Genomic DNA, 116,574 nt, shown 5'->3' with positions numbered 1-116,574 from the left:
TTACAGTCCCTGTTCAAGCAAAACAACCTCAGGAGTCAGCAGGAGTCTCAGCAGAAAAAACAGGGTTGGTATCTTATGATTTGAACCCACTTAATCCTAGCAGCCCTTGCATTTGTAAGCTGACTCCAGCCTCTTGAAGGGCCTCCCTGAATTTCTCCAGGACCATGAAAAATAAGAGGATAGTGTTAGGGCAGGCAGAAGGAGGATTTCACTAAAAATCCGAGCAAAGGGGTTCCTGCTGAGACAAAAGCCCTCACAGGATTACAACAGCTTGCAGAAGTCCTGCTCCAGCCAGCATTAGTAGCACCAAAAAGAGAGAGCCAAGGCCAGATCATTAGGGACCTACAAGAGTAGAGGTGAGACAGCTGCTTATTTTGCCAATTTAAGGATAGAGAAGGGTAGAGGACCTGCCTTTAATAAAGACATTCTGATCTGGAGTCATAGGCACAGACTTGGGTGCACTGGTTCTACTGCATGACCTTAGGGAAGGTGACATCCTCACTCCATGCCTCAGTTTCCCTCTGTGTGAAATGAGGATAGCATTAGCCCCTCCTCCATAAATAGGCTGGGATTCAAGAAGGAATAACACAGGATAATATCTTGCTAGCGCTGTTGCTAAAACAGTGGCTGCAGTAAAGACTCCCTTTAGAGAACATTTCTATAGGAAAAAAACCAGAAGTGTGTTAGTAATTAATTTACTGAGCTAAGTTCAGTAAATTACGTCTGCCATCTATTGTCTGTGTGGTGGAGGGTTATCTAGAGACTGTTGTAAAATGGAGCACCTTTCCTTAGATTTCTAGTTCCCAAGATTTTGCAACAGGCTGCCCAGATAAGCTGTGGATGCCCTATCCCTGTTGGATGGCTCTCTTTGAGCAACCTGATCTAGTGGAAATGCTCCCTGCCCATAGCAGAGAGTTGGAACAGGATAATGTTTAAGGGCCCTCACAACCCAAATCTTTCCAGGATTCTATGACCTTTACAGAGTTGTTTTCAGATAACAGAGTCTTTGTAGGTGCCTGAGCAATACAGCCAAAGTGTTACACATGCATCTAAGCTAAGGGCTAATGTCTGTGGTTCCACTGCAGGGCTGACACAGCCTGAGTGGCTCAGAAGGCTATAGCCTCCCGAACCTGGCCCAAGACAGGATGTAGCCTGCATGAATCTCCTCCCAAATCCAAGCATTCAGGGTAAAGCACATCAGGCTGAAGTCAACCACCACATCTGTGTGTCTCGTTTGCTCTATAAACAGCAGGGATTTACCAGCCCATGAAGGAGCAGGTCCATGGTGGCCCCACTGGCACTTGCTGGTCTGCTCAGTCCAGGCTAGTTGGGCTTCTCTGAATTGCAGGTAGGCAGGTTCTGAGCTCTGGTCTTGGCACAGTGCTGTCCAGACCCCTCAATTTGCTCGGGACAAGCAAGAGGGCTGCCAGTACAGCCCCACTCTGTGCTGCTCCAAGGAGGAGCATCTTGAGAGCGTGTTCATGTCTCAAATCGCCCCCAGTTTCAAAAAAAGGTTTTACTTCTAATTTGTTCTTGTCATGTGCTGGGCCCTGTGTGTAGGGGCAGAACTTGGGAGTTCATGTACGGATAAAGAGATGAAAACAGTTGCAAACACCATTCAGCCAACCTGCAAGTGCAGCATCTTCCCTAGATCAGCTCAGCCTGCTGCGTCTGGATTATGCTGAAATTACACCTGACCTCCTTGCAAAAGGATACTTTATTTGATTAATTGTTGTGGGGGTTGAGAAATACTCAGTTGGTGGTAGATGCTGGTGCACAAAAGGAAATTGCCCTCCTCGGGAGGCTGTGCTGAGTGCTCTGCGCAGAGTCGGGATCGGATGCCACCGTGGTTCATTGTTCTGCTCAGGCTATGTGAAAGCACAGTGAGGGAGAAAAGGTCAGGTCTTTTGTTCAACTCCTCTACCTGCTGGACTTTTCGAGGAGATTGAATGCAGGGCAAATCTATTGAACTTTCTGCTGAAGGCTTAAAAAATTGATGTCTGTTTCCTGACCACTCTCAGATGAACAGAGGCTACTACATTTCAATACTCTGACTTTCCAGAGGGGGGAGTTTTCTGTGATTTCTTGCTTTAATGTAACATTGTGGCTGGGACTCATTCAACTGAGGTGTCTCTTTCCATCACACTGTTACCAAAACCCTCAGAGTCAGCTAAGTGGTCTTTTTTCATATTCACAGCTGCTCAGGGATGGGCGAGAGGAGGGGACATAAAAATGAAAACAGTCACCCCAGGCTTCTCCTGTAGTCTATGGAGATAAATAATCCTGACAGATGGAATGAATTGGGCCTTGGAAGCACTAGCGTGTCCATAGTCATGGAGGTGATCTTAGAGAATCATGGAAACATTCAGGTTGGAAAAGATCTCTAAGATCATCAGTCCCAGTCATTAACCCAGCACTGCCACATTCACCATTAAGCCATGTCCCTAAACTATCTATCCACATGTCTTTTGAACTCTTACGGGGATAGTAATTCCACCACTGCCCTGGGCAGCCTGTTCCAATGCTTGAAAACCCTTTCAATGGAAAGAGTTTTCCTAATATTCAATTTAAACCTCCCCTGGCACAACTTGAGGCCATTTCCTCTTGTCCTGTTGCTTTTTTGCTAGGAAGAAGTGATCGACCCCACACCTGGCTACAATTTCCTTTCAGGGAGCTGTAGGGAGAGAGATAAGTTCATCCCTGAACCTCCTTTCCTCCAGGCTAAACACCCCCAGCCGCCTTGACTGCTTCTTATCAGACTTGTGCTCCAGACCCTTCACCCTTCCAATCTTTGTTGCCTTGATCAAACCCAGTGTCTGCATATAAACAGCTCAATCCCACTTTGGGTGTCAGATGGGACTTGGAGCATGAAAAGGAAAGGTTGAGAACCACAAAGGTACCACAAAGGTTGAGAACCACAAAGACACCTCTTCCTCTCATGGGAGAGGGAACGATGGATGCTGATGTGAGGCATAAAGCCACAACAGAGAGACACACTAATGGGCTCCCATTCTAGGATTTGCATTCTTCTGTCTTACTCCATGGTCCCCAGGCTTGTGTGGATAAACAGAGTGACAGGTATTTGCTCCCAGCTCTTCTCTGATCTGTGGTATGGCCAGGAGGAGACAAGGAAATGTTCAGGCATTGCTTTCCACCATCCCTAGGTAGTGAGTGCATCACAAAGCAGGCTCGTGCCGTTGTGGAAATTTGCTTCTGTCTTGAGTTCTGCTTAAAATCACATCCTGAGGTCTGCAGTGTTTTGGGGTTAGTTTTTTGAGTTAGCTAGTTTATCACCTTTTGAGACATGGTGTCAACTCAGAGAGTTGCCCTCTTGCACAGAGTAACAGAATCAATTTGGTTGGAAAAACCTCTGAGATCAAATCCAACATGTGACTGAACACCACCATGTCAATAGACCATGGCACTAAGTGCCATATCCAGTCCTTCCGTAAACACCTCCAGGGATGGTGACTCCACCACCTCTTCAGGCAGCCCATTCCGATGTCTAATCACCCTTTCTGTGAAGAAATTCTTCCTGATATCCAAGCTGAACCTTCCCTGATACAGCTTAGGACTATGTCCCCTTGTCCTGGCTCTGTTTGCCTGGGAGAAGAAACAGAGGGCCCACCTGGCTACATCTGAGGTAGTCGTAGAGTACACCTCAGAATGCACCCCCAACATAGCTAAACACACAGGGGACGTCAGCCCCTTTGGGGAACTGTCTGTGTTGTCCTCAGCTGAAATATGAAAGAGTTTGGGTAACTCTGTTAGGAGGTTGGTAGCGACAAAGCAGAGGATCAAATGGACCGCAGAGCACCTCTCCTGTGACAGGCTGAGAGGAGAGATTTGGGTTTGTTCAGTCTGGAGAAGAGAAGGTTCTTGGAAGATGTTACAGCTCTTTCCAGTAATGAAAGGGGCTACAAGAGAACTGGAGAGGGACTTTGGACAAGGGAATGTAGTGATACGACAAGGGGGAATGCCTTTAAGCTGAAGGAGAGTTTATTTAGACTAGATAAGAGAGAAATTTCTTACAATGAGGATGGTAAGGCATTGGAACAGGCTGCCCAGAGAAGTGATCAATGCCCCATTGATGCAACTATTTGATGTCAAGGTGGATGGAGCTTTTAGCAACCTGATCTAGTGTAAGGTGTCTCTGCCTGTGGCAAGGGGTTTAGACCATATCGCCTTTAAAGGTCCCTTCCATCTCAAACTCTTTTGTGATTCTAAAAAGGGTCTGAGACCCTGCAGCTGGAGAATGAGTCTCCATAGTCCTTTCACTGACCAGTGCAGTGCTTTGCAAAAGCAAACAGTATGCCTGGAGCTGTCATCACAGGCTCTGATTAGTGCTGCAGCTCTTGGTGAAGGAAGGCACAGAGGATCACATTTCTTTCCTTTGCTGTCTTTTCAAATGCTTCACAGTCTCAGCAGAGATCACCACCTCAGCATTTCATGGTGCCGCATTTCACAGCTTGTGGAAATCAGCACAGCTTCAACTAAAGTCATTTTATCTCAATCCCTTGATACTTCTGGGGATCTGGTTGTTGAGATTTTTAGCTGGGTCAAAAGAAACAACAGTGCATTTTCAGCTGATCCATAGTCGGCCTGACCAATGAGGAGAGCTCAGCACATGGTTTATAAGCACTCGGTTTTTAAGTGCTCAGCATATTTTTCATATTGTTCATCTCTATTCAGGGTCTGTTGAAAATCATACCCTATTTTTGGGTACTGAAATCTTTGGCTGGAAGCGTTACCTACTGCACAGCCCCTGACGCTCATCTGTCACTCATGTTGTGTAGATGACACCCTGTTTATTGGTGGTTTCAGTTACGAGCATCATTTCCCCGGGTTTCAGTTGCACTTGCAGAATGACAGACTGCAGTCTGCATTAGCACTCCACTTTCTTCCTGGAGCTACTTGCATGGAAAAAAAAAAAAAGCCCTCATGTACAGAAATGCAAAGTATCTGCATATGTAATGCAGCAAGACTGCCCCTGTGCTGGGCTGTTGTACTACAGAAAGCCACCTTGGTACCTGTGGTCTTTCATCCTGTAGTTATTTGGCTAATTGATTTGCTGGTTCTCTGTGTTCTTTTGTGTAGGAAAGGTTGTTTTTACTCCGAGTAGCTGGGATTTCATGGGTTTGGAGATTCCAGATCTGAAGGATGGCTAGAACATCCCTTTTTAGTAAAACAAACAAACAAGCCAAACAAAACCCCACCACAATAAAAGACTACCAGGTCTTCCCTACGAACAGCATCCACCCACGAGAAGGAGAAGCCTGACAGGAGTACCCTCAATTCTAATTAGCACCTAATCCTGTGCCTTTCATCATTGTAAGGCTGAGTGTTGCAGGAATAGCTAAAGAAAAAGCTGCACATCTTCTAAAAGAGCTCTTGCAGGCTGTTGTTTAGTTGCACAGTATTGCACACCAATAAGCCCTTCTGAGCATCCAGGGCTTCCCAAGGGCTTTTTACCCACCCTGCTATCAGGTATACCTTTACATGTCAGCTTGCAGCTCTACTTGAATTCGTCGTTTTCCCTCAGATGTCTGTGAAGATGGATCTGCAGCTGACAGGGAGGTAATTCTTTACACCAAATCACACCTCTTGTTCAAGCAGCTACTCCTCTCCTGAGACCAACATTCACTGGAAATCTGGTAATCACTCAAGTTCTGATGCAAAAGCTGTAGGAAAGGCTTTTCTTGACCTTCACTGAATTTGGGTCAGAGCTTTTCCAGGAAAACAGGCTCTGTGCTGATCACGGTGCAGACAGAGCCCGCAGGCAGGCTGTGTCATGGATGCACCACTCACACGAGCAGTGGTAATTCCAATGTTTTCTGCAGCTTATTGCTATTGTGACCTGCCTTGCTGAGGTGAGAGCTTCCTTGCATTCCTCACGTCATTCGTCAGCATGACCCCAAGCTGATCCGTCTGTGCGGAGGCGGCAATTAAGGCATAAATAAGGGAACTTTCTCAGCACCAGTGGCGGGCAACATGTGGCCAGCTGGTGCTTGCTGCGTCCCCACATCCCTGCCACAAGAGTCTTGTACTGTTTGCTCACTAGCAAAAGCTCAGGGTGTGCTGTCCTGTGTGTAAAAAAAAAAAACAGTGAATGCTCTGGGTGAATTCCCATTGCATTTTATTGCCCTCCAGGCAATATCATTGCTTTCCAGGGGAATGCATCTTTTCTCCTCATTAAAGGAGATAATGAGTAACAAAACCAGAAAGCTGGATTTTATTTTTCTGGCGGAGTTAGAAATTACCATTCTTGCCGCGGGAAGGGATGGTGCAAGTGAATGGCCACTACTGTAACACTTCAGTCCAAAGCTCAGATTGGAGAAATGGGGAACATCATAGAGTCATGGAATGGGTTGGGTTGAAAAGGCCCTTAAAGATCATCTAGTTTCAATCCCTTTCCCATTGGCAGGGACACCTTCCACTAGACCTGACAAAACCCTCGATGTGAGCCCATCTATGTGGTCAGTTGTAGTTGGTAAGCTGTGACTGTCTCAGGTGAGAAGCTGAAGGCAAATACAGAGGAAGAGACCCAAGGACAAGATACTTAAATAGTTTTTAACACTAAGAATTGTTTGAGCTGGAGATAATTACCTAGAGAAGTAGTGGGTTGTCTCTATTGAGGGCTTGCTCGTTGATAAAGCTAGCAGGCAAGATTCCTGTTAGTCAGGAAGAAGATGAATGGCTGCCATATTCAGATTGATACCTTCTGACCTGAAAGCCCTGCTTCCCATTCAGGGCTCCAGGAAGAGTGCAAAAATACAAACTATCATAGCTTCCCAACCATGCCAGCTTCCAGATGGACAAAGACTAGGAGGAGTAGTATGTAGGGACATCGCTTTTCTTCTTTCTGCTCACTGTCACTTACAGTCAGTGTTAACGGTCCCAAGGACTGGCGGGGTTTGTCAGCTTAACCGTGATCAAGAGCCATTGTTTTCCTTCCTGATTGTAATCTTGGTTTTGGTAAGGACAAAGGTGCTTGTCTCTGAGGGTGTAGGTCTGACCTTTTTATTCACCATTTCTCAGATGAACAGTAAAATATGCTGGAAAATCCTTAATCCTTCTCAGATCCCTTGCAGGAGGGCAGGAGGTGAAAGCAGTAGTGTGCAGAGAGCACTGATGTGTTAAATCTCTTTGCTCAGCTAAGGTGGCACATATTTCTGCCAGTCAAGTGAAGTGGACACAAGCTGAATGGAGGTCTGGATTTTTTACAATTTAAAGTGCACAAGGTGTTCTCCAAAAGACAGGCTCTACACCAACATGGATACAGTTGGGGACAGGCATTGAATTGGAATGCACAGACCCATAAATTAATTATTCTCTTTTTTCACTGCACTTGCATGCAGGAAAATCATTTAGGGTGCAGAACTTCCTGAGAAAGGAATCAATTTTACATTTAAAGTGAAATGCCTGAATTTCTTCTGACCAATGCTTAATAAGCATGTGCTCTGGAGGATTAGCACTGTGGAGTGATCCCCCAGGAAGTATGGCCAGTCATGTGGTTGGACTCCCGTCCTGAAGTGCCAACAAGGGGCACAGAAGGGCCAGTTAAAGAGATTAGAGTAGCAACCCCCTTCTTTGCAATTGCAGGATAATGGCTTTGTCCAGGTTCCTCAGACTTTCTCCCTCCAGAATCAAACTCTGTGGGGTTCCTTTTGTATTGAGGATGTCTTCAGAACCAGGAAAGCCATGGTGGAGATCACTGTGGTGCAGACCTCATACTGAAGCACTTCTTGGCTTCTGTTGAGCACAGCTTGCAAGCAAGTGGCATGTATAATTCTGTGTCAAACATTACTCTGCATCCAGATGTAGTTTAAAGCCCCTTCAGCCTCACCCTACTGCCTCCCTCAGATGCTCAATTCAGATGATGCTCGACCAGTGATGGTCAGAAAGCTGCAAAATTAACCATATTTACAAAAAATATACTTTCCAGAGGGTTCTCTCTGTGCCCTTGTGTTACATATGAGTGATGTGGGAGAGGTGCTGGGTATGTTTTGTTTAGCCCAGCTCATTTCCCAGACCATCTGTAGAGCTTCTCACAGGATTGGGATTGAAGTGCCCTACACTCACCTGCCAGCGAGGGTCAGAAGGTCCAGATGGCTGTTTTGTTCCTCCAGGGCCCTCATGAATTAGCAGGCACCTGATCTCTCTGGTACTCAGACAAGCCCAATCCTTCTTTCTGATCCCTGTGGGAAGAACAGGCAGGGGAGTCTGTCCCTTCCCCTTTGGGGTGTTCCCTGCTGAGCAAGCCATAGGGAAAGCTGGCGGTCTGTTGTCTACAACCTCTCTTGCAAAGGCATTATGAAGGGACTGAACAAGATCGAGCCTGGTGGCTTGGGCTGAGGCTACACCTTCAGAAAATAAAAATAACCCACAAAATATTCAGGGCACCAAAGTCCTGTTAAAAACCAGAGTGGATTCAGTATGTAAATATTCTTCCAAACCTGGAGCAAATTTTGGAAGAGTATTCAGCATCACCACAGGCCAGGCTAAGCAGGATGCCCGCACACCAGGTTGTTTTCATGCTAGGAACCCAGATAACCATGGAAAAGTGCTTTGCTTCAGCAGCAGCAGGACAAAAACTGAAGGAGCAGTTCTGAGGTGTTGACTTGTGGCTTTAGCCCAGCGTGTTGGAATAGATGTCCCATGCATGGTTTTTCCAATGTGGACACTTAGTGGGGCCAGCTCACCTAGGTCACTTGGCTGATTAGCATAAAATTTATGTCTGGGATACTTAGGAGCTCCCTTGTTGGGTGACATCTCTGTTTTCCAGAGAGGAAAAAGGAGGAAAGGAAATACTAGATGACTTGTCCATAGCAGATGTCCTTCAGCCAGGGAACTCCAGCTGCTATCCAACTACACACCCCAGAGTCCAACCAGGCCCATGATCATCATGGACAGACCTCTGAAGAACGTCCTTCAGTGCCTGCTCTGAGCCTGGCTAAGATTTCACTGACTATTCCCAGTGGAATAGACTCTTCAGCATCCCTAGGCAGTCTGCCTCAGCGCTCACTACTTGGCAGGGTTAGAAAGTTATTTTCAATCCATGTGAATTAAAGAGAAGAGTAATAATTTAAAGTGCTAGAGTGAAGGTTCAGTCTTAGAATTAGGAAAAGTGCCTGACAGCCTTTCAGTTACTAAAGTGTACATGTGATTTTCCACCATTCATCTACCTTCTAGGAAAAGCAAAATTAATTCAATAAATATGGCCTGTGGCCAGAGTTTGCCTAGTGAGTATTTCCTAATGAACAGTGATGCCTTGGCTGCTCTTAGAAGACCAGTTCCTTTCCTAGGCAATGCAGAGTGTTTGTGGATCATGTAGATGGTTTTAGCAGATGGATGTTTTCATTAAGGTGGTTGAAGGCACTTGGATGGCAAAAGCCTACAAATTTCAGTGGGGTAGTTATCTACTTCATATATGTGGTCTGTGAAAATGTAGAAGTGGTGCAGGCAGCCTGGTGAGGAAAAGGGAATAACTGGAAATTCTGTTGGGCCTTTACAGTCTCTGCAGGAGCTAATGGAGATAAATCCTGCCTTTCTAGCTAGGATGGGAACACCTGTGTTTCCCACTGCACCTGAGAGGCTACAGAAAATTCAGCCAGCAGGATCAGCAGCAAAGGCCAAGTCCCTACCTTGCTGTATGGGATGCAAGCAGTTGCTGCTGGTGGGGAAGAGAGATCACTTTCCTTGCCATGAGGGAGGTGTGTAGGGACACTGGCATGGAACATGACTGTACCTTTTTTGTGAGACCAAGTCTCTCTCTTTGGGACATCCCACCTGGAGATGATTGTGGGGAGGGTGGAAAGACTTCTCCCTCCCATCCCCATGAGAAATGTTTGCTCTTTAGTGGGGGGAGCATAAAAATAAAAATTATGGATAAAACTTGAAACACAGTATTGACGTTTTTATGATGAGCCCAGATTATTTTGCCTCTGTGAATGGAAATATCTTGGGTCCTGCAAGATTATCCTTCATCAGCCTTCAATGTCCAGAGTCCTGTGGGAACTGTGTCTCTGAGATCGAGTGCCTTTCCCCCTGCTTTTTAAGGCTTGAGTATTTTTACTATGCTGGAAAATATTCCACACCATAAATACAATTATTATTGATTGCCATGTAGCAAGGTTGACTCGGAGATGAAAAGCTGCAGAAATTCAATTCTTTGAAAGCATTTTTCATTCATACAAACCCAACACACTTAATTTTGGGAGTCATGAAATGGCACTAGAGCAGCAAGCACAAACTCAGGGGCAGCATGGGACTTTCCCATGTAAATCCCACAAAAATACAGTTTGCAACAGCTGGAGCAAAGAGTAGAGATACTCCCTCCAATCCAGGTCTTAGTTTCAGGCTGTGCTAGGGGACTTGATATTTTCTTTCCGCTCTTAAAAGCAGTTTGGATAGAAAGATGAAAACCCATCCAGCCATGTCATGTGTTAAGGACAGTACTCCCTGCCTCCATGTGCTTTAGTTCATACCACATGTAATAAATCAGTATCAGTGTGTTTGCTGAGTTAATCCTTGGATAACTTTCTAGGATTCAGTTTACAAAATATTACTTGCATAAGCGACCTGCAGTCCCAGTCTCATTAACCACAGTGCCAGCATTAATCTGGATGTATTTATAGGATTGTCTCTGACTGTCTGGAATTAATATTACAAAAGCATTGGGAGTTTCAGTGCTACTAGCTCTCTTCCACACCTAGGGCTGTGGAAATGCTGTAGGGTTGGGACAGTCCCCAAGATGGGTCTCTTGGGTCAGGGGCAGAGTCATTAATTGCTGATTTCTTTTGATTTAGGTCCATTCCTGGTGATTGCTGATGTGTTTATACAGGAACCATGGTCATTCTACGACAGGTAAGCAAATCATTCCTGTCTTCAGCTTCTCTAGTTTTACTCCATCACCACAGGCACTAATAAAAATATATTTTTGAGGGAACAGGTCAAGTCAGGTTATTTTTGTCCTTTCTTATTTCCCTAAAAGGACTGTTACACGATACAGAGATACTCATTAGCCTTAATCCTTGATTAGCTTAGAGGAAATCATTGCTCTGTGTGTGTAGTCCAGATTAACCTCGCACAATGTTCCACTTCTGTTTTCTCATCTGGGATGGCCCAAAAGCTGCATGTGAATCCTGGACATGCAGAAGAATAAAACAACTTACTGCCTGACTTAAAATAGGATCTAGTCAAAAACTGATTTTCAGTTTCCAGGAACAATTCTGCTTTGGTTGTGTAAAAATGGAGTATTTTTGCACATTTAAAAGAAATTGAAGGATGGAGCACCTCTGATATGAAAACAGTCTGAGAGAGTTGGGGTTGAGAAGGAGAAGAGGAGGCTCCAGAAAGACCTTATATCACCTTGCAGTACCTAAAGGGAGCTTGTAATAAAGGAGAGCAACTTTTATACTGGCCCGCAGTGATGGGACCAGGGAAGTCCTTTTAAACTAAGAGAGGTCAGGTTTAGATGAGATAGTAAGAAGAAATTTTTTCCTGTGAGAGTGGAGAGGCACTGGCACAGGTTGCCCAGAGAAGCTGCCCTAGCCCTGGAAGTGTTCAAAGGAAAGTTGGATGGGGCTTTGAGCAGTCTGGTCTAATTGAAGGTTTTCCTTGCCCCTGGCAGGGGGTTTGGAAGAAGTAGATCCTTGAAGTCCCTTCAGACCCAAACCGCTCTGTGATTCTATCAGTTGAAGAATTAAGGTGTGTAGCAGGTCTCATGTAGATTCTGCAATAATTTAGGGCTTCATGTTGTAGTGTTTTCCCTTTGTCTGGGGATAACATGTCTCACTCTCAGCTTCTCATTGCCATGTCTCACCTGGGGAGGACTGACAGTCGCACCACGTATCCTGGGTTGGGGCTGCAGAGACTCAAGTGTATTTGTCAACACAGTCAAGCATTGACACAATGGAGCAAATCTACCCAACCATTTTGATTGAATTCTACATCTTTCTTGGTAAATCTGCTTTTTTCCAGCAGAAAGCACTGGACCTTAAGGACCTCACATAGCTTCAGCTTACAGCAGTGACACAAAGAGCTGAGGATAACTTTGAGTGGAAGGAATGCCAGAGATCTTGTAGAGCAACTGAAATGCTTTTTATAGCGTTTCCCCCACCTCTGGAACCTGAGCCCCAAAAAAAACAGGCTTTACTTTGGTAGGGGTGTGTAGAAGCTTGGTCCTCCTTCCAAAGGCTGCAAGGCATTAGCCCTGTGCACAGACTGGCTGATGTAGTTTGTGGTGCCAAGGAAAATGGGTATGGAAATTAAAACAAATTAGGCAAAAAGGTCAGAATAGCAGTTGAGAAATACCCTATTTCAACTCTGTCTAGGATGGTATCACTCCAGGCTGCCTGTCATGTCTCTCTCTGGGGGTTACCCCTCTGTAGTTCAGCTACTGGATCATAGTCTTCTGTACCAGTCTGAATTCACCCTTTGTGGAGCTTTAATCAAATTGAGTGCCTTGCTCGTTATCTAAAAGCAAAGTGTCTTGTCTAGGCAAGGCTGCAGCATGCTTCTGAATAATTCTGGGCACTCTACCTGTGGGTTCAGATACAAAGCAGTTGCTCAGAAGTATCAGAGAAATACGTGTGTGTTGAATTTGTTGCTTACTGCAAACATTGCTGCGGCGTGGATAAGGTGAGCAAGGACCCCTCCGTAATGAAGTAAGGTTACCCAGTTGTTAGCAGGTACAGGCCCTTTCTGAAGTCACTTCACATCAGTTTGTCCCATCTAAAGGTCCTTTCTGAGTCACACAGGAAACACTTTGCTCTCTGTTGCCCTAAATACTGCTCTTTATGTGATGCTTAATTACAAATAGAAGCAATATTCATATTTTGCCTCCTTCAGTTTTGCTGTAAGATTTTGGAAATACATCTATGTTGTTCATGACCTGTATTACTTTCCAAGGAGCTTTCTTGCTGGCTTTTTTTTTTTTTTTGCTCATACTTGAATGTGCACAACATGCTTACAGTCCTGCCATCCTACCCCTTTTTCCCCTGAGAACTTTCTCCCACAAAGTCAAAAAAAAAAACCAAAATTGTCACCTGAGACAGATGAGCACAGAGCATTTGACCCTTACTGTTTGGTTTCCACCCAGCTATAAATCCAGGAATTTTGAAGATGAGCCTGTGACATTGCTTCTCTTCCATTCTCCCATCAGAACAATTCATACCAGGATCTCCCTTAGGGAGAACTGAGCACTGAGGCCAGCACACAGCTCCAGCGAGGAGGAGAAAGCACACAGAGCTTTCTGCCTGCCCTGTGTCTTCCACCCAGTAATCCAAAAGAAAAGCCGATATTGTTCCCCAGCAGGGGCCTGCAGGGAGCCAAACTTATCAGCTTTAGTTGCTAGCAAATTACTAGTGGCAAGTCCATTTCCATGCACAAAGAAAGGGAAGATGGAAAAGGAGGATTTCCTGAATTCCTGCCTTGGAAGCCTGACAAGTTAGTTTGGCTCCACAGCACAGCAGCAGCTCATTCATGCACATTCCGTCTGTTACTTAACATAGATGTTTTTGGAGCTGGAGTGGAGACCGGGAGGGTGTGCTGGTCCTGTCCACAGCTGACCACACAGCCTGGCCAGGAAGAGGGCTCTCCTGGTTGCAAATGGCAACAGACTGGTGCTTGCTGTATGGCTCTTTTTGCCAGATCCATCTTCTTGCTCTTGTAGGCAACTTTCATATAGCCCACATGTAAATCCAAGGTGCTGCAAATTTGCTGTTGCTGGGCCATCCCAACAGAAATCAAACCCTGCTGGGGAATAAAGCATGCTGCAAAATTTAAGTGTTTTGTGGAAGACCGAGTTCTGCATCAGGAGTTGGACCGGATGATCCTTATGCATCCCTTCCAACCCAGGATATTCTTTGATCCTGCAAATCTCATCCATTAAAATAGACTTTTCAGATTACTGTATCTGTGTTACTGTAGGCACCTGTGTCCAGACCACATGAAGAGCATTGCTGCTGTTGCAAGTTTCTCCCATTCTTAGTGTCCCCCTAACCTGCTCCTGCAGTTATAGGGAGAAGAGTGGAAATAAGAGCTAGGAGACCTAATCCAAGCAGATAAAGGAAACCAAAGGTCAGCCAGATATTAAAGTCCTGAGGGATCAAGCACAGTGGATGCCTCACACTATAAAGTTCTTTTTAGTTCAACAGCAAAACAAGGAAGTTGTTCCAACTGTTTTGAAACTTTGCAGGAGCCAAGGCTTGGTCAGAGACTTCAGCTCTGCACTCCTGGTTTGTCAGAGCTGCTGGGGTGGTGACTTTTGGGGGCAATGCCAAAATCTCAGTTTCTTTGCTTCTATCCACTCTGCAATTCCTGTGACACCTCTGGCATTTCTTTGAATGTAAAGTCTGCAGAAAAGCTTCAGCTTTAAACCCCACAAGGCCTACATGAACAAGATGGTCCTTAATATCTTCGTGTTTCTGGTTTTTGAGGATATTTGTGGCTTCCTGCTCTCGTGTCAGGAATTGCCTTTGGATAAAATTGTCCTTTCTCCTTCTTGCCATTCTCAGTGTTTGTGTACAGAGTTACAGTTTACTTCCGTACCCTTGGAATTGACCAAAATCCTACAAAACCTTTTTCCCCCCACCTTGTAAAACAAACTCCACAGTCCTCCTGTGAGGGCAGCAGCCCTTTCTTCACAATTCCAGCTTAATTTCTTCTTGTTAAGACCAGAATTGCATGTTGCAATGCAGGTGAAGGGGATTTGTGCAGTTTGTAAATAAGCAGAAATAGATGTGACTGCCAGATGCCCCAGGAGATGTTTTCTGTGCTGGGGGTAAGAATAGCTGAGACCAGGTTTTGAAATCTTTCACAGACATCTTCCACTTGGGCTGTATGAGCACTGGCTTTACCTCAAGCTGACATACACCGTTTTGAGCACACATTCAGCTTTGCCAAGTGATTTACTGTGCTGTGTATTTTGCTAGTAAGGAGGAAGAGGTGGGGGAGGAAAGCAATAATATTGTAGATCTGCTTGTAGGGGGCTCATCTGTAATCATGTTATTATAAAAAGCAAAGTGTAACTCTGCTGTTTGGATTCTCTTTCTCATAAACACTGAATAATTTAAGTCTTCTCCCATTTATGCCTTGTATCTGTCTGATCTATGAGTCTGAGGCTTCCCTGGATAGCTGTAATGCAGCAGTGAAAAGTCCAGCACAAGCCAACCAAAGGGCACATTTGCATATAGATTGAAACATGAATCGTTGGGAGCCATTCATTAGTTGCAGTGCTCAAGACATTTGGCATTTTAACAGCTCTTTGCATCAAATCCTTTCCATCAGGTTTATGGGACAATTAAAGTGCAGGGGATGCTGTGTGCAGAAAATGAAGCTGCAGGCTAAGGAGATGTTCTTGCAGCGCTATGGCTGTGGAATATAAATTGTGTGATGTCAAATAAAGGTAGAGCAAGCAATCTCAACCCTAGTGTGGAGATACCTTCTGAGAGAGCCTGTCTGAAATGCACTCATTCCTGCTTCTTGATACCTTAGGCAAACCCCCAGGATCCATTTTCCCTGAAGTGTATGCAGTGAAACCTTCATCTATTTGAATTCAAGACAGAGAAGGCTTGGAGTGAGAGCTGTTGTATATGCAGCTGAGTTTAGTATTGCTATTTTAAGAGGCAGTAACAAAGTACCCAGCCAACAGGACATTCATTTGTGGGTATAGGAAACTTCAAAGGACTCAGTAACAAATTTTACCTTGACTCAATCTTGGGGCCACATGTTTTCCTAGGGAAAGCTCTTTCAGGACAGCTCATACATCGTCTTACTTGATGGTAACTTCTCCATGACTGTCAGAACCCTTAAAGATGCATTTAACTTGCTGAGACCTGTCATCTGGAGCAAGAAGAGAGGAATTCAGCTCCTCAAACTGCCTCTTAAATCTTCCAACTCATCATAGCCTCAAATTGTGCCAGGGGAGTTGAGATTGGATATTAGGAAAAAATTTCCTCACCATAAGCACTGGAATGGGTTGCCCAGGGCAGTGGTGGGGTCATCATCCCTGGAGGTATTTAAAAGATGTGGCACTTGGGGACATGGTTCAGAGTGTAAAGTTAAGGGTTGGAGTTGATGATCTTAAGGGTCCTGTTCAACCTAAATGATCATTCTATGATTTTGTAACCTGACCCTGAAGAAGACTCATTGTATTTACATGCTTTCTGTTAAAAAAAAAAAAAAAATCCTGTCATGAATCTTGAACCCCACCTGGCCACTCCGCACCAGCTGGTGGAGCTGGGAGCTGCTGGCCCATCTATCAAGCCCTTTTTCAGGAGTGAGATCAGAAATCCTTCACTCTCATCCACCCCACATCTTAGACTGCTGCTAGGGATCAACCCAAGTGGTGTTGATTTCCCTTGGTCATCCAGCTGTGGAGTCTCTGATTTCTGTTCTTAATGGGAGGAAGCATCTCCATCCCAACTGTGAACTGTGCAAGCAGCAGAACAAAGGAGCTCCCATCCCATCCCATCCCATCCCATCCCATCCCATCCCATCCCATCCCATCCCATCCCATCCCATCCCATCCCATCCCATCCCATCCCATCCCATCCCATCCTCCTGCTCTCATACTCACCTGCCTCTGTCTGCCCTCCACTCTGTCCCAGATGTGTGAGACAGCTGTTATCTGAACAACCTTGTCCATAACTTTGCAAAAATCATATGATTCACGTGTACTTTTAAAAATATTTTATGTAAGTTATGGTTTTTTTCCTGTTCTTTTTACTCAGGTCAGTTCTCATGTGGGATATATATAGGGACTGACAATTGGAGGGATTTGAGTAAAAGGTAGACAGTTAAGCCAACATGTCTGCTCTAAGGAGTGTTTGTGATGTGACATCCTCAATGGGACCATGCTTGCTGTCTTCTCCATGTACAAAAGGCTGTGCAGTAGGCTGGTGCCTCTCCCTGTTTGAGGTGACCTTCCTCTTCATCAAATTCCTCTTGCAAGATTGGAAAACATTTGACAGCAAGACATTAAAAAGGGAACCCTCAACATTTCATGGATTTGGGTTTATAGACACTTCTGTGGAATGACCCTGATGTACACCAGTGAAAGATTTGGCTCTTATGGTGTAAAATTCATTTCCTTTTCAAGGCACAGCATCATTTGCTAGCACAGAGTAGACTTGACAGCAGTTTTCCTAAAGAAATCCACTTAGCTCTGGCTTTTGCAATCAGGTTCAAGAGAATGAGCATATCTCCAGGGGCCCAGAGGAAGAAAAGCAATAACAGACCTTTTCAAATAGCACAAATTGAAAAATGGCATTTCTTTCTTAGGAGAAAGTTGAGATGGGGGTATAGAGAATATCTGTCAGGATGTCATTTCCTAATCAATAAATAAAATAGTCCATTGAAATTAAAAGCTGAATTTGGAGACAGAATTCCAATAAGAACATCAAAATTATACTCTCCATGTCAGACTTTAGTGAAATGCAAGTGTTTTCCCTAAAGGCTTTGTTTATATGTTTTTCCTGTTGCATTACAGGTTTTGGTGAAATGGCAATATCTAAGGAAAATTTATAGTGAGAATTTTTTGAAGAGTAAATCTATTTTGTGTTGGTTCATAAATGTAGCCAAAATAGATAATTTAGATGTTTGCTTGAATTTACATAAGTAGACTATTGAAAAAGAATTCAAAATCTATTTAAGAAGAAAGAAAATTCAGTACTGGGAGTGAAATAACCTGAGATAGGCAAGTGAGCCAGATGCCACTTTAGATACTTCTCCTGGAGCTTTTGACAATGGGGGAATGAGATAAGTGTGGATTGCGACTTGGGAATTTGTATTCTAATATTTTAGCATTTCCATTTTGCTACTCCTGGATATATTTACAGATACTCCTCTAGTGGTCAACAGTACTGCCCAGCTTGTGCAGGGGTTGTGCATTACTGTTGCAATGTAAGGGAATTGCCCTTTCCCTGTTGGCCACACCCACATGGATAAGTTTAAGTGTATGGTGGTGGATCAGTCCGTTTCTTCTCTGCTTCACAAATCTGCCCTGTCTGGGAGGTGGCACAAGGGAGCTGGCATTGGCAAAGGAAACCAACTGTTTCTTGCACTGGGCGAAGGTCAGTCTTAAAAGTTTACAAGGATTTCATCCTCCTTAAGGCAATTTTGTGAAAGGAGAAAACTTCACCAGCTGTAAATTATAAGGACTTCTGTTCCTGAACAGAAACAAATATAAAATTCTTAAGAGAGTTACAGTGGGCTGAAGTTGGGAATGTATATAAAATGTTCAGATTTGTTTAGACCCAGGTCTGTCCCATTTGGCATTCTGTGTCCAAAATGACTGTTGCTGAACACCAAGGTACTAGTAAGCATACACTGTTATTTCCCCAAAATATTTTCCTAGCCTTCAGCTAATTTCCTGGCCTTCACCTCTGACTTTTCAGCTAGGTTATTTCCCAAGCCTGGTGTGACTTACTTAGTTAGCAGGCCCTAATGCTTCTCCCTTCCAAGCTCTTGTACAATGTCCTTAGTTCTCATCCACCTCCATGGCCATTTTCTGAACCTACCCACCACTGGGTTTGATATCCTCTTAATTTTGGACCAGAAGAGTATTTTAAAGAAGTATTTCATCCAGCCTGTCCCGCTCTGCCCTAGGCAACCTCATGGGCAACTGGAGAAAGCAAGATGCTGCCTACCATAGATGGTCCTTTGGTGTGCCTTAGCCTTGCACACCCATTTGCATGTCCTGCCTGAGCCAATGCCACTTGCATCCTGATAGTATTGCTTCCTCCCAACTCTTCTACCAAGAAACAGATCTCCTCTGCCCTTTCCTCAGAGCCACTTTGGCAGAATGCAGGAGAAGAAGAGGTTAGCTTTTCCTGCGTGCTGAAGGAACCAAATGATGCTTGGTTTTAAGGTTAGGAAAAACACCTGTGTGGGTCAGTGATTTGCCCACCTTGACTCAGAAGCCTTTTGTGCAGCCCGTGCAAATGCAATGTGAGCAATTTATGTGCATCCCCTATCACTCAGCCAGGCGTTTTATTGCTAGCACCGTTGCTGGCAAATGACTCTTAAGGTCACACACTGCATTTTCATGATCTACAAATCACTTTGTGAGGACATTTTACTGCCCCTTTACCCCATAAAATTGCTAGATTTGGTGTGAGATGAACAGGCAGTCTTTCCAATAACATAGATGTTGGAAATGAAATAACATTTGCATCCAGCAAAATGCAGTGGGGGCATTAACCATATTTCCATGCTGATACTGTCAGCTAATTCCTGAAACATAGGCTTAATTAATATATCTATATGATAATACTCTTGGCAGTCGCAAAATTAAAGCTGTATGGCAATTACTGAGTTTCTCAAAACAAGTATAAAATTGATGAGTATTACTCACATTAATTAATTTCCCTTCACATGATTTGGGTTTGCACATGAGTACCCATTAGCTGCCAGTTTCTGAACAAGCCTCTGTGCCATGCTAGGCTTCCTGAAAACCCCCCAGCCAACCCAAAATTTTGGTTCCAGAAGTAGCATTTAACAAAACTTATTTGTAATGCAACCTTTCTCAAAATGGGTTTTGGAGGCCATATCCCCCTTAGGCAGCATATGCAGAATGGACTGCCTATTTTGTGTTTGTCTCTTTTATGTAATAAAATATCCATGAGGAATATGAGTACCAAAACTACATTAATTATTTGTTGTGCCAAAATACCAAGCTTATTTCTTTTATGGTTTCAATCTTATAGCTACTAGAGCTCAGGATGCCCATATGAAAGTCTTATCCCACTGGCAATCTTACCAGCCACCAGTCCTCAAAAATTTCCTGTAAGACATGAGTCCAGCTTCCTTTTCTAAGCTATAACTATTGCTTTGTTTGCAGTGGCTGGGGATTATTTGGTGGGACTTGGATTTTGAAACACGTTTCTGGGTTCTGCTTCTTCATGTGTGCAAAAAGGACTGATGTCTGGCTCGTGGTCACTTTCTGAAGGCTGGGTCTCTTCAGTGTGTGCCCAACAAGCTCTAAACCATTAGCTGCAAAGCTGTTCCAAGCTCACACTTTGAAGGCATCCACAGTGCACATCTGTGTGTGTCCTGATCCAACAAGTTGACTGTCTTGGCTGAGTCTGGCAACTGCAGGTGTGATTTGAACAGTGATGGTTGTCTCAATCTCTATCATCTTATGCTAGCCTAAAAACTCCACTCCACCTCTGTTTGCAGCCTCTAGGGTTTGTCTAGCTGAACTTGCCAGCTGGTCCCTTCAGACCCCTAATAAGCCAGGTTGTCCTCTGTGGTCTCTACATTATTCAAGAGCCTTGAGGAATTTCATATTAGCATCAATGTTTAATTAAAACCCATGGAGAAATCATCAGAAACAAGTCTCCTGATGCATTTGGTAATTCCAGAGAGTTACAGCAGATGGGGCTGGTATTGTTCTGCGAAGCTGTACGTCTGGTCCACCTCCTCCTTCAGAGGGGCCCACCGCCAGCACTTTGGTAAGGTTTTCCAATACAGTAGGCAGAGGGAATGAAGAATCCAGGCAAGTGGTTGCAATTAGTAACCTGCTCTGAGTTTCCTTTTCAAGGTGATCTTGTACGAGGCAACTCTGGAGTCTTCAAAACCACAAAGCAAGCAATGAAATATGCATTATTTTTCTGGGTTTTGAAGAGGACTCGCAGGATTCTTTTGTTTTCTATTTAATTATGAAAAAAGAACAATGTGCTTCACATTCTCAAGAATTTTTATCATAGTATCATAGAATGTTTTGGCTTGGAAGGGACCCCAAAAATCATCTCATTACAATCCCTGGCAATGGACATGGACAGCTTCCACTGGATCAGGTTGCTCAAAGCCCCCCACCCAATCTGGCCTTCAACACTCCTGGGTTTGGGACTGCCACACCCTCACTGGGCAACCTCTTCCAGTGCCTCACCATCCTCACTGTCATGAATTTTTTCCTGATACCTAATCTAAACCTAAAATAACCCAGGTTGTTATCTTGGAGTGTCTTTTCTCCTTTTGAAAGGATGCTACTTGTATTCTCTGCACCTTTGTTGCTGGCACCTAAGGAACAAAGAGCAGTCTTGAGATGTTTTGAATTGCATCACAAGCATGGCAAACAGGGTTTGTTTGTTTTCAGTTATGCTTCTCCTCACCTCCATTCTTCTCAGGGACTGGCTTTTCAAAAACATCCCTGGAGTAGTCAGCTTCTCCCTTCAGCAGTCATATAAAAAACTCCCTCAGGTGCTACTCTCTGAGCTGCAAGCTAATCTCCCACCAGAACCCTGCGCTCTCCCCAGTAATCATCACAACCCTCAGAGGGTAAGCATAGATTGTGTGCAAAAAGGACAGATCTGCTCAGATCTGGTGTGGCAGTGAAGGAAAAGTAGCATTACTCCCCTTTCATTCACTATTCCCAAAGATGAGATATTCTGTTTAAGTAGTAGGGTTTGTCTAGACAGATCAGTGTGACTTTGGCTAATTCAGACCCTTAGCACAGACACATTTCTGCTGGGAAAATTTACACAAGAGTACACTACTACACAAGTGTAGACTACTACTATATAGGAAAATAATATATTTGCAGTATGATTAAGCACCTCTTTGTACTAAGTCTGCATATTTGTTTATGCAGGAATTGCTGTGCAGATTACAGTAATCCCACATCTATTTGGTACACAGGAACTCATTGCAGACTAGGTCTCCGTGAGGTGGTGAAATTGCAGAGAGGAGCAAAGGAGAGCCTGAAGTAAAGAAATTAAGCAAAAAGCATCTTCCCACAGCATGGAAGATAAAGCTAAAACTCTGAAATGCAATTTGACAGGTTGCATGTGAAAAGTAAAAGCAGTTTTATCGCAGATGGTGGAAAAATATTATTTGTTTCCAAAGGAATAAAATCACCCAAAACAATTAAAATCATGTGGTTGTTTTTAGGCTTCTTTGAACAGTCTGCGAGAGCCAGGATTAGAAACATCCCTTCCAATTCACATTTCTGTGTATCATCTTCTTTTTTATTTTTTCCCCCTTAATCAGTACTGTACAGTGTAATTCAAACTGTCCTTTCTGTGAATCATTGTGATCTTGAAAAGGCTGTATGCCTCAAAGGCAGAAAAATGTTTTGTAGACATACCTATTTACCTCCATCTGTTACATAGCTCTATAGCTCTCATGCTCATCAGCCGGGATTCTGCTTTCATGAATCAAATCAAACAGTTCTCTGCCTTCATCCAGGGAATAAAGCTCATCCGTGAGTGTGGCAGAGCATCCATCAGCTCTGCTCAGTGATGCCACAGCAGGTACCTCACAGGAAGCAGCTCCACTCCCCTGGCCATGCTGCCAGCTCTGTATTCTTGTTGCTCTCCCTTCTCCTGCACTGGGGCTTTACTTTTTGCCTGGGAAGTTAGTTCAGGGACTAAACCAGCAAACCACTTTGCAGAAACATGTGAATATGTTGCTGCTGGGGTAATGCCCTGAGCTGGTCCACTGGGGATCAAATCAAAGAAAAAATCACAGATTCTTTAAGGCTGATCTAGTCCAGAGCCCCTGCTATGGAAACAGACATCTTAAACTGGATCAAGTGGCATAAAGTGCTGTCTGACCTGATCTTGAAACTTCCAGGGGTGGAGCATCCACCACCTTTCTGGGCTATCTGTACCAGTGTTTCACCACCCTCATTGTAAATTAACTTTTTCCTAACGTCTAATCTAAATCTCTCTTCTTTTAGTTTAAAACCATTACCCCCTTTTACTGATAAAAAGTTTGTCCCCAGCTTTCCTGTAGCCTAAATCAACCCTACTTCATCTTGAAGCCAATCTCCCCTGTCATATCACTACATGCCCTTGTCAAAAGTCCCTTTCCAGCTTCCTCTTGGATCTTCTTTAGGTACTGTAGAGGCTCTAAAGTCTTCCTGGAACCTTCTCTTCTGCAGACTGAACACCCCAACTCTCTCAGTTTGTCTCCCTAGCAGAGGTTTTCCAGCCTTCTGAGCATTGTCATGGCCTCCTCTGGTCTCACTCCAACAGGTCCATGTCCTTCTTATGTTGGGGGCCCCAGAGCAGGTGGGGTTTTACCAGAATGGAGGTGAGGGGAAAGAACCTCCTCCCTTGGCCTGCTGGCCACACTGCTGGGGGTGCAGCCCAGGATGGACTTGGAACTCTGGGCTGCCAGTGCACATTGATGGGTCATATCCAGTTCTTTATCCATCCTATCCTTCTCAGTGTTGCTCTCAATCCCTTTATCCCCTGGCCTGTATGGGCACTGGGGGTTACTCTGACCCAGGTGCAGGACCTTGCACTTGGCCTTGTTGAACCTCATGAGATTCCTGTGGGTGCATTCCTCGAGCTTGTCTCTCTGGTGGCATCTCATCTTTAAGGTGTATCTACTACACTACAGAGCTTGATATCATCAAAGGGATGGGAACAGATAGCTGAGTTGGTATTGTCCAACCTTAGAGACCTGTTGGAATCCCTCCCAAACTATGCTTAGAGAAGGAGATGGCATTCCCTTAGTACCATCTTCCTAAAACTTGACATATAGAACAACATTCATTTATAGAAAAATATCCAAAGTATTTAATTCTGGATGGGTAAGGGTAAGGAGTTTCCATCATGCTTGCTATTGCAAACTAAGGAAGATTTAGCTACACCCTTGGTTGTCTGGGGGTATGGGGTTTACTGTTCCTGGCAGATTTAGACTAGATCTGAAAGTTCCCAGAGTGGTACCCAGCAACCTCTTACTCCTAGGACCTCGAGAAATATGTCTTGGTCAAACAGTACTGAATTATGTGCTCCCATCCTAAAGTGCTCCCCTTCTGATTCCTCCTGTTCTTATTTTCCCTCAATCCAGTTTTCCAGATTTGTACTTCTTATGATTGCTCTGTTGTGTTCATTTGGATTTCATCCATTTGCATTTAGGACAGGACCCGGCCACGTGGCTAAAAGGCTCAGTCTTCATTTCCTGTTCCACTTCTGCATCTTAGCAGATTTTTCAATCACATCCCAAGCAGCATCCATCAGCTTTTTGTATGAGGCCTGATAGGCAGGGCTCTGGCTCAGCTTTTGGGTGGGTGACACCCGAGGACAGCCTAATCTGCTTGTAGCATCAACGGATTGCTGGATTCTCCACTTCGCCTGTGGCAGTAATGCCATAAGAGTCACAGATTAAATCTTCTATCTCCGTGTTTGTCTGCATGCTTAAACTCCTCTCCTGAGCCAAGAGGTCCCAAACAGTCAACAACAGGCTCCTTGCCAAAAGCCAGGGAAGAGGTCAAGCATCACGGGAAGCTGAGCTTCCTTAGACCACACTAGGTTGCACCCTGATAAATCTGACTAAATCCGTATTTTTGCTCCCAGAGCCTTTGACTGTCCCTCAGCACCAAACGGCAAAATGTTGGGATGTGTGCCACATTTGTGGGAGGTTTTTTTCACTCCTGTCAGTATTGGAGTTACAGGGTGAGTAAACAGTGCATCAATTATTGAATTATTTAACAACTCCTCTTGTATCTCTCCCCTTGCTTCAGGAAGCCTTTGTGTGTAGCTCATTACCTTGGCTGACAGCTGGTGCCTGATGTGCTACAAGAAATTGTGAATGGAATCTTCTTTGAAACAGGGAAATTTTTAGTGTTACCAGCTACCAGCATGTGCACTTCTCCTCTACATTATCATTTATTATCAAGCAGAAATGCAAGCTTTTTCTTCCTTTTCTACCTCTTCCTGATGATCGTGGCAAATGCACAACTAAAGATGAGTGCAAAGAATAGCAATGAGCAGTCCTGGTTCTCCCTTGGATCGCACAGCTGTGAATCCAGGAGGAGCTCCATTAAACTGAGCAGGGTACACCTGTGTAATTGAGAGCTGAACTGAATCAGACAGGTGATATCTAGAGGTGATGATATGTGGTCTTAGTAGAGCGCAGACATTCTACTGCCTGAAGGATTCAGGTAGCTGCTGCAAGTCCTAACCGGCATAATCAGCTGCAGTGCACCAATACATTTGGATTTCAGTCTGCTCTAAATCACACTGAAATTTGGAGCTGGGGGAACACCCTATGTTTGCACTGGTGTCATGTGCACTAAGATTTTTTTTCTTCAAAGATGAGCAGGAAGGGAGTAAAGAACTAAGTTCTGGAAACCTGGATATGTGATTGTGTCTGTTTCCATAAGAAAAAAAGCCAACAAACAACTGCACAATCACACAAAAAGGTTGGTTTATATCAGTTGTCAGAGGTATGGCCCACAGATAACATTTGGCCCACACAATGCATCAACAGTCATTCTGCAGGGTATCATCTTTCTTATTTTAGAAAAGCAAGTTTTAGAGCTGCAGGGAGTAACTGCTGGCCTGAGTCCATAGACAGCCTCTGCTAACCACTGATTTTTCCACATCCTTCAGCAATTTACCTGAGTATTAGCCCTCAGGGATTTTTAGTATTCATGCAATGGGTAGGAGCCACCTTAGCTAGCCTTGGACACATGTACTGTAGTTTTGTAGCTCCAAAATGTCCTCTTTACACACTCCTGTAGGTCAGCATCATCTGATCTAGTTTAATGACCTTTGGTGACCATAGAAGTGCCTCTTTTTTTACCCTTGAATGTAGAATAAGCTAGGCTAAGCTAGGATATTTCATTTGAAAGGGATGATCATCTAGCAAAGGTCTGGATGTCTTGCTGAGAGGTGAACATTGGGTTAGTTGTACCTGACCTTTTGTCACTGAATAACTTAGCTTTTCAGTGCTATCTGCAAAATAATTGATTCAAGAACGCTTCTTCCGCCCTGTTAGTGTCTGATGCATTTTCTTAGGGACTGAAAAACAGTCTGGGACAAAGAAACCCAAGCTTTCATTTAAATTGGGTGTTTTACCTGCTGTGAGGGTGCTTCCTGCAGGTGAAACTTCCCTTCTTTCTCCAGCAGTAAGGACCATGCCACTGCAGTAGCACTTAATGGGAGCTCAGGCCTCAGCAGCAGCATGAACTTATTGCCTGTGTCACATCAGTTCCTTAGGATAAACATTTACCCCTTACTTTATGCACAAACGTATCGCAGCAGGACCTTGATCTCAGCTGTGCCTGCTGCTGCAGAGGTGTAGTAAATCATCAGAGCAGGGTCCAGCATGCCTCTTCTGGCTCATAATTCTGTGTCTGCAGGGAAGGGTCTAATGTTACCCCGGGGAGCTGTAATCTAAACCGGATGGCATTGCTGACAGGCTGCCAGCCGGCTAAAGGTTTATTTTCCTCCACTGTGGTCCTCTCCTTATTGTACTAAGTGTGTTTATTTGTTTCCCACATAAGGCATAGCACATTCCCTCAGAAAAAGCAGGCTGATAGGAGGCTTAGTGCTGTTGCTCTGCCTCTTGATGCATAGAGAAGGGAGGCTGGTTTCCAAGCTGGGTCATCCCTTCCAACGAGCGGGGTTTCCCATTTCCAGCAGGCAGTACGCTCGGGTCATTCAGGCAGACCTCACTGCAAATGCCAGATGTTTCTGGCTGACATGTGTGACTCTGCCTCAGTGTCCCCAGAAAATCTGCTGCTAGCAGAGAAGCAGTGCAAAAAATATAGTGGTAATGTGTGAAATTACAGATTTTCAGCAGCCCCAGTGCCAGGAGAAAAATAAGCACACTCATATAATAGGACTGCAGAGGCAGGATTCAGCCCTCTAGGGTCCCATCTGTACTTTGGATCCTATTCCAAGGATAACCTAGGGCAAATCATTGCAGTCCTCTGCTCCTTAGTTTACTCTTTGGCAGCATACTGTGATACACAGCCTCAGAAATATGGTACAGGGTATGGCTGAGCAATGATGGTATTGTCTGCTTCAGTTCAAGGTGAGATAAATACTCCAGCTGCTCTCTTAGGTCTGCTGCTCCCACACTGCTCCAGTTTCTGTGGCACAGCAGTGAGAGGAGAGGTGTTCTGGTGAATAAAGAGCCTTTGTACTTTGTAGGACCCCACTCAAATCCAAAGAGCCTGTCCTAAGGGTCCCTTTATGCTTTTTTTTTTTTTTTTTTTTTTTTTTTTTTTTTTTTGACATCTATCTTCCACTTTCTGGGAGAGCAGAACTGCAGTCATTTACAGCACTGTGTGTTCAGGTCATGCTGGAGGTAGACATCTCCCCTGAGACTGCTACATTCACTCTGTCTTCTTCTCCCTGCATTACTTTGATGCCTCATGTACATTTTTACTTGCTTCTTTGCTGGACATCCGTCTAATTAATCATCACCTGGCTTCTTATCCGTGAGACATGATCTCTTCCTTACTTTCCCTGCACAGCTATACAGGTGTATAGAGTTATACACGTTATTGTTCTGGGGCTTTGTAATACATCTTAAACCTTCAACGTTGCCTGCCCTTTGGGCAAGGGTTGCCTCGCTGTCATCAGTGCTGCTCATGGATGAGCAGAACTAGCTTATTCTGAGTTTAATGTACCCATCATCTGCTGTTGTCCTTGGAGACTGTGTCCCAGGAAGGGTACCTGTGAAGCCTTCCTTTGTTTAGAAAGCTTACCTTCAAGCATATAAAATCACAGAATCATTAAGATTGGAAAATACCTCTAAGGTCATTGAATCCAACCATTAACCTTATGCTGCCAGGCCTACCAATAAGCCATGTCCCTGTGCCCTGTTCTTTGTGGATAAATGGATTCAAAACCTCATGGAATCAAGGCATCATTAGAGCTTTGCATTAAAACAGCGATAAATGACAATGTCTTAGCAGCTGCACTGTTTTATCTAGTTGCTCTGGTCTCTATAAATGCTCTGGTCTCTATAAATGGCACTGCTTTAGATTCAAAATTTTAATGGATGAAATTGAGGTCAAGCTATAGTGGTCTGAAATTCTCCAAATGACAAGAAAAGCCTTTCTTAGATGAAAATGAGAAATTTCAGGTTTATCTAATACAGGACAAGAAAAAAGCAAATCTGAGGTGACTGTAAAATGCCTTGTGCTCTTCTGGTTTGGCCAGTGGTGCTGATTAGTCCTTACTACAGCAGTCCTCCCTATAGAGAAGGAGTGATTGCAGAAATGGGTCTGTGGAGCTGGCAGGTGTAGAGTCAGTGCAACCTCATTATCTCCGTGCTCCTTGTACTGAGCCCATTTTCAACACAGGCTCTCCTCTCACCTATAGGCATAGAGGCCATGCTGCACTGAACACCTTCCACTCAATTATTTAAAATTCAGTTGCTATGGATCTACTCAAGGCGATCAGTTTAAAGAAAATGCAGATGGCCTCTGGTTTTGAGTTCCCGCTGGGCTTTGGTTAATTTGGTATGTAAAGGTATTAGGTTAATTAAATGCCATGTGTTGCATGGGGACTGACTGCATTTGTGGATTAATAAGTATCCCAGAGTGTTCTGTGCTGAAAGTCCTCAAGCTGGCAGACGGTTATTTCACTAAGAAAGGAAGGTAACGGAGAGAAGTCCTGGGGAAATGAAGAGGTTTCCTGTTAATCCTGCAGTTGTTTTTCGTGAACGGGAAGCTGCAGTGTCCTTCAGGTTCTTGACCGAGTATCAGCCCGTGTTGGAGAGACTGGAAGAATTTAAGTGAAGAGAAGCAGAGTTGTACAGTTTGCTTTGAGATTCCCACAGGTCTGGTTACATACAGTGAGCATGTCAGCTGGCCAGGGGAGGACCATGGCTGGTGCACGGAAATTTTCCTGCTAGGAGAAGACCTTTACCAAGAGCCATATTGTGAATCAGGTCAGAGGGTGTCCTGTGAGCTGCAGGCATGGTCTCGCCACAGGGCTAGAGCAAGCCAGCCGCCGTATTTGGGCACTCATGGTGGAATACACATAGAAAGCAGGGAGAGGGACAAATACCACCACAAAGTTTTGGAGATGTTGAAGAAGAAGAAAGTCGTTTTCGTGCAGCCGTGCCCTGAGGTGGTGGAAGATCAGGAGAGAGACCAGGGCAGATGGACACTACTTCGCAATGTCAACCAGGTCCTGAAGCCCACGACCATGTTAGCGGTAAGGTAGGGGGTCCCAAGCCCTGAGCATGGCTGGAAATTTTCAGGCTGCTTTGAAATCTGTCTTGCTGTTGATGGGATCCTTGTACTGCTTACACCAGCTTGTCTCACCTTCTTCTTTTGTCCCCCCCCACAAGCACTGTAGCTCCCCTGCAGTGCAACCTTCTTGCTCTTCACATTTGGAAGCTCCTCCTAAAGATCCTCTCTGTGAATTGTGTGGATCCATGTGTGGTGTTTCCTCCTCTTGCACCACTGTTTGGTTGTCACTGCCCCCAGTTTGTGAGGTCCTGAGGATGTGCCCCAGAGCAATTTGGAAGTTTTTTCTAGTTTGGAAGGATACTAAAACCCACTGTCTGCATTGAGGAGGAAGAGGCAGACCATGTTGATACTGTAAAGGTTCTGATGGTGGTGTTCTCACTTCTCCAGTACTCTGTCATGTATTTTGGGAAATAAATTGCACCAGTGTAGGCACAAGGCAGGTTATGCAATTTACAAGCCACAGCTGGTAAATGTATGAATCACCCTAATTTGTCCTGAAATCCCCAATATATCTGCTGGGTTTGGGGCTGATCCGAGGGTGATTGCTTCAGCAGAAGGAATGTAACTGACTTCCATGGGGTTTATATGAAATTGATTGAAGTCAGAAAAGGAAATGGGTCAGCACTCTTAATAAGTGATGTTATTTTATAACTCCCTCAACCTTCCTGAGCTTACCAGCTTAGCCCATCCCATAAGATGGGCTTTTTCCACCAGTATTAAGAACTGTGCTTTAATGGGTTTAAAAAGAGCAGTTTGGGGGGATGAGCACTCAGTGCATTAGGCAGACAAAGCACAGAAGTTGTCTTAGTGGTAGCAGAGTATCAATTTACCTTGGGGAGGGCAGACTGCCTTTTATCTCAGCTGTGCGGTAATACACCATATGAAGCAGGCTGCTTTCACAGCTATTCAATATTAGAGGTTTTTTTTTTTTTTAAATGGCGTTATCCAATTCTTGGATTTTTCATGAAGAGCAATTTTTACAGAGCTACTAAGGTGTTGGAAAGATTTTCTGCTGAGCAGGAACTGAGCAACCCGGCTCATCTCTTGCTGACACCTTGATCAGGTTACCCACTGTGTGTATGAATTTGCCGAGTGATGCAGAGAGGATAACAGTGCTGAATGTTCTGAAATGCTTTGAGAGTCTTAGATCAAAGGAGCTAAAAAATAAATATTAATATAAATGGATTTATAACGTATCTGCTCCTGACACTGTCTTCATTAGTTGGGATTTTTTTTACCTATTTAACTGAATTATGAGATGTGAGATAAGACAGTTAATGAGAAAAATATAATAATACTATATTTTTATGAGCTGGATAAAGATACTTAGAGCTGTAGCACAACCCTCTGAGGAAATGAAAACCCAAGCTAAGGACTGGATCCTGAGCTCCATGAAAGCAGGATGACTTTGTTGATATCCTAGTGCAAACCTAGCAAGCAGCTGTTAAGGGTAGAGTCTGCCAAAAAATGGTTGGGAATTCCTGGTGTGTAGTTTCTCCACATGTGGATCCCTGAGTGTAGCCTTACATCTTGGCGGTACTCACAGGTTTGTGTCTCTTGGAAGTCTTAATGGATGCCTTGGATGGTGATGTCTCCAGTTGCCACCTCCCAGCAGAGAGATGAACATTGTTTAGCAGCTATTGGGCCAAACCAAATCTATAAATATGCTCTGTCCACAGAAATGGTTGATAGTGGATACTCAGGAAAGGGGTTGTATCAGAGCACATGCAAAGTGATACGCTCCAGTTTTCCCTTCTCCCTCTCCCAGCAGTTTTTCAGGACTTCAAAAGGTAGATACCACATTTGCATCACGCTTAATAGGTACAAGTGGAGCTGGTCCCCAAGAATGTGGTGTTAGGTGGAGCTACAAGTCCACAGCACTAATCTCAGGTTTGTGAATGAAAACATACCTGACAACTAGATTGGTCCCCATTTTAATACCCTTTCACCTTGCGAATAGGACTGGAAAATAATTCTGCTTTGTTCCAGTATGGGTCCTGCTTGGGACTTTAGTTTGGAGTTATTTTGGAGTTTGCTTTTGTATTGAGGAAATAGCTTCTTTAAAAGCTTTTTTGCATTTCAGTAATTTAATATCTACAGAGCTGATGAGCAGATAGTCCCTGCCCAGCAGGACTGACAGAGGTGTATAGGATCAGTAGTGACTTGAAGTGAGTGAATAGTGGTCAACTGCTTGCTGTGTCTTTCAAAATGAAAACACAGATCTCTGAAATGAAAAAGGTAAAACATTTGAAACATGTAAAAGGACACATCCTTTTGGGATTATGGATGCTAAAACTTTGCACAACTTCAGGACCCAAGTGAAAGTGCTCACAGCAGCTAAAATCCACTGAGAAATATTAAATACAAACAGCCCACCTACACATTGCTGTAGGTGGAAGAACTCCTTAAGAAGAACATATATCTGCCTCTCTGTTTATGTTATTAACCCATCTTTAGTCATTCCCTTTTAAGCAGTCTCCAAGGAATATTTGATAGTGGCTCTCTGCAAGGAAGAAAGGTGCCCCAAGTCTCCAGATAAGGCTTAGCAGAGCTCAGAACCATCTCTTATATGTGACATCCTAGGTTTGTACATTACACAAAAGAAAACCCCTGCCTCAGTGGGTTTTTCTGCCTGTATCACTGTTCTGTAACCACACTGTGACCAACAGCCACTCATGAGCTTGAGGATCAGAGTTAGGGCAGTGGGACAGCAGAGAGTTAAGTCCATGCACTGTATGAACCATGCTCTGCTGCTAGCACCTCACAGGGGATTTCACAGATTCATGGAATCCTTAAGGTTGAAAAAGACTTCTAAGATCTACAAGTCCAACCATTAACCCAGCAGCAGCATGTTCCCCACTAAACCACATCCCCAAGTGCCACATGCAAAGCATCTGCTTTCCTGAGTCTCTGTGAAAAGGGGTGGTTTGTGATTTGCGAGGGAAGTCATCTGACTTGTGCTAATGACTTGGCTACAAAACATCAACTGCTTGTATCCCAAGGGATGCTGAATGCCCTGCAGCGCTGAGTGTAACTGCTCTCTTTGGTTCCAGGGGGATTATGTGTGGATGGACCTCAAAACTGGACGGGAATTCGACGTCCCCATTGGAGCAGTGGTTAAACTTTGTGACTCTGGACAGATCCAGGTTGTGGATGATGAAGGCAATGTACGTACAAAGGCTTGTGATGTCCCTTCTTCAGATCTATGGCCTTGCTAGGCCAGGGGTCCCAGGGCCATGATAATCAACTCTCCTGTATGTCCTTGGGAATCAACTGTGCCGTAGTTTTCTATGTGTAAAGACAAGACAATGTTGTGTCCCTGTTTTTCTGGCTGTACTGGGAGTGCAAAATTGAGAACCTTCTTGAGAACAATGATAGCAGAAGCCCCCAAAATACATTTAGGTAGTTATTTGAGCAAACCCACCTACACCTGAGGTTCCTCTGCTGTTATCCGGTTCTTCCTCATCTCCTACCAATACCTGATGTGCCAAAACACTGTTTCTCCTTCAATTTCCCACCTCTGTGCAGTGGTGGCTATTTTAGAGTGAGTAAGGTCTGTATCAAGGTGGTTCTCTGTGCTGCTTTTTTTTTTTTCTTGCTGAGATAATTGTAAATGCCCTCACTCCCTTCAAGGGTAATAGAGATTTGGTTTGGCAAGGTCCTTGTTGGGAATTTGTAGTGGCTTTTGAAGCCTTTAGAAGTGCTGAGTCTAAATAACACTGCCAATAAAAGTATGACTTTGCCAGCCCTGTCCATCCCTTTCTCATTTTCTAAATAATCTTCTCTCTGCTCAACAGTATTTGGTGGAAGAGGGTTAACCAGTGATGTGAAAATGCAGTTGTGAAGGGGAAGACAAATGTGCTATTTGTTATAAACTCCCCTGGATGACCATGTTGCCCTGGAGGAGGCTCCTGCCAGGATGGCTTGTGTCTCCTGTCTCTTGTTGCTCCAATAAAACTCAAAAAAAAAAGATTTTTTCCTTCTTCTGTTACAAATCCTTCAAATTCGTCACTGCCTTGCCCCAGGAATAGAAGCTGTGGCACATGTGCTGATGATCTCTTGTGTATGTTCTTCTGTCTGGTCCTTCTCTTTGGCGTGGGCTGTTTGTGTCTTTCATCCAAGTGGTCTCTCATTTGACTTACCTTTCTGTGGCCTTGCTCTTTTCCCAGGAACACTGGATTTCCCCGCAGAATGCAAGCCACATCAAACCCATGCACCCCACCTCCATCCATGGAGTGGAGGACATGATCCGCCTGGGAGACCTGAATGAGGCAGGAATTCTCAGGAACCTGCTGATTCGCTATCGGGAGCACCTCATCTATGTGAGTGTCCACCTCACCTCACCTATGGTTCTGCACTCCATGCCCTGCTCTCCTTAGCTCTGGGGAACCCATGTCAGGGGGACTGATTGAACTGAGATTTGGGGTTCTACCTTCACCTTGTCCCAGGTGGCAAAGGGCTTCTGGTTTGGAGGACATTGCAGAGCTTCTAGATGCCCCAGTGAAAGACTCCATGAGTTAGGCGATGGGCAAAGTCCACACCACCTTGCTGTCCTGCCCCTGTAAAAGTTTTGGGCATGTGTATTGGCTTTCTGCACACAGCGTAACCAGTTTAACCCAGGCCATGAGCATGTTGTAGTTGCCCTAAAGCAAAAGCTTCTCTAGAGGTGTAAACTATATGCTGAATGTGACCCTTCTGCCCTCTCCCCCTGAACTATTAATTTATTTAACTCAAGGGGCTGAAAACAACTATTGCTGAAGGTAGAAGGGGTGGAGAAAGGATGATGAGGAGCATGCATTAAATAACAGGAAACAAAGAAGTAAGCAACTCCCAGAACAGCTCTTAAAAAACCTTCCTAGTCTGTGTTCATGGCTTATTAGCCCTGGGCTGCCTGGGATCCTGGCAGTTGATCTCTGAGGACAGCAGTGTCCTTCCTTAGGTGAGCTCAGTCATGTCATGCCCAGTGGACCCAGTGCAGCCTTGCCAATCCAGACAGACATTCACAGATTGAGGGGTTTACGGGGAACCAGTCAGAGTTGCTCTCTCTTCTGTGTAACAGCATCGCAAAGACCACCTCCCCAGGAGGACAGGAGTCAGCATTCAAGTCTCTGTGCTGGTTTTATCAGTGTTCTCTATGCTGTGTAGTCTTCTGCATGCTCTTCAGACACAAATTCAGAGTGCACATGTGTTTGCTGCTAGATAATGTACTCAAACAGCCTCTGCAAATACAGAAAATTTGATATTACTCTTAAATCCTACAGTTTTTAGATGTTCAGGTAAGTGCTTGCAGTGCCTTTTAAGGCCTTTTCAAAGCCTCCTGGTCATTTAGTTTTTAAAAGGCTTTAGAGACTACTAGATTTTCAGGCTGGAGGGAATTGCAAGACAGTCAGACTTCACAGATAAAATAAGCTAACAGAGTGTGAGTGGGATTTTATCTATCAAGTCTGTTTGGTCATCACAGCTTGATGTCCAGTGCTTTTTGATATGATGATTTTGGATTAGGACTGGGCAGTGATGGAGCAGACACCACTCTGCTGTATAGGCTGTTTATATGATTGACAGCTCCTTGCCCCTCTCTGGGAGAGATCCATCTCTTCTTTCAGAGATGGAGTCCAATCCTGGAGGAAGGGGACATGGATGCTGAAAAGGCACCCATAAGTCCCCAAAGCTTGGAAGAGAATAGAGACCTCCAAATGCATCTCTCACTCAGACACATTATTTGTTGTGCACGATGCCTAAGGCCCTGTGTTGTCAATTTAGACAAAAATAGTATAATCAGAAAATTATTCTCACATTAGATTAACTGGGTTTCTCCCTTTATAATAATTTTTTTGCCATTTATTATGATAACGTAGCAAGTTAATAGCTCAAATTCATACTTGAGGTGGTGTCTCCATGGGCATCCATGGCAGTCACCATAGGTGTCAATAGAGCCAGCAGAGACAAGATTGCCTTTCAGCTATGCAAACAGAAGTGCCTCTCAGATGCTTTAGAGCTGACTCGAGCTTGGATATCATAGAGGAGTTTATGTTGGAAGAAAATTTTGGCCTGGAGGTCTACAGTCTAACCTCCCCCAGCTCAGAGCACATCCATCTTCAAGGTCAGGTGAAGCACTCATGTGGATAACGGAATTCAAGCAACCTGAATGCCACCCGAGAAGTACAGATGGCAAATAATATGTAGCTGATTGGCTCGTTCAAGGAACTTGAATTTACCCATTGAGCATTGCCCCTTTTTCCCCTGCCTGTGGGCACCCTGCAGTGGCACAAAGTGGATTCCTGCTGCTCTCTCTGAGAAAGTTTGTATCATCCTGGAAATTTTTTCAGTGGTTTCCATGTGTCTCTTTTGGGGTGTCTGGGTTATCCAGCAAGTGCTTGTTGCCTCTCCAAGTGTCCTGAGGTCCTCAGATACAATTCTGTGTGTACAGTATCATCAATACACCAAGCTCCTTTGAAAAAGCTCTGTCTCTGAGCTGCCTTGCCAAGCTATTCACAGGCATCCAGGAAGATTAGGAACACAAACAAACACAACTGTGCAAAGTGTTGTTTGGCAACATCATCCTAATAAGGGCTGATGCAAAGGGCAGCTTTTACCCTGGAGGTGAGCGTGGGTGGTGATTTGGGCTGAAGTGACACAATGACCACATCAGTTTCTCTGCAAGTTTTTCTGGTCTGAAACAGTGCAGTGTGTCCTGCAGAGTTCCTGCCTAAGGGATGGCCACATCCCACAAGGACATTTGCATCACAGAGGTTCCAGGTTACTGTGTCTTGATTGCTCCACACCACTAATGGCTTTAGAGTGCCAGCCCAGGAACTGGGCACAGCACAGCAATTAGTGCAATCTCAAAATCAGAATGACACACTCAAAATGACTGAGAGTTCATAGCTTGATAGAGAGGTATGCAAACCACTTCTGTCTACAGGTGTGTAGTTGGAGGCTCAGGAACCCAAACTTAGATCTCATCTATTAGGAGTGATGGAACTAGGAGGAGTAGATTTGTGTCGGATGTGGTAAATATTGATGACAGTTTTGCAAAGCCAAGGTACCAACATATGGATGCTACGTGTGCAGGGGACACCCAGTCCGCTGAGGTGGTTTTTATTCTGTGGTATAATTAGCAATGTCTTAAAGACAGTGAAGTTTCACTGCTTGAAAGGATTTCTGAGCCTGCTGAGTAAATTATTACTTTTCCAGTGAGACTTCAGTACCTCTTGTTTCCTCATGTCCTTAGCTTTGTGGAGGATGTAGTTCTGCTCTAATAAAATATAATTTCCCTTTTTCTTCTCCCTCACATTTTACTCATAAGACAAACTGCGGCGGGAGGGTAAGTATGACTCTTGGCAATGTCATTTGCAATTGCTGTCATGCCTTCCACTGGATCACCTTTTTCTGTTCACCGTTGTGGCCTTCTCATTTATTTTGCACCACCATTGCTGCTGCTTCATTAATACACTGGGAGCATCCATATGCTTTGGTGCAGAGCTAGACCCACATGGTGAAGTTGTGACACGTTTCCAGAGCTGCAAAGTCCCCAACCTGTGAATGTGGTTAAAGCTTTAAGTGCTTCTCAGTAATGACCTTAACTTGAAGGGAAGAAATGTCTGCAGCAAAATATGAAAAACTTCAACAAGGACTTCTTGCCCTTAGTTTGGCTTGCACACAGCAAAAGAAACTATGCTGAATAGCAAGAGAGTCTGGTGGAGAGTTTGTACTCATGGGTAAGGTGAAATCTCTTTATCTGGAGATGAAACCAGTGCCTGCTACTGCTCTCTAAGGGCTGCCAAAATGCAGTAATGTTTGGAAGAGCTTTAACCCCATAAGAATCCAGATGAAGTCAGCCACGGTGTTCAGGATAGTGAGGGAAGCAAGCTCAGAAAGGATTTGTTTGGGGCTAATTAAAATGTAGGTCATGCAGGCAGTAATGAATTTGCTGTGTGATGCAGTTCCTGTGGTCAGCTACAGCAGAGTCCCTGGTCTCAGTAAAGCTTTATTTTTCCAATAGAAAAGGGCTTTGACATCACCCAGCAATAGAAACCAGTAAGCTACTATTTCCTTGGAAGTGCCCTTTGGCCCCCGATCAACAGAGTGAACAAAGTTTTGCCTTCTGTTAGCTGTGAGAATTGGGCAAATTGTGATTATTTATCAACTAGGAATGACCTACAAAAACAAGCAATAGTACAAGAGTTCATGCTGACAAAGAGTTTTGTGGATCACAAGAGAAGGGTCAGTGGGAGCATCCAGAAAGAATACCTAATGGTTAACACCTTTCAAAGTCTCTCAGTTTACATTTGTGGTGGGGCAGACCAGTGTGAGTGAAATGCAGGGATTTCAGAGACCTCTGCAAGGAGTTAGATTTAAAAAAAAAAAAAAAAAAAAAGCTCAAGGAAGATGAAAAATATCCCTAAAATTAACCTGGTGATAGATTGTAAAGAGGAAATGAAAGAAGTAATGAAGACTCAAAGGAGTCTTCATTAGGGATCTTGGTGTCATAATCCCATTCAAAAACTGAGCTCCCTCCTCCTCTGAGCACTGAGGTTACCTGTTCTGTCCCCTTTGAAGGGTTCTCTGGGATGTCTCTGCTCCCTTTTTTCAATACCTTCTTCTTCTGAAATCCAGGCTACATGATTTCACAGCCAATTTATACCCTTTGGAGTTGTGACAACATTGTTCTAGAGCTCAAAGAGCTATTTTCCCTTACTGCCACATAATCCCCCATTACAGAGAAGAGTATTGTGTCCTTTCTCAGTTAGCACTGTAAAGTCAAACCTCATATGGCACTGAACTGAAAGTTGCTCTCTTGTGTTGGTCATGAGTGGAGAAGGTGAGGAACCCCTAATGGCTTTCATCCTCCCTACTATGGGACACAATTGCCACCTACTGGCTGCCTTCAGGAAGCCTGAACTGGTGGCAAGTTTTGGACAGATGGTGGCAAATTATTTCTTCTCTCTCACAAGCATCCTTGGCTGTGCCACTTTGCTGCTTTGTGCCGAAACCTTACTGGGTTTAGGCCATGCAGATGAAAACCCATAAGGATTATATGAATGTTGAATTTACTTATTTTGTTTCCTGAAAAAATCTATGCAGTAGTGGGGGCACTTTCACAGCTGGTTCCAGCAGGAAAGAAAGGTAAGATTAATAGTTTAACTTCAGTTGCTAAAAGTTAACCTAGAGAAATTGGGTTAATTTTTCTAGGTTAATTTCTATAGAGAAAGTGACTTGAATTCTTTGAAGTCACAGAATGAAAGTAGCCTTCATCTCATGCCCCTTGGCTAACCCAAGGTGGAGGCCCATTGACTCACCTGCTCTAGACACTGACTTTTAGACAGATGAAACAGGGGAAGGAGGTCCTTATTCTCTGCCTTGAGTTTAGGATGTGGCCAAACCTCCTAACCTCAGCACTGCATCTGAGCAAGATAACAAAGTTCATGAGTCCTTTGATGAGAGGCTTGAGAGAAACAGCTTCTGGAAGGGCAGAAATGAAAGAGGAAGATACTACAGAGGAGTTTGCTACCCAAGGTCCAGGACAGCTGGACCAAAGGCCATTTAGAAAACTTCAGAAATAGATGAGAAGGGATATGCCAGCACTTTGTGGGCAATAGCCATCAGGATAAGGTTTAAACTGAAGTGTGGAGAGATATGGTTAGGCAGAGATGGTAGAGAAGAATGCATGGCGGAGGGAAGTTTAGCAGCTGCTGTGGATTGATAAAAAGTGGTTAGATACTCATCTGTCAGAATGGTTTGGATCCAGCTGGTCCTGCCTTGAGATATGGGAATGGTTGTCAGGTTTCTTTTACGTATGGCTTCTCATCGTATGTGCAATGCAGTAGATATCTATGGATATATGCTGGCTCTGGTGATACTTTTGCAAATAGGAGCTTCTCTTAAGACTCTGAATCTTAACTGAGAGCATACAAGATATGAATTAAGGCTTGAAACCATGCTGTGCATGACCAATTTAGGTATTTTGGGACTTCTGTTCCCATTTTACTCCAGGCTCCCCCTGCAAGCATCTCTGACTTGAGCATCATCTTTCATCCAGCTTTTAAAAAGCCTTGATTTTTCTGGCCTCCATCCACATCCCATCCAAGCTGCTAAAGTCTCTCAGCTACATTTCACTGTCCCCATAAACCTTCATGTGCTTTTCCTCCAGACATACACTGGTTCAATATTGGTGGCAGTAAACCCCTACCAGCTCCTACCCATCTACTCACCTGAGCAGATACGCCTGTACACCAACAAAAAGATTGGTGAGATGCCACCACACATCTTTGCAATTGCTGACAACTGCTACTTCAACATGCAGCGCAACAACAAGGACCAGTGTTGTATCATAAGGTGAGTTGCTGAATTTCCAAATGGGCCGTATCCTGAGAGCAGATGCTGAGCAGATGCAACATGCTTGATTTGGAACAGCTTATCAGATAGAGTCAGACATAGAATGACTGATTAGATCTTCCATCCACATACTCCCAGTGTGGAGGAGGTCTCTGTTTGCAGTCACTCTGTTCCTAGTAGAGGTGCTTTATCAATACTTTGGCATTTACCCTTACAACTCAATAGATCTCATATTAATTTTTAAGCTCCACTTTTAAATTTAAGCTCAGTACTCCTACAGACATCAAAAAACGCAAACATTGATACTTTCTGCACAAGGAAGGGTCAGGGATAAGCTTGGTCACTGGACCTGTGGTCATTCACACTCCTGAACGGTGTCTCCATGCATGGCTCTGCTCTGGACCGATCAACCTTGGGCACCAAGGAGTGCCTGGTCACAGTTATGGGTATAGTCCCTCCATTATGTGTCCCAAACGGTGGTATGAGCCAGACTTGATGTCCTCAGCCCTCCAACACAGTCCTATAAATTCTGAGCCCACAGTCTTTTTCATTTTAGGTGCCCTATTTCCTAAGGCAGCCTAAGTTTCATTGAATGAAAAGCCTTAACTCTGAAACATCCCATGTTCAGTATTTCAGATATATGAGTCTGAAAAGGCCATTCAGTAAGGCTTATTTTGCTGGTCTAAAAAATCATCATGTGGGGCCCATAGGAGAGTCAATGCAGTGTGCCAGTGGCCTGAAAAGTGAAACAATTTGCCCATGAGGCCAAGACTGGGTACTCAATATCAGGAAGGTCTGTTTCAGTCACTTATTTTGGCTACCCCATGTATCAGACACACCATAGACTCACCCAAATATTTCTGCCCAGCCTTTCACAAGATAGCTGAGGTTATCTTTCAGTGAAAAGGTTGAGGAATAGCTCTGGCTTCCTGCCCCATAAGCTGCTCCTCTCTTGCCTGCTCCTTGTTGGAACAAGCCTAGGAGACCTGTGGAAGTCCCTGCTGTTAAAAAGCTGTATTTCACAGTCTGCCTTATGACAGCTCAAGACTGGTGATGAAGATTTCCCCTAGGAACAGCTAGATCCTGGACCACAGGGTCATGGTCTGGTGATCATACCTGGAAGAGCACTGACTGAAAGTATTTCACTACCTTCTTAGTGCTGGTTGAATGATGGCATTTGCTGGGGATACCCAAACTCAAACAACAGCTTAGGCCAAATGGAACACGGAGCAAATCTGGATCTTGACTGGAAGCTGTCTGGTACCATGTCCTACCATTTGTCCCACAGCCAATCCTTGGGATGCTGGAAACCCATCCTTAGTGGTCTCATCCTGCCTACACTAACAGAAGAGACAAAGAGACAGAAGTTCCTTTGGAGACAGAGGGAGGGACATTGGCAGGGATGCAGCATGGCTCTCACTGACCTCCATTCGTGTTGTCTTGCAGTGGAGAATCTGGAGCAGGGAAGACAGAAAGCACAAAACTGATTCTGCAGTTCCTGGCAGCAATCAGTGGTCAGCACTCCTGGATTGAGCAGCAGGTCCTGGAGGCAAATCCCATCTTGGAAGGTGAGACCTCAGATAATAAAGAATTTTTTTGTAGGAAAAAATAAAAAACAGATTCAGGAATCATAAAATATAAGTAAATGTAAATCACTTATGTCACACTTTGAGTTTCCAAAAAAGTGACAAAACTTTTCTTTGAAGTACACTTTTGCTAGACAACACATTCAGATTCTTTCCATCTAAATTTATTTTTCACAAGACTAATATTCTCTGATTTGAGCTCTCAATGTTTTCTTTAATATTTTTGACAACTGTTGTTGAAAGCAAAGCATTTCAGCTGACCTGTATTATTTTTTCAACTGTTTTGTTACTTAAAACTTTGGGGGAAAAAAGTGGTTTTCCACTTAAAAGAGTATCCCCCCCCCCCAGAAAATCCATACAAACCCCTGAATTTTACCTAATTCTGTGTGTAGTATGTAAAAGTGCTGATCAATACTTCTTTGAGTATCTGATGTTCAATCGAAGCTCTTTAGAAAAATCTCACCACCTCCTCCAATGCCATGCAGAGCTTCAATGTCCCATCAGTGCTGCATTCAGCTAACTAATTATTTGCTTCTTTGGCCATAGTTGCAAAAATCCTATTCCTATTCTCTGATGGTTCCATAAAACATCAGTTTAATAGGACCTGAGCTTCACAGCACCTTGTGCTTGTTGTATGCAATAGTAAATCCCACCTTTTCCTTCCAAGACCAGCGAATGGCAGGAGAATGCAGAAAAAGAAATGGAGGAGTCCAAGAAAGAACCTGATAATGACAATCAGCTTGTGGCCTTAATAGGTTCATTGGCAGGCTGTTACTGTGATCAACCCCACTGATTTAATTGGATATGTGTAATTTAAATAGGTCTAACCCTCTTGACCCAACATGATGCCAGATGTACCTTTTATGCTTACACAGAAAAATTGCATTTTCCTTAAAGAATAACACTGGGGTTGTTCTCTAAGTATAGAGGTTTGATCAGCCTGGTCTAGTGGAAGTGCCCCTGCCCTTGGCAGAGGGGTTGGAACTAGATGATCTCAAAGGACCCTCCCAACCCAACTCATTCTATGATTTTTACCTCCTCTGCTTGGTGAATAACCCTCTGGGGACCAACAGAAATGTGACAAGCACACAGGGCACTATTGAATATGCACTTAGTCACTGCTGAGATTCAGGAAAGAAAGGCTCTGTAATTCAAGTGCATGTCCATCACCTGCCAGAAATCCTGGAGCAGAAATTGCAAGGTGTGCTGTCTTAGGGCACTCATCCACGCCCAACAGAGGATGGACACGGGTACCTTTCTCTGCACAGTCAGCTTGTAGGGAGAAGTCTCCTGCTGGAGGTTGGCTTAGTTGTCTGTATTTCCCTTTTGGAAGCATTTTCCCTTTTCTTTCCCTCTCAGTCATCAAGTCACTCACCAGCATCTCTGTCATTTTCTGCATAGTGTCACCTTTCACACTGCAGGCACTCTTGCTCAACTCTCTTCTAATTTCATCAGCTGCTGCCAAAGTCCTGCTGTCCTAGCCCTTCTTCCTGGATAAGGTCACCCCATTCCCAAGCTTCCTCCTCTGTGCACCTCTCTGTATTTCCAAGGAAAGTAATCTGATATACATCTTGTTTTCTCACATTGAGATGAAATTGATCCAGCCAAGCTTAAGGGAAGGCTTTGGGGCTACTTTTAACCCTCTCAGCCTCACTCTTTTGACTTTTTCCCGCACAATGAGGTGAGATCCATCATCCTCCCTGCATCAGTTCCTCTCTTAATGCACCATAATTCTTTCAGCTTTTGGGAACGCGAAGACCATCCGTAATGACAATTCCAGCCGATTTGGGAAGTACATTGATATCCACTTCAACAAAAGGGGAGCCATAGAGGGGGCAAAGATTGAGCAGTACCTACTGGAGAAGTCCCGGGTGTGCAGGCAGGTAAGGTGATACACCTGCAAGGCACGGGCAGCCGACTTTTGCCGTCCTGTTCTCCTCACAGAGCTGGCACTTGCTCTTCTGCAGGCCCAGGACGAGAGGAATTACCACGTGTTCTACTGCATGCTGAGAGGAATGACCGTGGAGCAGAAGAAGAAGCTGGGTCTTGGGAAAGCCACAGACTACAACTACCTTGCGATGGTGAGAGAGCACTGAAACAGAGGTTTGGTGGGGTGATGTGGTGAAAGGTCTTTAGCAAGGGAGAAGGAAAAGAGAGGTGCTTCTGCAGCCAAGAGCTGCTTTGCTGGTTATGACCTTCCTGAGCCTTAGACACAGGTTTGACAGATCTCTTTGTCTCACCACTGCAAGGCTCATAGTCTTAGTGGAAATCCTTAATCCCTGTGTCTAGACCAGGCTATTTCTATACTTTCTGTGAAGTAGAACACAAGCTTGGATGGGATGGTGTATGGTGCCCATGCCACGTGTTTGGAAGTAGCCAGTAGATAAGACCTGCTGCTCTTGAGGCAGTGATGGCTGTAGAGGAGTGCTTGTCTGGATGGCACGTTCTCAGCAGAATATGGGGCTGAGCTGTGCATGCTCCAAGTGTCTGGCCAAGCCAGCAATCTCCAGCCCCGCTCCCTATATACCAGTGTTGATATCCAGAGGAGCTGATAGAAGCAGGTGTAATTAAGACTGGTGCATCATCAGCAAGGCTGGGACCCAGCTTTCTAACTGGATCAGTGAGAGCTTCCAGCTCTCAATCCCCATCTCAGAGAGCTTTTTCTCTTCTGCTGATGGCAGTCAGACACAGGGTACCTGGGGACAACAGGGTAAGTGTAGGTCACAAAGCTCAGCACTGAATCATAGAATATGACAAAGAGCAGAGCCAGATCTACAAGTTCAGCATCATCCCTTAAACAAAACCTTGTTGGTTCTGGGGGAAGCCCTGATAGCTTAGGGTTATAACCCAGTGCTCCCTGGCTTTGCTTCATGCAGTGTGTGTCCCGTTTGCCTCCCCAGGGCAACTGCACGACCTGTGATGGCAGAGATGACAGCAAGGAGTACGCCAATATCCGCTCCGCTATGAAGGTCCTCATGTTTACTGACACCGAGAACTGGGAGATCTCCAAGCTGCTGGCTGCCATCCTGCACATGGGCAACCTGCAGTATGAAGGTAAAAGGACAAAATACAGGAACATGGTCCAGTGCACTGCTGCTCTTTATTCTGCCTGCTGACAGGGAGCCAAGCTTAGGGATAGAGGGCTGTATTCAGAACACCTGCCATGGTACCATGCCAGGGACTCAGGTGTTTATTATGGCGTTGTAAGGACAGGGAATAAGGAATAATTCCACCTGCCCACAGCAGCGCTGCCAGGCTGCAGTGTGCTCAGTGACATCCAAGTTTCTGAGTGTTGTGAGGTTGAATATGGACACAGACCATTCAGTAGACTCAGGTTTTACAGAGAGAGACTAATGGAGTGTTTGACAGGTTCCTGTGTGATTGGCTATGCCTTTGTAAATGTACTAAACAGCTCTGCTGTCAGAAATGACACAGCTATTTAAAAAGCCTCTTCAGAAGGCAGAAGCCTAAAGCACTTAGATGCTAAAACATTTCTACATTCTTTACTATCTGGTCTAGAGTACAGGTCCTTTGCAGCCAGCAGCAGGACTCCAGAAGATGTGTGAACTTTTCTCTCCCTTCTGATGGCCAGATTTTGCCAGGACATCACACAGAGGCAGAGGAGAAAGACCCTTTCCCTCACCCCATCCACTTTCTGCAGAGACACATCCCTTGCTGATGGCTTTCCCTCTGCCTTTCTTTCCCCAGCTCGGACCTATGACAACCTGGATGCCTGCGAGGTTGTTCAGTCAGCATCGCTCATCACTGCGGCAACGCTGCTAGAGGTCAGTGGCCCTGCAGTGCTGCTGTTCCCTTTCTGATTCAATCACAGGTTCTTAGTATTGTGGAAAAGCTTTGTCTGACCAGCCTCTCCTTGCACCACCAGCTCTAGGAGGCTGAAGAGGCCTGGATGAGCCATATTGTGTCCTGCATTGGCAGCATGAAGGTGAATGTCTCCATCTGGGCTGAGTAGCCAGAGGAGGCTACAAAGAAACTCAGAAGGCTGGAGGATCTCTTCTGTGGAGACAGGCTGAGAGAATTGGAGTGTTTCAGCCTGGAGAAGAGAAAGCTCTGGGGACAGCTTAGAGCCCCTTTTTGTACCTAGAGGGGCTCCAAGAGAGCTGGAGGAGGGACTTTTGACAAGGGCATGGAATGATAGGACAAAGCAGAATGGCTTCAAACTGAAAGAGGACAGATTTAAATTAGATACTAAGAAATTCTTCACTGAGGGTGGTGAGGCACTGTAACAGGTTGCCCAGGGATTTTGTGGCTGCTCCACTTGTGGGAATGTTCAAGGCCAGGTGTGATGGGACTTTGAGCAACCTGGTATAGTAGAAACTGTTCCTGTTGGGGGTTGGAACTAGATGGTCTTTAAAGGTCCCTGCCAACCCAAAATATACTATCATTCCATGATCCAATTATCTGAGCTCCCCTTCATACCAGCAGATAGGAACAGACCCTCAGGTGGCACATCATCCTAGAAAGGGCATCCAAAATACCTCAGTCCCTAAAGTAGGGTGTTTCCCTCACTGATATAAAGAGAGTTCATAATGGTACTTGAGACAGATGTCATATATATTCTGTGTATCTGAAGAGTGAGATGAGATGACCCTCACTGAAATAATCCATGCACTGACTAGGGCATTCTTCAGTGGCCTTCTCAAGAACTAACAGGGACATCATCTCATCCCTATAGGCACTGCTGGTCCCAGAGTGTGATCCACAGTTCTCTATCCACTTAGGGAGTGGACATTTCCCTGAAGAAGTATAAAAAGGGGTCAAGGTGTATAGTAAAAATGCAGCGATCCCTGGATGCAGGGAAGAAATGATGATGTCTGGCTCCAAATCAGAAGGTTGAAGGATAGTTTTATTAAAACTATACTATATTACATTAATATACTATTTAAAGAGAGACTATCCTATTCTACATACATACTTCTTACTTACCTAACAACTAACAATCTCATGACTCTCTGCTGAGAGTCCGAGACAGAGCTGGATCCAATTGGTCATTGAACCCAAACAACCTTCACCAGAATCCAATCAAGAAATCACTTCAGGTAAACAATCCCCATACCACATTCCACATGGGGAAAACAAAGGAGCAGAGATAAAGATTGTTTTCTCTTCTTCTCTCTGTGCTTCACCAAGAAATCCTGAGAGTCAGAATTATGTCTCTCTGTCAGAGAATGTGAATGTCACAAAGGTGATGTAAAGCTTTAACCCATGCTGGTAGCATACAGCTTTGCAGGCTTTGTTCTGCTTTCTCATTCTGTCTTCCTACACCTTGTTAACATCTCATGCTAAGTCACAAGAACACATTCCACATTAAAGTATGGTATAAAAATATAAATTTTTCTCTCTGAAAATGCCTGTCTTCATTTGAGGTACCTCCCCTGTAAAGCAGCTGTGTTTGGTGTTGTCTCTGTCAGGTTGAGCCTCAGGATGTGATGAACTGCCTTACCAGCCGGACTATAATCACGAGGGGAGAAACTGTCTCCACCCCTCTCAGCATGGAACAAGCGCTGGATGTGAGGGACGCTTTTGTAAAGGTAAGTCGTAGGGCATTTCCTTATGCCTTCTGTTGATAAGCTGAAGAAATCTGCCCCTTCTGAGACTGGAGCATCCACTGCACAGGAAAAGTGTCTCCCTTTGTGAGTTCAGATCAGCAAATGCCTGTGTGAGTTCAGATCAGCAAATGCCCTTGAAACCATGTTTTAATTGGGATGTACAAAGACTTGAGATGGAAGGAGTCTAGGTAACCTGCTCTGCAAGGGATTTGCAATCTGGACTGGAGATTGTATTCCAAGGGGACCTGCAGAAGGACCCAGCATTCTGAAATTACTTTATCTCAGCTTCCAGAAAGATCCTCAGCTGCTGTAAATCAGAGCAACTCGACCAACGCCTCTAACACGCACCTGAATTTCAGGATTTGGGAACATAAGCAGCAGTAAATACAGAACAACACAGGGCCAGGGATAAAGCAGTCCAGAAGCCATCAGAGCACTTAGACCATCTTGAGGCTTTGGAGTGATGAAGCTTGATGTGATAGGTGTGCATCACTGCTGTGCTGTTTGCAGCCCCATGTAAAATTGTGAGACAAACATTATTGGCATGCTTTGGCCAACTTGGGTCCTCATTTTATCTGTGGGGAATTGGTAGATCAAGCTGGTTTGATAGCTAACTAGCCTGCAAATCCTGGCAGTGTCTTCTCTAGTGGTGATGGGCCTTTGAACTGGGCTTCCCTCTTGGTCGCACTGCTGTAGCTTATAAGATAAAAATTAATAACAGGTTAAAACATGAAGTTCTGGAATTACTGAAGTAGCAATATCTGTGTTATTAGATCATCAGACTATTCAGCCAGTGCTGCAATGTTTCAGTGAGCACCTTGTTCAAGTGAGCAAGATGTTCTTGCAGTGTAACATGGCTCTACTCTGCTGATCTGTAGAGAGAAATGTGTGGAAACCAAGGAAAGGACTGTCTGGCTTCACAGCAAGCCCATAAATCCAAAATTTATCACTATCCAAATATGGGGGTTTGCTCTCAGTTGTCCTTTGTCCTATAACTAGGCTTTCAGGTCTGTTTTCCTTGATTTTCATAATGGTTCTTGAAGCTTTAAACCATGCCAAGAATCTGGCACAAACTTTGGTGAGCACATCCTCTGGGACTGTCTGGTTGTTGGCCATGCTTTAGGAGAACCTGTTGACATCAAGGGTGAAGTCTCAGTGAGCTCCATCTTTGGGATGTTGCAGGGAATTTATGGTCGACTTTTTGTGTGGATCGTGGAGAAGATCAATGCTGCAATTTACAGACCTCCTTCCCAGGAACTCAAAAGTATCAGGAGATCCATTGGCCTTCTTGACATCTTTGGCTTTGAGAACTTCACTGTGAACAGGTATGGAGCCTGCAAAAGGAGAACCAGGTCTAAATCCTCCTTTACAAGCCCAAGGTCAGGGTCTTGCAGTCCTTTCACCTCTCCTGATGTGAACTGGACTGGGTTGGATCAAAACTTTTTCTATATATGAGAAATGATCAGAGCTAATCAATCAGTTTCTAAACTGATTTAGACCACACACAACACATTGTTTTGGGAGAAAAACTGATTGTCTGAACCAATAAGGAAATTCTAAGCCAACAGCAGCCTTACTGAGTGGTTGGCAAGGTCTGAGAGTATTGCTTCGAGTGTGGAGAGAGAAAAATTAACCAGGATGTATATAAAAAGGCCTTTTCTTGACCTTCCCTCCACAGTTTTGAGCAGCTTTGCATTAACTTTGCAAATGAAAATCTGCAACAGTTCTTTGTGCGCCACGTCTTCAAACTAGAGCAGGAGGAGTACAACCTGGAGAACATCAACTGGCAGCACATCGAGTTCACGGATAACCAGGATGCCTTGGACATGATTGCCATCAAGCCTATGAACATCATCTCCCTCATTGACGAGGAGAGCAAGTTCCCCAAGGTGTGTTTTGGGCTCAGCCTCACTGCCAGTGACTCTCCTCATTTTATCCCCTTTGCACTTGCATGCTGGCACCCTGTGAGAGATCTGCTTAGCCCCAAACACACATTCACCAGTAGCCTACCTATTTATAGTTCTTATTGCTCTCTTAAATTTTCTTCTGTCAGTGTCACAGAAACAAGTGTTTCTGATGGGAAAATATGCCTGCAAGAGGCTCAAAAACATCTGTTGGCAAAGTTTAAGAGAAAATAATATTAAATATACTCCTTTTGGAGCATTATTTTGAATACAGTAGTACATACCAGTGATAGTTAATCAACTTCTGTAATTTCTGCACTTGACATATCTTTTCCAACATATCACGTCTCAACATAAATGCACATTGTCACCAACACAAGAAAGAAATGTGCTATTGACTGGAAAATCATTTCAATGGGAATGGCCTTGGTTAAATGTCAGATTTTTTCATGCATGTACAGGGTACAGATGCCACCATGTTGCACAAGCTGAACTCCCAGCACAAGCTTAACACCAACTATATTCCTCCGAAGAATAACTATGAAACCCAGTTTGGCATTAACCATTTTGCTGGAATTGTTTACTATGAAACAAAAGGTATGGGGCAGCTCCTAGAGCACTGCAGGGGGTGAGGGGATATTCATGGGCAGACAAGCCGCTGCTGTGCTGGAGCAGGGCAGGGTGGTAGTCCACAGTAGAGTCAATGTGTTCCTTTTCTGGCTGCAATGACTTGACCCTTCAGCTGTGCCCATGAGCTGCAGAGTTTGGTGCTGTTTTATTTGTGTGTGCCTGTGACAGAATGGCAGTGCTTTGCACCACTGCATCTTCAATCCAGTCTGAAGATGCACCTCTGTCTTCCTTCTCATGGTCTCTCTCTCTCTGCCTACTCATTACTCCCGTTACGTCACCAAGAACATCCAGTAATCCAACAACCCAGAAGCTGCTTGCAGCTCACATGCTGACCATGTTGCACTGTGTCATCTATGTGTTGTCCCATTATTTCTCTAGGTTTCTTGGAGAAAAACAGGGACACGCTGCATGGAGACATCATTCAGCTGGTGCATTCCTCAAAAAACAAATTCATCAAGCAGATCTTCCAAGCAGATGTGGCAATGGTAATGCAGGCGGGAGAAGATCTTTATTCATGAGGAGGGGTGTTCCTGGAAGGGGTGGAAGATTTGCAGAGTCATATTGCTCTGATGCTCTTTGGGGTGTTTCAAACCTGTTAGTGAGAGTCAACCATCAGGAAGTGTTAATGCAGTGTCATGGGTACATCCACACTCACACCCCCAGTTCACTGCATTTGGTTCATCAAATGCATCATTATTTTTTTTGAAAACCCTTCAGACTTGTGTAGGGATTTGAACTATTAGGTTTGTGATTGTAGAAATCTGAGAAAAAAGTAACTGTGCCTTCCAGTTAGGTCATCCAGATGTGTGTATAATAGAATGAGAAGTAAACTAGCAGAGGGCAGGTTTAGATGAGGTGTTAGGAAGAAGTTGTTACCTGTAAGGGTGGTGAGATACTGGCATAGGTTGCCCAGAGAAGCTGTGGATGCCCCATCCCTGGAAATATTCAAGTGTTCAAGCAATCTGGTCTGCTGGAAGGTGTCCCTGCCTGTGGCGGGAGAGTTGGAACTATGTGACCTTGAAGGTTTCTTTCAAACTCAAACCTTTCTATGAGTCCAAGTAAAAGCCAAATACTTGTAGACCAGAGTAGTACAATAGGACAGTCTTGCTGGTCCTTAAGCACTGCAACAGGACTTGGAGGGAACAGTTGTGTTTTGCTGTTACAACAGCAGAGAGGGAACACCAAATATGAAAGCTGAACTTCGAAGCTCCTCTTTCCACATCCCAGTCCTCCAGAAGGTTCCAGTCCTCCAGGAGGTTATGTGCTTATTCCATGCTCAGTGTGAGAGAAGACTGTGTGCCCTGAAGTTTCCGAGAAAGGCAGGGTTATTGCTTTAACCCTTTCCACCCCATTTGAGCATTTATTACTGGGATCCCAGCTTAAATGCTGAGATTAGTGGCCATTTCACTTATCCCCCAGTCTTTCCCAAGGCAAAAGCCATGGGACTTCAGAGGGTGTGGGGATAACATTTTTCAAAGCAAACAAATTTTTTGGCAGTCGGAGTCCCATTTCCAAATGCCAGCCAATGCCACTGATGGACCAAGGGACTTAGGGACTTTCAGGAGTGCCAAGTTGTAAGTGCTGAATTCCTTTACTTGCCAAGTGAAAGTAATATTTACATTCCCAAGACATTTCTTTGAATATGCTACGTGCTGTTTTGCAAGCCTTGTTCATAACCTTCAGCCATTCAGTTTTGCCTCTTCTGAAATTAATGATCATTATCCTTTTGACTTCATTCGGAATAAGAGAACATTTATCAATTGCTAATTAAGCCACCAATTGGCATGACACTCCTGTTGGGTTCAGAGCTATCCTCAGAAGTGGATACTCCTGTTGAAGTAGACGCTAACTCCCTTAGCATCAGTGCTGCTGCTTACTTTGCTTTTTATTCCTTACTCCTTGCTGCTTTTTATTTTTGGTGTAAGCTTTGCAGTTGAACTTGGAAGTGATTTCTTTCTTCTTTGGGCAGAGCAGAGATGCACTCTGGGGCATCAGTGAAAGGGTTTGCACAGTCACACAAGCTTTCTCACAGGGATCCCTACCAAAGCATCTTTAAAATATGCTGGAAGTATATAATAGCAAAGTTGAGATGTCTGCCTGGATGTTGTCTAGGATCTGAGAACTGAAACCTTTGAAAGCATTGGATTCCTTTTTTTTTTTCTAATGTAAACTGTTTGGGGTTTTTTTATAGTTCCACTGGACATTTCAGAATCTGTCCCAAGCGGTGCTCTCTGTACTTTAATGCTTTAATGATGCCCGGTTTTCTTTTTGGAATGAGAAATTTTTAGCCTGATGTCATGGAACTGGAAGAAGAGCCAACACTGTGTACCAACTCCCCTAGTCAGGCACAGTGTCACTGTGAACATGGAGAGCACTAATTCCCTGAACACCACCACACAAAAATTCCAGACAAGCAGGATCCAACATGGGGCTGAGATGCTTTTGTCATTGCTTTCCATCAACGTTCAGTAATGTTTGCAGCCCCTTTATTAGGACATTTGCCCCAAAAGAGGGAGCAAGTGAGCCTGGGTCACAGAAATGGACTGCTCTTATCAAAGATCTGTGGCGAAATGTCCTTGGAATGTCTTGGAATTGTGCATGTCTGTGGAGGAACTTTCCAGAGACACTCAGGCTTAGTCAATCAAATATAACATCATCTCTTAAAAAGAGACAAGTGGCTGTTCAGCTAAGGGCTAAATCAAATCATGAGGCATTTTGCTCAACACCTTCCAAACTTTGGTCCTCAGGAGCTTATTGATGAGTTTGTAGGATTTTGTGAGTCAGTTACAAGTCCACATCTGCTTTACATTCAGTCTTTCAAATTGGGTCCTTATATTCCAGAAACTTGAGACAGCCACAGATCAGAGAAATTTGAAAACTGGTTGAGATTGTATATTTGAATGTTGTAGTAACTTATTGGTCCCTGAAAGACCTAATATCTGTACACAATGAAACCTGTGTGGTGAACTGGGTATTTCTGGAGCACATGGGGCTGTAAAGTCTCATTTCTTCATGGTCATCGCAGAGACGGTTTATCTGCATGTGTTTGCTGAACAGGAACATTGCTTTGAGTGGTGCCAGATGAAATTATGGATTGAGTGGGAGTTGTACACTGTTCCTCTGAGGAATCAGCTGGTATGGTTGGGCAGCACTGCTTGCTCAAGGGAAAGGGAGAAGGAGCAGTGAAGTATGGAACCCTGTAAAGTTAAAAACAAATGGGAAACTGGGTGGGGAGGGATGGCTTTCCCCTTGGCAAAAGTTTAAATTCTTTAAAAAATACCTGATTTGGGATTAAAATTAGGGAGGGATGGAGGGATTTCTTTACAATTTTTGTGTTTTGTTCCTGGCACCTTCCAACCACTGTATATTGAGAGCAGAGATGTGTGAGGAAAAAGAGTGGGAATGGCTGAAATTGGATGGATAAAGAGTGGGGTTAGAAAATGTATAAAGTTTGTTTCCAGGAAGCAAGAGCTGAACACTGGCAGTTCCCTCAGATTCAGAGAAGTAAACATCAAGACAAAGGAGAAAAGCCAGGAGAGGGTTAGACAAAAATCTAATAATTAATACATTTTGTTAATGAAATATATAACAGCTGGACTTCCAAGACTGAAAATGTCAGGCTCCCATTTCAGTTATTCCTTCTTTTCACTATTTGCTCTTCTCTGTCTCTGTTTTGTGTTTTGTTTTTTTTTTACCTGTGCTTCGTGTAGTTTCTCTGTGGCTATGCATCCAGCACATTTGGCCAGTCGCCCACACCCACACCAAAGGTAAACTGAATACATGAGTTCCTCTTTTGTATACTCACCTCTCCTTGGCAAGGATTGTGCTTTACTCCTGTTGGTTTATTCCTCTTCCTGCACTATCTATAAAGGATCCATTTCCAGTGACCAATGTGTTGGAGAGCATTTTTACGGCTTGTTGAGTAGGTACAGGTGTATGACTATGTCACTTAATTCTAGGACTCAACTCAAAAGAACTTTGTAATGATGGAAATTTGGTTTGGATAAAATCAGAACCAGGCTCAGCCAAAGTTTTGTGTCTTTTTTTCCTGATATTTGAATAATTTTAAATAACTTCAGATGGATCATCTGAGATTTGGCTGTTGTTTACCATGGTGCCACCACTGGCTTCAGTGGGACATTATTCCTCCAAACAACTGCAAATCTCACCCTTTTTTGCACTTTTTGAGGCAAGACAGCTCACATGCAAAGAAAGACCCCACCCTGGAGGTGGAGGGTTAGTTCTTGTTCAGGGGAGACCTCGGATCCAAGCTTTCAAAGACAAGGTAAAATTAAATTTTGTCATGATCATCAAAACAGGCTTTTGGCACCTTGTTTCTGTTGCATCTCATCTGCTGACTGGTTCTGATAACTTCCCAAACCTTGCTTGCTAGTTGTTTGGCCATAAGGTAGCATACTGTGTGCTAAAAATTTAATTATATAAGCTTTGTGACTCTGCTCACATTTCCACAACCCCTTGATAACCAGAGGATTAATCTGCTTTTCAAAATTCAGCTCATTGCATGGGGCTGAATTTCATCCTTTTTTACTTCTGCATTATCTTGGATGTTTGGATTTGGAATTCCAATGAGGAGGATCTGACCCAAAATGACTGAAAGCCATTAATTCCAGGGGTGTACTCCTTCCCCTCTGTATCATGGTTAAAGTTGTTTCAATTGGAACATATCACTGGGCCTTGCTCTAGAGTTGTAACAAAAATAATAGTCTTTCCTGAGTTAGGATACAAGAGAGCTGGAGAGGGCCTTGAGTGACTGGACAAGGGGAATGGCTTTAAACTGAAAGAGAAAATGTTTAATTGAGGTATTAGGAAGAAATTCGTTCCTGTGAGGATGGTGAGGCACTGGTACAGGTTGCCCAGAGAAGTTGTGGATGCCCCATCCCTGGAAGTGTTCAAAGCCAGGTTGAATGGGGCTCTGAGCGACCTGGTCTAATGGGAGGTGTCCCTGCCCATGGCACTGGGGTTGGAACTAAATGAACTTGAAGGTCCCTTCCAACCCACACCATTAATAATCCTGTGATTCTATGGCAGGATTAAATCCAGGAGACAAACGTGCAAAATCTGTCAGAGATATTTAGACCAGTTTTTTCCTCTGAAGATGTCAACAGGTGATACAGAGAAATGGGAGTTTTGTTGTTGTCATAGATGATCTTACAACTAAACTTTGTGTTTTGTAGGTTTTCTAATGAATAATAATTGTTCATATTTGTTAGACATTGAGGTAAAGGTGGAACAGCCAAGATAAAAATTATTTTTCAAATATAAATATAAATATAAATATAAATATAAATATATATAAATATAAATATAAATATAAATATAAAATTAATTATTTTATATATATATATATATATATATATATATATATGCATGTCAAAAAGCTTGTAGTTTAAAATAGTGATACTTGGCACTCTTATGTAGCCCATGTCACCTTTACATTGGATGGCACTTCTTTCCGGACTGCACAGCCTTTAGGAGAAAGACTCTCTTCACTATATGATGCTGCAGAATGAGGTGGCCTCATCTTTCAGTGGTCACCTGAAGGTCACCCCAGTGACATTTCATATAAAAATATAACAAAGAAAAAGCATCATTTTGCCCAGAAACTGCATGTCACATTGGCATGGCTCAGTTTAGTGACCATATAATCCTAGAGAGATGGGAGAATGGTCCTTTGTCCAGAACCTTTCCCCAGAGTATTGCTGGTGGCACATGCTTCACCCTCCTTCCCTAGCTCTTCTCAAGTACTTAATCTTTCTGCATTTCCACTGAAGCAGGCTGCCATCTCCTGATGGTGTTTCTGGTGCATCAGCAGCCTTGTCCTTCAAGGAGGAGAAGGTGCATGAGACAGAAGGAATAACCTTTGACATTTCTGGCTCAGTGACATTTGTCCTTGTAGTAGCCATTCTTCTTGCCTTTTGTCTTGGTGTTACTGCAAACAGCCATGTATGTGTTTGCACTTCCAAAGTTCAGACTGGCTTGAGATGGCAGAAAGAAGCAGAATTGAAGCATATCCAGATGTCATGCAATAGGTCTGCACATCATTCTAAACTCTCTTCTGCATGCTCCTTCTCTGTAAATCATCTAATTATCTTCTTTTTCTTGTTTTGCTCTTCTGTTTTTGAGTATTTTCCTCCTTTGATATTGAGTACAGGTTGAGTGTTGCAGTCTGGACTATAGCACCTGTGAATCCTGTTCATCCTTCCCCATTTTACATAGGTCTCATCCTCCCTTCTACTGGGCTTTGTATGAACACAAGTGAAGAGAGAGTCTGAGTCCCACAGATGTTACAGTCTCAGAGTTTGAAAGCTAGGAAGTATCTGGCCAGGGAAAAGCAGAATGTATTAGCCTTTTCTCCATCAGGCTATGGGGACTGGGTCTGATTTTAGCTTAAATGCTTCTCCTCTGCGGAAAATCCTGTATATTCAGTGCCTTGCTAGGCTGTGTTGAGAGGCTACTCCACTCCTTTTTTTTTGAAGTCATTTTGTTGAAGGGAAGAGGTATGATTCTCTCCAAGCTGGTGAGGTGAGGTTGAGGTGAGGCAGAAGGAACCACAATTACTTGAGTGGTGTCACCCATCCTGAAGGATGAAGCTGATGCAAAACACTTGTCAGAGTATTTATTGTGTATCTGAGAGCCCAAAAAGTTCCCATAGGGGTGGTGCCCACCACTGAAAGGAGTCTGTGCACAAATGTCAGGCCCTGAATTGTCATCCCTGAATGGGATGATGTGGTCTTGACAGGGGGAGCCCAAACCGCTCTGACTATTTTGGTCAGGAAGACAAGCTGCTCTCTGGTCACTGTCCCTTCCTTCCAACCCCTCCCAGCAAAAAGCCCTCAGATGTAAGAATGGAGATGGCACCACATCTTTTTGCCAGATCTGGATGCATGCAGGAAAGAAAGCAAGGCACCAGCAAGCTGGAGAGGCATTTCTTGCTGTCTGGGAGCAAACCACTTGTCCGTTCCTTTGTAGACCCTTGTACAAAGTTTTGCTCCCTTCCTAACACCCTGGATTAAAAATTATCTCTCCCAGCCAAGCCCAAACTGACTAAAATTTGGCTAACATGCAATTGTTTCAGACTGCCAGCCCTGCTCCTGCATCTGTTGCTGCTTCTAACCCCTGTGGCTATCCTTCCCCACCTCATGGAGGTGACCTCGTGTGCATAATTAGCAATGTGATAAGAAAACATTCATCAAAGCCTTTCAAACCAGGACTTTTGCTGAAACAGCCTTTTCCTCAGAAAATCTGCAACAAAATATGAGCATCAGACTCTACAGTGCTCTGCAGGTAGCAGCTGTATCCATTAATTACTCTAGATTTGTAAGCAGTTTGTCCTTCTGGGGAGGATTTTGCTGGGAGAGATTGCTGGTAGGCCCCCATGCTCTCCTTAGGAAGCAGACCAGGTTTTTGTGGTGTTTGCATGAGCTGGGTTTTCTCTTGTTGGAATTCCATGATGACTTTGTGTTTGTCTTGATTGGGTTTGTCTCAACATCACATCCAACCTGAGCTATATAAACTCCCTGTTCATGGCAAAGGAGTTGGACTAGAGGGAATTTGTAATCCCTTCTGATCCAAATTATTCTGTGATTCTGTGGAATTCCTCAGTTTTGAGGGGTGGGAATATTAAAGGTAATTAGTGATATGTGATGAAGCACATGTAAAGATTTTAGCAAAAGTAGAAATAAATACGGCAATAAAAATGTGCAAATAAACACTGCAAAACATAGCAGCAAGGCCAGTGCAGATGAGGATTTTGTGACTCCACACGTGGCTTGACCACCTGAAAATAAGAGGTTATTGGAAGCGAAAATGCATTAAAATCCTGCTGGAATTCTCACTTTGGGGATTCTCTGGCCATCAGGTCATGTCACAGGTCATGTTACAAGCTCAGCCTGTTACTAATTAAGAGGGAGTTACCTCCTGGTGCCCAACTCTTCCTCCAGCATTACCTGCTGCCCCCACAAAGGCTCCCTGATCCCTCTAGACACACAGCACCACTGTGACTGATGTGTAATGAGCTCATGTAATTGTGTCTGGAACGTGAAATGAGCTAGGGACTTGATTTGGAGGTGGTTTAACAAGGTTTTCCCAGAGCAGGGAGAAGGGACTATTAAGGGAAACATACTCATACTCCTTTAGGAACACTTGCCCCAAAATAGAGATTGAGTAGGGGATTAATTTAACTAGGGGAGCTAAACCAAGAAAAATACTCCAAATCATCCCGATTCCCCCTAAATACTCACCTCATTTAGTCTAGTTAATATTCTTTTCTAAAAGCAACTTGAATCTGTAGTAGTACAGGCTGAGGAATCTCAGCAGAAATTCCTGGAACTACTGCAGAGTCACCCTGCAGCAAGCATTCTCCTGGATTATTTTTTTACCCTAAATGAGTCTCTGGTTCTTGTTCCAGGGAGCAGGAGAAGCCCTGCCTGACACGAGGAGCCATGACAGAGGCTTTGGCATGCCCTTGCTGCAATGCATGGGGACAGGGAAGCTCACACTGCTCCTGGGAGCATCCCTGGGCAGGTGCACTGCCCTAAGCTGTAATACAGAGAATTTTGATGGCCCAGAAGAGGCTGTTTGCTTTTATGGGCAGTTCTTCCTCATGGCTCTGCACAGGGAAGATGGGTATTCCAGTCACACAAGGAGGTTCAAGCAGGAGAAATTAAATCATGGCACTCTTCCTGCCTGCATAGAGCCAAATGGAATAGGCTGCCAGAGCCTGGCCATTGCCAGTTCACAGGCTCTGCCCTTCTCCTCTCCAGCCACAACTTTCAGCCACCTCTGGCCTCACTCCCCGCTCCAGCCCCGGCTGTTGCAGAAGGTTCCTGGGGACGCGGCCAGAGGGGAAAGTCAGTGTTATACTTTCATTTCCTGAGTGCGCTGCGCTGCGGTTTGCAGGGAGCAGAGACGAGGAAGCGCTCGCCGACGCTCAGCAGCCAGTTCAAGCGCTCCCTGGAGCTGTTGATGAGGACTCTCAGCGTGTGCCAGCCCTTTTTTGTCCGCTGCATCAAGCCCAATGAGTACAAGAAACCCATGGTAAGTCCTGCTTTTCTTTCCTGGTTGCTTTTTGTACGGGACTGCCTGTGGAGTCATTCTGCTCTGGAGCTACTGGCAAAACTCCTTTGGGCATCAGTGGAGTCAGGATTGACCCTGCATGCATGGAAAACCAACCCACAGCCTCTTGTGCAAGCAACAGGGTCACGAAAGGGTTGGCAAAATCAGGCACTTGCTTTGCAGTCCAACAGCACCCCAAAACGTTTTGCAGGGGGTAGCTCCTGACCCTGCCTTTCTTCCCAAGGGTGATCTCAAGGAATTCACCCTGCTGCCCCTTATCCTATAGGAAATGCCTCTCCATTTCCATAGGGGGTAGGCTCCTTCCTGCCAGAGACTTCAGCTGAGCCATGGGTTTAGTTCTGTGGCAGAGTTCAGTGCTTTCTAAAAATCATCTTCCCGTGGGTGTTTTCCTGAAAATCTTTGTTCACAATGGATCTCCCTTACTTTAAATCCTGTTTGATTATTTCCACTGCCTATTTTTTTTCTTCACCAATTACAAAAGCATGGTTCTAAAAGCAGAGGAAAAAAGAGGCAAAATAGCACAGAGGAAACGTGAGAGGAGTTATCTTGCTCCAATTCACAGTGATTTGCTTCAAAAGCAATGAACATTATGGGGGAAAACTTTTGGGACCAAATGAAAAGGGAGGAGAGGGCTCTGAATCCCCCTGACCACAAACTGCTCATGGAAGGGACTCCAGGTTTTGCAGCAGAAGGCAGGTGATAAGGTGGATGCTGCATGCCCTGATCCCACTCCCCGCACCTTGCAGGATCAGACACTGATGCTGTGAGCAATCATTGTTTTCTGCTTACCAAACTTAAGAGTGATACTGCTTGGAAAGAAAGAGCTTTATTTAATAAATAATCTAGCCAGGTCTGGAGCTTTATCTAAAGTCAGTGTCTGTTAGCAAAGCTAAGCTGAGTGCAAAAAAGCATAAAATCCTGAATTGCAGGGCTGTTATGTACAAGCAGTGTTTGTTTGAAACTTATATTTGCTGTTCACAGAACCTAATATGATGCAGAGCAAAAGGTTTGGTGGGTCTCTCAGATCATTTTACTGTGCTCTTATCCTGGTTTTGGTGAGAGTAAAAACCTATTAGCCTGTTAATGGAATATTTCATGTAAATATTTAACAATACGTCTGATGTGTAGTTATCATCTGAGCAGAAATTAGAACAAGACCTTCTTTTTGGACATAAGTGATGTTGAAAAATAGGTGTACATCCTGAACTGACGTTAGCAAATTATTCTAAATGCCCTGGTTCTGAGCTGTTTTTACACCTGGATGTCTGGAATTCAGTCTGGTATTTTGTGTCCTGCATAGGAAGTCTGTATTTCATCAGATCTTGCAAGTGCTAAGCCAGAAGTCTCTGTTCAACCTATTTGTCTACAAAATTTTCAGTGGGACAGGAAAACGGTTTCAAGTTTGAAAGAATTAGACAAAGAGAAATTAATCTCCCCATGAAAGAAATAAGTGGGTGAGCTGACACTGAATCAGAGACTGCAGTGTGATATGAAATGTGATTTCTTGCTAAATTTAATTTTGGCCTTGGTTTAATAATCCAAAGGAAAAGAAATCCCAGATAAAGGCACGCAGAGCTGTGCAGGGTGACTGCAAAAGAGAACATTGTTTGAGAGATCATTTTCTGTCCCTGCCTTTGAAGGAAAACGTACTGATAGTGATAGGAAATGGGATAGCGGAAGTGAAAGGTCAGTGGAAAGTCCTGACTGTTTATTACTTTATGTTATTCTAAAACTTTTACTTCCTTCTGAAATGTGCTTTAGGGGGGAAAAATTGTTTGTATTGGGATGCTGGCTGGAGTTCTCTGGGTCTGTATATCATTCCATGCTGCTGCTTCTGAGTATTGTTCTGGTTAGTCCAAGAGAAAGGCGTGGGATGAATTAGATAACAAAACCATGCAAAGAAAATCAAAACCGTCTCCAGCAGTCTCTGCCTCATCAGGCTCATGAGGAGGAGTGCATAGTTGCCCATAAGTACAATGAACTAGCCTTTAAAATATTTGCAATCAAACCCCCGTGTCCCATTACCTCCCCAGCTGTTTGATCGGGAGCTGTGCGTCCGTCAGCTGAGGTACTCGGGGATGATGGAGACCATCCGCATCCGGCGGGCTGGATACCCCATCCGCTACACCTTTGTGGAGTTTGTGGACCGGTACCGGGTGCTCATGCCTGGGGTGAAGCCAGCATACAAGCAGGTGAGAATCCTTCTTCACAGGTAATGAGTGCTCTCTGCTGGGCAATGTCCAGAGATATTTATGGGGTGTGCCTCCTCTGCAAAAACAATGGTGCAGCATTTGATCCCCAGGTGTCACAGTGGTGCTCTGGGCTTTCCAAGTGAAGAAAAATGGTTACAGGGCTGGCTGGGACAGGTAGCCATATTCAGTCTGTCCATCTCACTCATCTTAAACAAAGTGACAGTAAAACCATAAGAACCTCATTAGCAGAAAACTGCAGGATTTGGCACCAGAAAAGGTTTACACTAGGCCTGGGAGGAGTGATGGGTGAGTCTGGTCCTGGTGAATCCCTACTCCTTTTCTGTCAGGGTGACCTGCGTGGGACATGCCAGCGCATTGCTGAAGCAGTGCTGGGGAAGGATGATGACTGGCAGATTGGCAAGACAAAGATATTTCTGAAGGTGGGTGGTTCTCCACATTCCCTCTGCCATCTTGTATCCTTGCCTCAGGAGACATCTCCTACCATTTCCTTTCTATCACAAGACATGACCCTTTTCCATGGTCTCTGGGCTGGCATGTCTGTGGGTAGAACCTGGCTTAAGGCAGAACATTTGGGGCTGGTTTAGGAGCAGGAGGAAGTCCTGACACGGTGCCAGCACTGATGCATTCACAAATCCATACAGACACAAAAGTGGTCGCATTCAGTGCACAGCCTTTTCCCTCCTGGGCTAAGTTGTTCAGCTTCCTCTCCTGCCTTCACTCAAAAGGTACAGCAGAAGGAGGGACGCCCATGCAGAGCCCTGCAGAGAGAGGGACGTGAGCACAACAGGCTCATTTTACTTTCTGCACATCCTTCTGCAACCCAAGATATGCCTACAGTCTCCTTTTCTGCATCAGTCCAGCTGACACAGAGCAGTCCAACAGTGCAGGTCCCCTGCAGCCCCATACACACTCATCTTTCCTTACAAACCCATTCCTGTGCTGTTCTGGGAAGGTGAGTCTTCTCTTGAGCAAAAATCACAATGATAAACCCTGACTGCTTACACCTAAATTCACCCCCAAATCCCACTGCCAGCACAAACACCTCCATCTCTTCCCCAGAACTTGTTCCCACTAGTTGCTCTTTCCAGAGCCTGTTATCAAGATTTCACAGCTGTCAGGACAGGAAACAGAGAAATTGGGAGGCCCTGAGGGGCCACGGGAGGTCGAACAAAGCAGGAAACATGTGGAACTGCCTCTGCTGCACGCAGTGTGGCATGGCTCAGCTTGCCATGACTGGGAAAGAAAGCTGCATCATACACAACTTGGGAGGAATCAGAATAAAGCTTGTATTGGTGCATCTGAAAGCCTCAGGGCAAAGGATATTCAGTGTTTTGAGGAGCTTTTTTTTTCCTTAGGTTAGGGAAGCACTGCAGTCTTGGCTGGAAGAAGTGATGGGACCCAGGTAGTCTGTAGTTTTTTTGCAAACCTCTCCAGTGCTCCTAGGAGCTGCTCCCATGGTTGAGAGCACTAGGAGGGAACTATACATGGAAGGGCAGTGTAATTTGGTTGTTTTCAGACTGTGAAATATTGCATTTGCAGCTTCTGGATGACCTGGTTCATTTGGGAATGAAGATAGATCACTATGGTTTATGTTAGGACTTCCCCAGTGAGTAGATGGGGTAATACTTCGGATGTAAAATGACCCCAGAGTTTATTTTGAGCAACTATCCTGGGGAAGGGTCTTGTACCACCCACTCTGGCCACATATCAGGCAGAGGGAGAGCTTGAGACATTGGTGCTGTGTTGCTTCATCCCACAGGACCACCACGACATGCTGCTGGAGATTGAGAGAGACAAGGCCATCACAGACAAGGTCATCCTCATCCAGAAGGTGGTCCGTGGGTATAAAGACAGGTAGGTATGAACCCCATGGCCAAATGGGAGGTGGGCTATGTGGGATGCTTCATCCAGCAAGTGGGTCCTGGAGGCTGCATTACTTCTTTGGTGCCGAGATGACCAGAGAGGACCCCTGATGAGTTGGCACTCAGGTGCAGCAAGTACTGGAGTAAAACAGTAGAGGAAACAAGCGGATAACTGTGTTGTCTGCCTCAAACCTGGATAGAATAGGACCCTCTGTCCGTGTTCAGTGCCATCTTCAGGGGATGTGGTGTTTGCTATGACAGTGCAGCAGTGGGCTCTGAGCTAGCTGAAGGCAACGCTGAGACTCCAATCTATGGAGATCCTCACAAGACTGCAGAGGGAATGCTGGGTCACCTACTGCTACTACAGTTGCTCTCCCCAAGGCTCAAGGGGTTCAGAACTCTTCCCTTTGCAACCCAGTTTCAAGACATGGGAAGAGGACAGGTAGCTCATGGCACCACGTGGATGAAGAGGGGGAGCCACAGCCAAGGACAAGCTTCACCTATGGAGGAAGGACAGTTGATTGTCCAAGCCATGGCTGTGACTCTGGTTGTGGTTTGCAGAAAGGACACATGCTCAATAAGTCATCAATCTTTCACACACTGATCATAGTGAGATGAGACCCCCAAGGCCTCCCAATGCAATTGTGGTCTGCAGGTAGAATCAGATGAGGCTGAGAAGGACTGGAGGAGCAGATAGCGATAGCAGCATGGTGTTGGTGTGGTTTGCTCTTGATCATTTGGGTGGGATTCAATCCATTTTCAGGTGCTAGAATGAAATGGGAAATACAATAGGGAAGAGATTTTAGGTGTGAGAAGATGATGCTAGGCTGGAATTCCTATCATCTCCTGTTCTTCCCATTTCCATAATGTGGCATAATCTCCCTGCAGAGATCTCTCAGGGAGAGTGTCTACAGATGTTTTTATGAAAGCAAGGAAAGCTGGGGAAGGAGACATTTTCAAGCCAAAATGCAGTGTTTGTTCCACCTGGACACTCATTTTCAAATCTCCAAGAAATGAGGGCCAGGAGATGATGATAACTTGTGGCCAAACCACAGAGGCAAATGATTGAAATGCTTTTGTAGGTCCAATTTCCTGAAAGTGAGAAATTCAGTCCTGATGATTCAGAGATACTGGCGTGGACATAACTGCAGGAAGAACTATGGTGCTGTAAGTACAGGGGTGCTTCCTCACACTTCTGCCTTCCTGCCTCTCTAACATGGGATATATAAAAGGGTTTCCTGGTTCAAAGCGTCCCACTGAATGTCTGAAGTAGTGAGGTTGGCTTTCATCAGTTGGAACAATGAATGGAAGTTTGCTCTTTTGCTTTGTCCTCTCATTGAAGAGACCGCCTTCTAGCTGTCCTCTCCCCTGTGACTTATATGTCCATTACACCAACTGGTCATTTTGGGTTTTGTAAGTCTTCCCCTAGTTTCTAGATGACTGAAAACTCAAGAGCAGCTTCCTCTAAAAAATTTATTCCATCTCCATGTGGGACCATATTTGGGTTTCTTACCCTCCCAGTCCATAGTCCTCTTCTCTCCTTGTTCCAGCTGGTTTTGACCCAACAGCAGGGTCTTTTGGAAAGACCGTTAAGATCTAAAGTATCTCAATATAATCTTTTAAGCCTTCAACTTGATAGAAATAGCCACTTCCAGGCTGGCTAGGATGCTGCTTGCTACCATCAAACAGCACCTTGACTGTCAGGCAGGAGTTTTGCAGATGCTGGACCTCCATAGGAGCAACCCTTACGGCTTACAGCTACCTTAGGAAGGCAAACCAGACATCCTGAGGCCTCTCAAAGGCTCAGTGGGGAAAAAACTGTTTCTGTCTTTCCTGGGCTTTGAATCAATACAGCGGCTAGAGCACTTCATTTCTCCACCCTCTTGGAGAACCTCCCTACAGAAGGTTTGCTGTCGTGGGGACTGATTTCGGTGGCTCTTTTTTACAGCCGTGCAAGCAGGAGATTAGCAGTGAAAATCTGCTTACAGTGAGTGAGCCCCTGGCTGGCAGAGTGGTTTCATCCTGCTTCCTCTTGCAGATGCGGATTGGCTTCCTGAGGCTGCAGGCCCTTTACCGGTCCCGCAAGCTTCACAAGCAGTACCATATGGCTCGCCGGCGGATCATCGAGTTTCAGGCACGATGCCGCGGCTACCTGGTCCGTAGAGCTTTCCGCCACCGCCTCTGGGCTGTCCTCACCATCCAGGCCTACGCCCGGGGCATGATCGCCCGAAGGCTCTACAAGCGCCTCCGGGGGGAAGTAAGTACCATGGAGGAGAAACAGAGATGAGGAGAGGGCAGAAATACATGCTTCTGCGTCATGTGCTCTTGGGATCCAGTTTTAAGGGAAAGAAAATAAAATCTGGAAGTAATTAGATGCCTATTCAGAAAGGGTCTTCTGTTTATTCCCACAGTATTATCGACGCCTGGAAGCAGAGAAACTTCGGCTGGCAGAAGAGGAACGACTTCGAAAGGAGATGAGTGCCAAGAAAGCCAAAGAAGAAGCAGAAAAGAAACACCAAGTACATGGAGACTGATGTCTTTCTGGGGTTCTCTCTGTTCTCCAGGACGTAGTTTTGCTCCTTTGAGGGGCAATGACAAAAATATCTAAGGGATTTCTGCCACGCTTGAGTGGTTTTTATATAATTCTCTAAAGTGCTCTGTGCTCTATTCATTTGAGTCTGCTCCAGAATTTCTGATTTGCTGCACAAGAATGCCAGAGATTATTGTTATTATTCACTTTTGCTATTGTATAAAGGGGGAACTGGGACACTTTGTGTATGTGTGGGCATGCAGGGCTGTTGTATAAAAGAAAAAAAATTAGGTCAGTGAGAGTTTCTGTGCGTGGACCATCACCCCTAAACTGGCACTAAGGAATGGGGAAAATTAATTGCTTTGTCCTTCTGCGGTTAAGAAACTGAGACACGGACATGTCACTGATTTGCTCCAAGTTATGACACGGGTATAGTGCCCTAAGCACCAGGCCGCCTGCCTTCATAAAGCCAGGCCCTGTGGAATTTACTGCCAGCTTTTTGGAAGGAGCAGTTCAGTCATGGCACTTCTCCTTTTGCAGGTACGCCTGGCCCAGCTGGCACGGGAAGATGCAGAGAGAGAAGTAAAGGAGAAAGAGGAAGCACGTCGGAAGAAAGAGCTCTTAGAAAAAATGGAGAGAGCTCGCAATGAGCCAGTGAATGACTCAGAAATGGTGGACAAAATGTTTGGATTCCTGGGGACAACCTCCTCCCTTCCTGGCCAGGAGGGACAGGCACCCAATGGCTTCGAGGTACTGGAGATGTACAGGTGCCTGGCTGTCCCATGACAGGCATTAGCAAAACATTAATAGATCAAGAAAGAGTACAGTAATAAAAAAGTGTGTCTCTGAATGCTTCCTTCAAGGCCAGGCTCTCCTGTGTGATCCCAGAGGTTATTGTGCTGTGGCTAGAGATGGGCAGGCAGCCTGGCAGCTTTCCCTGGGACTACAAAATGGAGAAGAGCACTATCACTATAGGGTCATCAAGGACTTGTGGCCTTTGAGATCTTCCCTTTTAGGTTCATCAAAGCTTATGGCATTTAGCTCTTAGACATCCTTTCCCCATGCTATGCGTAGGGCCATGCTTGTTGCTTCTTCTACTGCTCTGGGGACATTCCTGGGTACAGACATGTCCTTCAAAGCTTGGGCTTTGCATGGGCTCTAGAGCTATATTCCATGTTTTTCCTCCAGCTGACTTTTCCTTTTGGGATGGAAATCAGACTGGCAGAAAAATCAGGCCCAAAGGGAAATGATAGTTTGATATCCAAAGCCATGCTGAGTGTCTGACATTTCCTTCCAAAACAGGATCTTGAGCAAGTCCAGAAGGAGCTGGAGGAAGAGGACCTGGATGCAGCATTGCCTCTCCCTGAGGAGGAGGAGGAAGACCTCTCAGAGTACAAATTTGCCAAGTTTGCTGCCACGTATTTCCAGGGCACAACAACGCACACATACATCCGCCGGCCCCTCAAGCAGCCTCTCTTGTACCATGAAGATGAAGGAGACCAGTTGGTGAGGCAGGGCTGGGTGGGTTGGAGCAAGCCTGGGTAGCCCTCCAGCCAAAGGGCACCAGAAGTTCCCATTTTGGGATACACTTATCTGCTGCACATGTGTCCATGGCCACTGTCCCACCAGTATGCTTTGAGTGCTGGTAAGACAGTGAGTATCAGTGGGAAGGAGCATTAGCGAGGAGGGTCCCTCTCTGTACCTTGGTGTTAAGACAATCAAGTGCTCTGGGCTCAGGGAATGGGCAATGGAAATTGTTGCTTCAGTACCACTTGTAAAGCTTCTAGGGAGCTATAAAAGTTGCTTCTTACCTTGTTGTAGACACCAGTGCAGAGCTAGAAGAGAACATCTGCTTGCCCCATAGCCAGCAGTACATGAGCAGAAATGGATTGAACCTGCATGGCTATAACACATATTACATTATCCATGAACTTGCCTGCACTGTGGTTCTTCTTCCCCTCTGCAGTGGGTTAGGAGCTGCCAGTCCCTGCCCCTTGGTAAGGTTGGCATCTCCTGTCAAGCAGCAAACCCCTTGTAGGGTTCAAAAACACATTCATGGTGGCATGAACACAGGGCCTGAATGTGTGGTCCCAGCCAGCAGCCTGCCCCAGCATTCAGAGAGGATGTGTGCTGCAGGCAAAACTGTTACCTGTGGCATAGGGAAGTATTTTATCTCCTGCAGATGATACCACAGTGGGGATCCTGATGGATTCAGCATGGCTTGACCACCCCCTCCACTGCCCTGGTGTGAGCTAACGGGCCGTAATTTTCCTTTCACATAGGCGGCACTTGCTGTATGGATCACTATCCTGCGTTTCATGGGAGACCTCCCTGAGCCGAAATACCACACAGCCATGAGTGATGGTGGTGAGAAGATACCAGTAATGACAAAAATCTATGAGACTCTTGGGAAAAAGACCTATAAGAAAGAACTACAGGCTCTGCAGGGAGAAGGAGAGGTAACTGCTGTGGGTGCAAAAGAGATGTTGTTATTATTAGGTGTTGGATATTGAAGTGTGTTGGAAAGAAACAACTTGTGGGGTTTGCTGCAGGCAATCAGTTTGTTGATTTTATTTGCACTTATGCTGTGAAGGGAGAACTGCCTGTGATCCTGTCCCTTCCTCACAGGGAGAACTGAATGTCTGCCAGCTGAGTGTTCCCCAGTGAAGGAAGTGCCCTGATATCTCTCATGGTACTTTGAGCTCTCTCCTCCACCCTGCAGGGCTAAAGTACAGGGAGGGGGAATGCAATGTCCTATGTTTCTTATTTGGCGATTTCCTTTTGATCTGCCCTGAGTCAGAAGAGAGTAAATTAAAAAGGTGCCCTTAATCTTGGAGCAGGAAGTAATTAGTTACCAGGAGATTAAGCTGTGGAAATAAAAAAAAATTTAAAAACCAAATCCCTCTTGCATACTGAGTGCCTTCTGGATGTGCCACTGGAGGACTTCATCTTAGTATCCTTCCCAGACAAAGCATTATTCTGGATAAATCAATGTCCAGAGTGCTGATACATTTTCATTTTTGGCAATTGCTTTATTCAATAGGACAAGATATAATCTGCTATTGCCATCTTCTAGATGCCACTGTTCAATTTTCAAGAAGTTTCCTTGACAAATCTCTGCAGTATTTGCAGAGGTAAATTAACAAATCTCCTTGTTCTTAAAATAATGATACCATTCAGTGCTTCTAGTGAATTACCTGACGAGAGTAGTCTCAGGATCATGATTTTGTGAAAATATACACCAAGAATCACCTTTCATTCCTTCTGCCCATAATTTCTTGTTTGTTTACTACAAAAAGGCGTATTTTGGCCAACTGAGATATCAGGTAGTAATAGAAGAGAACGAAATTTAAGCTGTTCTTTTTCTCTGTGTTTACATCATCTCTTCACAGTACAAAAAGATGCCTGAGCAAAATGATATGCAAATCCAGGTTTACAGCACCAGCTCATGTTTATAATGGATATAAACTGTCCCAGCCGCAGGACTTCTAAAGTGTTGTTTGGGTGTGAAATCGTGGTCTTTTCAAAGCTGTTTAAATGGGTAGAGGTTAACTGGGTCCGAAACTATAAAAGTAGAAAGCCAGCAAGTAATTTGATGATGATGATAGTCAGTGCCTGGAGCTGTGCCACATCAAAGGTGTCCTTCTGGGAAACCTGATAGAGCACAGGCCTGGTTAAAAGTTATGAAACCACAGTGGGTAACTACCTGTCCATGAATCCCTGGCTAGATGACTTCCAGCTAAAAACCTGCTGTGCAAATGGCTTGTCTCAGAGAGTGGTCTTGCTCATCTCATTTCCACTGTCATACAGCAGAACTGGGTGGACCTGGGTTCAGCACAAAGCAGCCATGTATTCAACATAAGTTTTTTCATATGTTCCCAATATATAATTTTGATCTGAGGGACACTTACTGATTAGAGAGTGTCTACAAAATTTAGAGCCAGCCCTGGGTTATCAAGGGGCACAGGAATATGGGTCCAGACTTCCGGTTCCCACCAGCCTCTGAAACATCTCACTCTCTGCTCAGGATTAATGGTCTTTTGCAGGAGCCCAGGGGAGGCAGAGAGAGCACTTGTTCAGGACTTGCATGTCACCACTTTGCATCCTCTCCTCTTGCTTTGCAGAGTACTCATGTTGATGGGCACAAGAAGAACAGTGTGCGGCACAAACTGGTCTCCTTAACGCTCAAGAAGAAATCCAAACTGACGGAGGAGGTGAGGGGAGACGCTTGGCCGCCTGGCAGCACAAGTGCCGTTGGATTGTCTGCAGCCCTCTCTGACTCTCTTCTGCTTTTCCCTAGACAACATAGAACCAGCCCTCCTCTGGGTTTGGCGCTACCTGTCTCTCTGCCTGAAAGATTTAAGGAGTGTTTAAGGGGAAAGGTTGGCTTCCCGTGTCTCCTTGAGTCATTCTGCACCTCGCGCCGGCCTCCCCTCGGCTCCTGTTCTCCATCCATCCAGCACCTTCCCTCCCCTCTTTCACAGCCTTCCATCCAGCTGCTGATACCTCTTACCACTCTGTGATGGTCTGATTGTTATCCCTGCTTTTAGTTTCCTGCCCGTAGATAGCAGAGGTGGGGTCTCCAACAGCACTCACCCATCCTCTGCTCCACTCCAGCGCCAGGGACAAAACTCCCCATGGGAGCAGTTACCCCAAGCTGAGAGCTTTTGAGAAATGCCATCTCAAAAGAGTTAGGAATGATAAATCTTCCAGGTGGGGGTGATGGAAACAATTGATAGGCTACCCATTTCAAGAGCAGGCACCATCTTACCTGGCTACAGCTGCTTGAGAGCATGAAGATTGCTCTGTGAGATATTCCCTTAGGGGTCAGTGGGGAGAAACAGGGTCCAATCCAGCTCACCCTAATTGACTCTGAAGATGCTCTAGAAATGTCCATCTCTCTAAAGGGAGATGGGGTTGACTAGTGAGACAGTGAGCTGCTAGGCAGACCAATGCCATCCTTGTTTTCACAAACAGCACCATGCTTATGCAGTTGCAGCTGCATCATTAGCATGGGGAATGGGTCCATTTTGCCAGAAAAAACACTGATGATTATTTTAATATGATTCGATTAAAGGGACAGGTCCTCCTTGGTAATTAGATGGTTTATCCCAAAGACCCTTGGTGGCCCTCTCCCAGCAGCAGGACCAGCTCAGAGCTGGGATGCAAGGGGGTGCCATTGTAGAAACCCTGGGAAAGGACCAAGCAGGTGGAAGTGTGACTAGACAGGACCATTTTTAATATCACCCATACAATATTAAAGCCAACACAGTCAAACCCTCCCATTGCTGTTAAAATCCTAGATGGAAGAACTTCTGAGAGCCCTCCTGGCTGGTGGAGGAGTCCTCTTCGGGGAGCACCACACACTTGGGATGGGGGTGGGGGGGGCACAATAACTGGATGTCCTGAAAGAGACCAATATGTCTGGTTGGCAGGTGACAAAGAGACTTCACGATGGTGAGTCTACGCTGCAGGGTAATAGCATGCTCGAAGACCGACCCACTTCCAACCTGGAGAAGCTTCATTTCATTATTGGTAATGGCATCCTCAGGCCAGCCTTAAGGTTAGAAATCAAAACAAAGGCATGAACATGCCATTCTTTCCATTCCTTCTTCCTTGAGCTTTTCTTGAGCTATTCAAACAAGTTTGATATTATCTGCAGCTTTACAAAGCTCCCGTTTCATAATTTTTATGGTTATTGTATAATGCAGGCCGGGCTGGATCATGCTCCTTACTGTCCATATCAGGCCCAGTGGAAAGACCATGCAAACAGATTCAAACATTTCTGAAAGTCTTAATGACACTGCATTGTTCTTTTAAATATTCAGTCTTGTTCCTCACTACTCTGTTTTCCATTTGACTATTCCATCTCTTTTGTTTGTGTGAATATTTTTAATGGTCTGCTAATGAAAAACTCAAACTCATTTCAGCTGCTAAATGAAGCATTCAAAAATTGGAAAGTGTCAAATGAAGGCCACTTGCACATCTCTGGTTTAACCAATTTATGTGTTTATGTTTAGTAATAGAAATTAATGTTGAATAATTCCTCTTTTTTTATTTTTTAACTTTAAAATTTTAAAAATTCCTATTGTAGGGATGAAATCTACTGTCAAATCTGCAAGCAGTTGACTCAGAACCCATCCAAAAGCAGCCATGCTAGGGGTTGGATACTGATGTCCCTTTGTGTGGGATGTTTTGCTCCTTCTGAGAAGTTTGTGAAGGTAAATTGTATATGACATTTGTTTAATGAATTATCTACTAATACATTTTCTTTTCCACTCATGGGACCAGCTTTTCTCCTGGGTTTCACAGTAGAGGGAATCCCAGTCTTTGCCAGAAATGAAGATGGCAGAGTTCCTTAGGAAATTGTTCATCATCCCAAGTTCAGTGTCTAATGTCAATCAGATGAGTCACTCCTGAGTGTGACTCTAAAGGTAATGTAGACAACCAAAAGGTTGACTTTCCTGTGACTCTAAAGGTAATGTAGACAACCAAATTATATTATGTCTTCTGCATGTAGATGTGTGAAGAAGTGATTAAGTGACTTCTGGTAGGAAATTTGTTTGTGGGAGGCTGCAAGTGGAATTTACACAACCAGAATAGCCCACATTTCACCTCTGTTTCTTATATGCAAAGGTCTGTACATTCAGCATTTATTGGCTTTGACAGTATGACCTCAGGCACCTACTCTACCAAAACTGGCAAGGAATAGAGCACAGCCAATTATACAAATATAAATTTATACCAAAAAATGCACATAGAAAGGGAAAGATTTCATTTATGTGGAAGTGCATTTGCAAAGGTGCTCTCTGAATGATGCTATGTTCCCCATCATGTGTCATATTGAAAACATCAAACTCCAAACAGCCACATGAGATGACATGCAACCCATCTTCAGCAGCACTGTGGATCAGCAGGACTGAAGTCAGTAGGAGATGCCAAGAGGCTGACACTTTTGAAAAACAGGTTGTTCTTAAGGATTTTTTATTTTCTGAGGAAAGTTCTTTTGCCTAGATTCGAGCAGTCTGCTTTCCAAATGAGTTATAGAGTCGTGGAATTGTTTGGGTTGGAAAAGATGTCTAAGATCAAGTCCAACCACTGCCAAACCTACTACTAAAGCATGTCCACAGGTGCCATACCTTCATTTTTTTTAACACTTCCAGGGATGGTGATTCCACCACTTCCCTGAACAATTTGTTCCAGTGCCTGACTGGAAATAAAGATGTTCCACTAATTTCCATAGATACCAGATTAGGTACTGGGTGTTCAGCACTGAAAGAGCTGAAGCCAAGAATAGAAATGCCTCCTTTATCCCCAGGCCTTGTCAGTCTGAAATCTAATAAAGAAGGTAAATCACTGGCAAAGTCACAGAAAATTAAATTACGTGTGGAAATGAGATCTGAGAAGTATGGCACAGGAAGTTGTGTTAGTTTAAATCTTTAATAATAGAAGATTACTTTAGGATAGTGAAGCACTTGTCAGAAATAATGTATAAGTAGTTCTGGAGACTCAGACATAGAATCATACAACCACTGGATCATAGAATCACAGAGGCATAGAATGGTTTGGGTTGGAATGGATCTTTATAAGTCATCTAGTTCAACCCTGCTGCCAGGAGGGCATTCCTTGCACTGGACCAGATTGCTCAGAGTTCCATTCAGCCTGGCCAGGGATGAGGCACACACTATTTTTCTGGGTAACCTGTTCCACTCTAGTAGGAAATATTTTCTTCCTTATGTCCAAACTAAACTTGCACTCTTCAGGTTTAAAGCAACCTTCCCTTGTCCTGTCATTGCATGCCCTTATCAAAAGTCCCTCTCCAGCTCTCTTGTAGCCCCTCTAAGTTCTGGAAGGTGCTCTAAAGTCTCCCTGGAGCCTTCTCTTCTCCAGGCTGAGCAACCCCAACTCTCTCAACCTGTCTCTATAGCAGAGGTGTTCCAGCCCTCTGAGAATCTTAGCAGCCTCCTCTAGACTTGCTTCAACAGCTCAACATCGTTCTTGTGTTGGGGGCCCCAGAGCTGGATGCAGCACTCCAGGTGGGATCTGGTTAGGGCAGAGCAGGGGGGCAGAATCTCCTCCCTCTTCCTGCTGCCCACACTGCTAGTTATGCAGCCCAGGACATGTTTGGCTTTCTGAGCTGTGAGTGCTCACTGATGGATCATGTTGAACTTCTTGTCCATGGATACTCTCAAATCCTTCTCCCCAGGATTAGTCTCAATCCATTCTCTGCCCAGCCTGCATTTGTGTTTGGGATTGCCCCAGCCCAGGTGACGGAAATTGCTCTTGTCCTTGTTGAACTTCATGTGGTTCACGCAGACCCAAATCTTGGGCATGTCCAAGTCCCTCTGGATGGCATCCATTTCCTTCTATGATTCTGTCATTCAAAAGTATCAATTAGAACTGAACATTTTGAGAAGGTTTTCACTGATAATGAGGCAGGTCTTCGAAATGTATTCCAGCTCCCAAACACTCAAGTTATGCTTTGGATCCCATTAGACACCTTTATTGCATCACGTGTTAAACATGGGCCAAGGCACATTAGCACTCCTGTTCTTTGCACCTTTCTTTCAACCGACAGTGGGTCTCGGTGGGAAGGTTCAGTCACAAGAAAGTAGGAATGTGAAAAAATATGTAATTGCATAGTTCATTATTAGCAATAGCATAATTAAAACTACACTCTGACATTGCATTGACCACTTACCAATCCACATGATCAATGGACCATTGATCATTTGCAGCAGATCTCATCCCTATAACCTGGCTGTGTTACATAGGTACTTCATAGTGTCTCTGTAAATTAGGATTAACAGAGATATCTGTCTCTCTAGCCGTGTTCTTTATAGCTAACAGCGTTATAAAGCAGTCTGTGTTTGTGAAGGAATAGCTGTGCCTTATTGTTCAGAGAACTCTATCTTCTACAAAGTCTTTCAGAAAAATTTGGTTTACAGACGTATTCCTCTTAGCTAAGATTTTGGCCAAAATGTTTGTGCAATATTTTTAAGTGTGTTATCTTTCATATTGTGGAAATCACTGGATTTAATTTTCTCTACAATAATGTGGTTATATTTTTAACATACACTGAAGTGCTTCAAATTCTGGTTTAGGCCAAAATGCTATTTGAAATCTGACTAAGGAGATATCTGCTTATTGTCACTGTGAAAGATCTTTTGTGCTGTCAGTTAAATGTTCTGAGTAGCATTCACTTACAATCCCCCTGAATCATTACTTACTCCCATCTTTTTGCCAACACTCAATAGCGTTTTATAGCACATCTTTAAAATACAAAGGTAGAAATCACTGACAGCAATAGCAGGAACAGAAAAGCTGCTGCTCTGGCTTCAATCAAAGGTCTATCTAGTCTGTTATCTTACCTCCTCTGAGGCCAGAAATGCACAGTAGAAGAACAAGGCAGGGGTGCAGACTGTCCTACTGTCTCTCAGCCTCCAGTGATGGAACATCTGAGCCTGAGTGGTATCACTGTCATTAGTCACAGAGGGCTGTTCTCCAATAAAACATTTTTTGCAAATGCTTGGCCTCTTAAGCCAAATATCTAAACAATGTGTTCCCTGCTGCCAACAGTATTTAAGGAACTTTATCAACGGAGGTCCCCCAGGTTATGCTCCCTATTGTGAAGAGAGGCTGAGGCGGACGTTTGCCAATGGGACAAGGACACAGCCACCCAGCTGGCTGGAGCTGCAGGTATGAGCCCTTCTATGTCCTCCCCAGAGAACTGGGGCTTAGGTTTTAAGCCTTTCAAGGGCCACATCTCTGTCAGGATTGAATGTGGGATAACAAAATGCCTATTTCTGTCAACATTTTTCAGATAATTCCAACATACTGCACTCCCCATACATCCTGGATTTGCTCCAGAATATGTTGAAGATCAGTCCTTTTGGCTGCATCAGTATTTGTAAATTAAATTTGCACTGTTGGCATTGAGGCCAGCTGGCACAGAGCAAGCCCCTGTGTGTTCAGAAAACTAACTTCCAGATGAAGATGGCTGCAGGCAAACTGCCTCCCATGAGTGGTCCCTGGGACTTATTTGGGGATAATTATAGCTGGAACAGGCAGTTTCTGTAAAAATTGCTCATTTTCTAAACTGGTTTGCAAGCATATACAGCTGTGCTCCAGTGTCTATGAGCATTCCCAAGCCTCCTTTTCTGTTCTGGATTAGGCACCTTGATGACTGAATGTATTAAATAAAATATCTGTGACTTCCAAGTGCTTCCTGTGGCTGACTGTACATTATCCTCTTGATAAATACGGTGTAGTAGCACTGAAAAGCAGCCAGTCAGTGGGATCAGGAATTAGTAGGTAGTTACCAGGGTGGGATGGAAGAGTATGCAGGTAAATAGTATTGAAATACACGTAACATTATAAAGTTTGACTTGAATCCTTTAGGCGACCAAGTCCAAGAAACCAATCATGCTGCCTGTAACATTTATGGATGGTACAACAAAGACACTGTTGACAGACTCTGCAACAACTGCTAAAGAGCTCTGTAATTCTTTGGCCGACAAAATCAGCCTGAAGGACCGATTTGGCTTTTCGCTCTACATTGCACTTTTTGACAAGGTATATCTTAAGTTCTGTTCCTGAATAGTTCTGGGAAAGAAGGGGAGGTTTTCCTTGCTGTCACATAACTTCCAGAAGGCAGAGGGATTATTTCTACAGTGCAAGTGTCAGCATGATTTTCACAAAAAGAGTAGTCAAACTCTGCAGCTGGGTTGTAGGAAAATCTCTCCTTGGAGATATTAAGAATTCAACAGGAAAGTGCACAGAGAAACCTATTCAAAATTCACCTGTTCTAACCAGTATGGTGGACCAGAAACCTTCAGAAATTCCTTTTCTCCTACATACTTATGTGATGCTGCTTTTGCTCTTAGTTGCGCTTATTAAAGATGAATTTCCAGTTAAACATCCTACCTGGATTTTTATGCAAGGGAGCCGATTAAATTTAATTGGAAAGCTAACAGTTGAAATTAAGCTTCCAAAATGAGTTAAAATCCAGGATGCCATGCCTGCATTGGCATTTAACCTGCTTTATTTGACCTAAAATTATATATATTTCTCAGAAATTCTGTTAAAATAAAGGTGAGCATAAATGAGAAGGGTAAAGATTAATGAGGTGAGATAACAGCTTCAAGTCAATGAAACTCAAGTATTCCAACAGCTGCTGTATAATAGGATGAAGTATATTCTCATCTACAGATGTGGCCACCTCTGCCTCTAGGTGGGGAAGAAAATGGTTTATACTCTGTCGTCTTCATCTTTTTTGAGGAGACATTCAGCATAGGATGCTAAGTCTGAGGAGATATAGTGCTTTGGGGGCTTCATGGCAGACCCCAATGAGAAGACAGGTAAATTTCTGTAACAGGACAGGCTTTTTTTATTCTGGGTTTTTCTGGTGCTTAGCTAGGTTGGATCCAAGCCCATGACTTTGAAACAGTGCATTTCAAAGCACAGTATGAATCAACAATAGTATAAAATGGGATCATTGGCTTTGCTGAGTCATGTTGATGCTCTCCTTTCAGTCTGGATGGGAAGCTGGAGCTGAAATGGAATGGCTCACCCAGCCATGCTGCAGAACTTGGCTGGCTACATGACATAGAACCATTGATTATTTTGATTATAAAGGTAGTCTGAGTGACTCAAAAATAGATCTTTCTACCTTAAAAGGTCTGTGTTTGGTCAGGTGAATGCCACATTTCTCTCTGCCCTGCCTAGGTGTCCTCGCTGGGGAGTGGCAATGACCATGTGATGGATGCTGTGTCCCAGTGCGAGCAGTATGCCAAAGAGCAGGGAGCGCAGGAGCGCAACGCACCGTGGCGGCTCTTCTTCAGGAAGGAGATCTTCACCCCCTGGCACAACCCCAGTGAGGACAACGTGGCCACCAATCTCATCTATCAACAGATTGTGCGAGGGGTGAAGTTTGGGGAGTACCGGTGTGACAAGGTATGTGATCTCAGCAGCTTCCACTCTGGTCCAACAAGTATCTTTGAGATGGTGAAATAGGTTACAACAAAGGGGATGATAAATATTCCTCCCTGGACACCCATTAGCTTGGGCATTATGGTATTCACATGGAGAACAGGAGCTACAGCAATCAGATCCTCTTGATTGGGCTTGGACGCTTCCATGTGCTGCATAAGCACTCTTAACAATGAACAGGTTAAGGCTTAATCATAGCTTTTAGTGGTCAATGTCCTGAACTTTAGATGTGCAAAAAGTTGCAAAAAGGTGAAGTTCTACCAAAAAGAAGCATTCCCACACAATTCTGTAGTACACCCAGCCTCCACAACAGGCTCCTTGAGTGGTGGAGGATGGACGTTGTGATGACTTGGTGACAGCATTAACTTGGTTTGTTTGGCTCCCACAGGAGGAAGATCTGGCAGAACTGGCTTCCCAGCAGTACTACGTGGACTATGGGTCAGAGATGGTACTGGAAAGGCTGCTAAATCTAATTCCATCCTACATTCCAGACAGAGAGATCACAGCTTCAAAAACAGTGGAAAAATGGGCTCAGCTCATTATAGCTGCACATAAAAAGGTGGGGACAATAGATCACCTGTCGAGGACCACATCATGCTTCAATAGCTTCATGTGCCTTTTAAACATGTGTCAGACATCATAGATCAGCTCTTAGCCTGGCCTGAAGCTAAAACTGTGAGAAAGGGCAGGGCTTGTACTAACCATATTCAGCTTTACCACTGGTTTTTATGCAAGATCTGACAGAAGACATACTACGAAGATTTACTGTCAGGTGCAAAACACCATCTCTGGGCTGGCATTCCTGTTACATGAGATTGTGGTGTTACCAGTTGTATTACAGAGGTGGTTCATGTCTCTGGATAATGTCAGGGCTTTATTGTGCCAAGCATTGTATAAAACCTCCCTGGCTTCAATTAGAACATTTGTGACACTCTCACATGACACCACTTCCCATAACTCATTACCCAGTACTCATGACCACTTATGAGAGGTGATGTTCCTGGCATGAGGATGGGCATTCATTTAACATCAGGAGCCAGCTTCAGATTAGGATCCCTACTATGTAAACATCTCCATGTGTATTAGGAGTCTCACCTCAACTTAACTGTCAGTGGAGACACAGAGATTCCCTTGGATCTTGCACATCCCCGGCCAACCTGTCAGCTTTGTACAGAAGTGTCAGGTGTCTAAGATTGCCCTAAATAAGGGGCTTAAGGGATGACTGTCTGCTTCCAGCTAAAGGAGTGTCAAGCTGAAAAGTAAAAACTTAGTTTAGGGAAACCCATAGTCAGCTGAGATGAACCTCAGTGAGACTGGTCACTCCAGATGCTTGCCCAGCCTTCTCCAAGTCAGATTATTCCATAAAGTAGGAACTGAAGGCCGGGACTTTGACCAAAATGTCACTTCTTCCTGTAGTAGTTTGGCCCTTAGCCACACTGAGACCTCCATTAAAATTTGTTCTAAGGTCTTCAGGTTACATGGATTGATTTTCCTTGCTCTCTTCCAGGATATAACTGTGTTTTGCTTCATGTTGGTTGTGGCTTGCTTTTCCTGTAGGGAATTTATACTCAGAAGAGGGCAGACCCAAAAAAGGTCAAGGAAGAAGTAGTGGATTTTGCACGTTTCAAGTGGCCTTTGCTGTTTTCTCGGTTTTATGAAGCCTTCAAATTCTCAGGTGAGTCAGTAGAGCACATCCCCAGAGCACAAGATGCTCTAAAGCAAAAGGAAGGAGAGATGGGGATTCCCCAGACAAGAAGGGGACCATCTAGCTGGTCCTTTTTGGAGGCATTATTTTTTGTTGCGTCCTCATTAGCAATGGCTCAGGCTATGGATCTGTCACTATTTCTCTCCCTTAAAAAACCAAAGAGCTTTTTGATCATTGCATCCTCCTTTGAAACATTTTCTGTATCCTAAGACCCTTCATGAGCTGATTGAATGTCTTGTCTTCAACCCAGGGCCAAGCCTGCCTAAAAATGATGTGATTGTAGCTGTCAACTGGACAGGGGTGTACTTTGTGGATGAACAGGAACAGGTTCTCTTAGAGCTCTCTTTCCCAGAGATCACAGCTGTGTCAAGCAGCAGGTAAGGAGGAATAGACTTGGCTGGCAATCTCACCATAGACCAGTCTTTTTCCAGGCTTTGCCTCTAGATGTCATTATGTTTCATGTTTATGTCTCCTATAAAAATATATCCCAGAGGAGGAAAGCTGCAAGGGCAGAGTTTCACCCTGGCCACCATTAAAGGTGATGAATACACTTTCACCTCCAACAATGCAGAGGATATCCGGGACCTGGTGGTGACCTTCCTTGAAGGACTAAGGAAACGATCCAAGTATGTGGTCACCCTCCAAGACAACCCAAATCCAGGCAAGTAAATAGCCCAGCTCAGTGGTAAACATAGAGATAGATTTAATATTCCTGAGGAATTTGGAAAAAAAAACAGTTCTAACCAATGGTTGGTTTTTTTTTGCAGTGGGAGAAGAATCTGGGTTCCTCAGCTTCCTTAAAGGAGACCTGATAGTTCTGGACCAGGATACAGGAGAACAAGTGATGAACTCAGGGTGGGCTAATGGGTTCAATGAACGGACCAAGCAGAGAGGGGATTTCCCAACTGATTCAGTCTATGTCTTGCCTACCGTCACCATGCCTCCGTTGGAGATCGTGGTAAGCAGTCTTATGGAATTACACTACTTGGTACAATGCCCAGGGAGGTCAAAGCCTTTGTGGAGTTGCTTAGATCTGGCCAGAGTCTCCCTAAATGTAAGGCAGAAAATAAAGTGGATGAGAGAGGTGGCAAGTTGTCCAAGGCAGAAGTGATCTCTGTCTTTCTGATTTTGGCACTCAGGGCACCACAAACTTGTGACTTGGAATATCCATGTATTGTGCTAAATCCTTCCAGCTGGCCTGATTGCTTAAAGGTGTATTTGTGGTTGGAGGGAATTGCTACATTCTCTTGTGGAGCTGTAGGTTCCAGAGCAAATTATCTTCCTTAGGAAGTGATCCACACTATGGAAATACTTGTTATTCCTTGCATTAGTGACTGAGAATGGCACAGAGAAATTGCAACTGCACATTTCTAACTGACTGTTAATGGGAATTGATGGATTATTCTCATTTTCACTGTTCTTGCTTTGTATCTGCTTTGTCTCTTTGAATACATCAGATATATTTTATTTCAAACATAGCAGGTAACAGCTTTTCATCCCACAGGCCCTGGTCACAATGACCCCTGACCAACGACAAGATGTTATCAGAGCCTCCCAGATGGCAATTTCAGACAGTGAAGAAAGAGTAAAGCCATACACCTTGGAGGAATTTTCCTACGATTACTTTAGGTGATTTTTTTAAACCACTCTCAAAAACTATAGGAGTCCATCTGCAGGTAGCTTGGGAATCAGGAAAATTTTGCTACTGGAGAAGACTCTGAATACCCCATTGTGTGACTTTGTACAACTGCAACCTCTAGTTTAAGTCATGGCATTTGAGCTGCAGGTTTTCCACAGACAAGGTTTTATAAAGGATTTCTTCTCAGCAGAGATGTAGCAATTTAAAATTTAATATTATGTCGGAGGATGTTCTTAGGCCATATAGGCATTTTCATCTCAGCTCCAAAAATTTAAATGTGCACCACTGCTGAATGCAGCTGACCAAAGCTCCCACTTCTGTTTGGATGAGCTGGCAATCCAAACAGGCAGATCAGATCCTCTGAGATGTCTTCCCCTTGTTAGGCTTATACTGCTAGGTGATATTATTTCAGTGTGGCTGCCCTGACCATTCATTGCCATCATCATTGCTGTGGCTAGAAGCTTTTTGGGATAGGGGAGGTGATTGTGGTCTCATTACTGGGGTAGGGTCTATAAGAGACTCTTCTGAGCCACAGGAGAGTACAAGTGGTTCTCTTTGAGCAGAACTGGAGCTGGATACTTGCTAAATTGTGATGTCCCTTTTGATATAAGAGTTCATTAGCCAAGTGCTGTGAGCAACTGTCCTAGGTGAAACATTGGCCATAAGCTGTTCCTATTATCCCTGTAATCTCTCCACTTCTTGCTTTGCCTATGCCACCAGACCACCTCCAAAGCACACCCTCAGCCGGGTCATGATCACCAAGAGCCGTGGAAAGGACAAGCTGTGGTGTTACACCCGCGAGCCCATCAAACAGCCACTGCTGAAGAAGATCCTGGGCAGTGAGGAGCTGTCCCAGGAAGCCTGTATGGCCTTTATTGATATCCTTCCTTTCTTTGGGAGTCCCCTTGGGCAAGAGGTCTGACAGGCAAAGGGCTGAACAGGCTCTTTAGGGCCCCAAGCAAAACCCAAAGAAAGGTTTGTGGTCCCTCTTAAGGGCTGTGGGACCATGTCACAGGCTTGGAAATGGGTCTGCGCCACAAATCTATACCTTAAGCATCCTTGAAATCTGAGGTGTGTCTGCTTCTTAATCAGTGAGGATTTGGGGACCAGTTATTGAGTCCTGCTAGTCCACACACACTAGCATTGTTCTGTCTTGGTTCAGCTGACTCTGCCAAGTGCACCTGCTGTGGATGGCACAGCCCTAATCAATCCACATGGCCTTGGAGACAGCGTTTGATGCCTGAATATCCCTTTGCAGTCACTTCTGTAGTCATGTTAGGATGTCTTTAACAACATCATCAACAGAGGGCCTTCACTAAATGTCCCAGTTAGCTCATCCTTGACTCCTACCTCCCACCTGTGCTGAAATATATGGGTGACTACCCATCCAAAAGGACCCGCTCAGTCAATGAGTTGACAGACCAAATATTTGAAGGTGCCTTGAAAGCTGAACCCCTAAAGGATGAGATCTACTGCCAGACCCTCAAGCAGCTCACAGACAACCACATCAAGTAAGAGTTGTTCATTCCCCTTGACCCAAATGCACTAGACTGTGTTGGGCAAAGCAGATCTGAAGTGTCCGTGCCACAAGTGATTTTTTTCCTCCTGGGTCTCTTCTTGTGCAGATACAGTGAAGAGAAAGGCTGGGAGCTGTTGTGGTTGTGTACAGGCCTTTTCCCTCCGAGTAACATCCTCCTGCCCCATGTCCAGAGGTTCCTGCAATCCCGGAAACATCACCCCTTGGCAGCAGACTGCATCCAGAGACTCCAGAAAGCTTTGAGGTATGGCACTGGAAGACCTCCTAGTCCTGATTGTACCACAACATCCAGTTATGTGTGAAAAAATACAGCTGGGAGATATTTTGGTGACTAGGGTCACAGTGAAACTCACAGCCTCTCTATTCCACCAAACTGATTGAAAGAGACATTGTGTTGCTGATAAGCAGTGCAGAAAAATAAAAATTAATCAACTTCATCCAGGTCCATTTAAGTTACTTTCTTCTTTCTTGGAGGAAAGATAATGTTAATATTAAGAAAGTAGCTGAAGTTACTCAAAAAGAATATGCATTAAAAAGGGAATATTCAAACAAAGGATTCTTGCTATGATGATGCTCTGACATTTGCCATCTCCTGTTTTGCAGGAATGGATCCAGAAAATACCCACCCCATCTGGTAGAAGTGGAAGCCATTCAACACAAAACGACCCAAATTTTCCATAAGGTTTACTTCCCTGATGACACCGATGAGGTAAATGGGAGAGAAGGAAATTATTTTCTGTCAGGATGGTTGTCAATTTTCTTATTAAAATCTCAGAAGAGACTAATATTGGTTCTGATTCAGAAAAACTCAGCCTTTCCAGAAGCCTTTGGGCCGAAGCATAACAAGGAAAATCCATCCTTGTCTACTCAGATTAGTTGTGAGGTGTGTTTTTCAATATATGGGTGCTGGTGTTCATTGGAGGCTTTAGAGTATGACTGCAGAAAGAGGGAAACTGGATGAGCTCATCCATTCACTCACAGTAGGTCACAGGCCTTGCCTCTCAGTTATTTGGAGTCCAAACCAACAGATATTGTCCACCCAATGATACCTAAAGGGGTACCATGGTGGGCCCCCCTGGGAAATGGGCAGACTATTGCAGGACTGGCAAGTAGGTGACTGAAATTACCTCTTCTGACCTGAGATGACACAGAAATTATACCTGCACTCAGGAAGCTCTCACTAAGCATCTTAAATGCTTGTAAGGCAGCTAGTCATATTGATGCCAGAGCAGATAGGCATGTCCTTGCAGATACTGCTGTCTCACTTACTATTAGACTTCCTATGAGGCTCACATCTCTCTCTTCCCTCATACCCTTGGGTACAACTAAATTTCTGTATTTCCAAGTGGGTTTATTTGTAAAACAGTCCACACCCGTGAAAGGAAAAGGATGACTCCTCTGCAGCAGCTGGGAGTGCCCTTGTTTATCTGTAATGGAGAGTTGAGAGAACTCTTGGGGTTTCTCATCACTTTGAGTGTTTTTTTCTACATGACCAGCAATGAGCATGACACTACTTCATACACATGCATCTGTGTGAGAGCCAGTAGAAGGAGGCAGTGGGGACTTCTACACTTGGATGGGTTTGCTGTTATCCATTTGGCCATGGAAATCACCAGGTGGACTGGCAGAGTAGCATCATTCCAGTACAACATGCATCTGCACTGATGTGGTGCTGAGCATTAGCAGCACTGAACCCCAGATCAGACTCTCATGGGATGTGGAACGTGGGTCCTGGTAGTTCGGTGGTTCAGTTGTGCATGTGGTGGTAAGAAGCTTAAGTTCCTTAAACTGCTATGAGCTGAATCCCATTAAGTGGGCAGAGCAAAACTGAGGCAATGTAAATGCTGAGCACAGCTCAAAAGGCAAAACCAGAACTGGGATGTGCATACAAATGGGACAGACCTTAAAACATCCCATGCTTTAGATATCCATAAAACTGGAATCATTTTCCTTCTATTTAGCTATCTAGAAACCAGGCATCTGGCTTAGACCTGGTCTAAGCCAGGCATCTGACTACCTCATCATCACTGGAGAGACAGTTGGGACAAATCAGCCTGGAGACCTCTCACTCTGTCTTTCCCAGTCCTCTTCCCTCAAGAAAATAGTTCTGACACTTCACTGTTAGATCGGAAAAATCTGTTGCATGCCTGGAGAGCTCTGGATAAGCCAGCACAGGATATAGATACAGCATCACAAATCACAGTGGTACAGCAGTAGCATGACAGAGCTTCTGCAGACATCCCTTCCAATGCCCAGAGCCCCAGTCCACAGTGTCACTGATTTCACTGGTGGTGGGCATCTAAACTCCTCTGTGCAAGTGCACCTGGAGCTCCTCAGACAGCAAAAAGTGGAAATTAACCCTTAGATAGCAGTAATTATCTTCCTCTCTTTGTAGGCATTTGAGGTGGAATCCAGCACTAAAGCCAAGGACTTCTGCCAGAACATCTCCAACAGGCTGCTCCTGAAGTCCTCTGAGGGCTTCAGCCTCTTCGTCAAAATCTCCGACAAGGTGAGTGACCCACTCCGAGGCTGAGGTAGCCCTGAGGTACCCAGGACAACCCGCTTGCCAGTAGGTACACATTGGTGGAGCCAGAGCCATGTGGTGAGAAACATTTCTCTACAAGCTGTGTGGCATTCTTAAGGCAGATCTGACCTGATGCAGGTGAGGTTTGCAGTCCCACAGCCCCGACTTACAGCTGTCACCTCAAAGGACTTAAAGCACAGACAGGCAAAGCTCTCCTAGCCTTTTGCTGAGTTGGGTTTATAAGAAAGGACTAAGTAAGAAAAATGTGCAGCTTAGAGCTGCCTGTGGCATCTGGGAGAAATCTATGGAGATAGTCATCAGGAAGGGAAAGGAAGGGTTGTGGTGAAACAAGTTGCAATAAGGAGTAATAGGTGAAATTAGAGACAAAGCCTGAAGCAAGGTGCTGACATTGGCTTCCTCACATCAGCAGTTTATAACACATCAGTGTAAGAAATACAAATCAGTGAGCAACAACTACGGGAGATGCGCTGGGCAGTGGCCAACCCTACCTGTAGAGTCTTGCCACTTGTTTGGAGCACCACAATATAAGAAGGAAATAAAGCTGTTTGAGAGGGCTACTACAATGGTGAAGGTCCTTGAGGGGAAGGCGTGTGAGGAGTAGCTGAGGTCAATTGCCTTGTTCAGCCTGGAGAAGAGGAGACTGAGAGACTTCATTGCAGTGTGCAACTTCCTCATGAGGGGAAGAGAAGGGGAAGACACTGATCTCTTCTCTGGGATGATCAGTGATGGGACTCAAGGGAATGGCAGGAAGCTGTGTCAGGGGACATTTAGGTTGGATACTAGGAAAAGTTTCTTCACACAAAGGGTGGTTTGGCACTGGACCAAGCTCCCCAGGGAGGTGGTCATGGCACGAAGCCTGACAGAGTTCAAGGAGTATTTGTACAATGCGCTCAGGCACATGATGTGATTCTTAAAGATATCAAATGCCAGAAGATGGACTTTGATGATCTTTCTGGGTACCTTCCAACTGAGGATATTCTGTGATCCTATTGTATGACAGCCTTCGTGACTATGTGCTGTGTCCCCCAGGTCATCAGTGTGCCAGAGGGAGATTTCTTCTTTGACTTTGTGAGACACCTGACAGACTGGATAAAGAAAGCAAGACCAGCAAAAGATGGTAATGATGACTTTTTTTCCAGTATGGGTCACACACAGCCTTCCTCCAGCCCTTTCAAACCAGATTGACCACATAGTCTGCCACAAGCATTGGAACAGGCTGTTCCCGGAAGTGGTGGAATCACTGTCCTCTAGTGTTCAAAAAAATGTAGGTGTGGTGCTTAGGGACATGGTTTAGTGATACTCCTGGCAGTGTTAGTTTAATGGTTGGACTCAATCTTAGAGGTCTTTTCCAACCTCAGTGATTCTATGATCTCTTGGGCCACGCTGATGGGAGTGGTGCTCTCTGCACCATCCCTGGGGACATCACCTGGGAGGTGGCCCATCCAGGAGCAGCAAAACCTCTGTTCCAAGGCAAGTCCTGGCCCCTGTGAGAAGCACCTGCTGTAGGGCATCTCTCCAGGAAGTGCCTGCAGGAAGGTTTCAGTGGTGGGATTCATCTCGCCTCACTGACCACATCCAAAGTGGAACTGGCTGCAGCTCTGCTGAATTTATCAGTGGCTGCAAGACATAGGTGCCTCCAGGGTACAACTCCTCTGTCCTGTGTTAGGCACGGATACTATCAATGAAGTACTGTTGTGCAAGTGAACCCAGACACTTTTTCCACCTTATTAAAGCCTTGCATGGCAGTGATGTGGTTTGTTCTGGAAAATCAGAGCCCAGTTGGCCTTGTGAATGCCGCTGTCCCTGCAGGCTGTGATGGCACAAGGGCACTGCTGGATGCAGACACCAATTGCCAGCTGATACTCACACCATCGCTATTCTATTTGCTTCACTTGCACAGGTATAGTGCCTTCCCTCACCTATCAAGTGTTCTTCATGAAAAAACTGTGGACCAACACAATGCCTGGAAAAGACTCGATGGCAGACTCAATTTTCCACTATTACCAGGTGCGCCGGGACTCTGCAATAGCAGTGGAGACTTGGGAGGGATTAGGAATAGGTTGCAAAGACTTGTCCATCTCCAGATGTTTCCAAGGAACAGCCTCTTAGCCAGGGGCTGGGTATCTCCACAAACTCCATTTAACATCTAAGGGTGAAGGTCCACAGACATCCTCTCTGTCTTTCTGTTGTTCTTTCCTCTATGCAGGAGTTACCAAAATACCTGCGTGGCTACCACAAGTGCTCACGGGAAGAGGTTCTGCAGCTGGCAGCTCTCATCTACCGGGTCAAGTTTGAGGATGACAAGTCCTATTTTCCCAGCATCCCCAAACTCCTGAAGGAGTTGGTGCCTCAGGACCTCATCCGGCAGATCTCTCCAGATGACTGGAAAAGGGTAAACCAGCAGCTTGATTCATACACCAGGCCTGGCTGGGAGAAGCCCAGTCTCTCAGGTGACTTGTCTGACACTCGGTGTTGAAGTTGGACTACCAAAATCAGTGACACCTGGTCCTTCTGGAGCCTTACCCGAGCTTCAGCTTGCCTGGCACCACTAAGAGGAGAGATTGTACATGCATGTTCACATATACATGCCTTGCCCTGGGTTTTCTTTGTCCTGACTGTGGCTGTACTGGTGGATGCAAAGCCAGATGGAAGCAGGCTAAGAGATGGTCTCATGAAGAGGTGGTTTGTCATTTAATGCAGACTACTGAGTAAAGGGGTAATTCTTCCTGCTTTACACAGGGAGAGCTGTGGCACAGGTGCAAACAGGTTTAGCCTTAAAATATTACTATCTGTCAAGAAATAGTATGATAAATCCTTTCTGTTTCCTATCTGATATCAGGATATCTGGGCTGAAGGTCTCTCAGTCTCTGCTGCATAAATTGGACAATCACAGTTTATAATCTCTTTACTGGAGTCACCAGCTCAGCTTATCTAAAAAGGATCTGCCTCGGTTCCAGGCCCTCCTCTGGTGACAAGAGCACTTTTTTGAAGTGTTATTGGAACAGAGGCTAGAACCAAACATCAAGGTCAGGTTGGACAGGACCCAGAGCAAGCTGCTCTATTGGAAAGCAGCCCTATCCACTGAAGGAGAGTTGGACAAAATAACCTTTCAAAGGTCCCTTCCAACCCAAAACTCTTCTGTGAGCCTATCATTGTGGAACTGATGCTCCTTCCATGCAAACATCCCTGGTGCCAGGTACTGCAAACCCTCCATCTCTCGTGTTCTCTGTTGCAGTCCATCGTGGCATACTACAACAAACACGCGGGGAAAACAAGAGAAGAAGCCAAGCTTGCCTTTCTAAAGATTATCTTCAAGTGGCCTACATTTGGATCAGCATTCTTTGAAGTGAAGGTACCTGCCCTGGGGGTTCTCTGGCAGCTTTTAGCCAAGATCAGGAGCCCTGTACCCCAGAGGGGTTCCAGATCTGAACCAGACTGGGACAATCCTGATGAAACAGGGAAAAATGTAATACTCTTAATTGGAAAAGTGTGAATACACTTGTTCATTTGTGCTCTGCCTCTTTACACAGACAGAAGTGTTGTAGAACTTCAGTATATCTCAGACCTTGGGGCTGTTCCCACAACTGTGCTGCTGAACACACAAGGGCTCTTCTCTGTTTTGCCAAGGCAAAGGGGAACCTGTGGTTTTCCAAGGGATGTGTCTCTACCCACCACAAACCAAATCCAGACTATCCACCATGCCAGTACAGTTCCATCAAGGACAGTAGAAACCAGTGCTGTCAGGAGAAGACATGGAGACAGGAAATAGGAAGGGGTCTGATTTTGCTTACACATCACCTAACCAGTTCATCTCTTTTCCAACAGCAAACTACAGAGCCAAATTATCCAGAAATCCTTCTAATTGCCATCAATAAGCATGGAGTCAGCCTCATTGATCCCAAAACCAAGGTAAGCAAAACTTGGGTATTCACCAGATGCTCCTGAACCCAGTCCCCAAGCCCTCATGGAAGACATCCCAAGAAGCATGTTGTTCAGTACTTAGTGAGTTCTCTTTAAGCCAGGTTAGAAAGGCTGGATAGACAGAAAACATTCTGGAGGCAGAAATTAACAGTTGCACAGAGGCAGCACAAACTTTTTCAACAAAATATGGATTGGGAGCATCAACCATTAGGGCCCTGTACCTGGAGGATGCACACAGCCCTTCCTTAATCCTTTCACAGGCAATAGGACAGAAGTTGGAGTAAATGAAATCCTACTAGTTACTTCCACCATCTGCATGGTCTTTCTAGTATAGCAGTCCTTCACAAGCTCTGGAGGATCTGCAGTCTTGATCTCACTGCCATTCACATGACTCTCATCACAGTAGACATCCTTGGCCTGCTGTGATAGAAAGTGAACAGGGACAATGAGAAGTGTCCACAGCCCCTCATGGAAGTTGAGGCTCTCTTGTATGTTGAGTGTCAGTTTTGTGTTCCCACCAGGATATTCTCATCACTCACCCCTTCACCAAGATCTCCAACTGGAGCAGTGGCAACACGTATTTCCACATAACCATTGGCAACTTGGTGAGAGGAAGCAAGCTGCTCTGTGAGACCTCCCTGGTAAGAAGCATTAAAGATTAGACCAAATCCTGACTTCAGCAGCAAATTGTGTCTCAGGGATTCTCTGGGCTGAAAGTGGTCTCTCAGAAGAGCTGCTGATACAGTTTTTTTCCTTCTGAATTTCCCATGGCTCTGCTCAATGAGTCAGGGCTAGGGCTCTCACTTGGTCCATCATCCAATGAACAAGCACACCTAAGGTGCTTGGGATGTTGATGAGTCAGGAGCATGAGGGACTGTTCCTTATAACTGGACTAAAAAACATATTAAAGCTGATATGGGCTCAAGGGGTACTCTTGAGCTCTTTAACCAGTATCATTTACCCATTTTATCCCTAGTAACAATCACAGCAATAAACCTCCTCCTAGACTATTTTAAATCCAAAGCACAAAGGATAGAAATTCCTTCTGGATTGTTACTAATCTGAGGCATTCAGTATTTTGTTGGCCATTTGAAAATGTATGTCCTATCCAAAGCTCCCTATGTCCTTAGCCTCAGCAGCATCCTGGGACAGGGAGCTCCTCCATCTCAATGTCGCAAATTATGTTTGACCAGTGTTCCTTGCAGTGGTGACATTTCACCCAAGGAGAATGGTGGAACAAGTCAAAATGTACCTGAAAATTTGCAGTGCAAGAACTGGTAGCCAGTGTGCTCAGGAGGCACAATCCAGAGACTGTAAGCTGTGCTCTAGAGCACAGAGGTAACATCTTCCCTCTCCTCCTCAGGGGTACAAGATGGATGATCTTTTGACCTCGTACATCAGCCAGATGCTAACAGCCATGAGCAAACAGAGGAGTGCAAAGGGTAGCAAGTGAACTGCAAGAAGCCACTGGCACATAGTCATGGGGCTAATTCACCAGCTGAGGGCTGTGGGATACCCATGCAGCTGGGCAAGAACCTTTGCCTCCCAGATGTGGAAGATGAGCCGAACACCATCAGGGAGTTCAATGGACTCTGACCTTGAGGGCTCCAATCCCACCTCCCCTTCCAGCGAAGATGACTATCTCTGACCTCCTACTCACTTTCCTCACCCTGCATCCCAACTCAATCCTACACCTCAAAGATTTCCAGAGGACACCACTGCTCTCAGAGAGTGACCAAGGCAAAGACACTCCAGCAGGAGGCCACAAAGGCTCTTGGAAGAGGATTTTTGTGTGTGTGTGTGTGTGTGTCAGTGTGTGTGTGCATGTGGCTTGCTTTGTTTTTATTTGTTGTTTTTTTCTTAAATATGAGACCTGTTAGGATGCTAACAGGTTTTTGGTGAAGTTCTGGGAATTTCAGGTTTGAAGAGGAATAGGAGAGCCCTGACCCATGCTGGAAAGATGTCCAGTGAACACTGCAGGGCTTGTTTTTAAGTCATTACAAAAGAATACACTGTGTTCTTAAGATGTACAGAAAGAAAAAGCAAGCAGGGAGGAGCACATTTTAACTAGGAATCAGAATAAACAAACTACTGATCGAACAGGCTAGAGTACTAAAGTCCTATCTGTGCAATGCTGGAAATATTTAAAGAACAAATTTTAAGGTTTCATTTCTTCTTTTATTTATTTTTTAAAATATTAAAAAGGAAAAAAAAATCCTGTATTTCGTGCCGGTATCTGGATGCTGACCTGCGGAACAATCCCTTGCCCAGAGATTCCCCAAGAGCTATGAATGCCAGAGGCTGAGTAAAGCACACCTTTCTCAATCTAAGGGTTCAGCTGGAAGCAAAGCTTGGAAAATTAATTATCTCCTTTTGCTCCCTGTGTCTAGAAAAAAATTAACCTTGACTTTTACTGCAAACTTCAGTATGGATTTAGGGGTTTTTAACACCCCATGCTTGGAAGACTGAAGCCAAGCCTATGTTGGGCTGTAATTCAAACATTAACTTGGCTATCAGGTTTGTACCAACTGATGATTTTATTGTGATTTGTGTGTTTCTGTGTAAAGCAGCTCTTCATGAGTCCTAGCTGGACCTGAACCACTCACAGCAAAGGCAGACCCTTGATTTTGGTGGTCTTTTCTCTGTCTTTGATTGGCTGTCTCATCTGCCACCCAATGCCACACAGTGCAGACCAGCCTACTTTGGAGCATAGATGGGACCTGCTGGCAGAGAGGAGGCTGAAACCATATTGTGTCTGGAAGGATGCAGGGAGAGAAGCCTGGGGGGTGCCTTTCCAAAATCCAGGCTTCAAAGGAAGACATGGCTGGGTGTGGAGTATCAAGAGAGGGGACAATTGTACACCAAGATCTGGTGTTGGTGTGATCACCACTGAGTGGATCTCAGTAGATGCTGAGGCCTCTCTTGGTCCTGTGCATTGGGCTGGGTTTGACTGCTTTTGTAGAAGTCCATATTGTGTGGTGTCACATGCTGCTCTGTTAAGCTCAGCTGAGCTCAGGTCTTCAACACCATGGTGTGCCAGGAAGAATTGTCAGCACTGCTTACCAGATCTCGAGGACTGTGACATTCAAGTGGGATGCAGCAGTCACACGACTTTGATTGCTCCATCAAAGCAAATGAGATGCTGCACGGAGACATCCACCAGCCAGACAGGGCTGGTAGGAGATCACCTTCCTCCATCATCCCCCACCCAACGCACTCTGATGATGGGAGTATGGTTACACCAAGGCCATATTAGGAGCCCAGCTGCCTTCTCACCATCCATCTCTGACATTTCTCTCCCTTCCCCAGCTGCCATGATCCAGCTGTCCCAGGGATCCCACCTGTCCTTAGACACATGCCTATTATCACCACACCATTACTGCTTTTTCTGAGTCTCCAGCCATCCCTGCCACCCATTGCACACTCAGCAGACAATGCAGCACAGCAGTGTTTTCCAGAGCTGTTGTGGGTCATCTTTCTCTTGCTACCACCCTCATCCTTCCACTTACAGCTCTGTTGGCATCCCATGCACCCCATAATTTTGCGCAGGACTGGGACTCTGTGTGTGTGTGCCTGTGTGTCTTACGTATTAGCATCTGCTGGCCTCTTTGTATACACACCAAGCAATGTAACATGAAAAAACATATGTCCAAGTGAAATATTCCAATTAAAAAGCATCAATTAGCTTGTGGGAGGCTGTTCTGCACTGTGCAGTCGTGGTGACATTTCCAGGGGGAATGGTGGGATCAGGGCTCTTGGGTTCTCGTTGTGGACAAGAATTCTCCTTGCACTGTACAACTCCTGATGAGAGCATCCAGCAAGGGGGAACAAACCATCAGTGTACCCAGACTGGAAATTAATTGAAATCTTCTTCTGGGGTAAAAAAAACACTGAAGTCTGGGAGTCTCCACTGTTTGTCCTCTATGATAAGGGCTGAATCTTCCAGTCAGTTCTGAGCTTAATCACTACATGTAGGATGTGTTGGATGAAAAGTCTGTGTGTGGGAGTCGGGCGACCAGTCACGTGCTTAACAAGGTTGCCAGACCTTGCTAGCTGAGAAGCAATGAAAATAGTAGCTGAGATGTGACAGTGTAAGACGTTAAAGGAAACCACAGGTCTAACTGGCCAGGCTCTGCCTAGGCAAGGCTTCTGAGGATGAAGAGGGTGAGTACAGGCAGTTACCAGTGCATACTGGACAAGCATCAGCTAGATAACATGGATCAAAGAGCATTGAGGTGGCTTTTCCCAATGTACATTAAAGGCAGCAGTTGGGGAACCACAGCCAAGTCCCTCACTTTAACACCAAAGCACAGGCTGAGGAGCCCATGGTGCACACCCTACATAACCCACACACTCCCCACCTCCTACTTTTGCGGCTCACATTCCCTATGTGAGTGGTACCCATGAAAAGTTATGAACCACCTATGTATGCAAGGCACAGGAGGGGGATTTAACACCATCCACTCCCCATAGACCTGGAGCAGCTATACAGCATTTCATCAGCCCTTTAGCCTTTTTCCAAAGGTGGATCTTCATTTTTCGCATTTCTAGCCTCCAGAATACTCCAGAGTTGCAACTTGGAAATGTTTGTGTGCTTCTCAGCACAGATAACTCTGAAACTTAATGCTGCCCTCTCACTTGTAATCACTTCATTTAACAAAAGATTCATGTATAAGAAATGTCTGTAGTCTGGATCAGGTAAAGACTACTGTATTCTTTCTCCTTCCCAGTTTGCTGAAATAAGAACAAAACAGGATAGGAGAGATCAAATGTATTTAAAACATCACTTGCAATTTACAAAAAACATATTATCTCTTCAAGTAGAAAGATATGGCTTAAACCTGAGAGATGTTTACATCTCCCTTACAGAGCATAGGCCCCCTCCCCACTGCCAGCACCCACTGGGAGAAATGAAAATTGGAATAAATCCCAGGCTATAGTACAGGTGTACAGTACAGTGTTTGCTTCCCAAGGGAAAAGCAAACACTTGGGGGGACCAATTCATACACAGCTCCATCCTTCTGAAGAAAAGTGGTTCTTACTGGTCATAGTCCCAGTAGCTACATGGCCAAGACACCAAAAAGTCCTCAGCCCTCACATGTCCTTGCCAACAGACAAGGGGAAGAGGTTGTCCTGTTAGGCTCTGTGGCAGGGCAAGAGTGGGGAAAAGGAAAACCAAAGTTGCTCCTGCCTCTGTTATGGAAAGGTACCGATTGTCATGACCCAGCTAGCAGCACCTGACTATCGTGGTGGGGATATTGCTCTCTTGGGGATGGAGGACACCTGCAAGGGGGGAGGATGGGAGGTAGTGTGTGAAGAGGCTGGTCTGATACGAGAAATCTGGGCACCTGAGAACAAGGAGGACTGGAGGATGCTCAGATGTTTGCAGCATGTGTGGAAACAGGGCTTACGCACAGCAGGAATGATTGCCCTGTGAAATGCCAGTGGTCTCGGGTAAATGGTGGCTCCCATGCAGTCGGTGCATCTCACCGTAATGCAGTTTCTTCAAGGCTGCAACTCCATCTGCACTCTCCTGCACCCCAAGGATCGCTGACAGGCGTGGGAATGTGAGAAAAGCTGTAGCAGAGGAAGGTTGGTGCTCATCTCCAGTAGGGCCATGAAGGCAAATGGCTCCTCCTCATCAGGTAGATCTGAGCCCCCACCAGCTGGTCTCCCTGGCCTCATTGAGATGGCAGGGCCATGTCCCCTCTCTGCCCATGTCAGGCCAGGACAGCAGGCATATCACTGAGCTCTGGAAAAGGAGACATGCAGTGAGCTACCAAACATCTGCATCTGTTCTGACAGCTACTGTGAGCAAACAGAACCTGTTTGAAAATGCATGCAGCCCAGGTTGGGTAATTTTGTCTGGATGATAGCTGTTTGCTCCATGGGTGCAGAAATGTGGTGCATGGGAGGGTCCTCAGCTAATTCCACCCTGCCTGGTAGAACCAAGAGTTCTCAGTGCCTCCAGAGTCTCTTTTCACAGCATTGCAGAGTAATGAGTGTTGGAGGGGACATATAGAGGTGCCTGCTCCAGCCTCTGCTTGAAGCAGGGCCAATTGGATTGAGCTGCTACAGGGTCTGGGGATGAGATAACCCAGACTGCATCCTTCCTCATAACCTTCCTTACTTAAGTATGGACACTTCTGTACTTAAAGTATGGACACCCATCAACAACCCACCCATCAGGATCTCAGTACTCCCACAGAGACCACCCTGAGCAGGATGCAGCTGCTATCCTTGCCCTGCTCACCTGTCTTGAATTTGTTGTAGGTGCCACCACTCTCTATCATCGGGTTACTGTCCTGGGCACAGCAGGAGAAATTCTTTTCTCGCCACCTGCATGGGACAAAGCACCTGGGTCAGGCTACTGCCTGCTATGGTGTTCCTCACAGTCCCCTGCTGCCTTGGACAGCTTTTTGCTACTTTGTGAGGGCAGGTATTTTGGGATTTTCTCAGGTTCTTACTGAGAAAGGACTCAAGTGCATGACTGATGTCTAAGCATCCGCACTTCGTGTGTGCAGCAGCATTTTGAAGGCAACTTTCTGACTAAGCCCTGTTTTCTAAGCAAGATTTAAGAGTTCCAAACCCCCCAAAATGTTTACAGACACTGGTTCTAAAGCAGCCAGGCAAATTTTAAAATTGTGATTTTTGGTTTGTTCATAAACCTGACAAGACCACACAGGGCACTGAGGCACTGCTAATGGCCCTTTGGTCCCAATCCCTGGGGATGCCCTTGCTTGGGAAATGCACACAACATGAACATGATCCTAGAGGAGTTGGGCATGGCAAGGTCTGATGGTGATGCTTTACAGGGGTGATTGTGTACCACCCTGAAAACTGTAGCCTTGAAAACAAAGGGAAAGCGGGACTTGGTGAGAGCAGAGCAGGGTAAGAGGGGGAGGAAAGGAAAGAACCACCTTGCCTTGGGAAAAACTTGGATGCTCAGCAAAAATGCCTGTACAGCTGCTAGTTAATCACTGTCAAACTGCTACTAATTAATTTTTTCACCATCCCAGAGCAATATTAGCATGCCAGCCTTTTCCCATGCTAAAGCAAGTCACAGTTAACAGCAACCCAGAGTGCTCACCCAGGGGCTTCCTAAACTTTCTGCTTGTTGCCACCAGCAGTATCATTGTACTGCCAGCACCCTGCAAAAAAACTCCCCTGGGCTGGCTGCTCTGATCCTCCCACCCACCCACAGCCAGCCAGCTGAAGAGCTGAGCCCAGCACATCCTGCTTTCCTTGGGCACTACTGGGATGAGAACACAGACACATACAACTTATACAACTGTGGCAGAGCAGAATATCCAGCAGCCAAATACGACCAGCTGGGGTGAGCCTGTTCCATGAACCCCAGATTCCCCAATAATCTTTGGCGGAGTGGAAGGAAACAAAATGTGGTGTCTGTGACACGGTCAGACATTTTTGTGTGGGAGGATGGATTTCCTGTGGGGGTCTGGCATGTGGAGAGAGACATAGGATGCTGAAATATTAACATTGAGAACTGTCCTAACAAATCAGTCCAATGAAACACTGTCAAATAGTAATAGAAAAATCAGTTCCTTTCTCAGCCCACCAGCTTTGATAATTGGTTTATGTTGCTACTATAAATCCACCAGTTCTCCACTGAATTCTGAGGGCAGACAATGCCTGAGTTGCCAAAATGGAAAGGGAAAATGAGAGCAATCAGGAGAAACAGAGAAGTTTTGGGGGACTTTTGGGTCTTTCTTCCCTTTCCAGAAGGGAAAGCTAATGTTCGCAAGTGTAGTTTTAAACCTTCAGGTCACCTGAAACATTCCTCCTTCCCTCCACCTGGAGCAAAAGATCAGGTTAGGATGGCCATTAACAACTTAGTAGTTACCAGTGCAGAGCAAAGATGAGTGAGATGAGGAATGCAGAGGTCAGATCTGTCAGGATCCACATGATGTTGTACTGCTGTGGAGTCTGGAAGAAAACAACAGAGGTTGTATCCACCACCAAGGACCACAAGATTTGCAAAAAAAGTTATTCAAGCTCTTTCTTCCTGATTGAATATGGTGGCTCAGCTGCCTGGTTTGCATCTGCAGTAACATCCCATGGATGTTTAAAGCACTTTGTGGTACTTCAAAGTGGCCACTCAGCACTGGATGTTGGTGCCAAATCATTCTCCTTCATACAAGCATGTCTGTTGTGTAGCCAGGAAGATTTTACCATATCACAGTGAATGCCACAGAGACCACTTGTTTGTAAGGCAAGTCTTGCACTTCTCAGCTTCACCCCAAATATAATATCAACTGGTGGCAGCTCATTTTCTCTGGCAAAATTGCTCTTTACTGAACATCACAGAGAGCCTGGGGGTCTTCCACCTTAAGTCTAAGAGCATCTGAAGATTCATCCTTAGATTGGACTTCCACCCAAACTTAGAATGGACTGAAACACTGCACTTCTCTGGAGAGGAGCATTGTATAATCTAATTCAAGACTGAAGCCAACTGTTTAAAGCCCTTAAAAAGAATCTGGTGGGACCAATGCCACCAGAGCTTCTTGGTCGTACAGGAGAAGGCATAATAACATATAGAGAAATTATGTGAAAATTCCTCCGAGAAGGAAGGCTTATTTCTGTGGTTGTTTCCCTTGGACTTGCCGAACAAGACCAAGTTTGACAAGGGCAGTGAGACGCTCTGGGAAAAGAGAAACTTTTGACATCAGTAAGGTGCTTCAAAAGCTTAGAAATGGAAATCCTCATGCATCAACTTGTGTCCCCAAAGGCCCTTCCTTTCTTCCTGCACAAGTCTCAGTATGACTTTTTTCCTGTATTTCAAGGCCTAAGGTGATAATCCAAACAAATAGGGTGCTTCATCCTGAGCCAGGAGAAGAGAGAAGGGTCTGGTAATACCTGTATAAGGGTCTGGTAATACTTGGCTTTGAGGTTCTGGGTAAGCCAGGTTTCAACTCAGGTCCTTCTTATGCAAATAATCCTTAAAGGATGCTTTATCTGTGTGTGAACTGGCCCATCGTCTCCAAAGGTAATCATGAACATCCCAACCCTATTTCCCACCCCTGAGACACAGAAGACTTCCACTTACCATGAGGAAGAGGGGCTGGCTGAGATCCTTCAGCAAGTGGACGGCATTGGTGGTCACAGAGTGTGCCCCAGAGCACCATGCCAGGGAATAGAGCCATGGCTCGTTGACCACATAGAAGTTGGTGGTGATGTTTGCCTCAGCATATTTCCTTTAAAAGACCAAAAGGCAACAACCTTCATTGAGCAAGGAGATTAGCACTTCCTTCGGGCTTACTCAAGGAGATTCAGGAAGATCATGGGAAATGGCTGTAATCTTCTGTAGGAAGTGCTTACTTTAGGACCTAGATAAGGAACATAAAGGAAAGCCAACCAGCCAATAATTAATCATTAACAATTGGTCAAAACAGAATAGCTGAACAGTTGGAAACAAATGCAGATAAAATGCCCAAAAGGCCAAAAGCTTTCTAATCCTTCTGCCATATGAATCAATGTAACAATGCATTTGTAAAGGAGGCTGTGGCCACGTGGGGGCCAGTCTCTTCCTTTAAAAGGCAATCGAAATATTATGTTCTACCATTCTTTCTGCATGGAAGATCTTCAAGCAATAGAACAAAAAGAAATGCACCCAAGCTTCACCAGGGAAGGTTTAGATTGGACATTAGGAAAAAAATTCTTAATATCAAGGGTTATCAAGCTTTGGAATCAGCTGCCCAGGGAAGTGCTGAAAGTATCATCTCTGGACATACTTAAAACATGTAGATGTGGCACTTGTGGACGTGGTTTAGTGGTGGGTTTGGCAGTGATGGGATAATGGTTGGCCTTGATGGTCTTGGAGATCTTTTAAATCAAAACCATTCATGTTATTCTATAATCTTCCCACTGTGTGTTTCAAACCACCACAGAATCACAGAATAGCCTGAGTTGGAAGGCACACAGAAGGCCACAGAGTCCAACTCTTCAGTTAATGGCTCAGGTAGGGATTGAACCCACAATGATGGTGTTGGTTAGAGCACCTGAGTTGGTTAGACCAGCTGAGCTAATCTTCGAAGCTGGCCACCCAAGGCTGTTATGGTCGCTCTATCAACGCATCATTTCTCAAGATATTATAAGCTATTGAAACTTAATATGAAGTAAGTTCATTCCTTGTATAAAGGTAATGTATCATCAAAATCAGCATTTATAAATCTACCTAGGAACTATCCAAGTTTTACCCAAAGGGATCTGTCTATGTTTTTTTATAGCCTTTCAGCCTGGAGAAAAGAAGGCCCTGAGGAGACCTTAGAGCACCTTCAATTACTGAGATGGGCTAAAAGAGAGCTGGAGAGGGACATTTTACAAGGGCATTAAGTGAAAGGACAAGGGGGCATGGCCTTAAACTGAAGGGGGAAAGTTTTAGATAAGACATTAGGAAAAAATTCTTAACTGTGAGGGTGGTTGAGACACTGGTACAGACTGCCCAGAGAGGTTGTGGACTTCCCATCTTTGGAGGTGTTTAAGGTCAGGCTATGGGGCTCTGAGAAACCAGGTCTAGTGGGAGCTTTCCTGCCCATGGCAGGGAGATTGTAACTAGATGGTGCTGAAAGTCCCTTACAACCCAAACCATTCTATAATTCTATGATTTTACATCCCGTAACAATTACAATTGAGAAAACATGAACATTACTCTTGTCCAAAGTATTAAAGTTTTTCATTTCTTTTTCATTTAAATTAGACTTCAATGGTTTTTTGCATTGGAAAAAGAAAAAGAAATCCTATTTACAAAAGGAGAGCTGGACAGGTAATGCTGGGGTTCTTTTGGTGGTTTGTTGGATTATTTTGCCATGTGAGAGTAGCATTTTGAGAACTCCTGCAATGAATGTGGAGCCTTTCATCATAGAAATGGCATTTTCAGTGTGTCACATGCAACAGAGTACTGGTAGTAACAGACAAGAAATGCTTTCTCCAAAACACTGGCTACCAGCAGGTGATGGTCTCTCACCACAGCATTATACACTCCCACTGGTGTTTGTGGAAGAGCCATGGGAGGTTATATATTTGTTTATTCTCCTTGATTTGGTGTTGGTGGGACTGGGGATGGCACAAATAAAAAGACAAGAAATCAGGATACAGCTGTGTTGTTCTTACCAGAAGATCCTCAGATCCTGTTCAATATGGAATTGAGGACAGCCAGATTTAATTACATATGCCACCTCTTAATCAACAGTAGGAGTGAACTGCAGCCTGTCACCCTTAAAATGCATCAAGGATGGCTACTTGATCTGAACGACCTATTCCCAAAATATTATAGTCTCTAGAACTGGTCACTGGAGGGAGACATTGCCCCATGCTTGAGGCAAACATAGTCCAGATGCACCCCAAAGATTGCACTTGGGGCTGAAACCTACCGGATATCTTCACTGGACATGTCAGTGTAGACCAGATTGAGTTTGACGATATTGTGCTTTAATAGGTCTTCTATTGGTGCCTTTCTGCCCATCGTGTGCTGAAACCCTGGAGCAACGGATTGAACAAAGGACCTCACGCTGTTATGCAGCCACAGGACCTGCAGGCAACAAGAGGAACCAGTAAATTCTCAGCAGAAGAATGCATGACCCTGATATGCCCCACTGTTCACACAAGCCCAGTATAGATAACGTCTTGAGGTACTTAACCCAGTCTGTCAAATTTTCTCCCAATGTTTCTCCCAATGATCAAATAATATTCAGATGCAGGGTTAGAACTTGCAAGTCACTTTTATCGAGAAATAAGTATCCACTCTTCCTTGCTTATCCACTGGAAAACAGTGAGTACGTTTCACACAGCCCAACAAAAGAAGCAGTGTTGAAAATGAATGAAAATACAGCTTTGGTTTATGGAAAAGGCAACCGAAAATTTTCTGTTCTACCATTCTTCCAGCATGGAAGAAAAGATCTTCAGCAGATACAGATAACTCCCCAGGCATCAATGGGTACATAAACTGATTCCCATGAGTTTAGCATTCATCCACTGCCAGGGGGAGGAAGGCAATAAAGACTCACAATTTATTTTAATTTAAGCCAGGAATTTTTATGCAATATATAAAACAAGCATGGGTAGCAGGGAATAGACTGACAATTATTACATTTATGAAGGGGTGCTGTTTAGGGGCTAAGGCATGAGCTGGTATATATACTGCCTTCTTTCCTGTGCTGCTGAAGGATTACACTACTGTGAACCTTCTGAGGAACTAATATTAGGAATATACTCCAAATGATGTCTTTTAAATCAAGTGAAACGCAACAGGCCAATTCTATGCAGGTGAAATCATGCAGAGTCCACCCCAAAGCCCACTGAGGAGAGCAAGAAAAAGGGATATGGAGTGAGGCCACCCTACCAGATGGCGTTTAATCTTCGACTCTTTGAGGATGACATCCAGGACTTTGCGGAGCCACAAGTTCCTGTAAGGATGTTTCTCTGGAGGGCGGTAGAGATCAAATATCACAAGTTTATTGTGACTGTCTGCGAGGCGCAAAAAACTACTTAGCGTGTAAATGGACTGATTCATTGCCTGGGTTTGATCTGCCTTTGACAGGGAGCCCATCCCTACAAATGGTTTGTTCTAGAAACAAACAGATATAAAAAAAAAAAGGAAATCAATAAGGTAGTTTACCCTGGGAGTCAGCTGTATCTCTAAGAGGGAAAAAGTTTTATGTCAGGCCTCAACACGTGGGGATATTTTATTTTCCTTATTTCTTCTACATAAGAAATGGGGGAAGCTAACCCGGGCTGTGAGGACATTGCTTCTGGGACCTAAATTGCATAGTTCAAAGCTAGCTTTGCTGTGCTTCTATGTCCCACCTTGTTAGCTCTGAATATTATAAACAGCACATTGCACAAATAGCTCTTTTCTTCTTCTCCTAGCTCATGAGCTCTGCTGCTTGGCATGATAAGGTGACACAAGAACACCCACCAGCCAATTGTTACAGGTCTTCTTAGCCTGAAGGCAAACTGGACAAAGCAAAGAGACCCAAATTGACAGACTTACACTGACTTATTTGAATTTTGACTCAACTAGCCGTTCCTCTTCTAACACTGATGCTGTTAAATAACAGACAGCTGGTGTCTCTTTTACATCCAGTTGGTGATAGTCACGAAATCATAGAAAAGTTTGCATTGAAAGAGACCTTTAAAGCTCATCTAGTCCATGCTCCCTGCAATAAACAGGGATGTGTCCAACTGGATCAGGTTGCCTAGAGTCCAATTCAACTGACCTTATATGCTTCTAGCCCTTTATGATGCTTACCTTAAGGAACCACGTTCCAGCATTCAATTTCTGCAGGGCATCCCAGGAGAAAAACGAAGCAGCTTTACCAGTGTCATTAGGGTAGACCTCTTCGATGTTAGTTGTCCTTCTCAAGGTGTCATCATGCATGAGGAAAGGAACCCCATCGTAGCTGCCAGAGAGCAAGAGTTCAGGTCACCTGGGGAGCAGGTTCATTCACAGCATGAGCAGACTCAAGCCAAGTCAGAAGAACATGTGGGCCACTGTGAATGCAGCAGAGTACAGCAGTTCTTTGCAGAATGTGCAATATGAAGGAATGCTGAGGCTCACAACACCAGGTTATTTCCAGCTTAAATACTTCTAGGAGATCTCACAGAAGTCATGTTTGTCTGTGTCTCAGTTTCCCCAGGGGCAACGTGAAGGGGGTGAGCTTTTTGCCTGCTGACTCCCTCAAAAATGGTTAGTAACTTATGGTTGAAATCTCTTTTTGCTGCCATCAAAGTGTTTCTGTGGCTTTCAGAGGACTGAATTCTGAATGGATAGTGACAGAAACACAAAATTTTCTTTTATAGAAAGATCCAGTTTAGTAGAACGTCCAAATGTTAGTGTTTTTCTCATTCAGAGCCTATGAACAGCTCATCCTGCACAGAATGTTAGCATTTCACAGCAATGAAAGACAATTAAAGATCTAATAATTAGGGCAATGCTGCTATAAATCTGAACGCAATTTTCTGTTGTAGACCTGATATAACCCTCACTGTGACCTGGAAGTCAGGCGAGATTAGAGGCTTGTTTTTATTCTCTGCCAAGCATTTAAAACACACTGTAGAAATAACGATTGTTAAACCAATAGCTGCAGTTTATTGACTTGCCTGAGAACAACCATGCCCTACAGCCCCTGTCATCACATGACAGCTGAGGGACTGTCCCAGCCATCAGTAAATCCCAGCTGCCTGGAGCTGTATGTCTCCAAGGACAGCTCTTAAAAGAACCAGTGTACATTCTGTGACACACAATGTTTTGCCCTCACCTTATGGTGACATCTGTTTCAAGCCCATCCCCACCATGCTCAATTGTCTTCAGAAATGACATCTCAGTGTTTTCTGGTGCCAGCTGGAAAAAAAGGCACATGAGCAGATAATTTTCAAACACACTCTGGAGGACTCTGCAAATACTTTCTGTCTCTCTGTAACATCTGTTTTTAATTAAGGAAGCATCATTATATTGCTAAAGTCTACTGTTTGTTTTCTTCCACTTTAGCCAAACCCATTGTGTAGAAGAATAACAGAATCATAGAATGGTTTAGGTTGGAAGGAGCCTTGAAAATCACCCTATTCCAATTCCCCTGTCAGGGTAGAGACACCTTCCACTAGTCCAGGTTGCTCAGGGCCCTCTCCAACCTGGTCCTGTCCCTCAGGAGCATTGTTTTCCTTGTTAGCCAACCCACGCAGTGATGCCTTTGGCTTGCAGTCCCAATGACCAGAAATGTTTCCCACCCTCCACAGATTTAATGGGAAAAAAATAAAAAACAACAAAAAGTAACAACAAAAGATGATGATGAAAGTAGCAACATACAGGATGAAGAAATGACATAACTTCTTCAGACCTACCATTGGTGCTCCACGGTGTCCAATGAGGGCTGGCTTTGGTCCAAGTGTTCCCATCTCTCTGATGCAAGGAGAGTACATCCCCAGAGGTATCAAGAAAAGAAAGAGAAGGATAGCCAGGTATGGACCAACAATTATCACCTGAGTAACTGAAAGAATTTGAAGGAGGAAGGCTAGAGTTAATCAACATCATAACATACGAGTCTGCCTTGCCACTTAACTTTTAATACAGTCCTCCAGCTAAGTAGCTTTTGGGCTTTGTCCTATCCCTTTTTCCTTTCCTTCTACCCCTAATTTTCACTTTCTCTCTAAATAATACAACCCAGGAAAACAAATTGGTCAAAGTAAGGATGCAGTCTAAGTCAGGACTGTAGGTTTTAAGCTTTAATTACATCTCAAAATGCCTGACAGCAAGATATGGCTTTATTTCTTTTTTTCTTTAGACATGATGCAATGAAATCTTCTCCATATGTAGAAACACAATCTTCAACAGAAGGATGCTAATTTTTTTCTTACTCAGATGAGAACAAGCACCATCTTCGAGTTTCATTCACAATGAAGAAGAGTAGCTACCTCTCCTTCAATTATGTTGCAACTCCTTACTATGAGTACTTTCCTAGTTCATTCAGATGGTTGGTAGTGACCTTCTGTGTGTGACCTAGATTATCCTACTGACCCTGAGAGCATGGATATTGCACCTCAGAAACTTGCCAACTCATTATCTATGGTCTTCTCTGGAGTCTGTTGACACATTGCCCAAGAGCCCCAGGAGTCCTCCTCAGGGGTCAAGACAGTTCTTCTGAGAAATGAGCACCTATGCACAACACCTCTTTCTTTAATGGGTACCACCATAACTCTGTACCAGTGGCTCTGAAAGAATTTGGGCTTACGCTAAGATTATGATGTACTAAGCTAGGACTACCTCAGGCATGGTGGTATATAATGTCTATGTGTATTCTCCCCCCAACCTTCCTAGATGCAGTTCAACAAGAAAAGCCTTGGATGGGAAAAAAAATTGTTTTCACCAGTCCATTCCGTCTGTGATTTTTATTGCAAACCACTATCTGAAGATGGGTGTTAGGTAGATAATTTTGGCTATATGGAGAGACAAGAAGAGAAAAATAGACACTCCCAGTCAGGTTCTTCCGCAGTTGCTCCTGGCATCTGGCTTTATCCTTATACATTTGGTCATTCTTCCTAGAGGTGGGCAGGAACTTCATATGAGATAACACTAGGAACTGAGCAAAAAGATCTTTTCCCTATCCCAGCTGGCCTCTCCTGAGATATGCTAATCTGAAATAGTTTGTCTGACTGGACTGGAGATCCCTTCTGTGCACAGCAAGCAAAAATCAGCCCAGGGAGCTGCCACTGGCCGCCTTCTCCTGCAGAGGGCAAAACAAATTTTCACTCATGACTCAGAACATGTGTGCTTCTACTAGTCTCCTCTGCCTCAACACAGATCACTGCCCCAGTATAGGGTAAAACAGTGCAAGGTAACTTGCAAACCAGTAAAACACTGGGACAGCAACAGGGCAGTACACAGCCCAAGCCCCAGCCCTACTAATTTCCCTGGGAGATGCAGAATTTGAAAGTCTCCTCCAGCTGGAGTGCAGGTGTGGGAGGAAAGGGCTCCTGCATGCCTCTTTTCCCATGCTCTTATATATATTTTATCACACAGGAAGCAGGAACCAGAGCTGCCGTACCTTTCTTATCTGCTCTGATGGCATGAAGAGCCACAGGCCAGGCAAGAAGTACCATGATGGCAATTGCCCCTATGTGGAGATAAGGAGCTGTGACCTGGCAAGGAGAAAAAAGTATTTTGGTCAAAGGATGAACTGATGGAAACAATCCCCATCAGAGCTACAGTCCTTACACCTGGATGAGCTCCTGCTGCAGATACCAGCAGTTAACCACTCTCCCTCACCTGTGTGGGATCCACCAACACCTCAGGAGTCAGAGGAGAGACACGTGCCCCTGACCAGGCCAGGGAGGAGTGTGCCCCAACCTAAGGAGCACTCCTCACTTCTTTACTTTCTCCTAAATCAGATGAAGGGGACACAACTACCCTCCTCCACAAAGACATGATTGCCACTACTGATATGCCACAATCTGTGAGCACCTTCCAGTTTAACCCAATACAAACAACTCCAACCCAATCCTATCCAGGCAATAGCTATCTCCACACCACACCACACTGCAGTTATATCATTAAACTGATGTCAACAAAGCTGAGTGATATAATGTGGTATTTACTAGCTATGGTATGAAGCTAACTACTGTGGTATAATAGAAGCAGATATATTAGTTAATATTGCTGGACAGATATAGTTAATAGATTTGATTTCTTTAGTCCTAGGGATTAAACAAGAAGATCATAAAACAAGAATCACTTCTATGCTTAGCATGAATGCGTGAAAAGAGCTGGAAACCAAGCAGAAATACAGAATCTGAACGGCTGTTGGTCTAACACGTTTTTCCTAAAACTAGGCAAATTTGAACTAGAAACCAGTCCATTGTTTTCTCGTGCTCATCAGCGCCCTGTGGTGAATATTCCAGCTAGAACTGACAGTTATTAAGGTATATGCTAGGGAAAAAAAAAACAACTAGGCTTGCAACTCTCCAGATGCAAGCCTTTCCTGTTTCTTAGTACTGATGCTTGATTCTCTAAGCTGGAAGGGTTGAAGGAAGCAGCGGTCACTGGGACATGTTACTGCATGTGACACTGTCTGCCCTGGACACCTTATACCAACCTCTCCTGACCAGAAGCAGGATTCAGTTGTGCACATCTCAGAGGTGCCATCTGAGATGTCCAGAATACCTGAGCTAGATTTGCTGGGCTAATGGACATGACACAGTATCTACAAGAGATTCATGTCCTTTGGGAACAGCAATGGGAGGCCATCTCAAAGGGCATGGACACCTGAAATAAACAGCACCTTTGGGGAACCCAAAAGCTCTTGTGTCTCCTTCTCCTCATCCACCTCCCCTGGTGTCTGTCAGGGGGAGGAGAAGCTGATGGTTTCTCATTACCTTTGTCACTGCATAACCCAGTGGTTAGTGAACTGTAGAACAGGAATGTGCAATTAAACAAACCCGATGAACGCCACATCTTCAATTCCTCTAGCAGTCCACTTGCATTGCTCTCTCAGCCTTCACTAGAACTAAGGCACATAGGGGAGAGGTAATAGACCCAAATAGGACAGAATCATAGAACTGTAGAGTGGTTTGGACCAAGAGCAGCTGTGTAGTCAAAGGCTACATGCTTCCTCCTTCCCAATAGAAGTGAGCGCCTGGATGCTCAGACACTGAACAGCACTAGACAGCTCTTGCCTCCACATTCAGATATGGTAAGAGTTGAGGAGGCCAGCAACTATGAACTCTGACTTCCTGCATCCAGCCTTTTGTCCCACCTGACACCAGTGTTCTCCACCTGCTCCCCAAAAACCCAGTGCGCCTGTGCCCTCAGGAGATTAAGCTCTTCTGAGTCACAAAAGACAGAAACTGTGCTGTACCAGCAGATTGGCATGAGAGATGAGGGAGAAAGTTCTTGCTCCAGCAAACCTACCAGCCTAAGGAGTCTGATTTATCTGAACTAGACAGCTGAAATTTAACATTACACCGACATTTTTGGGGAAGAAAAGAAAAAAGGGCTGTAATTTTCTGTATCTTTCCAAACTGAGACATGTTAAATCACACAGCTTGAAACTCAGCCTCGGGCCTTGGCTTCCTTTCCCCCAACAGGAAATGTAATGTCATAATAAGAGTCTTCTCAGAACATACTTGCTAACAAAAACCACATGAAAAACATCTACCATACAGAATACCTTCTGCCAATTGTCACTAAATACTTCCATAAACAAGCTGCACTTTCAAACAGACCTGCTAACTCCTCTTACCTGGAATGACAGGCGGACAGTTTTCCGGTGATCTCGCCAGAGTACAGATAATGCAAATAGGGATGAGATAGAGAAGCCCAGGACGAGAAAAGTACCAATCTGGGGGGACACAAAGAAGACATAAATCAGCTTCAGCATTTCTGCTTAGGGTATGCCATCCATCTTAGTCACGGCTAATTTAAGCAGCTTCAGATGCATGAGATTGACTGTGCTAGTTCAGAGACAGAGAGATCCAACGAGTCTAAAACCAAATCCACAATGCTATCAGTATGACAGGACTGATTCCAGGAGTTGGGTACTCAACTAAGTCAGCTCTCAGGATTCTCTCTGTAATCAGTGGAGAAAGAGGAATTTCAGAGGTGATCCATTCCTGCTTGCATTATGATGGAATATGCCTCTCTCTCTATTGATATAGATGGAGCCTAGTTGATCAGCTTACATTAAATCCCTAACCTGCAGATGAAATTCATCACTTCTAAACTCAGAAGTAACAAATTCCACCCAAAAGGGACAACAACACAACTTCCTTGTTCTATAAGCAACATTGTAACAGGCTTCAGCAATAACAAACCATCCCATCATTAGGAGATGAGAATTCACTTTTTAACCAAAAAGGTGAGGCAGTGTCTCAGTCAATTCTTAAGCTTATTATTTGGTTTGGTACCAGCACTGTGGTAATGGCAGACCTTTCTTGGTATACCATCTAACTGTTGACAACTAAAGGTAATTGCACCACGGCCCTAACCATTCTTCAGGGCATCTTCTAAGGATCAATACTTTAATAATCTATCCCTAATCTCTTGCACCCAAGAATGCCTCTTTTTTATCATTATTCTTTTTTAAAATTTTTTTGGTTGGTTGGTTTTTTACAATCTGTTTTACAACTTTCTGGTTCTTCTGGAGCCCATTTCTCAATAGTAAAGATCACGCAGTTTCCATTACTTAAATGAAGAAACGCAGGATCAAGCATCTGCATGTTCAGCTATTCCCTCCTCCTGCAGCTTTTGCAATCGCATTGTATCCTACCCTAAACTGCATGGACAGAGAAGCACTTTTAAATGCCTCACATAGCCTCAAAAATTACTTATGGAAGATTATTCTAACCCATAATTTTACAGCAAAAAGTCCCTGATAATTTGTTTCTGTGTCTTCAAAACTCCAGAAGGCATTTCCCAAACCCTAGAATAGAATTAAGAACTACAGACCAGTTTGAGTTGGAAGGGACTTAAAAGATCATCTAGTTCCAGCTCCCCTGCCATAGGCAGGGATGCCAGACACTAGGTCAGATTTCTCAGGGCCCCATCCGGCCTGGTCTTGAACACTCCCAGGGAATCACCCAAAGACCAAAAGGCATAAAGCACCAGGATGCCTTGGAAAAGCCATCTTTCTCTGGAGAGAGAAAGTGGAGAGAGAGAACACTTTTTTCACTGTTGCTGGGGTCTGATCCAGAAAATCATGCAGTGCTTCTTATGAAAACTTTGCTTTTGACTTCCTGTTACCATATGTAGATGAGTCAAATATAGACATCTTCACCTGAATGAGTCACTGCAGGCACCTTTTAGAGTCAGTGGGGAAAAAAGGGTTTTTTGAGTGTGATTCATCTCATCTTAATTTAGAGGCCTATGACCAGCTAGATGAATTGCATCCTCAAAGGATTCATTTTCCTCCACTGAGTGCAAAAGGTGTTTGAGCGATCAGCTCAGGTGGAGATGTCATTTTCATGGGTATCTCAATCTTGTAAGATTAATCTCTTCCCTCTCTTCCTTCTCTCCCATAGTCTAAGAGGTTTTCTGTGCAAAGAAACACCATGGACTCAATTAAAAGCATAAATTAGAGTTACCAGAACGCCCTGACTCTCCCCACCTTGTGACTCCAGTGCAGGTACAGCTGCTGACCTTCTGCAAGCAAACACATCGCGAGCACCTGGGAAATCAAGAAGAGATTGTATGCATCCTGGTGGAAGGTGGTGACATGTGCCCATGAGGCACTTCTGGAATTATTTTTGCATTTGGAAAGTTACTTTACACTAGGTCTTCCTGCAAAATGTCAATGTTTGTTGGACAGGTGTATGGAGAGCAAAGTTTAGTGCTAAAGTAAAAATGCTTCTGAAATGGCCAAGCACATATCAAGACTCCCCTTCAGGATCAAAGACCTTTTCCTGGGTAACAGATAATTGGGCACTTTGGGGTACTTGCTTACAATGACTTTTTGTGAGGAGAGACTGTAAAAGAGGAATGATGGCCAGGGTCAAGTATTATTGTATAAACCAATACAGAACTAACCTTGACTATTTTCTATGCATTTATTGTGATTATAGGCATATCAACCATGGGAGAGAAGCCAGGGAATAAAAAATGCCCCAGAGCAGCACGAAAGTACAGAGTAGACAGCAAAAAAGGCAATTCTTCCACATTAACCGCAGCGAATGTAAGAGACAGGCACATCTCAGACCTGTATCAGAGAAAAGTGTCTTGGGGATTAAATGACTCCAGGTTTTGGTGGTTGGCACATCCCTTCCACCTGATGTCAAGTTGGAGCCCTCGGGGAGGGTTCTCATGAAGCATGCTGTAAACCCTAGCCAGGACAGAGGACAACCTGAGATGCCGTGAATACCAACAAGCCAAGAATACAGCAAGTCAGTCCATGGTTCTCATGCAGAGCTTCTTCACATAATTCCATACCTAAGTGACCAGTGAGTCTGGAGATGAATTTCACCCAAAGAAACACTTCACTGCTGTGAAAATGCACAGGTTTATGCTCAGGAGTCTAAATGCCTGGGGAAACTTCCCAACCACTCTAAACGATCATTTTGGGACCAGGTCTCCAGGACAACTCTCACCAGGTATCAGGGCTTAGAGAAAAGTATCTGTTAGTAGGCATCAGTGCTCCACTGATGCAAATACCTCTAGACTGTGGGATACTGGGATTGTATGAAAACAAGATATACAGATTAGGGAGAAGAGGGTCTTCTCTCCCGAAACTCAACTGCAAGTTGTTTCATATCCATCTACAAACACACTCTCTTTCCAGGATCATACTGATTTGAAGCAAGATGTAAGGCCAGGTTGGATGGGGCTTTGAGAAACATGATCTAGTGGTAGATATTCCTGTACATGACACAAGGGTAGGAATTAGATAACCTTGAAGGTCCCTTCCAACACAACTCATTTTACAATTCTATGATAAACTCAACAGTGAATACAAGTGCTTCTTGACATGTTGGCCTCCTTTAATAGAATAAATGCACCCATGTACATGATGAGTAACATGGGAGCAGTTGAGAGAGAACTGAAATACTGCTAAAGATCTTAAATCAGCCCCATTTAAATAAACTATTCCAGGGTGAAAAAATGAGAGCAAAAAACCACTCTGCTCCTTTGCTTCAAGTGATGTTACACAAAGACCTGGTTCTTGTATACAATAAAGCCAAACATTTAAAACATTCTGAGCCAGAAGGGACCCAAAAGGATCCTCAAAGTCCATCTTCTGGCCCTGCACAAAATCACACCACTATTCTTGAATCAACGAATGAACTAACATGAGTCAGGAACTCATGTTCCTGAGAGCATAGTCCAAATACTTCTTGAACTCAGGGCACCCAGACAGACTTGATCCCATGACTACTTCCCTGCCAAGCCTGTTACAGTGCCCAAAAATCCTCTGGGTGAAAAACCTTTCCCTAATTTTTAACCTAAATCTCCACTGATACTGTTTTATGATATTCCCTCATGTCTTCTCATTGGTCTGTCTACTCCAAATGGCTTCCACACTTTTTCTGGGATTGTCTAATATAAGTACAGAGGCATGAGGGTTTAGGTGATCAGTATGTTTCTGACTAATACTGCCAAGATTAGAGTCAAGGTCCCTTTTGCCAATCTCATCATCTCCCAGAATGTTACAGCCTCCAACTCTTGCATTCTTCTCTTCTGTAAAATGAGGTGTGGAAGTGTCTCCCCTCCACCATCTACCAGCAAACTGGTGATTAAGGGATGCTTCACAGTGGCAAGAGAAATTAATTCACTGCAACGAGAATTTCATTTCTGTCTCCCCCTTTCTGAATGGCTGCCTTGACCACAAGGTTTTTCTGCAAAAGTTGGACAGCAGATGCTTAACTCCACTGTACTTCAGCATGGGAACTACCTTGTAATCATCTCAATACTTCTGATGAGATGTGGGCAGGCTCTGAACCTACACTTCAAGGATGTGCAAGCAGGAACTTAGACACTTGGCTCGTCTGAAACATCTGCTCACTTAGATGTTCACAGCAGCTGGATTCAGGTCCTTATATTCACTCACTTCATGGCAAAAAACTCAGAATTTGTCTGGTACCCCATCCTCTTAGGGATGGAGTTTTTTGAGGTCACATTTTGGATTTCAGTATCAATGTACTATTTTGAGTCCTCTCCATCTACGAATGAAGAGGCCACAACACATTGGAACCTCTTCACATTGTACAGTCACAAGTCACCTTCTCACAAACCTTAGAAAAAAAATGGTTGAACTGCAAAGAGGCAAATGTTATCTGTTGGAGTTTGAAAGACTAAACAAGAAAATATTTTTCTTCTCCAGTGAGCATAAATAGCTCTGTAGTTAGACCACTCAGTTTAACCTTTTAGCCCTAAGGGAGATGAGAAAATTGTCTTGGGGAGCGGTTGAACAACTGAATTAATTGAAATTGATTCTGTGAAAAAATGACAATGATGCATGTGGATGGAGAGTATCTTTGTCCAAGCAGTGGACTTGCTTTGAGCATTTTCAGGTTTTTGTCACCATGAATGTGATGTCTACAAGCTATCAGGGTAGGTGATGGGCAAAGTAAAGCCAGAAAGGAAGATGGAGGATATGAGGTGAAATTGATGTCCTATATGGTTTAGTTAAGTCCTGGTCTTACTCTTAATTACGTAGCTACATCATCCTCTTCCTCTCAAGCCTCTCAGTTCTGTCTAACAAGGCTAACAACATTTGCCTTCCTCAGAAGGGTGAGCATGGATAAACCTGAAAGAATGCAAGTAGTCTGGATGGTATCAGACAACAGGAGAAACTTCAGAGGTTTCAGCCCAGTTTCTAGCATGGGCTATGGTGAGTTAGTCTGATCCTGAGGTTGACTTCAGATTCACAGCCTGCTGAGGCACCATCTCAGATGTATCCATGTCACATGGGCATCTCTGGCAAAGCTCCGAGTTGCCCAAAATAGTATCATAACCACCAAACTATCCACACTACTCCATGGCCCCTAGGAAAGCCAGGTAGGCTTTGCTGAATAATAGTCCATGAGCCACTATGGTGTTACAAAATCCTTGTAATTAACTATTGTTGTTAGTCCCTTTCAGAGCTCAGTCAATCCACATCTCTTACAGTGCTCTTGATCACTGTGGGCATGAACAAGCACCTGTCCTATTTATCACTATGGGGTTTTTTTCACTAGCACTAGAATAAAAGTTCTATTTATTTGTACTTCATCAGGCAAAAAGGACCCCAGAAACCAATTCTGTTAGGTACTACACAGACAAAGCCAAAGAGGTTCCCTGTCATGAGCAATTTACAGAGTGAGTGTATGATGCCACATCAGGGAATGAGTAAGAACAGCAGGAATGGATGATAAAAGCTGGTTGTCTTGGTCACAGAGGTGAGACAAAGCCATAACCTCACCTTCAGCACCTGACATTTCCAAATGAAAGTCAGAGCAGGCATGGGACTGATGTGAACTCCAGTGACTGTAGTCAAAGTGAATTCTTGGCCTATAGCTCTGGATGAAGAAGGTGGAAAAACAGGTGCAAATCTGTCTTTATTTGAGAGCTTTCTTATGAGATAAATAACAGAGGAAAAGGATGAGTAAATAGAAATTTTAGGAACATTTTGAGGTTGGTATGTTTTCCTAACTAAAGCAGACATTATATCAGAAAATTTCACAGGATTTGGAAGAGTGAAGATTCCAGGAACCTCTTTCAGCATAAACTGACCACAACTATAGCCTCTACCTGGAGAAAATCCTCCAGCAAATCAGAGTCAGTCAAGTGGAAAAGTTCTGTTTTCCTTCCTCTAGTAGACCTTTTTATCCAGGATTAGAAGAATAACTCAGCTGTGATGACATATCACCATCGCTACATGACTCAGAGCCCCGTATTTCTCTGCTGACAAAACAACAATTTTTAGTTCCCCCAAATCTAAATCCAGCCACTGCTGGGTCAGCTTTCCTTGGGTTCAAGGAGGAATTGTATGCATTTATCAAAGGGAAATCTTTGAAAGAAATCATAGAAATGACATCTGGCTCAGAGACTCCTGAGCTGATACTGGTCATTTGCAGGTAGATATGGGGATAAAGTACTGTAAACATTGATTGTGTTCCAGATCATCTCCTGACTTTCACTGTCTAAGGATCATATGGGGGACTAGACTGAGCTTTGGTCTAACACATTAAAGCCACCCCTATGTTCACCTTTCAGGACTACAAATCAAGGTCAGCTCACAAGGAGCATTCCTTACCAGTAACAGTGAGATGTATGCGAACAAGACTGCAGCCACAATCAGGATAACAAGAGACCAGAGAAACCAGAAGCCCAGGTTCCCATAGTTATACCTAAAAATAAACCAATAAAATACTGTAAGAATGTTTTTGGTTAGCACCTGGACTAGAGAGGACCAACAGCCCTGTTCCTTGAAATTCTGAAATTTTCTAAGCAATAAAACAAAGAAAGGGGGAGGAATAGCCTACACAATAACATGCAAAAGTGATTAAGAGCCTCCTTCCTAAAATCCCTGATTGTATTAACCATCAGACTAAAATACATTATTAGACCTTTCCTTCCCATAATATTTGAGCAGCTTTAATTTAGTTTTAGGGGCCAGATTTGCATAACTGTTACCTACGTAGTACAGAAAGAAAAGATGTGCATAAATCCTTGATGATTATTTTTTACTTTTGAATTTGGGAACATGGCATTCTCTTTCAGTGAGATAGCTGGTGCAATGACTCTGATTTCAGCCACTACATTTCTTCACATGGAATCGGGGAGAAAGGGAAGGAGGGAAAGAAAGACTCAGAGAAGGAAAGAGTTATTTAGTCCCTTGCATTCAGAATTTTTGTGACGATGATGCTCCCCTTTCTCCTAAATTCACACTTACACCTAAATATTGTACCCAAGCAAAGACCAAGTCTCGGCACCTCCAGAGTCACTGGACATTCAATTTGGATGCTGTACCCAAGAGTTTAAGGTGCAAATCTTTGCTTCATTACTAAAGTGCCCTGTTGCACCACAACTGCTCTGGAGTCATCCTAGTGACCTGTCAAAGGAGTTGGAGAGGAGGAAAAGATGTTACTTACCAGTCAAAGCTGTTGTAGTCATTTTTACCTTCACCCCACGTGTACAGAAAGACCAGAGAAAAGCAGAAAGCTGCAACGAGCAATGGGAAAAACATGCATTCCCGCTGGAGAGGGAGAGGAAGGACAAGCAGTCAGAGCTATGGCCAGCCCACAGCAATCGAAGCAAACGGTAGGTTCTTTTAGGCTATCCCTAAATATATATAGCTTGGTGTTGGAATTCTAACTGAAGTAAATATGGAGAGGAATTCCCATCCTTTCCCTTGTAACCAGGAAAATGTCCTTAAAAGCATACTCTGCATTACTTGTTCTCAGGGAAAATTCATTACTTCCCAAATGAAAGGGATTTTAACCACCTCACATGAGAGGAAATTGCACTGTAGAGCAAGCTTCCTTGCAATTCTTACTGTCCACCTTACCTTATTGTTACTTCTTGAATTTGATTCTATGGCTTTGAGAGGTTTCACTGGCCAGGAGAGGTTGGTGCAAAGTCCACATTCATTAGCTGTGTGGTGGCACAGACAAATTGAGCCTGCCACAGAAGCAGCAATTCATCAAGCACTTAGAGCAAAACCTAACAGCCCAACAGATCCCAGTGGACTCCAAATGATATTGGGCTGGGACTCCATGTCATCAACCCCTTGTCTGCTTAGACTTCCCTGCCCCAGTACAGAAATCCAAGTCTGTGCTGACTTTGAGCTCACTTACCATGTTGCAGCAGCATTTCCCAGGCTCAGTCCTTTCACGCTGGTACCGCTTCCACCGGCAGCTGTAGAAACCAGCCAGGCAGGAGATGAAGGGCTGGTGCTCGTACCTCTGCAGCAGGCGCCGACGGACCACCTTCAGCTTCCCAAACTTGAGCCTCTTGAGGCTGGGACTGGCCTCCATCTGAGTGGCTTTATCTCATCTTCCTCCTGAAACAAGAACACAAGTTTTACAGGGAGACTGTTGGGTAAGCTTTCCATATTTGAGGATGGAGGGGAAGCTTTCCCAAGCAGATGCTCAGACCAGTAGAAAGTGATGCTGAGGACATCCCATCTAATTTTATATACCAAAGTGAGATGGCCAGCTGAGAAGGATGGTGACAGTCAGTGGTGCTACTGGTTGTAACTTAGGTGCTCTGAATCATCTTTGATGCTACCTCTGCCTCCTTTTGGCTATACAGGAGATTCTGGGAAATGAATTCATTAACTTAAGCACATTTCAAATTATGCCATATGAACCTGAATCTAGGATTAGCTATGGGAATTATTCAGCATCACTGTGATCTGTTTGAAACATGCTCAGTTTAACTAGCTCATGTAGAAAAGGCACTAAACCTTCCCAGGTACACAGCTCTCTTATCCTGGCAAAACTGCAGCACTGCAGAGACTGATCCCTTAAGAAGTCATTATTACCTGGCTGAAACAACTTTACTTGGAAGAGATTTTAAAGTGTAGAAAGACCAGCTGCAAAGATGTACATGTGGGAGATCTATTCATAATCATAATTAAAAACAAAGAACTTGGTGGTAAATTGCAACCAGTGTAGTTACAGTGAAGAAAATAGCACAGGGACTAGTGCTAGGCAAAGAGTGGTTCACCCAGCAGGGCACTACTGAGACTCCAAGGAAAGATTTAGGAAAACAGTTTTGTGTGGACATATAAAGAAGCCCCATAATACAACTCTTCTTTGGAGTTGAGTTAGTCAGAGATATTTTTCTGTTGCATTAGAAGTGCCATCACATCCTTTAGTCCACATCAACCATGCTCAAATCCTGGAATACTTGCTGCAAAATCCCAGCTTAGGACACAAGATTTCCCTGGTTTTTCAGATGTAATAACAATAATTTAAGAGGAAGAATAAACAGTTTGCTGCACTATACACAGGGATTAAACAGATGTATAAAGGGTTTGGAATTAACTCAGATCCCAGAGTAACTTTGGAGAAATCAGTGTGTAAATCCTTGCAGACTGGCACATCCAAATAACAGACCAGTTTGCAGAAAGCATAAACAAATCAGAGACATGAGACACAAGTTAAAACAGAAAAGACACTCCCCTCATACCCTTTCCAAATGCCCAGCCTATTGGGAGCTGGAGTACAAGGAAAGAAGATGAAAAGGAAACAAAAACAGGGTTCTGTTTGGACCAGTACTTATTATGCAGCACTAAGAATGTCATGCCCTGCATGCCTTCCTGAGAGAGATGTGTCTGTCCATCCAGGACAGTCATAGGGAATCACACACTTGGATGCTTGGATGTAGTGGGGTCAAGCCATCCTTAGAAGCTCAGCAGTACCAGATCCTGGCACGAGCAAGTCACCCTTAGTAAAAAATTGATGCCAATCTCATGTGGCAAGATGGTGATTCTGCTCCAGAATTCCCAGAGCACAGCTGGGGGGATGTGGTGCAGATGACAGCTGATCCGGCTGTTTCATCAGCTGGCCTAAAGTACACCTGGCATAAACCCAGCAATTACCAAGTACCAACAGCCACAGCTTCTGAA

The 116,574-nt window shown here is 44.5% G+C and overlaps 2 protein-coding genes and 1 long non-coding RNA gene across 6 annotated transcripts; 2 read left to right on the top strand and 1 right to left on the bottom strand.

Moving 5' to 3' along the window:
* The first annotated feature begins 28,334 nt into the window (after positions 1–28,334).
* On the top strand, positions 28,335–91,715 carry MYO7A (myosin VIIA). Of its 4 annotated transcripts, XM_068181708.1 has the most exons (50): positions 28,335–28,919; positions 32,011–32,124; positions 33,127–33,279; positions 36,264–36,281; positions 39,108–39,292; positions 40,739–40,860; positions 42,619–42,761; positions 42,846–42,959; positions 43,779–43,932; positions 44,587–44,663; positions 46,311–46,430; positions 47,631–47,773; positions 48,127–48,337; positions 48,814–48,949; positions 49,361–49,467; positions 52,693–52,749; positions 57,902–58,039; positions 60,112–60,270; positions 60,618–60,710; positions 62,051–62,145; positions 63,236–63,320; positions 64,192–64,410; positions 64,565–64,672; positions 65,224–65,433; positions 65,986–66,189; positions 66,966–67,142; positions 68,808–68,897; positions 70,119–70,246; positions 70,778–70,904; positions 74,263–74,382; positions 75,085–75,258; positions 76,411–76,638; positions 77,063–77,233; positions 78,232–78,349; positions 78,630–78,756; positions 78,871–79,040; positions 79,147–79,337; positions 79,884–80,008; positions 80,739–80,896; positions 81,376–81,529; positions 81,644–81,799; positions 82,159–82,264; positions 83,951–84,064; positions 85,130–85,217; positions 86,001–86,107; positions 86,307–86,492; positions 87,336–87,452; positions 87,926–88,009; positions 88,543–88,662; positions 89,385–91,715. In XM_068181708.1, exons 1-50 carry the CDS (start codon positions 28,788–28,790, stop codon positions 89,472–89,474), a joined length of 6,723 nt encoding a protein of 2,240 aa, XP_068037809.1. In that variant the 5' UTR covers positions 28,335–28,787; the 3' UTR covers positions 89,475–91,715. The 4 variants fall into 4 exon arrangements, with proteins under 4 accessions (XP_068037809.1, XP_068037810.1, XP_068037811.1 ...); XM_068181709.1 differs by lacking the exon at positions 52,693–52,749; XM_068181710.1 differs by lacking the exons at positions 36,264–36,281; positions 52,693–52,749.
* Positions 91,716–92,777: 1,062 nt separating this feature from the next.
* GDPD4 (glycerophosphodiester phosphodiesterase domain containing 4) lies at positions 92,778–106,804 on the bottom strand. Its single transcript, XM_068181722.1, has 11 exons — positions 106,771–106,804; positions 104,578–104,671; positions 102,878–102,935; positions 102,298–102,380; positions 101,289–101,439; positions 100,380–100,604; positions 99,412–99,569; positions 97,089–97,236; positions 95,886–95,968; positions 94,275–94,360; positions 92,778–93,773 (listed from the first exon to the last, which is right to left on the bottom strand). Exons 3-11 carry the CDS (start codon positions 102,929–102,931, stop codon positions 93,742–93,744), a joined length of 1,020 nt encoding a protein of 339 aa, XP_068037823.1. The 5' UTR covers positions 102,932–102,935; positions 104,578–104,671; positions 106,771–106,804; the 3' UTR covers positions 92,778–93,741.
* On the top strand, positions 101,372–101,760 carry LOC137469198 (uncharacterized). The gene is made up of 2 exons (XR_010996396.1): positions 101,372–101,509; positions 101,677–101,760. It is a non-coding gene; the product is annotated as an uncharacterized lncRNA (long non-coding RNA).
* Positions 106,805–116,574: the final 9,770 nt, after the last annotated feature.

The sequence above is a fragment of the Anomalospiza imberbis genome, chromosome 2, assembly GCF_031753505.1.
Source record: "Anomalospiza imberbis isolate Cuckoo-Finch-1a 21T00152 chromosome 2, ASM3175350v1, whole genome shotgun sequence".
Classification (NCBI taxonomy): Eukaryota; Metazoa; Chordata; class Aves; order Passeriformes; family Viduidae; genus Anomalospiza; species Anomalospiza imberbis.
This window is presented reverse-complemented; position numbering and strand designations above follow the sequence as displayed.

Bases quoted from the DNA above. Each gene is read 5' to 3' on its own strand.
- MYO7A (XM_068181708.1), top strand. From the start codon at position 28,788: ATGTTGAAGAAGAAGAAAGTCGTTTTCGTGCAGCCGTGCCCTGAGGTG. The intron at 64,673-65,223 runs GTACATGGAGAC...CTCCTTTTGCAG, and splicing joins AAGCAGAAAAGAAACACCAA to GTACGCCTGGCCCAGCTGGC. The intron at 78,757-78,870 runs GTAAGGAGGAAT...AATATATCCCAG, and splicing joins ACAGCTGTGTCAAGCAGCAG to AGGAGGAAAGCTGCAAGGGC.
- GDPD4 (XM_068181722.1), bottom strand. From the start codon at position 102,931: ATGGGAACACTTGGACCAAAGCCAGCCCTCATTGGACACCGTGGAGCA. The intron at 99,570-100,379 runs GTAGGGTGGCCT...TGTTGCCTGCAG, and splicing joins CGAAGATTAAACGCCATCTG to GTCCTGTGGCTGCATAACAG. The intron at 94,361-95,885 runs GTAACTACTAAG...TGTCCCATGCAG, and splicing joins CTCATCTTTGCTCTGCACTG to GTGGCGAGAAAAGAATTTCT.